Source organism: Eptesicus fuscus, chromosome 9, assembly GCF_027574615.1.
Source record: "Eptesicus fuscus isolate TK198812 chromosome 9, DD_ASM_mEF_20220401, whole genome shotgun sequence".
Classification (NCBI taxonomy): Eukaryota; Metazoa; Chordata; class Mammalia; order Chiroptera; family Vespertilionidae; genus Eptesicus; species Eptesicus fuscus.
In genome coordinates, this window is record NC_072481.1 from 56,159,085 (window position 1) to 56,294,086 (window position 135,002).

Sequence of the window (135,002 nt, forward strand, 5' to 3'; positions counted from 1 at the left end):
GGGGTCCCCTCAGACTGGCCTGCGCCCTCTCGCAATCCGGGACCCTTCAGGGGATGTTGGAGAGCCAGTTTCAGCTCGATCCCACAGGCCAGGCCGAGGGACCCCACTGGTGCACGAATTCATGCAATAGGCCTCTAGCATCCTACATAATAAAAAGGTAATATGCAAATTGCATCACTCTGCTACGCCCACGATTGGGCCGGCTGGAGGCGCGGGGGGCGAGACTCAGGGTGGCCGATTGGCTGGCGGTAGGAGCGGGGGGCGGGGACTCGCGAGTTCCCGCCCCCCGCTGGCTGGCGCTGCGGGAGGACCCATGGGGCCGGCGGAAGGAAGATGCCGAAGGCTGAGGGCGGGACTCAGGAGGCACTCTGATCGGCGGGTGGCCAGAGGAAAACTGGTGCCGGCAGCCAGGTAAAGGAAAGTCTATTGCACGAAACTTCGTGCAACGGGCTTCTAGTATATATATATTTTTGGTACATAACGTGCCCTTTTGTTGTTGTTGTTGTTGTTGTTGTTGTTGTTGTTAATCCTCACCTGAGGATATTTTTTCCATTGATTTTTAGAAAGAATGGAAGGGAGGGAGAGAGGAAAAAATCATCAATGTGAGACACACTGATGTGTGTCCTCCTGCAAGTGCCTGGGCTGGATCAAGCCTGCAACTGAGGTATGAGCTCCTGAACAGAATGGAAGCCATGATGGGGTGACACTCTAACTACTAATTAACTGGCTAGGGTTGCACTTTAATAATGTCACACCACAATGGTAAGGAAGATCATTTAATTTGCTTTCTCTGGCCGAAACCGGTTTGGCTCAGTGGATAGAGCGTCGGCCTGCGGACTGAAGGGTCCTGGGTTCGATTCCTGGTCAAGGGCATGTGCCTTGGTTGCGGGCACATCCCCAGTAGGGGGTGTGCAGGAGGCAGCTGATCGATGTTTCTCTTTCATCGATGTTTCTCTCTATTCCTCTCCCTTCCGCTCTGTAAAAATCAATAAAATATATATATTTTTAAATAATAATAATTTGCTTTCTCTGACTTATGATAAGTAGGTGAGTAGTATGTAAATTAATGCTCTAATATTAGTTCAAAGAAAAATCTAAGGGAGTAAAACCTTCAACATAAGATTGTATTGTTCCATTTAAGAAGTAAAAAATCTCAGGCTAATTCCCAAAACATGAAAGGTCCACATGCATAATTTATGAATCAGAGCTTCAACTGTGAAAGCAAATTAATTCAACCAAGGCAAATGAGACTAGAAGAGATTTTGGACAGAAATTCTAAAGGTACCATGTACCATGGTAGGAAAAAAGAGACAGTTCTAGAAACTGACAAAAATCATCAGAGATGGCACAAAAACCTGAAGAGAGTAACATAATCAAACTATGTTTAGGCTATTGGGTCCCAAAAACTGGTCTTTGGTGAGGTGAGTGAAATACAAAAAAGTATTTCATTTTCCATAAAGCTATATTTACTCAATAAGTGCAACATGAGGTTTCTGCAAATTGTCTACTCGTTTTTTTAACAAAATTAAAAGTTGGCAACTCCAAGCTAATCCCCAAAGTTTTTTTGGAAATTATATTGAACTGGTATATAAATTTTTATAATTTTTTGCTAATTGAATACAGTAATTTGGAACCACTGAAGTTGTAATAAAACTGGTATTATGATGTATACAAAATTACGTATTAAAAAATAAAAATTATGAGACTGTCATTTCTAAATATTATTCAATAATTCCAATTCATATTAGCTGATCAAAGGAGTACTGAACAAAGTAAAAAGATAAAACAAGTAAATATAGAGATAAGAGTTTTAAAAACCCATTTTTAAGCCATTTTTCTATTACAGAATTATTAACCAAGAGACCATGTCCTATGAACTTCCTAATTATACAGAGGCCTGGTGCATGAAATTCATGCACGGTGGGGGGTGTTCCTCAGCCCGGCCTGCACCCTTTCCAATCTGGGATCCCTCTCACAATCCGTGACTACTGGCTCCTAACCACTCACCTGCCTGCCTGCCTGATTGCCCCTAACCTCTTCTGCCTGCCAGCCTGATCACCCCCTAACCACTACCCTGCCGGCCTGATTGAGGCCTAACTGCTCCCCTGCCGACCTGATCGCCCCCAACTGCCCTCCCCTGCCGGCCTGATCGCCCCCAACTGCCCTCCCCTGCCGAACCTGATCGCCCCCAAGTGCCCTCCCCTGCCAGCCTGATCGCCCCCAGATACCCTCCCCTGTAGGCCTGGTTGCCCCTAACTGCCCTCCCCTGCCAGCCATCTTGTGATGATGTCACGGCAGCCATCTTGTGACGGCGTCACACAAGGGCTTCATGCGTGACGCCACCTAGGCTTTTATTATATAGGATGCTGATTTACATGCAATAATTCCATTAACTCCTCAAATTTTATTATTCATTCCTATACTGGCAATTTCAAGTAGTAAAATAATGAACTTTTATTTATGTAGTGTTTACTTTCAGAAGTATTAAAAAAAGTGGGGGGGGGGCGGTTTAACTAGTGCATTGGACCAATTTCATCAAAATTTTTTAAACTGATGCCAGGCAGGAAAAAGTTTAGTCAAAGAACAGTCTAAAGTAAAAAAAATTATACAGATTATACTCAGATATAATAAAAATATATGTGTGAGAAGGAGTAAAATTTGGGTAACAGTGTTATAATGACCTGTAAACACACAACAAATTATCTTTCATAAACACCTATATGTAACTCCACATAGAAGACAAATTCAAAGTTGTTGATAAAATTCACAAATACTATTTTTTAAAATATATTTTTATTAACTTCAGAGAGGAAGGGAGAGGGAGAGAAAGAAACATCAATGATAAGACAGAATCATTGATCTGCTACCTCCTATACGCCCCCTACTGGGAATCGAGCCTGAAACCTAGGCATGTACCCTTTATCGGAATCGAACCCAGGACCCTTCAGTCCGCAGGCCGATGCTCTATCCACTGAACCAAACCAGCTAGAGCCATAAATATTATTTTATTTTTCCAAAGACTTACAAATTCAACATCACAGATGAATTGTCAACAGAAAATCTTCTAGTGCCAAATATATCAACCTTTCCACAATAATTATCTTTTTAAAATAAATTTTAAATAAATATATAGTGTCAAGTGAAGGAGTTTGCTTAACTATTGTTCATTTTATAGCAATGGAGGGAAATGACAAAAACCATCATATGTAGGAGATACTTTGACTAAAAATACTTTAAAGGTACCCATTAGTTTTCCAAATTCAAAAAATGGACTGCATCATAAGGGGCGGGGGGGAAAGCCTCATTATAGTTATCCAAATTTCCTTTTAATACAATAGCTATTTCTATTTCCCCAGATTCAGCATTAAAAAACTTTACCCAGATCTGCCACTGTTACTCAGTGGTTGAGCATCGACCCATGAAACAGGAGACCATGGTTTCATTCCTGGTCAGGGCACATGCCCAGGTTGCAGGTTCGATCTTCAGTAGGGGGCATGTAGGAGGCAGCCGATCAATGATTCTCTCTAATCACTGATGTTTCTATCCCTCTCTCCTTCTCCTTTCCTCTCTCTGGAATCAATAAAAAACATACTGTTCATGTCTGGGTCTTTTGACCGTTTCCCCTGAGTATAAAGTCATTACAGTTTTGTATTTTAACTTCAAATAAGCTCCTTAGAAATAGAGAATAAAATCAAAGAGTACTTTTCTCTTTCCAGAGGTGAAATCTAAAGTTACTCTTTAATATAGCTAACTCAGCCAGACTCGAGAAATCTAGTGGTTTGTAAACAAACTATTAACTGCTCTTAATTATATATTAACAAAGCATGTTTATTTCTGTAGTAAAAGCTCTGACCTTTTGAACAAATTAAAGAAAGCTAGGAATGTGAGGATAGAAAATATTTGAAAACCATGGAAATACACAAAGTTCAGTCTTTGAATAATTCTGTAAACATACCCATCAAAGGTGATTTGTCTACATGGTATAAACACAGCTACAGCATAAATTTGAAAGTCATCTGAGTATAATGGGGGGGAAAGTTTTAGGTTCCAATCCAAACTAAACCACTTACTAGTTGTGTGACTTCTGACACTAAATCCTCATCTGTGAAATGGGGAAAAAACCTTCGTACCACATAGAATTATCCTGTGAATTAAATGAAAGATTTTAAGTACCCCCAGTACATAATATATAATCAATAGATGCATGTAATGTTGATTGTTAACACTTACCGTATTTTCCAGCGTATAAGACGACTTTTTTTTAAAATATATTTTATTGATTTTTTACAGAGAGGAAGAGAGAGGGATAGAGAGTTAGAAACATCGATGAGAGAGAAACATCGATCAGCTGCCTCTTGCACACCCCCTACTGGGGATGTGCCCGCAACCAAGGTACATGCCCTTGACCGGAATCGAACCTGGGACCCTTGAGTCCGCAGGCCGACGCTCTATCCACTGAGCCAAACCGGTTTCGGCTAAGACGACTTTTTAACCCAAGAAAATCTTCTATACGCCCAGTCGTCTTATACGCTGGAAAATACGGTATTATGTTAAATGATAGGCACCATACTTTGTACGCATTATCTCATTTAATCCTACCAGACCTGAGGCCCTGAACCTAACTGTCCCCTATACCTGGGCTCCTGAGGTCCCCTATACCTGGGCTCTTTAATAAGAGAAAAAATCAACATGATATAGAAAAATGTTAGTTACATGCAAACAAGTGGTTAGAATAAGATGGAACTTGGAGACATTGTAGAAAATAGGTCTACCTTTCATCTAGCGCCAATATTCCACCTCAGAGTCTGAATCAACCAAAGTATCGATCACCTGTTGGACTGTGATAAGCCTAGACCTACTTCGCTTTCGTGTTGAAGTGCTTGGTTCATCAGCCGCTCGTTTCATTGTTAATTTTCAGAATTTTTTCACGTCAAATCACACAAAGTCAATTCCAACACATGGAGGCAAACATTTGCAATGGCTAACCATGAGGTTTGACCACGATTGGTTGGTTATTTTTAGTTTGTGACGCATTTTTTCACGTACTAGGCAAAGTACCGAAAATTAGGTACAGCGGTATAGCGGCAGATTCGGAAATTACCGAAAAATCGGTACAGTGGTCTGGTAGGGTTAAAACTCTCAAAAAAACTATGGAAGTAGATATTATTCCCATTTTACACACGAGGCTTAAAAGTTAAATACTTTATCCAATACACAGCGAATTAAATGGCAAAAGAGTCTTAACAACTCTTCTGATATTATGTGCTTTAATACAACTTTCTCATACCTTCACAATAATCTCAAAAATGAGCTAGGCATCGTCTTCATTTCTAGTATGTGGCAACAACTTAAGAAATGCCTATGGCCAAAACCGGTTTGGCTCAGTGGATGGAGTGTCGGCCTGCGGACTCAAGGGTCCCAGGTTCGATTCCGGTCAAAGGCATGTACCTTGGTTGCAGGCACATCCCCAGTAGGGGGTGTGCAAGAGACAGCTGATCGATGTTTCTCTCTCATCGATGTTTCTAACTCTCTATCCCTCTCTCTTCCTTTCTGTAAAAAAAATCAATAAAATATATTAAAAAAAGAAAAAAAAGAAAGAAATGCCTATGATCATACAACTAATACAACCAGAATTTAAACCTAGGTCCCTACCTAAACCAGAGTTTAATCCATAAGACTCTGATTTTCTACTACATTATACTAATCCTACCTAATAAAAGAGTAATATGCAAATTAATCCCAATTCCGGTACACCCACAAGCCACGCCCCCCAGCCAATCAGGAGCAAATATGCAAATAAACCCAACCAAGATGGCTACAGCCACAGAGAGCAGGAGGGAGGCTTGGGTTTCCCCGGCAACAGAGGAAGCCAAGCTTTCCGCCTGCCGTTGCCAGCCTAAGCATCCACTCAAGGCTACAAAGTTTCAATTATAGAAGGTAAATAAATCCAAACAGAAATGGCGGCAGCTACAGAGCTGGAAAGAGCAGGAGCAAGGGTTGCCCCCGGCAATGGAGGAAGCAAAGCTTGTGCAACCCTGGCTAGCCTAGGCCTCCGCTCCAGGCTACAATTATAGAAGATACACAAACCTCAACAGAAATGGCTGCCGGCCATGAAGTGAGCAGGAGGCTTGGCTCCGCTCCAGGCTACAAAGTTTCAATTGTAGAAGATACATAAATCCCAGATACCAGGGCCTCTGCTTGGGTCGCCAGGGGGCGTGGCCGGCCTGCAAACCACCACAGGCCCTTCACCCGGGCCGCCCCACACCCCAAGGGAACCCCCCACCCTTATCTGGGATACCCTTCAGGGCAAACAAGCTGGCCCCCACCCATGCACCAGGCTTCTATCCTATCTAATAAAAGAGTAATATGCAGATTGACCATCACTCCAACACACAAGATGGCTGCCCCCATGTAGTCAAAGATCCTGCCCCCATGTGGACACAAGATGGTCAGCAGGGGAGGGCAGTTGGGAGGGACCAGGCCTGCAAGGGAGGGCAATTGGGGGCAATCAAGCCCGCAGGGGAGGGCAGTTAGGGGTGACCAAGCTGGCAGAGGAGGGAAGTTGGGGGTGACCAGGCCTGCAAGGGACAGCAGTTGGGGGGGACCAGGCCTGCAGGGTAGAGCAGTTAGGGGTGACCAGGCCTGAAGGGGAGGGCAGTTAGGGGCAAACACGCTGGCAGGGGAGCAGTTAGGCATCAATCAGACGGGCAGGGAAGTGGTTGGGGGGTGATCAGGCTGGCAGGCAGAAGCGGTTAGGGGCAATCAGGAAGGCAGACAGGCGAGCAGTTGGGAACCAGTATTCCTGGATTGTGAGAGGGATGTCCAACTGCCCGTTTAGGCCCGATCATGGTGGGATCGGGCCTAAACAGGCAGTCGGACATCCCTCCAGGGGTCCCAGATTGGAGAGGGTGCAGGCTTGCCTCAGGGACAACCCCCAACCCCGCCGTGCACAAATTTTGTGCACTGGGCCTCTAGTCCTCTCTAATAAAATGGTAATATGCAAATTGACCATCACTCCAACACACAAGATGGCCACCCCCATGTAGTCAAAGATGGCTGCCCCCATGTGGAGACAAGATGACCACCACAAGATGGCCGGCAGGGGAGGGCAGTTGTGGGCAATCAGGCCAGCAGGGGAAGGCAGTTGGGAGAGACCAGGCCTGCAAAGGAGGGCAGTTGAGAGGGACCTTGCCTGCAGGAAAGGACAGTTAGGGGCGACCAGGCCGGGAGGGGAGGGCAGTTAGGGGTGACCGGACCAGCAGGGGAGGGCAGTTAGGGGCAACCATGCCTACAGGGAGGGTAGTTGGGAATGACCAGGCCTTCAGGAGAGGGCAGTTGGGGGGACACCAGGCCTGCAGGGGAGGGCGGTTCGGAGGGACAAGGCCTGCAGGTGAGGGCAGTTGGGGGGGACCAGGCCTGTAGGAGAGGGCAGTTGGGGGGGAACCAGGCCAGCAGGGGAGGGCAGTTAGGGGTGACCAGGCTGGCAAGGAAGGGCAATTAGGGGTGACCAGGCCAGCAGGGGAGGGCAATTGGGGGCGACCAGGCCTGTAGGGGAGGACAGTTAGGGGCAACCAGGCTGGCAGGGGAGGGCAGTTGGTGGTGACCAGGCAGGCCTGCAGAGGAGGACAGTTAGGGACGACCAGGCCGGCAGGGGAGAGCAGGCCGGCAGGGGAGAGCAGTTAGGGGCAATCAGGCTGGCAGGGGAGCAGTTAGGCGTCAATCAGGCTGGAAGGGGAGTGGTTAGGGGGTAATCAGGCTGGCAGGCAGAAGTGGTTAGGGGCAATCAGGCAGGCGAGCAGTTGGGAGCCAGCAGGCCTGGATTGTGAGAGGGATGTCCGACTGCCCGTTGAGTTGGGATCGGGCCTAAACAGGCAGCTGGACATCCCTCAGGGGACCCAAATTGGAGGGTGCAGGCTGAGCTGAGTGTCACCCTTCCCCCCCCACCCCCCCCATGCACGATTTTCGTGCACCGGGCCTCTAGTAATTCTATAAACACTGTGAATGAAGAAATTTTTAGCCCTAGCCAGTTTGGCTTAGTGGATAGAGGGTCAGCCTGCGGACCAAAGGGCACCAGGTTCAATTCCAGTCAAGAGCACATGCCCGGATTGTGGGCTCAATCCCAAGTAGGGGGTGTGCAGAAGACAGCCAATCGTTGTTTCTCTCTCATCACTGATGTTTCTATCTCTCTCCCACTCTCCCTTCCTCTCTGAAATAAATAAAAAATATATTAAAAAACATTTTTAAAAAAATAAAAAAAGAACTCCTCCCAGGAGAAAATAAGATAGACTATGTATGAAAAAATAGATTGATACATGATCTATGTTAATTAATGCTTCTTCCCAATGGCTATCAACATTCAAGTTGGCCAGAACTTGAAATACATATTTACTTGAGAATGTCAACTTTATACTTACATGAAATCTGTAAGAACAAAAAATAGCCCAGTGCTTATTAAAGGATAAGATATTTTGACAGTACTATTATTGTTTTCTGTAGTATGTTTCTTGCATCATTGAGCCAAACTAGAGAAGAGAGTATTATATTTCTTTGTAAGTCAGTTTCTCCTGCAAAGTCATTCCCTCTCTTTGTTCATAAAGAGGGAAAGGATATCCATCTATGGAAGAGACATGAATCTATCTATGGAGAAATGTGAGACCCAAACACAAGGCAATGCATAAGGCCTGATACCAAAAGTGCACATCATTTTATTGATTTATTTTTATTTATTTTCTTTTTACCTCTTTAAAGAGAAAACTTAGAGAAACAAGCCAATTAAATAGTTAATACTGATACATGATTAAACATAGGATTTTTATTCTTGAAATTACAATTTTTTCATCTAGAATTATTTTTACTTTGGGTTTTAGTCTTGACAATATTTTTAAATGTTTAAAAGAAACAACTAGCCCTGACCAGTGTGGCTCAGTGGATAGAGCGTCGGCCTGCGGACTGAAGGGTCCCGGGTTCGATTCTGGTCAAGGGCATGTACCTTGGTTGCAGGCACATCCCCAGTAGGAGGTGTGCAGGAGGCAGCTGATCGATGTTTCTCTCTCATCGATGTTTCTAACTCTCTATCCCTCTCCCTTCCTCTCTGTAAAAAATCAATAAAACATAAAAAAAAAAGAAACAAACAAACAAACAACTAGCCCAGGTGGTGTGACACAGTAGTTGAGTACTACCCATGAACCAGGAGGTCACAGTTCAATTCCCACTCAGGGCACAGGCCTGGACTGCAGGATCAATCCCCGGTAGAGGGTTGCAGGAGGCAGCAGATCAATGATTCTCTCTCATCATTGATGTTTCTATTTCTCTCCCTTCCTCTCTGAAATCAATAAAAAATATATATTTAAAAATAAAAAGTAAAAATAAATCAATAAAAAAAAGGAATAACTACTTTTTTGTCCTGGCTGGTATGACTCAGTTGGTTGGGCATTGTTCCGTGCACTGAAGGATTGCTGGTTTGATTCTCATCATGGCATATGGTCATGGCACATACTCGGGTGGCAGGCTTGATCCCTGTTTGGGGGCATGCAGGAGGCAACTGAATCAATGCTCTCATATCAATGTTCCTCTCTCTCTCCCTCTTCCTTCCTCTCTAAAAAAAAATCAATAAAAATATTTTTAAAAATAATAATAAAAGAAACAACTACTTTTTTAAACCAAAAGTTCACCTGATTTTTGTCAAAGGTAAAACTACAGAAGAATGAAAAAGGAAGTTTCAATTTATTATGCTGGATTAACTAGATATCCACATGGAATAAAATGTGTTTTTGACTATTACCAAATGTCATACACAAAAATCAATTCAGACAGACAATGGATCTATATGTGAAGAGTAAAAAAATAATGCTTTTTAGCCCTAGTCCATTTGGCTCAGTGGATAGAGCGTCAGCCTGGGGACTGAAGGGTCCCGGGTTCGACTCCAATCAAGGGCACATGCCTAGGGTTGCCAACTCGACCCCCAGTAGGGGCGTGCAGGAGGCAGCCGATTGATGGTTCTCTCATTGATGTTTGTTTCTCTCTCTCTCTCTCTCTCTCTCTCTGTCTGTCTGTCTCTCTCTCTCTCTCTCCTTCTTCCTTTCTCTCTAAAATCAGTAAAAATATTTTTTTTAAAAATAATGCTTTTTTGAAAAGAAAAGAAAAAAAAAACAAAAAACAGGAGAGCATCTCCATGATCTTGGAGTAGGCAAAGATTTCCTTATAAAACAATTCGCAAAAAAAAAAAAAGTTTTGTAAAAAATAGATCAATTGGATTATATTATAGTTTGAAACTTCTGTCCAGCAGAAAACATCAACACTTAAGAAAATAAATATGTAACCCACAGAGTGGGAGAAAATATTTGCAACTCATGCCTAAAATACATTTCAAAAATTCGAATAAACCATAACAACAAGCCAGAGAAGCCAATATTTTTTTATCGCTTCCGTGGATATTTTTCTATTGATTTTTAGAGAGAGAGGGCAAGACAGAGAGAAACATCGATGTGAGAGAAACATGCTGACTGGTTGCCTCCTGCACTTGCCCCAACTAGGGCCCAAGCCAGGGAGGAGCCTGCAACTGATGTACACGCCCTTGACCTCAATCAAACCTGGCATCCTTCAGTCAGCAGGCCGACACTATCCACTAAGCCAAACTAGCTAAGGTCCAGTATTTTTATTTTTTATATATTTTATTGATTTTTTACAGAGGAAGAGAGAGGGATAGAGAGTTAGAAACATCGATGAGAGAGAAACATCGATCAGCTGCCTCTTGCACACCCCCTACTGGGGATGTGCCCGCAACCAAGGTACATGCCCTTGACCAGAATCGAACCTGGGACCCTTGAGTCCGCAGGCCGACGCTCTATCCACTGAGCCAAACCGGTTTCGGCAGGTCCAGTATTTTTTAAATGGGCAAAGACTTGACCAGGCATTTCATACACAATAGAGATACAATTAGCTAATAACATGAAATGATGCTCTACTTTTATCAATCATCAAAGAAACAAAAACCAACAATAAGATTTTTTTTTTTTTAAGACAAAACCAAATATTGACAAGAATGTAGAGCACCAGAACTCTGATATGCTACTGGCAGGAGTGTAAATTGATACAACCACTTTGAAATACTATTTCGCATATCTACAGTTCAATAAATACACTCTATCTGACCCAACCATTTCAATCCTAGGTATATGCCCAATTTCTATTTCATGCATACATATGGAAAAAAAATGCATGTATATGTACATCTAAAGATATGTACAGCAATGCTCATAGGAGCACTATTTGTGACTAACTAAATGTCCATCAACAAGAAATATAACTTGCTGATTAGTCACACAATGAAATAGTATACAGCAATAAAAATAAGTTAAAAGTTCATGCAACAATATAAAACTCACAAGCATACTGTTTAGCCAAATAAGACACAAAGGAGAGCGTACTGTATGTCTCTGTTGATGTAAAATTCAAGAACAGGTAAAACTAATGTGTGGTGATACAGTTAATTTACTAGTAAGATGGCTGACCCCATCTACATGTACCCCATCTACACGCACATATGCACACACACATACATGGCACACAATGCAAGTAACACCATAGTCCTTCCATGAAATGTTATACGGCTAATGAGGCAGTCTAACACACAATTCTCTCTAGAGAGCAAAAAAATAAGGCTGAAACTGTCTCAGTGACCAAGCAACAGAAGGAAACAGCCCTAAAAGAACATCATTTAAACACTTAAGACTTAGTTTTATCTGAAGCCAGATAAACAATCTGAACTTTTCAATTTCATAAGTAAAAAAAATTTCCTTATAGAAAATGAGATGAGGAAGATCTGTGTATCATTCATAGGTCCAAACTAGCTTAGAATAGACTAGCTGAAAAATGATTCTTGGACTAGCAAGACTAATTCATTTCAAGATACATTAATTAAGCATATTTTGTACTATGCAGTTACCATCATTAAGAAATGATCTCAGCTCTGCATAACCATTTATCTTCAATGGACAGTTGCAAGTTAAATATTAATAATTCAGCAAGGCCTACGTGAAATGTCTGATATAAAGATCCCTTTATTATCTTCAATTTTTATAAATGTTTTCCTTTTATCAATTTGCAGTTTTCCTCACCAAAGCTATTTTTCATTTTTGCCTAACTGCAATACAGCATTTTAAAAATATTTACAGAAAATTACAATTCTCTATTTTTTTTTTTTTCAAAGAGGAAGGGAGAGGGAAAGAGATAGATAGAAACATCATGAGATGATGAGAGAGAATGATGAGAGAGAATCACTGATCAGCTGCCTTCTGCACAACCCCACATTGGGGATCGAGCCCGCAACACAGGCATGTGCCCTGACCAGGGAATCGAACCATGAACACCTGGTTCATAAGCTGACGCTCAACCACTGAGCCATGCCAGCTGGGCAATATAATTACGATTCGTAAGTGCTTACTTTCAAAAAATACAAAACAAGCCTTACATTTATAAAGACTGTACATTCAAATTTCACAATACTGTACTTAGAATGGTTATGAATTTGTCAATTAGTAAAATTTAGAGAAAAGGCTAAATTTTCATTAATTTTATTCAGTGATTTTTATCTTTAACGATGTTATTCAACGTAAGTTTCTTTAAAATTCAGTCACAGGTTATGAAGGACTAGAGGCCTGGTACACGAAATTCGTGCACAGGGGGAGGGGTGGGTCCCCTCAGCCCAGCCTGCACCCTCTCCAATCCGGGACCCCTCGGGGGATGTCCGACTGCCAGTTTAGGCCCGATCCCTAAACTGGCAGTCGGACATCCCTCTCACAATCCCTCTCACAATCCAGGACTGCTAGCTCCTAACTGCTCACCTGCCTGCCTGCCTGATCACCCCTAACTGGCCCCCCTGCCAGCCTGATCACCCCTAATTGCCTCTGCCTGCCAACCTGATTGCCCCCCAACTGCCCCCCCCCATCAACCTGGTCACCCCTAACTGCCCCCCACCAGCATGGTCACCCCTAACGGCACCCGCCCCCCGCTGGCCTGGTTGCCCCCAACTGCCCCCTCTGTTGGCCTGGTCGCCCCTAACTGCCCCCTCTGTTGGCCTGGTCGCCCCTAACTGCCGCCCCCTTCACCCCCGCCGGCCTGGTCGCCCCTCACTGCCCCCCTGCTGGCCCGGACACCCCACGCAGTCTGGTGCTCAATCGTTTGGTCATCCCTCACTAACCCCCCTGCCGGCCTGGTCGCGCCACACAGCCTGCTGCTCAGTCATTTGGTTGTCCCTCACTAACCCCCCCTGCCAGCCTGGTCGCCCCACACAGCCTGCTGCTCAGTCATTTGGTCATCCCTCACTAACACCCCTGCCAGCCTGGTCACCCCACACAGCCTGGTGTTCAGTCATTTGGTTGTCCCTCACTAACCCCCCTGCCAGCCTGGTCGCCCCATGAAGCCTGTTCGGTTGTCCATTCGGTTGTTTCGGATGTGACGGCCCCTGGCTCTTCATATATATAGATTATTTCACCCTTCCTAAAAACCATGCTCCATCTGTCCTAAAAATTCTCAATGGTTTTGATCAATGCAACAATCAAGAAAAAGTCTTAAGAACAAATAATACAATCAAGATAGGACAAACCAAGGTAAGGCATTCCTCTCTCAGGACAGAGTGCTCCCATCAGAAATATTTTCTGGAGAGGAGGAATCAAGATGGCGGCATAGTTAAACAACTAATCTGCTGCCTCACACAACAATTTCAAAAATACAACTAAAAGACAAAACGTCTACCACCCAGAACCACGGGAAAGCTGGCTAAGTGGTAGATTTACACCTAAGGAGAGAAAGGAGCACAAACGCTGAAAAGCTGAGGTAGGGAGACGCGCGAATCGGGCTGGCAGCGGGCGACTGGGTGCGCGGCTTTTCTTCAACCCAAAGGGAGACAAGCTCCCGATCGCTCTGAAATTCAGTTTCTGGGGACACGCGGGGGACCCAGATGCCTACGGGGAGAAGCTGGACTCTCGGCCATCGGGTGGGAAAGTGAGAGTGACTTTTTTGCAGAGGTGTGCCCAGCAATCATTGTTTTACTGCGCTGGAGCAAGGGGCACAGGGACTTGGAAACGTGGAAAGGCAGAGACGGCTGACGCCAGCCATCGCCGTTGGCCACGCCCCAGCCTAGTGACGCCCTGAGACCCTGAGCTCAGCCTCTCCTCCAATGAGCTGGGCAATGCCGGCACATACCTGGTGCTCCAGGGCCTGTAGCCCACCTGCAAGATCCAAAAGCTCAGCCTCCAAAACTGCAACCTGACGGAGGCCGGCTGCGGTACCCTGTCCAGCGTGCTGCGTTCCCTGCCCTCCCTTCGCGAGCTACAACCAGCTGCGGGACGCGGGCCTGCAACTGCCCTGCGAGGGGCTCCTGGACCCCCAGTGCCACATTGAAAGGCTGCAGCTAGAGTACAGCAACCTGACGGCCGCCAGCTGCGAGGCCCTGGCCTCGGTGCTCAGGGCCAAGCGGGAGTTGAAGGAGCTGGGGGTGAGCAACAATGACATCGGCGAGGCTGGTGCCCGGACGCTGTGCCAGGGCCTGGCCACCGACTCCACCTGCCCGCTGGAGTCACTCAGGCTGGAGAGCTGTGGCCTCACCGCGGCCAACTGTCAGGACCTGTGCGGCATCGTGGCCGCCAAGGCCTCGCTGAGCGAGCTGCAGCTGGGCAACAAGCTGGGGGATGCAGGCATCATGGAGCTGTGCCCTGGGCTGCTGAGCCCCGGCTCCAGGCTTAAGACCCTGTGGCTCTGGGAGTGTGATATCACGGCCAGTGGCTGCAAGGACCTGTGCCGGGTGCTCAGAGCCAAGGAGAGCCTGAAGGAGCTCAGCGTAGCTGGCAACGAGGTGGGGGATGAGGGGGTGTGGCTGCTGTGCAAGAGCCTGCAGGAGCTCAGCTGCCAGCTGGAGTCCCTGTGGATGAAGTCCTGCAGCCTCACGACCGCCTGCTGCCCACACGTCAGTGCGATGCTGGCCCGGAACCGGAGCCTCCAGGAGCTGTAGATGAGCAACAAGCTGGGCAACGCAGGCATGGAGGTGCTGTGCCAGGGCCTGGGCCAGCCGGGCACGACCCTGCGGATGCCCTCCCTGGGGGACTGCGAGGTGACCGACCAGGGCTGCACTACCCTGGCCGCCCTCCTGCTGGCCAACCACAGCCTGCTCGAGCTGGACCTGAGCAACAACTACAAGAGCGAGGTGGGCGTCATGAAGCTGGTGGAGAGCGCCCAGCAGCCCAGCTGACCCCTGGAGAAACTGGTCCTGTACGACATCTGCTGGAGGGAGGAGATGGAGGACCTCCTGCGGGCCGTGGAGGAGAAGAAGCCGGGCCTGAAGATCATCTGCTGATCTTGGCCCCTCCCCCGGCACCCAAGTCCCGAGGGGCTGGCCAGCTCTCGGGGCTCTCCCTACGGTGCCTTAACTTTAACTGAAGAGAAATGCTCAAAACAGCTTCTGCAAACATTCTGGACATTTATAACTATTAAAGCGTTTTTTTGGGGGGGGGGGAATCCAGCTAGCTCCTCCCACAAATGCAAAGGTTTCTCTTCTCAGTCCCCACACCATAAATCCCTCTGAAGCTTATAACCAACCAAGTCATCACTTCCTTCCTTCCTTTGAAACTCTCATCTTTAACCTCTACTTCTTTCTAGTTTTCCTCCTACTTGTAAGGTAAAAATTTTTCAAGTCTCTGACCCTCCATTTTTTTTTTTTAATATATTTTATCGATTTTTTACAGAGAGGAAGAAAGAGGGATAGAGAGTTAGAAACATCGATGATAGAGAAACATCGATCAGCTGCCTCTTGCACACCCCCTACTGGGGATGTGCCCGCAACCAAGGTACATGCCCTTGACCGGAATCGAACCTGGGACCTTTTAGTCCGCAGGCCGACGCTCTATCCACTGAGCCAAACCGGTTTCGGCTGACCCTCCATTTTTTCATGCATTATGACTCTTCCTTTCTGCTACTCCAAAAATGTACATGTCCCTTTCTAATCCTCTCTCCATAGGTGAAATTATTATAACTTTGAAATAATTTTGAGATATAAACAGTTTATATATCTATCCCCAACTTCCACCCCAAAATTCAGACTAGCATATTCTAAGCTCTCAATCTAGATGTCCCAAAAGTACCTTGTATTCAACAAGTACAAATCCCTATTCATTTTCTTCCTAACTCCCCAAAATTACCTATGTCAACAATTTTAATGACAAATATCTAACCACCAAACCTAAAAACCTTTGAGACATCTTAACTCTTTCCTTTTTCCACCATATATCAACAAACCCTACTTACTTATTCCTCTAAAATGTCTTGAAAAAAACTGCCCACTCTTTCTATCCCAGTATTATTACTCCAGTTCAGGCCATCATCACCCCATTAAATAAGTGTAATAGCCTAATTAGTCTCCCATTGCAATCTATTCTTTATCTGTTCACAATATATGTCTTCATAAAGACAGCCTTGATTCTAATTTTTCAGTCCCCTAATTTAAAAAAAAAAAAGTACAACTTCCCCCCCCACTTCAATTTCTGGAAAATTATTCATCAAACTCCAATTCAATGGTCCATCAGAATTAACTGCTCTCTCCCTTACTTCCATCATAATTAATTCTTCTATCACAGAATTTACAATGTATAGTTTGATATGACTCTATTTCCTACTTGATTATAGGCTCCTTGAAGGAACAGTGCAATTCACTTTTATTCTTAGTAACTTATATTGGTGAATTGAACAGAATTCACCAATACAACTTTTTTTATATTGACCTTTTTAATTGAAAAACTATGAAATGAATTGGAACTTTTTAAATTAAATTTCATACTTTTTAAATTCCTTACTTTTAAGCAACTCACACTATAGTTTAAGGCAAAATTTTGAAAGTTGCTTTAATTAACCTTGACTGCTGAGTTGTTCAGAAATTTTATAAGCACAAATGTATATCTAAAGCATTAATAAAGGTATTAAAATGGACAAGAACAAAAATAACCTATTTAGATACATCTTTAAGTTTCACAATGATACCTTTGTAACATTTTATTAAAGGTTACTTTATACCTATTAATGTAATATTCCTAATGCTTATGAGATATCCTACATTTCTCTACCTAACCTCCAAGGATGAAAAATGATATCCAAAACTACTATTTTCTTTAAAACTTTTTGCCCGTTTATAGTCTTCTGGCATACTCTGAGTCACTACAAATTAAGCAAAGTTATTAACACATCTCAGTTTCTTTGTGTCATTTAAATGTAATTTAAAACCTGTGGCATTAGCCTGATAGGTAGCAAATGGTTTCTAGGAATCCAATCAACTGATAAAGCAACCTAGGTGGGATTTACAGAACTTGATCAGACAATGGAATTAAAAGGGAGTTACAAAATATTTACAAAAGTCTTAAACTTGAATTTAGAAGAAACCAAAGGGCATTGTCTTGCAGTCCCACTGAATTATAGGGACAATTTTTGTTAAAGGTTCAGTGTGCCCATCTGTGGCATGAGAAAAAAAACCACCTAGACAAAGGCAGCTTCCGACACCAATGTCAGGCTAATGATCACAGAAATTTCCCACTGCTTGAGACAACAAAACAGGGCCATTAGGTGACTAACCAACCTCCAAAATGAATTAGAATTAAATATAGAAATTAAATATATCTAACCCATGATATTAATATTTCCATGTTAAGTTTAAAACTATATATTTTCTTCAAGTTCTTGTAATATTTAAGAAAATTTTAATATTAAAGAATCTGACAACCTCATGATTTTAAATTTAAGGTCGTAACTAATCAGACTTGTGACTAAGTTTAAAGCTATAAGAGTATTTGGTTTGCCCTAGCTGGTTTAGCTCAATGGATAGAGCATCAGCCTGTGGACCAAAGGGTCCCAGGTTGGATTCCGGGTTTGATTCCAGTCAAGGGCACATACCACAGTTGCATGCTCCTCCCAGGCGTAGGCCCTGGTCAGAGGTTCGTCCAAAACGCAACCAATCGAAGTGCTTCTCTTACATCAATATTTCTGTCTTTCCCTCTCTCATCCACTCTCTAAAAAACAATGGAAAGCCCAGCCGGTGTGGTTCAGTGGTTGAGCATTAAACTATAAATTAGGAAGTCACGGTTCAATTCCCAGTCAAGGCACATGCCTGGGTTGCAGGCACAATCCCCAGTAGGGGGCATGTAGGAGGCCAGTCAATGATTCTCTCTCATCATTGATGTTTCCATCTCTCCCTCTCCCTTTCTCTCTGAAATCAATAAAAATATATTTTTCTTAAAAAACAATGGAAATGATATCATCGAGGGTGAGGTTTAAAAAAAAACAGAAATGGCTTATGTTAAAGTCATAATAATTCCTTTAGATGACTCATACATTTTTCTGCCCTCAATGGAAATTTTTTGTAATTTTAATGACAGGTTTCATTTTTAAGAGCCTTCTATCACTACTGATTGTTTATACCATCTGTGGTCATTACCAATCTTTTCTCCTAAGTTTCTGAAACTGGCTTCTCTATGAGTTCTATCTATGAACTCCAAGGTGACACATTCACTATCTTTTGATTCCCATGACTTCCAGTTCTATCTGGGAAGCAAAGAATAGTGTTTTAGAAAAGCATGAGCTTTGGAATCAGGTATTTGTCACTCAGAGTGTTAACAAACTTCTCTGAGCCTCCATTTCTACATCAATAAAACAACAAATAACATTTCCTGAGCACCTATTTTATATCAAGGACCTTATATATCCTATATGTGAGTAGAGTACTATCTATAATAATAAAAGCATAATATGCTAACTAGACCAGACAGCCAAACAACCTTCGGGACGAAGCTGGGGCTGCGAGGGCCAAAGCAAGCCGCCATGGCTGCAAGGGCTGAGCCCCTTGCACAAATTTTGTGCATCGGGCCTCTAGTATCCTATCTAATAAAAGAGTAATATGCAAATTGACTATACCTCCACTACACCCACAAGCCACGCCCACCAGCCAATCAGGTGTGAATATGCAAATAAACTCAACCAAGATGGTTATGGCCACAGAGAGCAGGAGGGAGGCGTGGGTTTCCCCGGCGATGGAGGAAGCCAAGCTTTCTGCACACCCTGGCCAGCCCAGGCCTCCGCTTAAGGCTACAAAGTTTCAATTATAGAAGATACATAAATCCCAGATACCAGGGCCTCCACTTGGGTCGCCAGGGGGCGTGGCCAGCCTGCAAACCACCAGAGGCCCCTCGCCCAGGCCGCCCCACACCCCAAGGGAACCCCCAAGCTGATCTGGGACACCCTTCAGGGCAAAACAGCTGGACCCCACCCGTGCACCAGGCCTCTATACTGTCTAATAAAAGAGTAATATGCAGATTGACCATCACTCCAACACACAAGATGGATGCCCCCATGTGGACAGAAGATGGCCACAAGATGGCCAGCAGGGGAGGGCAGTTGGGGGCAATCAAGCCTGCAGGGGAGGGCAGTTAGGGGTGACCCAGCCAGCAGAGAAGGGAAGTTGGGGGCAACCGGGCTGCAGGGAAGGGCAGTTGGGAGGGACCCAGGCCTGCAGGGGAGAGCAGTTGGGGGGACCAGGCCTGCAGGGGAGGGCAGTTAGGGGTGACCAGGCCTACAGGGGAGGGCAGTTAGGGGCAAACAGGCTGGCAGGGGAGTGGTTAGGGGGTGATCAGGCTGGCAGGCAGAAGCAGTTCGGGGCAATCAGGAAGGCAGGCAGGCGAGCAGTTGGGAGCCAGCAGTCCTGGACTGTGAGAGGGATGTCCGACTGCCCATTTAGGCCCGATCCTACCTAAACGGGCAGTCAGACATCCCTCGAGGGGTCCCAGATTGGAGAGGATGCAGGCTGGGCTGAGGGACAGACAGACACACACACACACATACACACACACGTGCACGAATTTCGTGCACCGGGCCTCTAGTCATTTATAATTAGAAAAACAAGGCTTAGAGATAAATAATTTGCTTAATTACAGAGCTCAGAAATGCTAGAGCCAGGATTTATTAAATTCAGGTCTTGATTCCAAGCCCACATTCTTTTTTACCATACCACAAAGCAGTAACTATAAAATGAGTCTGTTTGCCCAAAAGAGAAGTTCAGTAATTGTTATTTCCATATGCCCCTCACTGCTCTTCCATGTTGGTCAGAATCAATTTCACACCAGCAATTCTCTTCAACTTTTAAACTGCCAGCAAAGCATTTATCAAAAGATCTGATAGCCCTAGCCGGTTTGGCTCAGTGGATAGAGCACTAGCCTTCGGACCAATGGGTCCCAGGTTTGAGGTCAAGAGCAAGTACCTCGGTTGCAGGCTCCTCCCCAGCCCAAGCCCTGGTTGGGGCTCGTGCAGGATGCAACCAATCGATGTGTTTCTCTCACACAGACGTTTCTCTCTGTCTTTCCCCCTCTCTTCCACTCTCTAAAAATCAATGGAAAAATATCCTCAAGTAAGGATTAAAAAAAAGAAAAAGCGCTGATAATCTTTATTAGTAAATTATTTAATCAATCCACTAATTAAAAACATTATCAGATTATGCCAAACATACTCAGGATTTTGTTGTTGTTGTTGTTGTTGTTAAAAGAGCCTTACATACAATAAAAACCCATGGTTAGAAAAACATAAAAATTCAGGAAACCCAACTATCTTATTCAGCATACTGTGTTATTTATCCTCAAAATTCTTTAAACATACCATGTGAAGAAAAGGCTTTGTTTAAAAAAAAGTCATTTGGGCTGGGAGGAGGGAGACATAGGGAAAGGGGATGGAGGACATCTGTAATACTATCAACAATTTTTTTAAAAAAGTCATTCTGTGACTTATTCGGATCAAGACAACAGGAATACTTACAAAGCAACGACCAAGCAGACAAGAACCCTACAGTTGTATCATCTGGAACTATAAATAGCACGTTTCTCTTCATTATATTCTCATTTTCTCTTCATATATTAGATTGTGAGTAGCCAATAAAGTGAAAGAATGTCTCCTAGGCCTAAACACTACCACTGATATCACTTTAGAGCCTACAAATCAGGTGTATTGATCTGAATTGACAGAAATAAAGAGCTAGAATAAAAATATGTATTTCCAGTTTCTTAAAAGCAAAAAAAAAAAAAAGATATATGGATTGGTTTCTAAGTAGGTTTCTACTGCTAATCTGTAGCATGTTACTATTCTGAAGAGTTTCTAAACGCACCAGCTGATTTTTGTTTTTAACCTACAACAGGCTGAGGTGAGAATGGCTTAAAATAGGAAAAAGAAATCCTTTTAGATTGATGGAAATGTTTTAAAACTGGACTGTGGGAATAGTTGCACAACACTGTAAATTTACTAAAAATTACTGATTTATACACTCAAAAAGAATGACTCAGAAATCCTCCCTAAAAAATTTCTAATTAATATGGTGACCAGAATGCTCAGCTCCTTCCTTATACTGCCTTGACATTAACACCAGCATTTAGATCTATTGTTATGCAAATCTGCATGTATTACTTGAACTCCAAATCAAGTAATTTTAGCATATTGGGGCCTCCTGGTACTGAATTAGATTGTAGTCCTCTTTACTAAACAAAGTAGTTTGTTTATTTGACACCACAGTACACAAAACACTTTTAGAAATGCCCTGCGCTGGCCGGTGTGGCTTAATTAGTTGGAGTGTGGTCCAGTACTCCAAAAGGTGTCAGGTTCAAGGCACATGCAATGCACAGGAAAGGGTTCCATCCCCTGTCAGGGCACATGCAGAAAGCAACCATCAGTGTTCCTCTCACACAGATGTTTCTCTCTCTCTCTCTCTCTCTCTCTCTCTCTCCTTTCTCTCTCTAAAATTAGTAAATAAAATAAAATAAAAGCCTTACTAAAATTACATGCAAAAACAAGATGTATAAAGAGCATAAAAGTTTGGATAAATAACACAATGAGCATCCTATTTTTAAACATCAAAATATTCAAATCTAGCTACTCCAGTTCTGATTATTTTTATGTTTAAAACAGTCCCTGAACAATAGATCTGGAAGAAAATTCAAGTATCACTGTAAAATGTGATACAAAAAATTCATTAAAACTGAATATATATACTACGGTGAAAGACAAATGTACACAAATGGCCATGATAACACCTCAAACTCCAAAAACAGACTCTGAATGCTTAGGTTCATATTCCAAACCCAGAAATGGGAATCTGTATAACACTGAGCAAGATACTTAACCTCTCTGCTTTAACTTGCTCATTTGCAGAAAAAGGGTAACAGTAACCATCCTTACAAGGTTGTTGTGAGAACTAATAATAAATACAGTATTTCTATTTATGTAGCACACAGAAGATTTATTAGTATTACTTTTAAAGATTATCTAGAAATGAGGGCATGCGACAGGGGGTAGTGGAGGCTGGGGGAAGGTCAATGGGAAAAAAAAAGGAGATATATGTACTAATATATGTAATACTTTAAACAATAAAAAATAAATAAATAAAAAAAATAAAAAATTATCTAGAGCAGCCCTAGCTGGTTTGGCTCAGTGGATAGAGCATTGGACTGTGGACTGGAAGGTCCCGGGTTCGATTCCAGTCAAGGGCACATGCTCAGGTTGCAGGCTCGATCCCCAGTAGGGGGTGTGCAGGAGACAGCCGATAAACGATACTCATTCATCATTGATGTTCCTCTCTCTCTCTCTCTCTCTCTCCCTCTCCCTTCCTCTCTGAAATCAATAAAAATATATTTTTAAAAAAATTATCTAGAGCAGTCCTTCACAAACTTCAATATACATTCAAACTGCCTGGGAAATAAATTAAAATGAGATTCTGTTATTTGGCAAGATCTGGGTAGGTCCTGAAATTTGCATTTCTTTTTGTTGTTAATCCTCACCTGAGGGTATTTTTCATTGGTTATTAGAGAGTGGGAGGGGGAAAGACACAGAGAGAGACACCAATATGAGACACATTGTGGGTGGCCTCCCAATCTGGAGCCCTGACCAGAGCCAGGGATCAGGGATCAAGCCTGCAATGGAGGTACGGAAGTATGTGCCCTTGACCAGAATTGAATCCAGGACCCTTCAGTCCGCCAGCTGATGCTCTGTCCACTGAGCCAAACCAGCTAGGGCTGAGATTTGTATTTCTAGTAAGTGCCCAGAAAGATACCAGGAAGGGCACTTTTGAGTTATGAGACGGTTCTCAAACTTCAGCACACATCAGAATCATTTAGAGAGCTAAATGATTTAAAATATAGATTTCTGGGTTCCACCTGAGTTGGAATTTGTATCTGTAACAAGTTCCCAAGTAATGCTATGCTGCTATTCCCAGGTTCATTTTATAAATATGTATTATTTTTAAGTTTTTTTATTCATTTTAGAGAGGGAGAAAGAAATACCAATGATGAGAGAGAATCTTTGATCGAGCTCCCTCCTGCACGCCCCACACTGGAGATTGAGCCCAAACCCCGGGCCTGTGCCCTGACTGGGAATCGACTGGTTCATAGGTTGACACTCAACCACTGAGCTAAGCCAGCTGGGCCCAGCCTCATATTTTTTTTTTTTTAAGATTTTTAAAATTGATCTTTAGAGAGAGAGAGAAAGAGGAAGAGAAACATCTATTCAAGAGTGGAACATCAATCAGGTGCCTCCTGCATGCCCCCCACTAGGGATGGAGACTGAAACCCTGGCATGTGCCCTGACCAGGAATGGAACTGGAAACCTTTCAGGCCAGGGCCCATATTTTGAGAACTACTGCTCGTAAGTTCTCAGTTAGGATGTACATCAGAATCAGTTCTGAGGTGTTTGTGTTTCTTTGATTAAATATAGGTGCCCTGACTACACCCTAGTATTAGTTCTCAAAGTGTGGTCTCATAACCTACTAGATCTGAAACTCTAGGGGTGGCGCCCAGCCATCCATGATTTTTAAGAAACAAAAACAAATAAAACCTTCAAGGTGATTATAATGCATGTTAAAGTTTGAGGACCAATTCTGATTCAGAATTTCCTTGGTGAAATTTTGCTAACTACAGAAAGAAAAGTATCTACCTACATGTATGTGGCTTAGGTCCAACTGGAAAATGTCCTGACTCATTAGCCAAGTAAAGAGCATTTATTCAAATCTAGTGGAAACTCCATAACTATTACCTACGTCAATTATTCTCTACCTCATTCTTCATGATAATGTTCTCTTATAACACGATATCCCCCCTCCAAAGTCAGACATTTAAAATCCCCAAGCCGCCGAAACCGGTTTGGCTCAGTGGATAGAGCGTCGGCCTAAAGGGTCCCAGGTTCAATTCCGGTCAAGGGCATGTGCCTTGGTTGCGGGCACATCCCCAGTGGGGGGTGTGCAGGAGGCAGCTGATCGATGTTTCTCTCTCGTCGATGTTTCTGACTCTCTATCTCTCTCTAAAAAATCAATAAAATATATTTAAAATAAAAAAATAAAAAAAATAAAATCCCCAAGCCAAAAAATCCCACAACTTCTTAAAGAAATGTTAGTCAAAACCTTTGCCTAACATTTCCACAAAAGCTCAGCAAATACAAGATCACTAGAGTCTGAAATGTAGGTATGTTAATCTTAAATTATTCTGAAACAAAATAGCTAATTCCAACAACAATAAGCTATTTATAATATTCTGACCCTAAAGTAACAACTGACAGTAAGCAAAATTTATTTATAAAGGAAATTAAGTGTATTTTCCAGGCTAACCATGAGACTTATCTGAAAGAAAAATTATGTGCATGAACACAGTAATAAATCTTTTACTATGCCTTTCTTTAAAATTAAGAAAGTAAAATGGGAGGCCTAGAAAAGAAAATACAAAGGGAGGAGGATTTCTGATAAGAAAATTGCACTTACACGTGAAGCCAACCTGAAAGGAAATACTAAGTTAAGTCTCTCAGCTGATTCTCAACTTTTTAGTAGCCTACAATTTGATTTTATAATCTGCATGCCACAATTTTGTACTGTTCATAAATATAAAATAAATATCTTAAAAGTAAAATGGCTTAAACTTAAACTGGGATTTTTTTCTTGGGGAGTGGGACACTCACAACACTCTCAGAAATAATACAGGATACCAGAGGGTTTGTCATAAAAATTAGAATGGGAATGAGTAACTGCTTGAAAGGAATTCAAAGAATGAAAAGAAAGCTGCCAAGTCATAGGATAAAAGTCCAAAAAGCCATTAGCTCATCAGGAATGCTGTACTAAAGTATTCAAAACAAAAAATTTAAGTGGAAAATAAAATAAAAGCTGAGGGGCTGTTGTGGGCCATCAATGACAGCAATTAAAAGTGTCCTGTTTGCCCAAATAACATTAAAACACAAACAGGTCTACCACACAATCTGAAAGCAAAGGCTTTTCTTTGGTGACCAACCCCTTCGAGGGAGTTCTTGAAAACTGAATGCCAGGAGGAAAAAAGTCTAACTCAAAGTGCTGAAATCTCCAGGTATAAATATTGAGTTCTAGGATTTCTCAGGTTACTCATATCACAACAGGATAAAGATGCAGTAATGTTTATAAAGGAAATTAAAGCTCAAAAGCACACAAAATTATTCTATGGTACCAGACATCAAAATAGTGGTTTCTCATGGGGAGAGGGGTTTTCATGACCAGAATAGGGCTCAAGACAGTTTCTGGGCTTTGTATAATGTTCAACTTCTTACAGGTGTGTTCACATAGTGACAATTCACTGAACTGTAGCCTTATGGGAACTTTCTGTGTGTATTATGCTTTAATCACATTTACTTTTTTCTTTTAAAGCAGGGAGGGGGGGGAAGGAAATTTCTCCCTCAGGAAATAAAACAATACTGCAAAATCATTTTAAAATTCTATTCAGTGGAGAGAGTTAAGATTAAGAATTACAGGTTTGGGAGGGCAGTAGAGAGTTAATATAGAGAAGTATTCAAGTTCCTCAAAGGCTATCAGTAGATAAATCTCACAAACCACACACCTTTTTCAGGAGGAAGATATCTTGGTATCTCCCTCTATAATACAGCCAAGCCAAATAGAGCATTATCTCACTTTTCTTATGAAATACATTAATCTGCATACTAATGGGAAATGTATTTAAAAAATGCAGATGTTTTCCTTAAATTTCTGATTTAAAAAAAAAAAAAAAAGGAAAGAAGATAAGAGCCAGAAGTTAGCACCTGCTATTTCCTAGACCATTTCTGTGCCATTTCACAAACCAACTTATCCCTTTATGGGGTAGCTGAGTCCCAGTAGAAATAAAATGTATAGATGATGTTCCAATCCCTTTAAATCTCATCCCAAACCAAGGTAGAAAATGTCATCACATCAAGCTCTTCACCTGCAATTCTCTTTATGTGACCCCAAACACAAGAAACACATCTTTCCCAATATTTACTATGGTTTCTCACTCAAAGTTAATCTGATTTTTCTTCCTAGCATTAATGCAATCACACTAATCTGTAAATAGCAGAAAATGTTAAAATAGCAGCCTTGGAGCCATCACAGTTTTAAAATGCAAATAAATGCAAATATCTTTTCAGAATGATTATTTTAAGATCTTGAATAATTTTTTCATAAAAGAAAAAAAAGACCACTCCTTTCTAAACAGTAGGAACTTTCAATATTAAAAATGCCCTCCTTGACATGGATGTCCTCACTGATAGTCATCTGAAATTTTGTTATTCTTCATTAAATTACAGTAAATGCACCACACTGGTCTTAACAGCTGAAGCAAGATATTGTGATTCTATAACTTGAGTCCTAGAACTACCAATCAGCACTTTTTCATTAAATATATTAGAAGCATATGATGTCAACTTGTCTATTATTATATTTAGTAAAGGAAATACCTTAAGCACAGATCCTAAATTACTGATCTTAGAATTTTATTTCTCTAATTCTACAAAAATCTACCAAAGTAGTTTTTCTCTTATAGCCTCTAGTACTGAACTCTTAAAGTAGTTTCATATTTTGTCTGTTCAAGAAAGGAGAAAACTGCTTCATTGAATTCTACTTAATTCTGGAGTATGAAAAAAGAATTATTTCAAAAATTTTGGCTAATAACAAAAGAACTTATAAAACATTGTTTTGTACAGAATGAGCTTTATTATCCTATAAAGTGCTCTTAAAAATCAATCAGAAAACAAACAATAAAAAGAGACCAGGGCAAATTATATTAAACATGTCAAATAATCATCTAAAAAACACTATTAATATTTTTATAAAGTTTTAAATAAAAATCAACAGTATTAAATATAAACATTTAAAATGTAAAAATGAAACATAAAGCAATGAGAACATAAAGGATTATTTAATAGAGTTAAGACAATTATCAATTTGGAGGAAAAACATTTAGATTCTCACTTCACACCAATGCCAGATGAGGTTAAAAACTTAAATTTATTTAAATCTAACTTAGAAAAACTAAAGAAACAGCATTAAATATTTTAATTTTTTATTACATTTCTGGAGGAGGAATTTCATAAGTTAGTAGTACAAAATTAGGTCAAAAGGTATGTTTACATTAATTTAAAAATTATTTATCTTAAAAATTCACAAAATGATTACATCTATTAACCATCAAGTAATGTTTCTCCTCAGTAGTAACCTAAGAAAAAAAGAGGTCTGACTTACACCCTATTAAGTTTCTATAAATAATATTTATTGTTGGGTACAGAGCAACAGCCACTTCAATATAAACATAAATTGATACTTTTTATAAATATTACAATTGGTTGTAAGAGTCTATAAAATGTGAGCTAAAAATCATTTCTGGCAATATATTGGACAGTAATACTTATATAGGAAACATGTATAAACATTCTTCAGTGTTATTTATGCAAAATGTTAGAATAGGAGAAATGATTCATCTACACATGGAATATCATACAGCCATTTATTATAATAATTATGAAGACTCATTGTGAAAATGGGAAAATGTTACCCAACATTAGGTTAAAAAACTGGGCATGAAATTAAATATGTTTTAGCTATAATAATGTAAAACATATATATTTGAAATACTGGAAGAAGCCTATCAAAATGTTAATATAGTTATATTATTTCCCATTATTTAAAATTCTCAAAAAAATAAAATTAAAATAATAAAATAAAATTCTCAAACCAGCCATTAAAATGATTAAAACACACAGCCTTTATAGCTAAATCAAACACTACCTACCATCATTCTACCAATGAGGCATGAGGTTTAACTTAACATATTAAAAGAAACTAAGAAGGCAAGCAAAGAAACAATATGAAACATTTCTCATCTTGGGACAGTCAGTGTGCTGAGGATAAAGACTCAATATCAGAGCTCAAAACTATATCCTATCTAATAAAAGAGTAATATGCAGATTGACCATCACTCCAACACACAAGATGGCTGCCCCCATGTGGACATAAGATGGCCACCACAAGATGGCCAGCAGGGGAGGGCAGTTGAGAGGGACCAGGCCTGCAAGGGAGGGCAGTTGGGGGAGGGCAGTTGGGGGCGATCAAGCCTGCAGGGGAGGGCAGTTAGGGGTGACCAGGCCGGCAGAGGAGGGAAGTTGGGGGAGGGCAGTTGGGGGCGATCAAGCCTGCAGGGGAGGGCAGTTAGGGGTGACCAGGCCGGCAGAGGAGGGAAGTTGGGGGCAAACAGGCTGGCAGGGGAGCAGTTAGGCATCAATCAGGCTGGCAGCGGAGTGGGTAGGGGGTGATCAGGCTGGCAGGCAGAAGTGGCTAGGGGCAATCAGGAAGGCAGGAAGGCAAGCAGTTGGGAGCCAGCAGTCCTGGATTGTGAGAGGGATGTCCGACTGCCCGTTTAGACCCGATCCCGGTGGGACATCCTTCGAGGGGTCCCAGATTGGAGAGGGTGCAGGCTGGGCTGAGGGACAACCTCTCCCCCCCCCGCCCCCCGCGCCGTGCACAAATTTCATGCACCGGGCCTCTAGTAACTGAATAATGCAGAAAGAACATTTACTAATTCTAATCATCTGTTTTGAAAATTCCTTCAACAAATGTTCTTTATACAACTGGTAAATTACTATTAGTATCAAATATTAAATAGAACAAACCTTATTTGAAAGATAATCCCTTGAAATATTAACTAAGGAAATAAATAGACAAAGGCAATAAAATTAAACAAAGGAAATTCCATACATAACAGCACCATTTTTATTTGGTATCATCAGATGAGTTCTGTAAATGAATTTTCTAAGAAACTGAAGTGCATTAACAAAGCTCTGAAAAGAGTTACTCTTATAACAATCTTTTTAAAAGACACCAATTTATTTCCTTAAACACAGTACATGGAATAAAAGTTTATTTACGATTGATGTCATCACTAAGACACATCACATACTATATACATCTCTACAATATAGGACTCATTCAGAAATTAATGATTTTAAGACTGTATGTCTCCAGGTAATAGCCTTAAAATACTATTAACTTCTATAGTTCCATCTTCTTTTTAATAGCTCTTCTTCCTTCTCCCTTGAAATTAGATGAAAGACAGTTCAGCTTGTCAGTGTGCCTAACTCCAATGGCCAATTCTGTGGATAACCTGTGAGCTAAAAAAATCAGATAACCAACCCTGTTAGGGCTGCAAACTTTAAAGTCATTTACTGCAATTAGTAGTTTATGAATAAAGTCCATAGGTTTATTTTACTTGGTTAGTTATTTTGAAGGCTCAAGATCCCTGTTTATATTGGCTGGCATCACTAGCACTCAAAATGTCCTTAAATTACTAATAAGTAAACATACTGGAATTCCAAAAAAGTGATAAATAATAAAATACATAGTTTAAGTCTCCTCAGGGAAAGTTACTCAACTCACTTGTCTCTGACAAAGCAAAATTACCTACATAAATTAGAACAGCTAAGAAGAAAAACAGAAAGAGGTGAGAAGAACAAGTTTGAATAAAATAGCAAAGTCCATATTCCATGGTTTTAGAAGTAGAGGCTTAGGAATTTGAGAAATATTTACTGATACTGTTTTTTAAAGTATAAACAGTGCTTATCAAGGTATTAACTACAGAAATTTGCACCACAATGTGTACCACATCTATATTAAATGCTACTATAAAAGTCAAAAAGTCTTCTAGCAAATATTCTTTGTAGTTTAACCCAGACTGAATTCTCAAAATGAAATTAGATTTTTTAAAGCACCTACCTGCAAGGTACTTTTAAAAAAAATGTTTTTATTTTGATCTTGACTCAAATAAACTCATAAAAATTCAAAAAAAAAAGTTTTTATTTTTATTGATTTTATAGAGAGCAAAGGAGAGGGAGAGAGAAAAGAGAAATATCAAAGAGAGAAAGAGAGAGAGAGATTGATTGCCTCCCTTAACCCACAACCTGGGCATGTGCCCTGACAGGAATCCAACCGGCAACCTCTTTGGTGCACAGGACAACACTCAACCAACTGAGCACACCGGCCAGGGCTGCAATGTACTTTTATTTTTTTTTTTTTTTTACAGAGAGGAAGGGAGAGGAATAGAGAGTTAGAAACATCGATGAGAGAGAAATACCGATCAGCTGCCTCCTGCACATCTCCCACTTGGGGATGTGGCCGCAACCAAGGTACATCCCTTGACCGGAATCGAACCTGGGACCTTTCAGTCCGCAGGCTCTATCCACTGAGCCAAACCAGTCAGGGCTGCAATGTACTTTTATTGAAGTTTCTGGTCAATATGTAATCTCTCTTGAACACTGAAATCTCTCTTGGACACTGAATCAAAAGCTAAGAAATAAAACTTACAGTCTTGGTATAATTAATAGGTAACATAGGTATTACAATGTATAGTTTACAATGTTACAGGTCTACAGAAATTAACACTGAATTAGACCTTGGGGAAAAAGCCCAAGTGAGGACAAATCAGTATTATATTATCAGTTATTCATTTTCTCTGATTATTGAAGCTCATTAGCTGTCATAGATCACTTCTATAGCAGTAATTGACAAAAAGGAAAATAAAATGTCTTAAGTTTTACTCAAGCACATTCAAATCATTATCTTACATTTCTCCTCTTCCTTGGATTTTCTCAGCATATTTCTTCCCAGTACCTTAGATAATTTAGTCTGTACCAGTTTGCAAAACTGGTAATTCCCAAGACCCACTACAAAAAGCAGTATATAAAACAAAGTTGGTGTCACAAGGAACATATATCATTGTGAGGCTCTGATGCACAGGAGAACTACCAAAGACCCAATTACTAAGCAAAACTTTGTAGATACCTTTGCAAAGGCCATTATAGTTGTGACCTTTGAATCCATTGTAATTTTCACAATTTCCTACTTTTATTTTTGTATTGATTTTTAGAGAGAAAGAGGAAGGGGAAAGAGGATAGAGGGAAAGTGTGGGGAAGGGAAAGGAGAGATGAATGGAAGGAAGGGAAGAAGGGAGGGAAGGTGAGGAGAGAGGGAGGGAGGGAAACAAATTTATCGCTTCGCTTATTTATGCATTCATTGGTTGATTCTTGCATGTGGCCTGACCAGAGATCGAACCCAAAACACTGGGAGTATGGTAGGCCGCTCTAACTGAGCAACCTAGCCAAGGGCAACAATTACCTTTAAAAAATAATAAAATTTATTCAACAAGTGTTATTTAACAAGAGGGTTATACACCTAAATATAACTTCAATTAAATATCAACATCAGTTGCTGACTTTTTATGACAGGTGACAGCTATCAAGCAATTTGGGGGGAGGATTGAAAACTGTCTTAAAAATTATTTAAGAGAAAAAAATTACCTCAAATACTGATTCCAAATTCTGGTCAATCCAGCTTGCCCTGCAACAACCAACATGAGCCTGCCTATTCTTGAACCATTGCTCTGCCAACCCTCTACCATCCTCTTCAGTCTGCAACTTCTCCAATTCTATTTCAGTATCAACCTATATGTTCCCATGTCTCCTTTTCCTTTTCCCACATCACACCTCTCTCAAATATAACTTTTATTAACTATAACCAATATTCCTAAATTATTACAATTGAAAAACCACACTACCCAAGAACAAGACTTTTCTTTTTATGTGACAGGTCTAATAAATAATATTGCTGGTAAATTTGGGAGGAAAAATACAAAAAGCAACAATGGCAAAATGCTGCTTACAACTTTTAAGTAACCATTCTTCTGTTAAGCTCACTATATTTCATGGTCAGAACTATTACTTTAATTGAGCTGATAACTTCTACTAGTAAAACTTCTAGAAAACTATACACATACTTATCTTATAGTTTAGAATATATAAGCATTATAAAATATAAACATATGCATGTAAGGGTAAGTATATAATTCAAATATTAAGTATAATAATATAGATCCTAAGTCATAAAATATTTTTCTTTAAGTCCTATTTTACATGAACTTTATTTTTACAAAGCTCCTAGCATACTAAATCTCTAGCACAAAAAATAATGCTATCACTTAAGATACTTCCACAAAACTACACCACCCTAAAATCTGTACAAACAAAACAATGTATTTTTTAAAGCAAGAATGCATGAGTCAAGACAATAGGCATATATCACTAAATAAAAGTTGAGTAGGAAAAATTGTACTGATTGCTAATGTTGTGATAGTGTATCTTAAAACACCCCACCCCTACGTTTCCTTAAGAAAACAAACTAATACATGGAAAATAGCTGAAATAATGGCCCAACTACCGCTAAGAGTGGTCACAGAGATTTAGAACTGGGGAAGGCAATTAGGTAGTGTAACAGGGAGCCTTCTCTGTATTAAGTGTAGACGCAAAAAACACTTTTGTGGCTTAAAAAATATATACGAATGAATTACCTAGTTATCTGGTTAGTTTTGTAATTAACTCCCCACTAAGAATACTAAATAAATCCAAAGGATGCGCAAGAATATGAAAAAAGTCTACTGTAATTCATTTCTGATAAGCCATTCGAGTTGGAGAAAAATTTATTTGATGACTAACTCACTGAAGAAAAATCGAACTCAAATTCTGATACCAAGTCTATGAAAAGGAGTTAATTAAAAACTTGACTTAAAACATTCCACTATTACTTTAAATATGTAACCTAAAACAACCATCCCTGAACATCAAAGATGGCAACCTCGTAACACAGTAAGCAAAATCTTATCGGTAATTATGAGTAAATAGGCACGTACGTATAAAAGATTAAAAGAACAATTTTATTCTGATATCAGGCACTGTCAGAGACATAAAGGGTCTCTCCATATACTGCCAAAAGTTATTGTAAACACAAAGATAAAGTGATGAGGAATTATCAATGCCCAAATAAATAGGAGTAAGTGATGCCCAGAAAGAAGAAATCAGAGGCGCTCTGTTTTTGGCGTCTGAGAGCGGCGCGTGCAGAAAGGTACCGCAGCAGGAACAAGCGGCAGAATGGTTAACAGGTCTGGAATTCTTTAGAAAATGGCAACAAGGAGCAAAACTAACCAGAACGTTTGGAAGTAAGAGTAACAGTATCCAATGGAATCATCACGTCTGCACGAGCACGGCTCCCGACTTCCAGCGAGTTGGGACGGGGGGTGGAACTATCACTGCGCGGGGCAGAAGGTGCCCGGGTGCGGGACGCACAGTGCAGGTGGCGGAGCGCCCGCAGGGGGGTGAGGAGAAGACCGTACCGCCTCAATGGGGTCAATGCATCCCCTTCCAGACTAGAGGAAGCTGACACGGCACGTCTCCCAGCACCAAGAGGCACTCGCTCCCGGCCCCTCCCTAACAACTTGCCTTGTAGAAAGAGTTGCAGGTCCCAGGCCCCGGGAACCCAAGGCTCCGCCATCCAGGACAACTGCTCTGCCAACAAGGTCCCGCGAGAATCGCGAGTTCTCGCGATACAAACCCACTAGCATCTCGCGAGTTTCCTCTAGAAGAACATGGCGGTCTAGGCAAATCTGTAGTTCGACAGTTAAAAAGTGTTTCCTTAACGGACTGAAGAATGTGTACAACAGATAAAGGACAGGAAGTCTTATCCGCCTAACACTTATCACCCTATTTCCTCTAGTATAAAAGATAAGTGGCAAACAACCCTAAAATCCCTTGATGACCAGTTATGCTACAGACACAGCATCCCTCCACCTCAGCCAGCCTGTCACGTGGAAACAGATTCTCAGCGTGCCCGTCACGTGGGCCGCTACGGAGCGCGCGCGCGCCCGCCGCCCTCCCCGGCCCCCTTTCGCCCGCGCACACGTGCGCGCGCACCCCCGCCCCACGTGGGGGGCTTCGCCGCCGCCGCCGCCGCCGCCGCCGCCTCCAGGCCACCCCCTCCCGGCACTCTACTCCAAATCCGGGTCCCTGAGCCGAATGGATCCCGGGTTCCCTCTTCCACTCCCACTTCCCCTCCCCCGCGTCTGGCCCTCACCACGTGCCCCGAGCGCCTCTCACCTTTCTCGCGGAGCCGGTCTCCGCGGGCCACTCGGGGAGGTGCCGCCGCCGTGGCCGCTCTCCACCCCCGCCACAGCACTTGCTCGGGTGGCCGCCGCCGCCGCAGGAAGCTCGACAGCGGGGCCGCGGCGCTTCCAGGTGGGTCCCCGCCTCCCGCTCTTGCCACTTCCCGCAGTACCAGCGGCTCCTTCCGGTCCCCTCCTTTCTCCTCGTCGCTGGGACGGGCTGGCGGCGGTGGCTGCAGGCGCGCTCACTACACCGCCTGCTGGTAACTGCAGCCGATGCAGCGCCCGCGGGCCGGGGGCCGCCGAGGCCCACCCCCGCGATCCGCCCCCGCCCCGGGGCGAGGGTTGGTCCGAGGGCAGGACCCAGTCCATGCCTTGCGGTAGTCGCACGTGGCCCTACCCTGGCAGGAAAGGCGTCTCCGTAGCTCCGCAGTTGGAAATCCGCTTCATCCGGCCCTGTGTGGCCTTGAGAGATTGGCACACCTCGGCTCCCTTAGCAGTGTGGTCTCGGGCTAGGCAGATACCTCTGTGTATTACATGTGCGCCTGCTTTCCCACCGCTGCTCATCCATCCCCACCCACGTCGGTCCCCTCACTCTCCCCTCCAGCTCTCCGCCTGTTCCTACAACACGCAGGCTCAGTCCACTTGAGGACTTTGCACTTGCTGTTCCCTCGGGCAAGAACACGTCCTCCAGATTTCTTTTAACTCCTGGATGTTCAATGCATATTTCAAGTCCCTTCTCAAGGGTCAACATCTGAGACTTCCCCGACCCCAAGAGTACACTTGCGCCATTTCTTCGTGAGTTATAACTTGGAGACCTTACGTGTCGATGACCTACTACCAAGAAAGTGAGAGATCCTTACAGCCAGGGACTTTGAACTTTTGCTCATTGCTTTATCCCAGACCTCTGCCTGTCACAAAACAGTGTTCAGTAATCAGCCTATTAAAACAAAGCTATATTGAGCATGCAGGAAAATAAAGCCCAACACACACTGTTGGAGGTATTTTGGGTTGATCGTTCCATTGACAACCTTAACCATTTATGAGCTGTGAAAAAGCTGAACTAAACCTCCTTCCCTGTTTGTGGTTTGAAGATTATATTCCAAAAATATAGAATCCAGTGGTAGAAGCCATTTTAACTGAAGCTCTTCTGCAATTGTCAAGTAATGCTGCATTGCTTTTGTTTTTGGCTTGGGAACTTTTTTCCAGGCAAGTAGATATATGTACCTCTTTTTATTTTGCTAAAAAAGTTATTAAATGGTGGAAATGGGTTTTTGTATTTGTTTGGTTGAGAGTTCAACCCAAAACATCTCCTTTAAGACAAAGTGTGACAGTTATATTTTTATATTAACACATTAATGAGGCTTTATTGAACCTAATTGGTTCCAGGCCTAGTGGACACAAAAATAAACAAAACAAGGCTTTTCCACCTTGCTCTAGAATGATGCTAGAGCCAAGTCCTATTTATAATAATCATAACACCTTGAGTCCCATGTCTGGCAATATGCTATGTACTTTTTATACCGTATCCTATTTTAGACTTGCAACAGTCCTGAGATAGATACCGTTAGTGGTGGGCACTGAAATGTACTTTTTAGATCCCCTTCGGGAATGAAGGGCTTGTTACCCCAGCAGCCAAGAGTGTTGCCCACAGCCATCGGCTGTCACAGCCCCCTTCTGGTATTGCATAGTCACCCTCTCCCAGTGGGGCCACATCCAATGACTAATCATCTCAGGGCTGCAAATAGTATCTATCTCAGGATTGTTGGAAGGCCCAGCCTTTTCATCCCAACTTGAGACAGTTCTTATGGATCATCCCATCTCCAGAACAACCTGTAACAGATGAAGGATACCATTAAGACTGCATCCCAGCTCTTCTCCCTCTGCCCGATTCTTCCCTTCCTCACCCATGATGAACCCAAGAGCCTTTCCTAATAAATCTGCACACTAATCAAGTCTGCTTCCTGGGGAACCTAATCTGTGACATTATTCACATTTTTCTGATGAGAAAATAGCCTTAAAGAGGTTAAGATGTTTGCCTAAGTTTGGACTGCAAAAAGTTCTATATAGAAAAGTATAAATAAGTATGGTGGGAACAGGAAGGCTTGGGAAAGGCTTTTTATAAGGGTTGACATTTGAGTTGCAGAACTTTGAAAAGCAGAGAAAAAAGACCATTCTCAGCTGAGGGAGAGTGTGTGGGAATGTGAGAGAGGAACTACAAGTAGCCCAAGTGACTGCACGTAGGGTCTTTGCAGCAAGCCCTAAAGGGGTGAGGGGGAAAGACCAGTTCACTGATGGTAAAGAAGGCAGTCAAGGAGATAAAACTATAGGCCTGGGCATAGGTCCCTGATGAATATAGAAGGGGATAAGAGACCCCAAGATCTTCAGTTATCTAAGAGAGGCAAAGAGGAGCTTCCTTGTTCTTGGCAAAATGAACCACTGCCAATCTAGCGAAGGCCAGTCTCAAAGTATAATATATCTATGTGGCCTTCCTTATTTTCATCTAGGTTCACAGAATTTTGAAGATGGAAGAGGTTTAAGATCATCAAATTCTGGGGTTTGTATGATATTTTCTGAAGCACTGGTATTCTGTTTACAGATGCAATCTTATACCAGAATCCAGTACGTAACCCAAATAAAAAATGACGTGGGAATGGACAACTGCTGACATTTCCATCAGTTCCTTGCCATGGCACATAAGGCACTGCCTCAAAACATGGTTAGAAAGCCACTGATGTGGTCCACTCATTTATTTTTTCAATAAATAATGCCAGAAACTATAGTAGGTGCTGGAGATATAGTAGTGAACAAAGCAAGCATAGGCCCTCCTCTTACAGAGCCTGTAGTGTAGGGAGGGAAGCTGACTGACATTCAAGAAATAACACAGATACATAGATTCAAACTGATAAGTACCATGAATGAAAAGTACAAGTTACTATGAAAATGTGTCCATTATGTTCAAAAGTACATGTCTAAGGTTTCTAGATAGAAGGAAAAGGGAGGGCTTCCTGAGGAGATAATATTAGGCTAAATGAGCCCTGAAGTATGAATAGGCAAAGGATAGGAAAAACATTCCACAGACAGTCCTGGCCGAGCAGCTCAATTGCATTGTGATACGCCAAGTTTGTGGGTTTGATTCTGGTCAGGGCACATACAAGAAGCAACTAAGAATGCATAAACAAGTGGAACAATAAATTGATATCTCTCTCAATCTCCCTCTCCCTCCCTCCCTCTCTCTCTCCCCCTCCCTCCCTATCTCTAAAATCAATCAATAAATAAAACTTAAAGAAAAAACATTCCACAGGCAGAGGAGTTGATGCAAAGCCCCCTATGAGGATGGAACTTATTACTAATAAGTTACTAATACTAACAATACAACTACCAGAAAGAAGCCCCCACTTTTTCTGTCGATAAATAAAATCTGATGAAATAATGTATATTATTTCTCTCATAAGATATTTTCCATGTCATTAGTTTTTAAAAACTCCAAGAGATACTTAGGTATCTTTACTTATCCATTTTTCTATTTGGACTATTCCACTTTCATGCTATTATGGATGATTGGTTTGCTGAATGTCCTTGTGTCTAAATATTTCAAGTCCCTTCTCAAGGGTCCAAATATTTTGGGGATTTGAATCTCTAAAGCAACCAGGGTAGCTGATTAAATTGTGGATAAATTAAAAGAGTCTAGGATTCCTGGAGTCTAGGAGTCCCAGGAGATGGAGGGATCATTGGTGACCACAGGAAGTACTAAAGTCGGAGCAGATTTAGAGGGGACATGAGTTTGGTTAGGCTGTGCTGTCAGAAGTTAACACATACATCCAAATGAAGGGACTCATTTGAATATATATGTCTGGGATGCAGACTCTAGGGCTAAGCTGGAGGTACAGGTTTGTGAGTTTTCAACATACAAGTAATAATTGGAACCTGGGTTTAGATTAGGTTATCCAGGGATGCACAGAGTGAAAAGAGCTGAAAATGAACAAAACCCTGAAATTTGGAGGCAAGGAAAAAACTGACAACTACAGAGAAACAAGAAGCCACAATAGTAAAAGGAAAACTAGGATAGAATTGTACTCACAAAAACCAGGGATGAGAAAATTTGCAAGAGGGAGTCATCAACATTAATTTATTGGACAAATTTACCAGATACCTATTTTGTGCCACACACCGTGTTAAGCATTGGGGGTGAACAAGACAAATCCTTTTGGAGCTTACTGTCTGGTGGGGAAGACATTGTTGTACATTACTGAAAAGGTCAATATATTTGGCATGTTTAAAAAATATACCTTGTTTATTTCTAAAACACTTATGTGGCTTAGGAAAAAAATAGTATAATAGGGCAAATAAAATTTAAAATAACTAAAATGGGAGAATTCAAGCAAAAGGAAAATAGAAGCAAGAAAAATAATGCACAATAACACATGTTCTAAGGTCCTGAACACTTGCTTAAAGCTTTCTGGCAAATGATATAACAAGGAAAAACAAGATCAGTTATGACAGGCTGAGTATACTCGGGATTGCTCAGAGGAGGCATTACTATTGCTAGTACAGGCAGTCCTAGGGTTACGTCGGACTCGACGTACATCGTTTCGTGGTTATGTCACCATCTCCCATCCTATATAATAAAGAGGTAATATGCAAATTTATCCTCATACCCTCACAAGATGGCTGCCCCCACATTGTCACAAGATGGCTGGCAGGGGAGGGTAGTTGGGAGTGATCAGGCCGGCAGGGGAGCAATTAGGTGTCAATCACACCGGCAGGGGCGTGGTTAGGTGGTGATCAGGCCAGCAGGCAGAAGCGGTTAGGGGCAGGCAGGCAGGCAAGCGGTTAGGAGCCAGCAGTACTGGATTGTGAGAGGGATGTCCGACTGCTGGTTTAGGCCCGATCCCATAGGGATCCCAGATTGGAGAGGGTGCAGGCTGAGCTGAGGGACACCCCCCCCCCCAGTGCACGAATTTCGTGCACTGGGCCTCTAGTTTATAAAAAAAAAAAGTTGCATCATTTCGACGTATGTACATATGTGCTTTATGTTTTTTTTATTATTACCACAAGTAAAAGTCAGGAATTATTATCTTTCTTTTAAATTTTTTTTTTTTACTGTTTCACTTCATTACTGCTGTATATGTGCTCCATGTGAGTGACATAGATGCTTATGTAGGTGAGTTCCGACTTAACAGCGAAAATCACATTACGTCGTGCCGTAGGAATGGATCTCCGACATAACCCGAGGACCTACTGTACTAAGACCACAGATACATTTTCCCTATGGTTTCTCAAAATGAGATCATGAATATAATGAACAGTGTCCTCAACAGTATCCTTATAGTAGGTCTGACAATTTTATGGGACTATCTTTATTACAACATCTCTCATTCTAGACTCAAGGAAGTTCTCTAGGCTTGGGAGAGGTGAAAAGCATAGCCCAGGTAAGAAACTCTTTTATAAGTCTAATATAGTACAAGAAAAGATTTACAAACATTTTAAATGATGAATAAATTATACATTCTTCAGATGATCCTCCCTTCTTTCATGATACTCCATTCATTTAGTTGATACATTCTTCAGATGATCCTCTATTCTTTCATGATACTCCATTCATTTAGTTGATACAGTCCATAGATATTAAGTCTCTCACTGATCTCAACCGACCTCAGGGGCATCAAGTTAAGTACTGGTTTCAACATTTACCACATCACAAGTCCAGTACCACTTTCCTCTTTTTCCACAATTCATTCACAGCAGGGGTGGGGAACCTTTTTTCTGCCAAGGGCCATTTGGATATTTAGAGCATCGTTTATAGGCCATACAAAATTATCAACTTAAAAATTAGCCTGCTGTATTTGGTCGAACATTTAATTAACTCACCTCTAATGCCTTGGAGAAGCCAGACCAAATGATTTCACAGCCATATACAGCCCAGGGCTAGACATTCCCCACCCCTGCTTTACAGGGTAAAGAACATTTTGAAAAAGTCCCTCAAAATGAATGCTAGAAGTAGAAAATCACCATTTTGCAACCTGTAATGAAATAATTGATTTAGGCAATAATCATCAGTAGATAAAACTATTAGTTGAAAAAATCAGTAACTTTATAATGGAAGAATTAGGCCCTCACCATCTGAACCCATTAATCAAGCTTTGTGTCATTAAAAGTAGGGCAACCAGATACTGTGTGACTCTCCTGCTTCCTTCCTCGTGCTTTCTCAGGCTAAATGTGGTAGTCGGTTATATAGGTGTCTCCCAGTGAACTACTCCATGTATTCCAACCCTCGTGTAGTTCCCTCCCAATAAAAGAAGGCAGAAATGACGCTGTGCCAGTTTCAGTCCTAACCCTTTAAAAGCCTGCAGCATTTTCTTTCAACCTTTTGGAACCGAGCTGCATACAGTAAGGAAGGTCAGGCTATCCTAGAGAGAGAAGGAACTTGGAGAGGCCCTGAAGGGTGAGACCTTGGAGAGAGAGACATGGATGGTGATAAATGTAGTGCCTCAGCCAATAGTCAGCACCAAGCCAGTTATGTTAAAAACCTTCCTGGACTTTCCAGCACAGCCTAAGGGCCAGTTCAGTGCAACCTCATGAGTGACTCTAGACAACACAACATGAAGCAGAAGAACCATCCAGACAACCCACAAAATTGTGAAAATAAATTGTTTTAAACCAGTAAGTTTTTTAAAAATGTTACTTATTTTAGAGAGAGAGGAAGGGAGAGGGAGATAAACATTGATAGGCACAGAGACACATTGATCAGGGCTACCAGTAAGTTGGGAGGTGCTTTGTTATGCTACAAATATAGTCTTCAATAGCATCATGACTTTACAGTTAGATTACTACACTTGCTCCCATACTCATGAACAATCTCACTTCAGTGTCCATGGTCCTGTAGCAGAGGTTCACCTTGGTGAGACAGAGAACTGAAGGAACTTAAACCCAAAAGGGCTCAATGGATAAACCTATACCTGTATAGTTGCTCTCCTAAGTAACTATGCCTCCATAATTTTGCCAAACATAATTTTTCAGACATGAATTATTGAAGTCATGATCTACTTAGCACTTTGAGCCATATGGGGGATGAACTGATATCCTGGTATCCATTGGTGACATGAAAAGCACTATAGGACTATGCATCTGGCCAGGCACGTTATCTGCACCAAAAATTGGGGAATAGTGATACTGTACATTTACTATGTACTTTGTATCTTTAAAGTATTTGGTTTCAGAACAATTCAAGGAGGTGCTCATTATGCAAATGAAGAAACTGAGGTCAGAGAACTTGCCAAGGTCACACAGATAGTGAGTGGCAGAGCCAGTATTAAATGTAAGCAATTTGACTGTAGTAGATTGATTGCATTAATGGCCTTAATTGTTCACATCTTTATAGCCACAATTTCTGCCATGTGACTTGCAGTTTTCTCATTAAAAGTAGCATCTAGCCCAGCCTAGTGTGGCTCAGGTGGTTGAGGGTTCTCCCACGCACCAAGAGGTCGCCTGGATTCCCCATCGGGGCCCGTGCCTGGATTGCTTGCTCGATTCCCAGTAGGGGGCATGCAGGAGGCAGCCAATGGATAATTCTTTCTCACTGATGTTTCTATCCCTCTCATCCTCTTCCTTCCTCTTTCTATAAAATCAATAAAAACCTTCCTTTTAAAAAGTAGAATCTAAACGACCCTTCCCCCATTTCTGAGTTCCACCTTATGTAACTTGCTTTGGCCAGTGAAAATTAGCAGACACAACACATGCACACGTGAAAACAACTTGCTCCTCTTCCATGACCAAGAGAACATGCCTGGATTAGCCTGCTGAAGAACACAAGAAACAGTTGATTTGCTCCAGTCATCTCAGAAGAAGTTATCTTAGATCAGCTCAACCCAAGATAAAGGGTGAGTCCAGCCAAAGTCAGAAGACCTGCCTAGCCAACCCACAACTGATTGCATATAAGTCCAGGAGATCAGCCATGGCCTGAATAGCAAAACTCCACAGACTTGTAAAATAAATAAATGCCCTTGTAATACCCGTGAGGCGGGGGTTTTCGGTTGTTACATGGTATTATTATAGCAAAAGTAACTGATATACTGGTTCTGGAGTCCATACTCCTAATGACCATATTGCTTTTCAAAGGGTTGTGACTAGATATATCCAGCAGAGTTAGAAATTTGAGACTAGAGTTTGGAAGAGTAGTGAAATATACTTGAGAATCATTTTAAAAGAAGTGACAGTTGAAAGAAAGGCAGTGAAGGAGCTCCCTAATTGAGAATATATACAGGGGAGGGCAAAAGCAGGTTGACAGTTGTGAATATTGTATTACAGTGGAACCTTGTTTCTCCAACTTGATTCATTCCGGAAAGCTGTTTGAGAAGTGATTTGTTAAAAAACCGAATCATTTTTCCCCCATTAGAAATAATGTAAATTGAATTAATCCATTCCAGACCCCCAAATAATTCCGTTTTAACCTTTCTTATATATATGTCTAATGTACTGTTTAATTTATAAATACTTTTCTTAAATTTATCTAACCACCCCCTACTAGCCTTAAACGAATTTTTCAAATATCACTGCCTCGGAAATGCTATAACTGCTTTTTATTTATCCGATCAAGTTTTTCTACGTATTGCCTGTGATTGTTTTGTAAGCACTTTCACACCCTTAGCAATATTAGCACTCCATGGCCTCTTTAGTTTTAAAATTGTACTAATCCTCGATTTCACCAACAACAAAAGAATTCTCTCCTTTGTTGCCTGAGAGACCCTTTTTTGTCTTGCTGAGGTATCAGCATGAAAGGGTTGTCAGGGCGAAAACTGAAGTTTTGGTCAAAAACCAAGACTGTTTTTCTGTGAACAACTTGGTCAAGAACAGAATTGTTCGAGATGAGACACATTTGAGAACCGAGGTTTGGCCGTATTTATTTGTATCACAACTGTAATCTACTTTGCCCACCCGTGTATTTACAAACGTAGAGTGATAGGCCCGGCCGGCGTGACTCAGTGGTTGAGCATCGATCTGTGAACCAGGAGGTCGTAGTTAGGTTCTAGGTCAGGGCACATGCCCAGGTTGTGGGCTCGATCCCCAGTGTGGATTGTGTGGGAGGCAGCCAATCAGTGATTCTCTCTAATCATTGATGTTTCTGTTTCTCTCTCCCTCTCCTTTCCTATCTGAAGTCAATAAAAATGTTAAGGAAAAAGAAGTAGAGTGATAGGGATTTATCATTCAACATCCAGAATAAGAGGTAAAAAGAGAAGACACAGTAGGCAGATATGCAGGGGAGGTCAGGGGTGGGGGAGTTGATAAAATGCAGCACCATGCCAGTTGAGAAGGGAAGATTCAGGATATAGTTATCACTGAGAAACATGGGCTTTGGAATTAGACACATCTAGGTCTGACTTTTGACACTTAATGTACTTACACATTAATCTATAAACATGTTTGGGCTAGTGCCTGGCAGTTGCTAAGAACCTAACATTAGCCCTGGTCAGTATGGCTTGGTTGGTGTCATGCCATGCACCAAAAGGTTGCTGATTTGGGTTTGATTCCTAGTCAGGGCACATGCCCAGGTTGCAGGTTTGATCCCCAGTTGGGGGTGTGCAGTAGGCAGCTGATGGATGTTATGCTATCTCATCGATATCTCTCTTTCTCCCTCTCCCCCTCTTCCTTTCTCTCTTAAATTCAATTTTAAAAAATCTTAAAAACACCTAAAAAGAAAAACTCAACATAAGTAGTGAATTGCAGTGGTTGTGTTATTACAACAGTTTTGAACAATAACCTATTTTCCCCCTAGAGAAATAGTTTCTAATCCCCTTACCCACAGTCCTTCAAAATGGTCACAAGTATATTCAAACTAATCACTTTCCTTTAAGAGTTAAGGGAGTAGTTTTAAAACCCAAGGAAATTGCCTCTTTCTGATATAATGTCAGGAGCCAAGAGTCGGTCAAAGGATTAACTCTGACCTTCAGTAAGTTACTGAAACTAGGCCCACTTCCTCTTGCCTGAGGACAAAGCATTCCTTCTGTAGCCACCCTTCAACCGCCACACCCTTTATCTATAGTTATGACTTTAGCCGATTATCTAGGTCAGCCCCCACCCCTCCTAGGCATCCACCCTTCTAGAAATCACATATAAGGAACGCTGTAAAAATAAAGTTTTGAGGCTTGATCAGAAACCCCTTTGTCTTGCCTCCATTCTTTGCGTCCCTTGTCTGTCTCTCATTCTCTTAGGTGCGCCGCCTCGGTACCCCCGTTAGAAGACCCCGCAGGACGGGGAAATAATGGCGCCCAACGTGGGGCACGAGAGTCGGCTCTCCGGGGAACATCTGCACATCGGTCCGGCCGGACACCCTCTTGAGTCGCCACGGAACTCCCGTGAGTGAAGACTCGTCCCTTGAGTCGCCTCGGAACGCCGTGAGTGAAGACTCGTCCCTTGATCGCCGCGGAGCTGCCCGTCCGTGAGTATGATCGCAGTTGAGTTTTGCAGATGATCTTTTCAGACAAGATTTAAGAGTGAATTCCTTGTGAGAATGAGTTTTTGTGCCCTTTGACGGATTTCCTACACTTTGAGCTTCTCGATTCAACCTCCAGTCCGCTAATAAGCACTCGTCTCGCCGATCCGGGAAGAGTTAAGGGTACCGCGATCTGGCTGAGCGAGAACTCTGAATCACCCTGAGGAGTAATTTGTCTCTGGTTGGTTCCTCGTCACGTCTCTCGCAAACCCTGAGCTCGCTCTGTCTTAGTGGTCGCTAACCTGGCATGGGGCTTATACATCCCGACCTATGATACGCGAGCAGGGGCCTTTGGGCAAACAGAGATTGTTGACGAGACAACTGTCCTAGGCAACGGAAACTCAGGGCTGACCTGGCACGGGGTTTATACGTCCCAGAGGCTTACGCGGAGGAGGCAAAAAATTGAGAAGCTCCCACATCAACATGGGCACCTCTCTCAGTTCTCACAAGGTATTCCTCGGTGGGCTCAAGGAGTCCCCTCAGGACGCAAGGAGTAAGGGTAAAAAGAAAGGATCTTAGACATTTCTTCTCTTTTATTCATGAAACATGTCCCTGGTTTCCACTAGAGGGCACCATCGATTCAAAGCGATGGAAAAGAGTGGGCGACGCCCTTCAGGATTATTATGAGACTTTTGGCCCAGAGAAAATCCCTAAAGGTTTAAAAAGACCCCCTTAGATGATAAACTCTCCCCGGAAGATCAGCAACTGCCAATCTTTTTCTTTCCTTAATAATAAATAAAGAAATAAAAATTGAAAAATAAATAAAATAAAAAAGATGCCAGACCATTACTGAATCTTCCCCCTAAGAAGGAGGTGGGGGAAGGGAGACACGTGGCGATCCAATATGGACGCCACTCCCCAAGAAAGCCACTTTGAAAGGCCTCATCTTCGCCATCTTTATTTTCCAGCTAATGACTTAAAGCTTTTACGAATTCATAAATGCATCCGGGATTTCTGTGCACATGTAAGGGGAAAAGGCCAGTTTAAAAACGAGTGCGCATAGTTTTGAGCTGAACTTGACCTTTTGCTGTGTACAGAATAAAAACCCGAGACTGTTTTGGCCTTAAAAATGGCGGAGATGAACCGGGGAAAGAGATATAGGCAGGCTTCCCAAGGCTCTCTTGAAATTTCCCGCCCAGAGGCAGGTAACCACCAGGAAGTAGAAAGCAAGTTTACATGTGAATAGCTATGGGTTTGTTTCTTGACTTCCTCAGCAGGAAAAATTCTTTAAAAAATTTAGTGGCTGTGCCAAGCCTATTGGCTGGAAATTTAAAACTTTTAAGTTCAAATGATCTAAATGTATTGAAATTTAAAATAATGAAATGTTGATCTGAGTATGCCTAGTATGAAGTCTAGATGATATAAGTTAATTAATTGAATATGCCTTATATTTTATTTGAAATGTATCCTTAAAAATGTAAAAGTATTACTGATTTGAGAAATGCTAAGTATTTGATTTGCTACCTGAAAAATTGAAGCTCTGAAAGTTTAAGTCTTTTTTTTAACCATGAAAAGGCTACAAAAATGAAAAACCCAGAACCTTTTTTCCTAAGAAAAATGGCGGATTTGACCAAAAGGCCATAAAGTAATTTTTAAAATGCTAATAGAAAGTATTAAAAATTTAACCTTAAGGTCTTCAGGACAAAATTTATTCAAAGTAAATGCCTTAAAACAATTGTAATTGGATTTGAAACTCAAAATTGTTGAAAAATATAAAAATAAAGTAGCCCAGATAAAGACTGGCTATGCCCTTGTTAATGCAGGAAGGTGTAGTCGCCCTTCCCCCAGCATTCAGGTAGGCAAGTTCCCGCCAATAGCCATTTTTAAGAATGTCATTTACATTTGAATAGACCAAACCTGTTTTCGCCATCTTTAAATAGGTTTGGCTTTGGCGCTTAAAATCTTAAAAGTTTGCTTAATTATATAAATAATAAAAGTTTATTAAATATCTAGATATTTTGAAATGGAAAAGTGCTAAGATATTAATCTAAATTTGCTTCATGAAAGATTTAGGAGACAGAATTGAATCTATTTATGTCTTGTGTTTTAGAAATTTATTAAAAATATAAAGGAGTTGTTAATCAAAGAACTGCTAATATTTGACTTGCAAGCTCTGAAAATTTAGAGTGCAAATTAAATTGAGAGAAATTATATAAATGTGGTAATAAAATATAAAAACGTATTTTTGAGAAAATAAAATGTTTTCTCTTAAATAATTAGAAATTCAAAATATGTTACTTCTTGGTCTGATTTTAAAAAGGGAATTCTGTGATATAGTTTAAATTTAATTGATATTCTTAAGATAATTTAAGTATATAATCTTTAAATCATATATATACATATATATATATTATATGTTTGATCTTTCCAAGGTATTTCAAGGTTTTGAGAGTAGCTTTTAAGACATTTCACAGGCCTTGAAATGTATTTCAAAAGTCTATTCTCTCTTAAAAGAAATATTTTTTTAATTAAACCGATTGATACTTGAAATTGCATGGAAAGCTTTATCAAATAAAAATTAATTGATATATTTTACTTACATACATATATATTAAGTGTTATGAAAGTTTTCACCTGTAAGAAAGGCGGAAACAATATATTTCTTAAATATAGCCAAAATTTTCAACAACAGTAGAATTTCATAGAAAGACAAAAGCCTCAAGTAGCCTGCATTTTTGAATCGGCTGGAGGTGGAACAGTGTTTATACTTTTGGGTCAGACCAATAAAGTATCAAATAAGTTTAATGAATGTTTCTTTCCTTTTTTAAATTAAAGATACCTACTTAGGTTACCTTATAAATTGGATTTTTAAAATATAATCAATGTCTCATATAAATTAAGTTACATGAGAAGCCAATGTTTTATAAGTAGTTGAATCCTGACTCATAGCCGCCTGCATTCTTAATTAAGCTAGAGGAGGAGCAACATTTGCAGCTTGTGAGGCAGCCGCCATCTTGCCTGCCCCTCTGGCCACGTGGTTACTGCCCGCCATCTTGAAATAACAAAGGCCAACCCCTTTCTTTAAATAAGCCAATGTCTTTGTAAGCAATTTAAATAAATCTTCTAAGAAAGTTACTGAAGCCTTCCCATGATCCCTCTGTATATGCAAATAAGCCTAAGAGGATACTTTAAAAATATAATTATGAATTTGATAAAAAGGAGAAATTTAAAATTTTAAATTCTATTAAACTAACATTTACAGTATAAACTGAAGATTATTGTTAAAATGTTAAATCTGAAAGTAAATTAGTAGTCAGCCTTACTGTAAGAGTACTTGTAATATAGCTAGCTAGTCGCTTGAGGTTTCAAGATGTATCCATACTGCTTGCTTGTTATAAAAAGAAAGACAAAGAATCTTAAATGAAACTCTGTAACCTGAAAATTATTTTGGAAGGAAATAGAGAGGCTTCCTTCAAATATCTTACAGATTGTAATTGATAACCAATGCATTAGGCCTCAGAAGGTGTAGATAAGAAAAGATTAAATGATTATTAGGAGACTTTAACTGGTTAAAACCTTTTCTATACAAAAAGAAATTGATAGCCAGTTTGAGATTGAATTGCCATGGCCTAGAACAAAGAATATTCTTACATGGTATTTTACAATTTCATTATAATTTTTGATATTTTACAACAGCATATTGTACAGTTATCCCAAACTTACAAATTAATTCTTTGAATGTTTGGCAGCAATTTATAAGGACATGAAAGGATTTAATCCCTTCCACTGTGTGGAAGGCCCCCAAGGAAAGCATTTGAGCATTCTATATTGGCCCTTCTTGCTCTTTTTGCCAAGAGGACCCTCTTCTCACAATCCAATTGCCCACAGCTGTTGCCTGAGTTTGATGGCGGTGGGCCAACAGACAGGGTAAGGGAAGCCATGGTTCAGAAACAGATTGAAGAAATTATTAAACTCATGTATCCTCCCCTCCAATACCATCCATTGGCTCTCCCAAAGTCTCGGGATGTAGATCTTGACACCCAGACAAGTAACATCCTAGAAGCCACTCTCATAGCTTTAAATGCCTCCAACCCTCACCTTGCTGGAGACTGCTGGCTATGCATGACTATTGGATACCAATTGTAGTCTTAATGTCCCCTTCAGGGTTCAACCCGTAGGTTTCAAACCTTTCTATCTGCTATCAAAGAACATTCCAAAATGACAGTTATGATCTAGATGTGGGATTTATAACCTTTTCTAACTGCTCAAAAATCACTAACTACTCTGAGCCCCTATGTCCTGCCCCCGGGCAAGTTTTTCCTTTGTGGCAACAAAATAGAAGAGGGTTAGATTTGCTCACGGCAGAACAGGGAGGGTTATGTTTGGCTCTACAGGAACGATGCTGCTTCTATGCCAACAAGTCTGGCATCGTCCGAGACAAGATCAAGAAGCTACAAGAACCTGCTCTGGAGTGGACTTAATGGACTCCTCCCCTACCTCCTTCCCATTCTTGGTCCCCTTGTTGGTTTTCTCCTTATTCTTACATTTGGCCCTTGGGCATTTAGAAAAATAACCGACCTCGTAAAACAGCAAATAGATTCAGCTTTAGCAAAACCCATTCAGATTCATTATCAACGCCTGGAAATGGCCGATAGGTGGGGCTCGGTTTACCAAGAGCACGAGCACCTCCGGACCCAGACTCGCTCCTTCCCTACGGGGACAGCATCTTAACCAGAGGGATGCTTATCTACGCTCTAGCCAGAGCCAGAGGTATGGGTATCGAACCGGGTGCAGAGCAAAGCATTGCAAGGGAAGGTTGGGATATTTTTCCAACCTCCTCTGGATTTCCCTGAGAGTATACCTGGTTTGCATAGAGGTTGACATCGATAAAAATAATGGCTCTGCCTCTCCTCCCCAAAAGATGTCAAGAGCCACACACGGTGGGTATGCAAAGCCCACAGGAGGAACCAGGTCAATGTCTCCTCGGTCGATTAATGCCCACTCCCGTTTCTTAAACAGAGAGGGAGGAAATGTCAGGAGCCAAGAGTCGGTCAAAGGATTAACTCTGACCTTCAGTAAGTTACTGAAACTAGGCCCACTTCCTCTTGCCGCCCTTCAACCGCCACACCCTTTATCTATAGTTATGACTTTAGCCGATTATCTAGGTCAGCCCCCACCCCTCCTAGGCATCCACCCTTCTAGAAATCACATATAAGGAATGCTGTAAAAATAAAATTTTGAGGCTTGATCAGAAACCCCTTTGTCTTGCCTCCATTCTTTGCGTCCCTTGTCTGTCTCTCATTCTCTTAGGTGCACCGCCTCGGTACCCCCGTTAGAAGACCCCGCAGGACGGGGAAAATATAATCTATATATATATATATATATATATATATATATATATATATGCCTAATATGCAGCCCTAACCGGTTTGGCTCAGTGGATAGAGCGTCGGCCTGGGGACTGAAAGGTCCCAGGTTCGATTCAAGGGCATGTACCTGGGTTGCGGGCACATTCTCAGTAGGAGGTGTGCAGGAAGCAGCTGATCGATGATTCTCTCTCATCGATGTTTCTAACACTCTATCCCTCCTTCTTCCTCTCTGTAAAAAAATCAATAAAATATGTATTTTTTAAAAACATAAAAAGCCTAATATGCAAAGTGTCCCCTCAGGAGTTCGACAGACCAGGAGTTCGATCGCTCACTATGACATGCGCTGACCACCAGGGGGAGGTGCAGAACAAAGGAAGGCCCCGGCCAGCAGGTGGCAGCTGGGAAAGGAAGGCCCCAGCTGGCAGCTGCTGGGGACCCTCCCCGTGCATGAATTTCATGCACTGGACCTCTAATTAACTACACATAATATTCCAAAGTTAGTTATGAAAATAGTAATGTTTGCTAATAAGCCATATAAAAATTTTTAGCAGGGTGGCAATAGAAGCCAGATGGTGGATTTCAAAAGCAAAGAAGGTGAATACTGAAGTGGAAGCAAGTAGTTGTAGACCAATCAAATAAGAAGTTTGTCAATAAAAGAAGGCAATAAACAGGTGTGGCAGATTAGTCTAGGTAATGTTCCTTTCCCTTAGCTCCTCCTTTCCAGGAAGGGAGGGTTTAGATTTAGCACATTTGAAGGCAGGGGAAGGTGCTAGTAAAGAAGAAAAGTTTGAGATGTATGGTGTGGGCACTGATTTCAAAATGTACAGAGGGGCACACTCTTTCTCTCTCTGGAGCACACAGCACACCTGCACCTTTCCCCACCCACTTTCCCCCGGGGGAGCTCTTTCTCTCTAGACCACACCTATGCCTTCCTTTTTCCTAAGCTCTAAGGACCCTTCTTTTGCCTCTGTAACTTGTCTCCTGAGCCCACAAAGTCCATCTGGCTCACTTCCTCTGCCTCTGTAATTTCTAAATAAACTTTTGCTTGTAAAAAAAAAAATGTACAGAGGGAAGTGAGAGGGCATGAAAAGTACACTGAATGAATAAATTAATTAATGGGGGAAGAGAGGAAATTAGAGGCAAAGAGAATGGCTTCTTTCTCTAATCTAGAAAGAAAAAAGTTACCAAATATTAAGAGGTGGCAACAAAAGGAAGACAAAGGAGCTTATACCTCCTCAATCTTAGCAAGAGAAGGGTAAGGTTATCTACTGCAGTCAAGTTAAAAGCAAGGTTTGGAAGAGCTAACATGGCAGTATGCTATCCCAAGTGTTAGGGTCGCCGAAGGAGGAATGCACGAGGCCAAAAGAGGTAAAGAATTATGAATTTACTAGTGGCCCGGTGCACGGATTTGTGCACATTGAAAGGCAATTAATTAGAAGAAATATTTTAATATTGCTATCTGCCCTTTCTCTATAATAGAAGTATCAATCAAATTCATGAGTGACAATGACAGTTCGAAACACACGCACACGATAGGCACCAGCGAGAGCTTATATGTATCACGCATTCATGAATCGTTTATTTTTAAATTGTCAGTGCGCATCATATGTACTGGTACTGGCCGGTCAGACAGGCCATTGAATGGAAATACAGTGGGTCACTTAGCCTTTTATATATATAGATATATATATATATATACACATATATATATAGATAGATAGATAGATATAGATAGATATAGACTATATATATGTATATATACATATATATATATATATATATATACACACACACACACACACATATATATATATATATATATATATATATATATATATATATATATATAGACTAGAGGCCCAGTGCACAATATACATGCACAGGTAGGGTTCCTAGGCCTGGCCAGCGATCAGGGCCGATCTGTGGGGCAGCCAGTGGTGCGATTAGAGTGCCCCCACTGGCACCCACGTTGGCTGGCTTGGTGCTGCCTGCTTGCCAGCCCCGCCCCTCCCGCCGCCAGTCACCTCCCTCTGTGGGGCAATCGGGGGGGGGGGGGGGCCTGCTGGCACCCACATTGGCTGGCTGAGGGCCTGCAAGTTGGGGGCAGCTCCTGCATTAAGCGTCTACCCCCTGGTGGTCAGTGTGCGTCATAGCGACCAGACATTCTGCCGGTGGTTCCACTGTTCGGTCGATTTGCATATTAGGTTTTATTATATAGGATTGCCAGTGCATGTCATATGTACTGGCCAGTCAGATGGTCGTACGGATGGTTGGTCACTTAGCTTTTTATATATATAGATTAGGTCATCTGGATACCAGTTGGGCTGACCCCCAAAATGGCACCTGCACCTAGGGACAGGGAGTCAGAGATTTTAAATAATTCTAGGCAGACTTTTTCTGGGTGGCTCCCAAGGGGAAAGATAATGGTCTTAGCAAGTGGAATGTGATCTAAGCAAAAGGGAATGTTGATTGTGAAGTGGTCTAAAGGTCAGTCCCCAGGGGAAGGGTGTTGCTTCAATTATTTTATCAGACCTAACACCAAGGAATTGACATATTTTGTATATGGTAATATATACTGTATTCTTACAATAAAATAAACTAGAGAAAAGAAAACGTTACTTAAAAATCATAAGGAAAATACATTCACAGTATCTACTGAAAAAAATCCATGTATAAGTGGACCCACATAGTCCAAAATGATGTTGCTCAAGGATCAACTATATAAGCAAACTGACTTCAGTATCCAAAAACTAATCACTTTCATTTTATAAATTGATGTACTCAAAACATGTAAGCTCTTACTATCCCTTGAGAGCAATGTTCCTATTTCTCAGCTTAAGTATTTCCAAGAAAATCATCCTCAGATAAATCTTTTCTTTTATCCCACACCTGTCAACATATACACCAACCTTTAGCTGAGAGTCTGGGACTGCTACCACTTTGCTTACTATATAGTTAATGTATTTTGAGGATTAAAATGTAAAATCCTATATAATAAAAGCCTAATATGCAAACTGTCCCCTTGACTGGGAGTTCTGCCAGGAGTTCGACCACTTGCTATGATGTGTACTGACCACCAGGGGATGGCATGGAACATGGTGGGCATTGGCAACGCGGCGCTGGCAGCAGGCGGCAGTGGAGGCGCTGCAGGCCTCGATGAAAGCAGGACCAGGACGGGATGGTGGAGCAAGTGAGTGGGTGGCACCAGGCCAAGGCAGGTGCAAGCCACTGGTCAGGGGCTGATAGCTCCGCCGATTCGATCGCCCCACTGTCGCCGGGCTCCCAAGTGCTTAGGGAGCCAGGTGGGGGCCCGATGCCCTGCTGATCTGATCGCAGGGCGACCAGCAGCAGCGCTGGAGGGCAGAGCCGCCGCCCTGCTCCCTCAGCACCTGGGTGCTGGGTGGTGGGTTGGGGAGTGGTGGTGCAATCAGCCGGGTGATTGGGCCCCCGCAGGCGGTGACCAGCAGCAGCGCCAGGGGCGGGGTGGGGAGGGGTGGGGCCACTGCTAGGCTCCCTTAGCACCTGGGAACCGGGTGGCGGCGGGGCGATTGAGCCCCGCAGGTGGCAACCAGCAGCAGCAGCAGCATGGGGCAGGCAGCCAGGGGAAGGGAGGGAGTGCCCAGCAGGCAGCTGCTAGGGACCCTACCAGTGCCCAAATTTCTTGCACTGGACCTCTAGTAAAATTAAATAAGCTCTTAGAGACCAGTATTCTTAATCATATTATATATCCCAATGACAAATGCTATTAATGAATATGACTAATACTATAACCTGTTTTCAAAAGAATTCATTGGAAGATATTATATCATAGTACATAAGAGCACTGATGACTTACACTGACTTGAGCTGGAGTCTCACATCTGCCTTTCATTGCTGTATGACTTAGGGCAAGCCATTTTACCTAAATCATAGGGTGTAATGAGGACTAAATGTAATTTAGCACTTTAGTAGAATGGCTGAAACATCATAAATACTCAGTAAAGGGCAAGCACTATTAAAAATATTTTTTTGATTATCTCCTAAGTGACAAAAGTTTCACTAAACTGATGATTCAGAGACAGATCAATAACATCATGCAGTCCTTGAAGAGGATCATAGTATAATTATAAAGAAGAAAACTAAAGACAATATACATTTTTAAAAATTCAAATAGACTTGATGGCTGATAAATAAGCTCATCATTTCATTAAACATCAGAACTTTACAATGAATGACTTATTTTGCATACTTCTGATTAAGAAATAATAGACATTAATACTTTAGAGCCTTTACTATTAATGCCTATCAAATAATCTCAACATGTAAGTTATCCATTTTAAAATCATTTTTATTGAACTAATATAAACAGCACAGTTTTAGTTGGTGGCAGATGCCCCCAACCAAAACAAAGCCATCATGAATGCTATTCAACATATTCAAAGTAATCCAGTTTGTTTCTGCAGTTGGGATATAGTTAAACTTTTAACATCACATAATCAAGCAAATAGCAGTGCACACTGTATTAATCAATGACTTTATGCATTTCATTTAAAAAATCATTTTGCAAGTGGCTTCAGCTTTATAAACAATCTCATTGACACATTCCATACTCATGCTCTCAAAATAAAGTGCCCTAAAAACTAAGCTTTTTACTGATAATAATGAATTCTATCCAGGGTTATAGAAAGGAATTGAAGTTTAATATTTTACAGTATAAGAGGCAATAAGTTACTGATATCTCCTGACACAAATTCCACTCAAACTAAATACATCCTTGATACATTCAAAAAGACATTTTTAATATTAATATGCTAGTTTATGTGCTGCAGTGCAAAAGAAGTGACACCCTAACGTTTCCTGAGCTTTAGGAAATTAACCTTTTTCTGACTACGACTCTCAATTTAAAATAGGCTCTATATTATACGAAGCCATGTCAAAATTACACAATTAAATTAAGTTTTTGGAAAACTGAAAAGATTGGTCAGAGTTATAATGGTTTAGGGTAATGAAAAAGTTTTCAAAGCAAAGTTATTTACAAAACTATAAAGGATACTGTGGATTTGCACATAGTATAAAGATCAGAGATAATCTACTGATTACCAAATGATCATAATTATTCCTCTCTTTTCAAAAATATTACACTGAAAGACTATGGTAAGTTAAAGCACTTAACATACCAACCTGTAGTATATTAAACATTTTAACAACTTTTTCCATAATGCCCAGTAAAAATGAATAAGAGATAAAAATATTAAAAATCAAGAAAATAAACATGCTTTTAGGAATGTTTCTGCATGTATATATGACAGAGGAAGTGAAAATGATTTCTCATTAGAACACTCTATATCCTCAAAATTACAAAGACCGAGTTTCTACTTCAATTTTTTCTTCTGCTTGTATTATATCCGGATCAACATGAACAACTGGAGGTCGTAGGATAACTTCAGGGCCTCCACCATATATAGACTGTAGAAAATTCCACGTTTCTTCAGAAATTTGACCAGAATCTGCTCCTAAAATTAAGTGTACAGTGAAAGAATAATACTTACAAATCTACAAATTCATATTGCAAAAGCTTTCAAAATGTAACACACACACACACACACACACACCTGCCCCAAAAGCATGAATAATCGAGAACTTTTGGAACATGACTCTTCAGACTACCAGCCCATATTGTTATAAGCTGCAACTTTATGGTCTGTCTTAAAAAGTTGGAGATCCTTTTTTTTTTAGCTCCTATCAACAGCCGTAAAACCTTTCCTCAGAAAAATTAAAGACTGGGAGCTTTTCCACTATTTGTCCTACTTCATGAATGAATTATATCATTACGCTGGATTAAAAAGTGGCATAGAAAGCTAGTGACTCTATGTTCTTAACAGTGACAAATTACCAACAAGTAAAGGTTTAAATGTTCGTCGAACTTACCTTGCCTGAGCATCACACTGCCACATTTAGTGACTGCGATTTTAGTGTTATCAATAGGACCTGGAGGATCTAAGTTAAAGAGAAAAACAAATGATCAAGATGCATACTTTTCATATAAAGGCACCAAAGAATTACATATTTCTGTGTCTGAAATAACTGAAGGACATAACTGTATAATCAGATTGATTTTTTTTTTTAGTCAAATTATTATAGACAATTCTTAACTGTCTTCTTCCTTCTTCCTTCTTGTGTCTTAGCTCCCCCAAAACAGAATCAGGAAAGAGAGAGAGGCTCGCTCACTACCATCCAAAATCTAATAGAAATTATTTCTTAGCTATCAATTGCAGATTTTTGTTGTTGTTTTTAAAATGTAACACTTATTGCTTAGATGGATCCACTGCACTTTTAATGCTATAAAAGAACAATTCCTTTGTAATTAAAAAAGAAATGATACATTCTTAATTTGTTTCAGATTATCATAACTTAAACTATAACCAATAAGAGGATTATAAATTAAAATGTTGGAATGCATCTTTTTTAATTGAATTTATTGGGGTGACATTGGCTAAAAAACCCCAACAGGTTTCAAGTATACAACTCAATAAATCATCTGCACACTGCATTGAGTACCCATCACCAAAAGTAAAGTCTCCTTCTGTTTCCATTTATCCCTTTTGCCCTCTTCCACCTCCTCCAACCCCGCTTCCCTCAGGCTATCACTATACTGTTGTCTGCATCTGTGTGTTTTGTGAATATATATTTTTCTTCTTTTGCTTAATCCCTTTACCTTTTTTTTTTCACCCAGCCACAATGTATCCTTTTTTAATTTAAGAAAACACCTTATTTGTTTTCCCCTTGAATACAAAAGTACATGCATGGTCATTATCAAAAGCTGGGAAAAAAGGTACAAGGAAGACAATATACTGTAATCCTGCTATAAGAAGATAGGCAAACTGTTTTAGTATCTGTGTGGTCTTTTGCCTTTGCATATGTCTGCCTATTTTTTAATATAAAAGGTTCAAACTATGCATATCATATTGCAATTTTTTTATGTATAAGTAACAACTTATTTTTAAATTACTAAATACTGTCACAAAAATTATTTGTAAAGTCCATATAGTATCCCATTATAATGCACAAACCATAATTTAACCAATCTTATTTATTGTTTGGTGGATTTTTTTTTTAACTTCAATATTAAGATCACAGACTAATTTTATTTAGTTCCTTTATTCTTGCTATGAATATGTTATAATTGATGAAACAAATTTTTTAAAAAATTAAAAATCCCCAGAACCAGAATATAACAAGAATGTAAGATCCCCGAGGGCTGGAATCTTGTTCACTGATGTAATCCCAAGTGTATATAGATAACAAAAAAATATCCTATCTAATAAAAGAGTAATATGCAAATTGACTGTACCTCCACTACACACAAGCCACACCAGCCAAGCAGAAGCAAGTATGCAAATTAACCCAACCAAGATGGATGCGGCCACAGAGCGAGCAGGAGGCTTGGGTTTCCCTGGCAATGGAGGAAGCCAAGCTTCCCACACACCCTGGCTGGCCATGGACTCCACTCAAAGCTACAAAGTTTCAATTATAGAAGATAAATAAATCCCAACAAAAAAGGCGGCAGCCACAGAGCGAGCAGAAGGCTTGGGTTTCCCTGGTGATGGAGGAAGCCAAACTTCCTGGCCTGCCTGGCCTCCACTCAAGGCTACAAAGTTTCAATTATAGAAGATAAATAAATCCCAACAAAAATGGCTGTGGCCACTGAGCGAGCAGGAGGCTTGGGTTTCCCCGGTAATGGAGGAAGCCAAGCTTTCTGCCCGCCCTGGCCTACCCTAGCCACCACTCAAGGCTACAAAGTTTCAATTATAGAAGATAAATAAATCCCAGATACCAGGGCCTCCGCTTGGGTCGCCGGGGGGTGTGGCCGGCCTGCAAACCACCACAGGCCCCTCACCTAGGCCACCCCACACCCCAAGGGAACCCCCACCCTGATCCAGGACACCCTTCAGGGCAAACCAGCTGGCCCCCACCTGTGCACCAGGCCTCTATAGTATCTAATAAAAGAGTAATATGCAAATTGACCATCATTCCAACAGACAAGATGGCTGCTTCTATGTGGTCAAAGATCCTGCCCCCATGTGGACACAAGATGGTCGCCACAAGATGGCCAGCAGGGGAGGGACCAGGTCTGTAAGGAAGGGAAGTTGTGGGTGATCAGGCCAGCAGGGGAGGGCAGTTGGGAGGGACCAAGCCTGCAAGGGAGGGCAGTTGGGGGTGATCAAGCCTGCAGGGGAGGGCAGTTAGGGGTGACCAGGCCAGCAGAGGAGGAAAGTTGGGGGCGACAGGGCCTGCAGGGAAGGGCAGTTGGGGGGGACCCAGGCCTGCAGGGGAGAGCAGTTGGGGGGATCAGGCCTGCAGGGGAGGGAAGTTAGGGGTGACCAGGCCTATAGGGGAGGGCAGTTAGGGGCAAACAGGCTGGCAGGGGAGCAGTTAGGCATCAATCAGGCTGGCAGGGGAGTGGTTAGGGAGTGATCAGGCTGGCAGGCAGAAGCGCTTAGGGGCAATCAGGAAGGCAGGCAGGCAAGCAGTTGGGAGCCAGCAGTCCTGGATTGTGAGAGGGAAGTCCAACTGCCTGTTTAGGCCCGATCCTACCAGGCCTAAACGGGCAGTCGGACATTCCTCAAAGGGTCCCAGATTGGAGAGCGTGCAGGCTGGGCTGAAGGACACACCCCACCCCCCACCCCCATGCACGAATTTCGTGCACCGGGCCTCTACTTTGTTAAATAAACAAAAAATCTGCAAAGAATTTCATTTTTCAGTTAACCACTTACCTCCATCTTTACCCTTCACAAAACTTTCCCATTCTCTAAACCACTGCATACTGATGCAATAAAAAGTAGCTGGAGAGTCCTCCTCTTGGAATGCTCTGTTGAGCTATATGTAGGGAGGAAAAAAGTCAGTCACCTAATATTTAGAACTTGCTTTATAGCAGAACAATACGATCACCCTACTTCAGCCTCATATACAAAGAATGTGTACACTGATGCTAAGTTATTTTAGTACTAGCATACATGATAACATATATTAAAAGACAATTCTAGCCCGGCAGGTGTGGCTCAGAGGTTGAGTGTCAACCTATGAACCAGGAGGTCCCTGGTTCGATTCCCATTCAGGGCACATGCCCAGGTTGTGGGCTCAAACCCCAGTAGGGGGCATGCAGGAGGCAGCCATCATTGATGTTTCTCTCTCTCCCTCTCCTTTCCTCTCGGAAATTAATTAAAAAATACATATATACCATATTTTCCGGCGTATAAGATGACTGGGCGTATAGAAGATTTTCCTGGGTTAAAAAGTCATCTTAGCCGAAACCGTTTTGGCTCAGTGGATAAAGCGTCGGTATGCGGACTGAAAGGTCCCAGGTTCGATTCCAGTCAAGGGCATGTACATTGGTTGCAGGCACATCCCTGGTAGGGGGTGTGCAGGAGGCAGCTGGTTGTTTCTAGATCTCTATCCCTCTCCCTTCTTCTCTGTAAAAAATCAATAAAATATGGTGTTTTTTAAAAAAAAGTCATCTTATACGCCAGAAAATACAGTATATATTTTTTAAAAACATAATTCTAGGTTATGTCTTAAATTTTAGCAAGTACAAACTGAAGGGACATAAAAGATTGGATAGGTGAAGACAGTGAAGGCAAAGTCTTCAAAACAATAACCATGCTACATATTTATTTAAAATATGATGGCCCTAGCTGGTTTGGCTCAGTGGATTGAGTGTCAGCCCATAGACTAAAGAGTCTCGGGTTCTATTTCTGTCAAGGGCACAATCCCCAGATGACCCCGGTAGGGGTGCAATGTGGGAGGCAACCAATTGATGTCTCTCTCACATTGATGTTTCTCTGTCTCTCCCCCTCTCTTCCACTTTCAAAAAATCAATGGAAAAATATCCTCAGGTTAGGATTAACAAAAAAGAAAAAAAATCTGATAATAAATTTTATTTAAACATACAATAGCCACTGTCTATGTATTACTTGTGTTCCCTTAAGATACTGGTGGACATGTTGCTATTACAAACACAATGCTGCAATGAATGATCTTATCTATGTCATTTCACAGGCAAGCCTACCGAATAAAACAGTAATATGCAAATTGACCGCACCTTCGCTACACCCATAAGCCACGCCCACCAGCCACACCCACCAGCCAATCAGGAGCAAATATACATGTTAAACCAGCAAAGATGGCAGGGGGAGAGGGCAGCACCCATGCCAGTGAGATCCAAGCCATGATGGTGGACTAGGGCAGGCGGTTAGCGCCTGCAGCCTCCTGACCAGGTCCCAGATAAGGGCTTCGAGTCAGCCGTTGCTGGCAGCGGCTGACTCGAAGCCCCTATCAGGGATCATGGACCAGAGCAGGCAGCGTGGGTTAAAGCCCACAGCCGGCTGCCCAGGTCCCCGATCACTGATCTCAGAGCTGGGCAGGCAGCGTGGGTTAATGCCCGCAGCCGGCTGCCAAGGTCCACCATCACCGATCATGGACCAGGGCAGGCGGTGTGGGTTAAGGCCTGCAGCCGCCTGCCCAGGTCCACGATCAGGGATCACGGACCAGGGAAGGCGGCATGGGTTAGTGCCCGTAGCTGCCTGCCCAGGTCCGCCATCACCTATCTCGGACGAGGGCAGGTGGCGTGGGTTAGCGCCCGTAGCTGCCTGCCCAGGTCCGCCATCACCGATCTCGGACGAGGGCAGGCGGCGTGGGTTAGCGCCCGCAGCTGCCTGACCAGGTCCCGGATAAGGGCTTCGAGTCAGCCGCGGCCAGTGGCAGCTGACTCAAAGCCCCTATCAGGGATCATGGACCAGGGCAGGCAGCGTGGGTTAAAGCCCGCAGCCGGCTGCCCAGGTCCGTGATCACCGATCTCAGAGCTGGGCAGGCAGCGTGGGTTAATGCCCGCAGCCGGCTGCCCAGGTCCGCCATCACCGATCATGGACCAGAGCAGGCGGTGTGGGTTAAGGCCCGCAGCCCCCTGCCCAGGTCCACGATCAGGGATCACGGACCAGGGAAGGCGGCATGGGTTAGCGCCTGTAGCTGCCTGCCCAGGTCCGCCATCACCTATCTCGGACGAGGGCAGGCGGCGTGGGTTAGCGCCGGCAGCCACCTGACCAGGTCCGGGATAAGGGCTTCGAGTTAGCCCCCGCCAGCAGCAGCTGACTCAAAACCCCTATCAGGGATCATGGACCAGGGCAGGCAGCGTGGGTTAATGCCTGCAGCAGGCTGCCCAGGTCCACGATCACGGATCACGGACCAGGGCAGGCGGCATGGGTTAGCAACCGCAGCCGCCTACCCAGGTCCCCGATCACGGATCCAGGTGGCGTGGGTTAGCACCCACAGCCGCCTGACCAGGTCCCCAATAGGGACTTGGAGTCTAGCATAACGAAAAGAATAGTCAGCAAAAGCAGGAGACAAGGTTTCATAAGTTCTCCCCCAGGTCACCACTGTTCTCTTATACATTTTAATTATCCCAGACTTTGCATGATGGGATTTGATTTGAATTATGCCTGATAGAGATTACATGGCATGAATTGTAGACTCATTCTTTCTTTTTGTGGTTGCCTGACTGAGAAAGGCCTTGGAATGAGAGAAGGCACTTTTATTTTCCTTTTTCTTTCTTTAGAGGCTGAGGAATTACAGTTATATGAAGAACTTAGTGAGAGAATGAAAGTCTCATGCTGTATTTTTCTGTAAGTTTTATCATGTGGACTATCAAAAACTTGGTAGGATCCTTTTCAAGAGGTGTCACAAAAATTATGTTGGAATTAACATTCAAGAGTAAAAGGAGAGGAGTGGTGGGTAAAGGAAAGAACTTTGTCCTAGAAACCAAATAGAAGCCACATAAACCTTCAGATTCTTACTCATTGTGCTTTGGAGGTATTAAAGGATAATTTTTTAAAAAGTTAAAATCATGACTTATAATCTGTATAGATAAAAGGCTAAGTGACCGACATTTGTCCATCCGTCCGACCAACCAGTACATATGACGCACTGGAAATATAAAAATAAACTTTGACTCGCACACGTGCCATACATATAAAGCTCTCGTTGGCGCTAATTTGAATGTTGCATTTGGTGGGAAAGTTCTTTTCAGAGGGGATTTTTGTGCCATGCTATATGATTGGCCGTAGTACAAATAAGTTTTAAAGTACTGTAGTGTTTGGGGATATTTCAGACAGTTGTCTCTTAAAACAAATACGAGATCAGAGGATTCTGCTTATAGTGAATGGTTAGTAAAACTTAGAGATGGCAAACTTGATAGCAGTTTTCATTTAGAAATGGATATTATTGAAATTCCCCATGAAATGATTTTTAATGGATCTATTATTAAAGCCACCTTTGGAAATAGTATACCTATTGATAATATTAAAAATATATCTAGCCGAAACCGGTTTGGCTCAGTGGATAGAGCGTTGGCCTGCGGACTGAAAGGTCCCGGGTTCGATTCCGGTCAAGGGCATGTACCTTGGTTGCGGGCACATCCCCAGTAGGGGTTGTGCAAGAGGCAGCTGATCGATGTTTCTCTATCATCGATGTTTCTAACTTTCTATCCCTCTCTCTTCCTCTCTGTAAAAAATCAATAAAATATAAAAAAAAAAAAAATATATATATATATATCTAAATATATATATATATAAACATGCAATTCTTTGTTCAAAAAATGAGCAAGTTCAAAAATTAAATGAAGAAATTTTGGATATACTTGATGGAGATTTTCACGCCTATTTGAGTGATGATTCCATTGACTCAACAGATGATGCTGAAAAGGAAAATTTTCCTATTGAATTTCTTAATAGTATTACTCCTTCTGGAATGCTGTGTCATAAATTAAAATTGAAAGTGGGTGCAATCATCATGCTATTGAGAAATCTTAATAGTAAATGAGGTCTTTGTAATGGTACCAGATTTATTATCAAAAGATTGCGACCTAACATTATCAAAGCTGAAGTATTAACAGGATCTGCAGAGGGAGAGATTGTTCTGATTCCAAGAATTGATTTGTCCCCATCTGACACTGGCCACCCATTTAAATTAATTCGAAGATATTTTCCTGTTATGCCAGCATTTGTGATGACTATTAATAAATCACAAGGACAAACTCTAGACAGAGTAGGAATATTCCTACCTGAACCCATTTTTGGACATGGTCAGTTATATGTTGCTTTCTCTCTTTTTTTTTAAAGTATTTAAAAAATATATTTTATTGATTTTTTTTTTACAGAGAAGAAGGGAGAAGGATAGATAGTTAGAAACATTGATGAGAGAGAAATATCGATCAGCTGCCTCCTGCACACCTCCTACGGGGGATGTGCCCGCAACCAAGGTACATGCCCTTGACTGGAATCGAATCTGGAATCTTTCAGTCCACAGGGCGACGCTCTATCCACTGAGCCAAGCCAGTTACGGCTGTTGCTTTCTCTTGAGTTCAAAGAGCATGTTACGTTAAAGTTAAAGTTGTAAATACTTTATCTCAAGGGAAATTAGTCAAGCACTCTGAAAGTGTTTTTACTCTTAATGTGGTATACAGGGAGATATTAGAATAAGTTTAATCACTATATCAATCATTATTTGCACCAATGTTGTTTTTATATTACGAGTTATTGTTATATCAGTTTGTTATTGTTATATCATTTTGTTATTGTTTACTTATTAATAAATTTATGTATTATTTTCATATACATTGTACTCATTTCCTTTTATCTCTCACACTTTTATTATAGAGAAAGGGCAAATAGCAATATTAAAATATTTCATCTAATTAATTCCCTTTCAATGTGCACAAATTTCGTGCACCGGGCTACTAGTATACATATATGTATAGGACAAATTCTCAAAAGTGGTGGTACAGACCCCGAAGATGTTCCACTCCTTCCTCTAGTCCTAAGGCCTAAGGAATGGGTATGTGACTCAACCAAGGCAAAACTCTATTAGAAATGAGAAGTGACCATCTTCAGAGAAGTGACCTAATGGTTAGAAGGGAGTCGTTCCAGTGCCAATTTTGTTAGCTGTATACTAGGAATACCTTGGTTCCTGGATTTCTGGAGGTGTAGCTACTCAATTTTTCTTTTCAATAATTTTTTTTTTTTTTTTTTTTTGCTTAAGTCAGCCATTTTGATTTCTGCTTTCAACTAAAGAAACTCAGTTGACAGAAAAATTGGTACAGTAAGAGCAGTGGAGGCAACAGTGCCTGAGGAAAATGAAGGATATTTGGAATTTATCTATTGTAACAGTGTGAAAAGACAGTGAGATGCCTAAAAATATTTCATGATGTTTAGCTAAATGCCCACAGTACATACTATTGGTGGATGAAGACATCAAGTTCAGATCATGTCTCTCCTATAATCAAATCTAGTCAAAACCCTACACTGTCCCCAAAGAGCCTTATAATCACCCAAAAGTATCTCCATGATTTGACTTCAGCTTCTAATACTCTCTTCCTCATTTATTCACTGTGGTCACATGGACCTTTGTTATTCCCAGAACCAAGCAGACAACATTCCTGCCACTCAAAGCTTTTACATGACTATCCCTTCCTTTTGCAAATATCTAAATATCTCCCTCACCTCCTTCAAGTCTTTGCTTAAATGTCACCTTTTCAATGAGGCCTATCTTTATCATTCTATTTATAATTGCACCTCACTCTACCCCTCATCCCTGTACTCCAGATCTCTCTTATCCTTTTAGATATTTTCTATTTCCATAGAACTCATCACCTTTTCATATATAATGTACTACTTATTTATTAAATGTAAGTTCTTTAAGGTCAAGGATCTTTCTAGAACATGAAGTGGCTGCTTCAAGAGAACAATGAAAGGCAATGAAAAACGTGGCTGTCCCTGATGGTTAACAAAGAAATCAAAGCATGTTTGTCTCAAGGTATAGCATTAAAGTTAGGATTTTCTGTGATGTACAACTTATTCCTACAGAACTGAGATTTCTGAAATGTAATGTTAGACTAATTCTGCCAGATGAATCTATTTAATTCATAGCATTACCAGGTTTGGACACTTTCAGGACTTTCTTTGTCTCTGGCATTAGGATGTTTCTTCCTTAGGTGTCTAGGTGGGGACTTTTTGAATTTTAGTTAAGTATAATCACTCCATTAATCAATTAACTAGTTAACTGATTTTAAATGATTTTTTTTTTCAAAGACTGGCTTTATTTATTTATTTATTTTTAATTCTCACTGGAGGATACTGGCTTTATTTATTTTTAATTCTCACTGGAGGATATTTTTCCATGGATTTTTAGAGAGAGTGGGAGAGAGAGAGAGAGAGAAAACATCCATGTGAGAGAGACACATGGATCGGTTGCCTGCTGCAACCGAAGTATATGCCCTTGACCAGAATTGAACCCGGGACCCTTCAGTCCACAGGCCGACACTCTATCCACTGAGCCAAACTGGTTAGGGCCACTCCATTAATTTAAAAGCATCTGTTTACCTCCATTCCTGAGAAATTTCTCTAAAATGTTGCTCTAAAAGTAGTTTCTGCCCTAACCGGTTTGGCTCAGTGGATAGAGCATCGGCCTGTGGACTGAAGGGTCCCAGGTTCGATTCCGGTCAAGGGCATGTACCTTGGTTGCGGGCACATCCCCAGTAGGGGGTTTGCAGGAGGCAGCTGATCAATGTTTCTCTCTCATTGATGTTTCTAACTCTCTATCCCTTTTCCTTCCTCTTTGTAAAAAATCAATAAAATATATTTAAAAAAATAAAAGTAGTTCCTGCTCAATATTCTCTTATAAAATTCCTATTAAAAAAACATTGGGTTCTATATCAATCCAACATGTTGAAACTTTTGTTTTCCATCTGTTTATCCTTGTACTCCATCTTAGGAGAAACCCTTTGCTAGATCTTTCAGGACACTAATTTGCTCTCTAGCAGTATTTATTCTACCATTCAATCAATCCATCTATAAAGTTTTATTTTCAGGATACAGTATCCTTATGTATCTCCCTGAGGATCAATATTTATTTTAGCCCTAGCCAGTGGATAGAATGTTGACCTGTGGACTGAATGGTTCCAGATTCAATTCCAGTCAAGGGCATGTACCTCAGTTGAAGGCTTGATCCCCAGCCCTGGCTGGAGTGTGCGGGAGGCAACCAATCAATGTGTCTCTCTTACATTAATGTTTCTCTCTCTCTGCCTCTCCTCCTCCTTTCCACTCTCTCTCTCTCTCTCTTAAAAAAAAAAAAAAATCAATGGAAAAATATCCTCAAATGAGAATTAACAAAGAAAAATTTATTTTATGCATAATTCAGAAAATCATAATTCTTTCTAGGTATTACAAGCTATCGAAGAGAATGCCCTCTCTAACTGACCCAAGTTTCCACATTCACTGCTCTATCCAAGCAGACACCTTTATGTTTGCTGCTTTATACGGTGCAGGGAGAGAATGCTGAAGTCCTTATTTGTATCTGCCACTTCCAAGCCTAAAGCCTGTATGGTCATTTCATGTGGCCTTTGGTTTACTTCTTCAATTTGATCCTATGTGCTTTTATAATTTTTCAGAAACTCCACTTAATCTCCAGTCCACCAAAGGCACTTATTTTTGTACTCCAATGTTATTTTTTATGCCAACACATTGTTAAAAAAAAGGTGGGGGGTGGAATAAGATTAATTTGGAACATAAGTAAAAAGCTGGAGCTGTGTTATTGACAGCAGCATTTTGAGGAGACTTACTTCTTACAACCTAGATAAATGGAACTGTACTAGTCCTTGTCCATGAAACCTGGTTGTTCAGCTCTCCCTGCTGATTCTGTGACCAGACTTTCTGTTGCTTGCAATCAGGGAACACATCATACTAAACTCACTTTGTGGAAACCAGATATATTTTATAAGTATAAAGAGTCCTGCAAAATAATATTATATTTCACAAAAGGATGGAAGTAGAGAATGCAGTCTGGGAAAATAGTTACAGAAAAACACTAACTTAAAGAAACCTATAATTTACAATCTCAACAAGGAGATTTCTTACCAGTACCAATCTATAAAACAAAATTCATTACCAATCCATGAAAACAAAAACCCACAAAAAGAGAACTTAACTCACTACATTGTTGTGACTTGCACTGTTAAATACTCAGAGCACTTAAAATCTATTGCAACTTTCATCCAATCATTTCATTAACATAATACAGTTCTGTTAATTATCAGTTCTTTATCTTTAACCTAGAGCATATTTTTAATTTGAAAAGTACCACTTTATTTACCCGAATAAAAATTTCCAATTCAGTTTTTCTTCTTTTTTCAATTTTCTCAGCCTCAATTTGGCAAGTGTGACAAATGTACAGATGGTTGACAGCTGGTCCTCCTCCATACCTAAAGCATAAAAATTTTGTAATTATGACAATCTTGAAAAAAGCTGATGCTCTAGCAAATTTGTCTCCAACTTTTAGTCAATGGCTAAGTACCTAGTAAATAAATCCTCACAGAAAATTTCTCAGTCATATTTAAACTAATGTAAAAATCAAATAATCATAATGGTTTGACGTTATGTTTATCAGGGTCAATGACTATCAGTTTATTAACTAATAGCCTGCTTTACCTGTATTTCAACTTTCCCTTATAATTACTTCTGCTACAAAAATATGTTTGAAGCCACAACAAAACCAAGTAAAAGAGGTGGCTTTCAAAAATTAGCATACAACATATAAATCTTACTTATATAGCCATAGTCTTCATCAACTTTTAATCAGAAAGAAGCTTCCCCTGACCTCTCAACTAAGAATTTATGGAATAAATTATTTTCAATATTTCACTAAGGAAAACATAATAAGGAAATTACGTGTGAAATGCTTTAAAATAAAATTTAAAACTTTAAAATTTAAGAGCTATATATCACAGAATACTTTTATAGATTCAAATAATCAGAACATAAGAATTAGAATTAATTATCTAGGCTACAAAATCTAGTGACTCACACTCTGAATAAATGAAGGAAAAAGGGAATATTCTACTTAAGCAACATAAAACACAAAAAGCATATATAAAATAATCCAAATTTAACGAGTTCCACAAACTGATTTTCACGAAACCATATTGTTTGATTTTAAAAAACAAACCTGCTATATAGGTTATCCCAAATGTTCTGAGGCAGCATCAAAACCAGGTCTTCAATATAACTAGCTTTTCGTGGAGGAATACCTAAAAAAAACGTTTAGATGGGTCTATTTCATTCTTAAATTGCTTTATATTACTCTCAAAGGTTAAACTCATTTTTTTCAATCATTATTCTTGAAACCCCTCCCCAAAAAGTTAAAAATTAAGTAAGTATAAACATTTTTTGGTGATTATGCTCCTAAAGCTAAGTGTATTTCTTGAAATAGAGAAAAATCAGTAAACCAAGATCTTCAAGTATTTAAGTTATGTATACTTTACTAAGCCTTGATTATGTATTGGGGCGGAAATCAAAGATAAATAAGAAACAATCTTTCCTTCATGGAGCTTATGTGGTAGCAGAAAAAATGAGGCACTTACAGAAATAAATGTAATAAAAGCCAGGCACAGATAAATGGCATAAAAGATTCACAGGCAGATTTAGAACAGGAGCCTTACGTTAGTAGTTCAAGTTTGAAAATGAGACAAAAATTCACATAAAGATATATTTTCAAGGTTTAGGTTTCTAAATCCAATACAGGATATCCCTACTATCTCTTCATTTCACTGAAAAAATAACTAATGAGAATATCAATTCTTCAATCATGAAATATAATCAAGGTGTCACACTAAAGTGTTACTTTTAGTGGGAACAAACATTAACATAGCCAATCACATAGGCATCTATCTATATATATATATATATCTATATATATATATATATATATAAAAAGGCTAATATGCAAAGTGTACCCTTGGGAGTTTGACCGGGAGATCAGGAGTTCGATTGCTCACTATGACATGTGCTGACCACCAGGGGGCAGCACAGAATAAAGAGAGGCCCTGGCCGGCAGCCAGAAGGCCCCGATCAGCCCTGATCACCTGCCAGGCCTAGGAACCCTACCCGTGCACGAATTTTGTGCACTGGGCCTCTAGAAAGTTATATTTAGCAAATAACTACATGAGTTTTTTGTTAAATTCTAAGTACATTTTTATACTCAGGAGAAGAGAGCCTTTCATTTAGACAAAAGGGATAGGAGCCACAGATACAGTTGATAGGTGGGTGCCTCTTGGCGGAGAAAAATTATCTATATATATAAAAGCCTAAGTGACCGTTACGACTGAACTACCAGAATGACCAGTCGCTATGATGCGCACTCACCACCAGTGGGCAGATGCTCAACACAGGAGCTGCCCCCTGGTGGTCAGTGCGCTCCCACAGCCAACCTCCCACAGCCAGCCAACCTTCCACGGTCCCTCCCCGCAGCTGGCAGGCCCTAACTACCTGATCGGGGTTGGGACCTGGACTGGGACGGGGAACCGGGAGTGGGTGGCGGCGGACTCGGCCCCTTTCCCAGGGTGGCCAAGGGCCGGCTCCCTCCTGGGGCCAGTGGCTAACCTCCTGTGGTTCCCCCGCCCCCGTCCTTACTCCCCTGCCGGCAGGCCCCGATCGGCCTGGCCCCGAACGGCCCTGATCACTGGCCAGGCCTAGGGACCCCACCCATGCACGAATTTCATGAACTGGGCCTCCAGTCTGTAATAATAAGCAATCACTGTGTATCTTAACTGGTTGTTGATGTATCTGTCTCTACTATGAAATCAGAGCTTTGAGAACAGAAGTAGTGTCTTTGCTATTCTCAGGCTCTAGCACAGGGTTTGGAACAGGTCCTCAATACTTATCTGTTCTATGAAAAGGCTACAGATTGCCTATAATTAGAAGAAAAAGCCCAACTTCTAAAACCATAGTGAATGAAACACATTTAAGTTGGACTGCAGATGGGGAAATCAGAAATAAATGGAAGAGGAAAATTCTTGGGTCTTTCCTAATATGTCAATTATTTAACAGCAAATTCTTATCACTATTTTCCATTACAGAATTTCTTACCTCCATGAATACAGAGAAAATCATTATTTGAAATAGGGCCAGGTTCAGTAAAGGTCTTAAATTTATTTAGCCACTGTCGAGAAATATAAAACTGAAGGAGACTTGGTTCCATTATGTTCAACAAATTTGATATCCTTCGTCTCTCCTTTTGTGCCTCTTCACTGCTCTTCCTATTAAGAACAATGATTCTTTAAATTCAATGTGCATTTTATTCCATTAGACTAGTAAGTGAATCTTTCCTCTTCATTACTAAACTTTACACATTAATATTGTGAATCTTATTAGATTTTGGAAATTATTCAAGAAAAATATACTGTGTATCAACCCCCAATACTACATTATACAACTCTAGGGGCAATATTGTATCTTAACTACTAGTATCCACATAAACATTTATTAACAAATGTTTGTTAATAAAATCAATCTAAATAGTTAATCTGTTTGCTGTTTCAGTAGCTAGCATTTACTCTTTTATAAAATTGATATTTTTTAGTATAAGATTTATTGTTATAGTAATATCTTATTAGCTATTTCAGAAGAAAATTTTGTACTTAATTCCTACCATCAAGTGCCTAATTATTTTTATTAAAACCAATATTCCTAAAAGAAAATACAGTTGACCACTGAACAACACAGGGAATAAGGCACCCAACACCGCCCCCTCCCACTCCTGTGCATTCAGAAATCCGTGTATAACTTTTGACTTCACAAAAATTTACTTGTCCCTTGGTAACCACAGAGTATTGGTTCCAGCCTCCCCCCTCACCGCCCCCCCGACAGATAACAAAATCTGCGAATGCTCAAGTTCCCTACATAAAGTAGCACAGCTCAATGCATACAGTCAGCCCTCCACATACATAGCTCCTAACCTCAGATTAAAAACAATATAGTATTGAAAACAATCCACGTATAAGTAGACCCACAAAGTTCAAACCCATGTTGTTCAAGAGTCAACTGTACCTTTCTTTGCCATTCAACTAAATGATTTAACATTTTCTTAAAGGATCATTCTGCATGCAACCTTGCACTTTATTTTACTCATATAATCAAATGAGAGTAAAACAATTTCTAATTTTTACTCAGCAATCCATTTTGAAAGTCTTAGAAGTCACTGATAACCCCAAAGTGAGATATTTCTTATTTATTAAAATAGCCTATCTGTGAGTTACTTCCTTACCTATAAAAAAGAACATAAGCTTCTGCATTTTGTACAGTAGATTCTGAAACTTCAGTGACACTCTGATCGTCAAATTCATACCAGAGATTATTTAAATTGTTTCGGCAGTAGGCAATATAGTGTCCACCTGAATTTAGAAGGAAAAAAAATTAAATCATTTCAGTAATACCAATTAATACTTTTTATATTCCAAGTTCTTAGCGGAGACTGAGATATAGCAAGAACTAGACTTTACTAGAACTTTTTTCCAGTATGTATATATCCTCACCACCACCACTTGAGGAAGCATAATAAGGATAGAAAATGTAATCTTGCCAAAACCGGTTTGGCTCAGTGGATAGAGCGTCGGCCTGCGGACTGAAAGGTCCCAGGTTCGATTCCGGTCAAGGGCATGTACATTGGTTGTGGGCATATCCCCAGTAGGGGGTGTGCAGGAGGCAGCTGGTCGATGTTTCTCTCTCATCGATGTTTCTAGCTCTCTATCCCTCTTCCTTCCTCTCTGTAAAAAATCAATAAAATATATTAAGAAAATGTAATCTTAAAAAACCCATGATAAAAATGATCATGTTAAAGTACTTATTATTTAATTGTATACAAAATATAATTTTCCAGTATTTCCAACTTCAGAGTAAAATTATTCAATTTCCTAAATTTTTTTACTTTTATTTTATTTTATTTTAATCCTCACCGAAGGATATTTTTTCCATTGATTTCTAGAGAGAGTTGAAGGGAGGGGTGGGAGGGAGAAGAGAGAAAGAGAGAAACATCACATCGACTGGTTGCCTCCCACATGGCACCTGTACCAGGGCTGGTGAGCCTGCAATGGAGGTATGTTCCCTTGACCAGGAATCGAACTGGCAACCCTTCAGTCTATAGGCCAACACTCTAACTACTGAGCAACTGACCAGGGCTTAACATGTTTTTAATAACCAAAATAAAATAAAAATAAATAATAAAAATCTACTTGTACAATGTTTTCTTTGGTTCAATCAGGTCTTACTTAAAAAATCAACTCAGATGTTTACTATTTTTAATATAATCTAAGAACATATGTCAAACCTGTATACTTACTACTTGCAGTTCCATGATGACAAATGACTGACAGAAGATCATAGGTAACAATTTGAGCTGGACTATCTTTAGCAAGAAATGGCTGAAGATCCAGGCCTTCCAATGGAAATGAAACATGGGTACTGATTTTGGTGGAAAACATCAATTCATGTCTGAATCTTTTGAGATGGATGCATAAAATCTAAAAGAGAAAGGCAACATTAAGATTCTATTGCTTTATATGCTAGATAAAGGAGTCTATTAAATATACGTATTGAATTAAGTCAAGGTTAAACATTATTCTGCAATATGATAACCTCATTCCAGAGGTGTTAAAATGTGGAAATAGTGAAACATGGTACTTACTAAGTTTACAGCTACTGGGTTTTCTGATTTACGCTTTATACCTGCAAGAGCCTACAATGTCTGATTAAGCTGTGCTGAACATCGTTTCACTGGTAAGGGCACTTACTTGCTATGTAACTCGGTATTTTAAAAATGGATAATCCTAATCCTAATAGGACATAAATAGCAACTGGTCAATAGAAACAGTCCATTATTTACCCATGCTAAAAAATTTACTACTAATTCTTTGTGTTCCTACCAGATAAAATAAATTGAATTATAATAAAGCCCATACCTCAGGAAACTTTTGTACTTTACAAAACTTTACTCCATTCCTCAACCTAAGGTGAGAAAAGAGAAAAACAATTAAAATAAACCCATTTCCCATAGGAATGGAAAAAAGCTTTAGTATTTTCAAATATTCAATAAACTCTTTTAGAAAATGCAGAGACAAAAGACCTCAGACTAAAAATGCTCACTAATGAATTATATGCTATACATGAAAAAATATACACTAATAAAACACTGGAGTCCCTTATTGTATAAAATTATTTAAACTAAGCTATCAGTAATAAAAATGTAGAGTTGTGTGATTCTTTGATGAAATTTAATTTTTTGTAAACGAGCAATCAAAACATAAACAAACTCATAGATACAGGGAACAAAATGATGCTTGCCAGATGGGAGGGGAGTTAAGGGGTTGGGTAAAAAAGGTGAAGGGGCCAGTTCTGCTCAGTGGTTGAATGTTGGCCCTAGTACTGAAGGGTTGCAGGTTTGATAACAGTCAAGGGCATGTACTTCAGTTTCAGGCTCCATCCCAGTAGGGACACATGCAGGAGGCAACAATCGATGTATTTCTCTCACATCAATGTTTCTCTCTCTCACACACTTCCTTCCCCTCTCTCTAAAAATCAATGGAAAAATATCCTTGGATGAGGATTTTTTTTTAAAAGTACAACTAGAAGTTACAAAATAGTCACGGGGATGTGAAGTGTAGCATAGGGAATATGGTCAATAATATTGTAATAACAATGTATGGAATCACACAGGTACCAACTTATCAGGGTGATCACTATCTAACCATCAGGCTGTACCCCTGAAACTAATATAATATTGAATGTCAACTGTAATTTTTTAAAAGAAAAATTAAATTTAAAAAAATAAAAGTCCTACTATCTATGGCCTGCTTACACTTTCATTACCATCCAGCTTATTCGCCCTAGCTGGTTTGGCTCAGTGGATAGAGCATTGGCCTGTGGACTGAAGGGTCCCGGGTTCAATTCCAGTCAAGGGCACATGCCCGGATTGTGGGCTCAATCCCCACTGGGAGCGTGTAGGAGGCAGCCAGTCAATGATCCTCTCTCATCATTGATGTTTCTCTCTCTCTCTCCCTCTCCTTTCCTCTCTGAAATCAATAAAAATATATTTTAAAAAAAGAAAGAAAATCCATACTTTGTTTAACTGTATTTCTATTCTGCCATCATACAGCAGATAACATCAAGGTTGGTATAACCCTTCTGAATTTTACATAGATTTGAAACTGCATAATTTACAGCCACTTTCACTTCTTGAATTCAGTCTGTTAACATGGCAATCCAGAAGAGAATATCCCTTATTTATGATGACAAAACTTAATGTAATGAAAATGTATGTTATATATCCCAGTATCTTTTATAATGTATGTGGAAAGTTTTATGCAAAATTATACACTTATTTTAAATCTCGAAATACACTCTTACATCTTAGATAAGTGCATTAAATTTGTTACATTTTTGCTTCCAATTTGTTTTATAAAACAACCAGCCTCTTTATTTTTAATAGGACAAAGTTCACTAGCCTTTATTTTTCTAAATAAAGTGGAATTTTAACTCAATTCAAGTAACCACCACCACAACAAAATACCATTTAAAATACAGAACATGTGCCCTGACCAGTTTGGCTCAGTGTATAGAGCGTCGGCCTGCGGACTGAAGGGTCCCAGGTTCGATTCCGGTCAAGGGCATGTACCTTGGTTGCAGGCACATCCCCAGTAGGGGGTGTGTGCAAGAGGCAGCTGATCAATGTTTCTCTCTCATTGATGTTTCTAACTCTCTATCCCTCTCCCTTCCTCTCTGTAAAAAATCAATAAAATATATTTTAAAAAATAAAATAATAATAAAATACAGAACATGTTATTAAAAACATTGGCAATAACACTTACTTTTTGCATTTTTCACAACTGTACATATTGTCACCTGAAAATAGAACAAATCTGGTCATTCCTCTCAAATGAAAAGCAAGGTATTTTCTTTTGGTTCTGCAATTCTGCTGAGTCTGCCACATGCGACCTTGCAGCACAGTAACACAAGGCTCACGTTTTTAGTCTCTGCGCAGGAGTCAGCTCACAATGTATGCCTTGCCTAAAGCACCCTTGACCTTCCTCTCTTTTCAACCTTGGAAGCCTATCTTAAAGAACATCCTTTCCATTCATTCATCAACCAAATTTACTGACTGCCCATTACATGACCGCCCACACAAAGTGCTGCACATATAAAAATACTGAGGGATCTTAAATATTATGGAGGGATTCACAGACTAGTTCAGATATATAAGACTTTTATATTGGTTGAATTTTCCCTTCTTTGAATCCCTGAGAAGTTTTAAGACATCTCACATGTCATTTTATCTAGTACTATAGGAAGTAGTATAAATTATTTCAAAATATGATTTGTGGTATTTATATTTATATCACCATGGTAGATAATGGCACTGTGGCAATATGGGCAAGTACTACTTAAGCTCCTTAAAACTTAGCTTTCATAAACATTTTATGTTCAGTCCTACTAGTATTTTAGATTACCTACAACAATTTAGCCATAGATAAAAACTGTTTCATATTTCTTACCTTTTAATTCATCTCTAGCGAAGAAGGCAGCAAGACAATCTTGCAAGGTTACTATTGGACCCCAAAACCAGCTAGGGACACATGAGACAACAAACCTGAAACATTATCAATAGAAAAAAAAAGGAAGTGTTCTGCCAGTACAGCAGAAACAGCAGTTTTAACAATCAATCAATTTTTTAAAAAATGCATACAAACCTCTTCACATATTCCATGAAAAAAGCTATCCACCCTTGTGGAGCGTACGCTTCACCACACGATCCTGCTTTGACTATGGAAGTTGGATGACTCGATGAATGCAGCTTAGCAAGGTCTTCCTTGCCAGGAATTGGCAAGGATAGATCTTGAAAGGTCTCCAGGGTTACAGACACCTACAATTGTTTTGTGTTTTAAGAATGGGATGAAAATAATCCAGTTCAAACATTTATGAGAACAGATTTTAGACTGCAAAGATCAAATCAAGTTATGATAAAAACATCAAACTGCTTTATTGTAATAACAACAGCAAAACACTTGCTCTGTACCAAGTGCTGTTCTAAATGTAATCTTCACATAAATCTTCTGAGATAACTACTAACATCACATTACTCGAGAACACTGCAGCATAGAGGAGTACCTCACATCCAGTCACTGTAGTGGGAGGTACAAACTCAAACGCACTACTGTATTTACATTTGGAAATGACCTCTTCATAAAAGTTTTTAAATGTTGTTTTTTAAAAAGTTGTAAAACCTAGCATGTGATTTTTTTTAAACAGCTGAAAACGTTTCAGGACAAGTCCATTTAAATATTTGGTACCAAATTAGCATACATTAAAACTACTCTATTAGTAGCCCTTAGGTTTTACTTAAGATTTTAACACAATAATTGAAAACTTACTTCTGCATTATTGTTGTTCTATGGGGGGGTGGGGGGAGGGAAGTGTCATTTTAATTTTAGTAGTTATATTCATTCCTGCACTGAAGTAAAACTGCTCTTAAGAAAAGCTCAAAGAAACTCAGGGATTTAGAGGTATTATTAAAGAACTCATGATAATTTTAATATATGTTCTTATATATGAATCTGATACTACCTTTATTGTCTGAGCCCCAATCTTAACAAAGGAAAATACTTACAGGCCATATAACCAAATGCAAAAGATACAATCACAGTTCAGTGCCTGTGAGCAGCAACAGTTTCCCAGAATATTAACTTCATCAGCCTTATGAGAATATGGGTGCTACCAGTTTTTGCTGCTGAGCAACAAATTACCTTTATATGTGACCAGAGATGAAGAACGGAGTTAATTCTTCCTGTGAATGCATGCCTGTCCAATGATGGGTCAAGACTCATTCTTTAAGAACTATGTTGCTATTATTCCCAAAAAACAATTCTACATCTAGAATCAATTATACTGATGTAAACACAAGAAACACATGTGTAATCAGCAGCAGCTCCTTGCTACTGATGAGGAGTTACAGTAAACTTCCCATCCATTTTGCCAGTTTTTTTTAAAACTAGCATTTGACAAAAAAATTCCAGTGTATTATAATTCCTTCATACTCACCCTGTCACAAGTGAGACACTGCACTGAACTAATGATTGTTCCATCAAAAACGTCTGAAATAACACTTCGGTATTTCTTGTGCTGTTTTTTCCTCTTTGGGGATGATGCAGATTGAGCTAGGACTGAGAAATAGGGTTGAAATATTTTTTTAAAATCAAAGTAGCTCCTTTCTTTAAGCATTTTTCTCTGGAATCTTTAACAGTAAAATTTACTATGCTGAAGAAATTTGTCAAAATACTATTGAAGAGCATTGCTTTAACAAAAGGAGAGAGAAACCAAGTGAAATAAGAGGGATTCAGTCTCCCCATCTTGACTTCAATCAGAACAGTTTTGCTTTTACTTGTTTGTTTTTGACTCCAAGTAACTCTATATTTGAAGAAATGATTCTATAATTAAGCTCTGAGAGTTCTGTATATATTCTAAATACAAGTGCTTTGTCAGTTATGTGATTTACAAATATTGTTTCTCCACCTTATCTTTTTTTCATTCTCTTAATAGTGTCTTCTGTTAAGAAAGTTTTTTGTTGTTGTTTTTTTCCTTTATGGATCATGCTTTTGATGTCTTTGTCTAACACAACATCATTACAGTTTTTTCCTATGTTTTTTTCTAAGAGTTTACTAGTTTTACATTTTATAATAGTGGAACTCTCATTCATAGCTGGTAGGAATGCAAATGATACAGCCTCTCTTGAAAACAATTTCATACGACCTTAAACATAAAACTAACATAAAACCTTATAACCCCACTTCTAGGTGTTTACTTTGGACAAATGAAAACTTATGTTCATAGAGAAACCTATACACAAATGTTTATAGCCTTAGTCATAATTGCCAAAAACAGGAAGCAATTCAAATGTCCTTCAATGAGTGAATGAATAAAGAGTAGTATAGTCATACAATGAGTGAGTAATAAAAAGGAACTCTTCATACATGCAACATAACTATTATCTCAAATGCATTACACTGAGTAAAAGAAATCTATTTCAAAAGACTGTATGATTCCATTTATATGATACTCTGGAAAAGGCAAAACAATAAGAATAGAGGACAGAGCAACAGAACTAGTGATTAGAAAGGGGTAAGGGGTGGGAGAGTCTGATTACAAGTAGTAGTATAACGGAATTCTTTGGGATGTTGGAACAGTTCTATATTCTGTTTGTGGTGGTGGTAACAAGAATCTATTCATGTATTAAAACTCAGGACTCTATACCAAGAGTGAATTCTATTGTATGTAAATTTGTGCCACACATACAAAAAAAATTTAAATCATGGTTGTGTAAAATTCTGCTGTCAATTTTAAAGGACTGAATAATATTTCATAATTAATACTTTAAATGGTCAAAACAAAGTAGCCTGAGTAACTGAAACATCTACCTCTTTTTTGTGTGGATGCCAATCCTGGCCACAAATTGCCTGATTTTGGAGGGCTTGCTGATAAACGTGGATTAACACCTTCATTTGATGGAAGGATCTGTGGTGTAGACAGGTCATTCAAATGGACATCGGTAATATATTCTGTAATATTAAAAATTTGTGTTATTACCTTAAATAGTAATATTATTCTACCTGTCAAATAATGTTAATTATGTTAAAGGTTTCTTCATTTGAGATTTTGAACACAATTCACATTAATAAATGTAGAGTGAAATACTTGATAGACAAAGTGCTAAGGGAAGTAACAGTGATTTCCCCCCTAGGAATACAATTAATGTTTTTAACACATTACTACTGTAGACATTCAGGAAGTGAGCAGTGGAAATATAAAGCCAAAGAGAATCATATTTGTCCTAATTTATTATTTTTTAAAAAAATATTTAGGACAGTTTTTTAAAAAAAAATAGCTTTTAAAACAGTGTGGGGGAAAAGATTATCTCCCCAAACTAACATAGTAATCAAAATCTAAGAAGAAATTTAGGCATAAAATCGTTATTATTTTATTCTTACTATGATAAAATAAAATTGACCCCTTTGTCAGGAAAGAACCTTTTTTTTTTAATATTCTATTGATTTTTTACAGAGAAGAAGGGAGAGTGATAGAGATTTAGAAACATCCATGAGAGAGAAACATCGATCAGCCGCCTCCTGCACACCCGCCACTGGGGATGTGCCCACCACCAAGGTACATGCCCTTGACCAGAATCGAACCTGGGACCCTTTAGTCCGAAGGCAGACGCTCTATCCACTGAGCCAAACCGGTTAGGGCAGGAAAGAACCTTTTAAAATTATAAATTAAATTATAAATCAAGAAAAAATAAGCTCCATGAGCGCTATGTCGATAGTTGCTGTTGGAGTCTCAATACATAACATGCATTCCAGAGTAAGGGACTGTGCTCAATAAGTATTTAAGAAAAGAGAATTGTTCCTAAGAGACCCTGAAACAGAACAACTTCAGGGATTTTTCTGAATAATGCAAAATAAATTACTTTCACATAAGCATTTCTCATTATCTCCAGCATGACTAAAAGCAGACTGTATAAATATGGAGGGAAAGAAGAGAAGAGACTCACTCCTTTCTGAAGGGAATAAAGTTACTATGATCTAGGTCAAGAATTGGCAAATGTTTCCTGTAAAGGGTCAGAGAGTAAATATTTTAGGTTTTGTGTGCCACATATGGTCTTTGTCACATTTTTTAATCAGGTCTTTAAAAAAACGTAAAAGCACCCTGGCTGGTTTGGCTCAGTGGATAGAGTGTCAGCCTGCGAACTCAAGGGTCCCAGGTTCGATTCCAGTCAAGGGCGTGTACCTTGGTTGTGGGCATATACCCAGTAGGGAGTGTGCAGGAGGCAGCTGATCGATGTTTCTCTCTCATCGATGTTTCTAACTCTCTATCCCTCTCCCTTCCTCTCTGTAAAAAAATCAATAAAATATTTTTTAAAAAAAAAACACATTTAGCCGAAACCGGTTTGGCTCAGTGGATAGAGCGTCGGCCTGCGGACTGAAAGGTCCCAGGTTCGATTCCGGTCAAGGACATGTACCTTGGTTGCGGGCACATCCCCAGTAGGGGGTGTGCAAGAGGCAGCTGATTGATGTTTCGCTCTCATCGATGTTTCTAACTCTCTATCCCTCTCTCTTCCTCTCTGTAAAAAATCAATAAAATATATTTTAAAAAAAACATTTATAAAAAAAAAAAAAGTAAAAGCTCAGATCCCTATTCTAGGTCATCAATTAGTTACTATGTATAAGAACAGCAATAAAGAATGAGTATGTTCCTTAACCAGACTTTTTACAAGGGCTGGACAGCATCTAAGCTAAGTTTTTCAATGTATTAACTATTAAACTTCTAAACACAGTACACTTCTAAACATAAAGGCAGTATAATTAAGGAGTCTAATAAGTTTTCCTGACTAGAAGGCATGTATGCACTACACAGAGGTGAACCACTTAAGAAGGAATTTTGGGTTTTTTCTAATACCTAAATAAATTGTTTAGTGGTTCTCACTCTTCAGTAATTACAGAATAAATTATTTTTGTTACTTGTCTGCCACTTATTTTAAGATCAGAAAATCTGAACCTCTGATGGTTTAATTTTATGTGCTTTGGAGAACTAAATACCACATTAAGCCAAGATAAGTTAACTACGAAGAAATAAATGTAAAATACAAAGAGACCTAGCTCAACATTTTTCATTTGACCCTTGGCTCTTTCTCAAAGGAACACTGACTAATATTAGAATATATCATACAAGGCTCATTATAGTTAAAGTCCTACACTAATACAAACACATATATAAAATATTTCAGAACTGATGCGATTCCAATAACAGCAACCTAAATCTAATAGTGTACATATTTACAAAACTACAACTGGATTACTTTGCTTTTTCCCAGGATCTTAACAGAATCTGCTTAAAATGACATAAACTTAACACTCACATGCATATATACATGCATATACTGCTAAATTCTACTACTTAGAAAGTCCAAACCTAACTATTTAATTCCCCTTTCCTACAAATTAGTATGGTTGAATGATGTCATATACTACACACAAAATATTAAGCTAAAATTATTAATCATTCTATTTCATTCTTACTATGCTAAATATAAACTATGAACATTAACATGTAAATTAGAAGTGTTTTGATTTTAGTCACATGCCATGCTAATTTTCCCTCAGTGTACCAATGAAACACTACTATTTTCAAATTATTAAAATTGTCACCTGAAGCTCTGCCGTGTATTTGCACTTTAACCGTTTCCTGGTTGTTCAAATCATCTGTTTCAGACACAGAGTCTTTATCTTTATCTAATTCTCCTTCAGAATTTACTTTATTAATCTTATTACACATCTTCTCTTTTTGCCAATCTTTTGACATTTCTGAATTGTTCTCATCATCCTGAATTAACATTGTTGTCTCATTATTATCTTCAGAAAAGCCTCTAGAGCCATTATCATTTTCAGCTTTATCACTGCCGCTACAAGAGTCACAGGACTGAAAATCTACATCTGACTGGCTCTTGTCTTCTTCCATGGTCTCCTCAGTCGTTATCGTTTGAGGATCTTCTTCTACTTCCATGACCTGTTCTTTCAGTTCTTCATGAAGCAGATCCATTAAACATCGAAGGAATTCTTGAGCATCCTAATATAAAAGCAAAATAGATATTATCGCTTCATGAAAAATATGTGTATGCATGTAGAAACTTAAGGAAAAATATACAGAAAGTGGTTATCAACTAAATGTGTAGCATTATACTGAGGAAATACAACTTTATAGAACATAAGGCACTGGAGGGATGGGAAGCACTAAGTCCTAAAAAGTTACGTAAATGAAACAAAAGTAATTATAAAGTTGAAGATGATCTGGAGGGAGGTCAGCTTTCAGTAGTGCTGCTATTTTTAAAAAGTGGAGGAGTAAGTATAAAGAAAACCTGATTTTGCTTCATGTGACTATTCAGAGAGATGTCCTAAATTCAAATACTTTAACTTAAAATTAAAGCTTTATCCAATTTTGTACTATATCTTACAGAGAAATCCTTAATCAACCTGAAATACTTATTAAAAATACAAATTTGTAAGCCCCAACACATATCTACGAAATCACAGCCTCTGGTGATCCAGCAATTTGCACAAGAAAAAATTAACAAGGAATAGGTATTGTTTTGAAAAAGAAAAATGTTAGATCCAGGTATGAATACTAAAAGATATTATTTAAAACTACAACAATTGAAACTCGCATTAGTACTAATACAAAAAAATATAGGTAAATGAAACAGATTAGGAAGTCCAGAAACAGATCCTATTTTATATATTAACTAGAGGCTCGGTGCATGAAATTCGTGCAAGGGAGGGGGTGTCCCTCAGCCCGGCCTGCACCCCCTCCAATCTGGGACCCCTCAGGGGATGTCATCCTAAACCAGCAGTCAGACATCCCCCAGCCTGATCCCCCTAATTGCTCTCCCCTGCCAGCCTGATCACCCCTAACTCTCTCTGCCTTGGCCCCACCACCATGGTTTTGTCTGGAAGGACGTCCAGTCTAATTAGCACATTACCCTTTTATTAGTATAGATAGAGTCCTGGTGCACGGGTAGGGGCCGGCTGGTCTGCTCTGAAGGGGCTCCCGGATCAGGGTGGGGGATTCCCTTGGGGGGCGGCCCGGCCTGGGCAAGGGGCCTGGAGTGGTTTGCAGGTAGGCCACGCCCCCATCGGGGTCGGGGTGTCTCTGCTGGGTGCAGAGCCAGCCTGAACAAGAGGCTGAGGGCCGTTTGCAGGCTGGCCATGCCCCCATTGGGGTGAGGGTCCCCGCTGGGGAGTGGGTGGGCTGGGTGACGGTCCTGGTGCGGTTTGCAGGCCGACCAGCCCCCTGATGGGGTGGTGGTGCCTGCTGGGGGCAGGGTGGCCTGGACTGGGGGGGGGAGCAGCCTAGGCGAGGGCCTGGGGGTGGTTTGCAGGCTGGCCAAGCCGCCGGCTTTGTCCGGAAGGACGTCCGGAAGGTCTCCCGGTCTAATTAGCATATTACTCTTTTATTAATATAGAGATGTAAGCACAAAAAACAATAGAAACACATTTTTTAAATCATATTTTATAAGTCTTAAATTTACAGTTTGGTATCTTGTTAGCTACTTGTGAAAAACAAAATTTGGATCATCCTATCTAATAATAGACAAATATGCAAATTGACCATACCTCTGACACACCCACAAGCCACGCCCACCATCCAATCAGAGCGAGTATGCAAATTAACCCAAACCAAGATGGCTACAGCCACAGAGAGCAAGGTTTCCTAGGTAACAGAGGAAGCCAAGCTTTCCGCCTGCCCTTGCCAGGCCTAAGCCTCCACTCAAGCTACAAAGTTTCAATTATAGAAGGTAAACAAATTCAAACAAATGGCGGCAGAATGGAGCTTGAGAGAGCAGGCCAGGGTTGCCGCTGGCAACAGGGGAAGCAAAGCTTTATGCACACCCTGGCCAGGCCCATCCTCTTAAGGCAACAAAGTTTCAATTATAACCCCAACACAAATGGCTACCAGCCTCGGAGGGAGCCCCAGGCTTGGCTCCGCTCCAGGCTACAAAGTTTCAATTGTAGAAGGAAAATAAATTCCAGATACCAGGGCCTCTGCTTGCATTGCCAGGGCCTCCACTTGCATTGCAAACCACCACAGGCCCCTCGCTCAGGCCGCCCCACACCCCAAGGGAACCCCCACCTGATCTGGGACGCCCTTCAGAGCAAACCACCTGGCCCCCACCCGTGCACCAGGCCTCTATCCTATCTAATAAAAGAGTAATATTCAGATTGACCATCACTCCAACACACAATATGGCTGCCCCCATGTGGTCAAAGATCCTGCCCCCATGTGGACACAAGATGGCCAGCACAAGATGGCCAGCAGGAGAGGGCAGTTGGGAGGCACCCGGCCTGGAAGGGAGGGCAGTTGAGAAGGACCAGGCCTGCAAGGGAGGGCAGTTGGAAGTGATCAACCCTGCAGGAGAGGGCAGTTAGGGGTAACCAGGCCGGCAGAGGAGGGAAGTTGGGGGCAAACAGGCTGGCAGCAGAGTGGTTAGGGGGTGATCAGGCTGGCAGGCAGAAGCGGTTAAGGGCAATCAGGAAGGCAGTCAGGCAAGCAGTTGGGAGCCAGCAGTCCTGGATTGTGAGAGGGATGTCCGACTGCCCGTTTAGGCCCGATCCCGGATCGGGCCTAAACGGGCAGTCGGACATCCCTCAAGGGGTCCCAGATTGGAGAGGGTACAGGCTGGGCTGAGGGACAACCCCCCTCCGTGCACGAATTTCGTGCACCGGGCCTCTAGTATTGTAATATGAAATAAATAATATGTATTGAAAAATTACATTTTTGACAAATGAAAGCATACAATATAGAAAGCATAGATGAAAATTTATCTCTGATGTAGAACTTTTCAAAGTTAAAAGCCCTAGAATTATTGACATACTAGTGGCCCGGTGCACGGATTCATGCACATTGAAAGGAAAGTAATTAGAAGAAATATTTTAATATCGCTATTCACTTCCTCTATAATAGAAGTGTCAGAGATGAAAAAAAATTATTAAAATGTATATGAAAATAATATATAAATTGATTAATAAACAATAACAACATGATATAACAACAAAGACATGATATAAAAACAAAAACATGATATAAAAACAACATTGATAAAAACAATGACTGATAAAGTGATTAAACTTATTCCAATATCTCACTGTATACCACATTAAGAGTAAAAACACGCCCTGACCGGTTTGGCTCAGTGGATAGAGCATCGGCCTGCGGACTGAGGGGTCCCGGGTTCGATTCCAGTCAAGGGCATGTGCCTTGGTTGCGGGCACATCCCCAGTGGGGGGTGTGCAGGAGACAGCTGATTGATGTTTCTAACTCTCTATCCCTCTCCCTTCCTCTCTGTAAAGAATCAATAAAATATATTAAAAAAAAAAAAAAGAGTAAAAACACTTTCTGAGTGCTTGACTAATTCCCCTTGTGATGAAGTATTTACAATTTTAACTTCAATTTTAACTTTAATGTCACACGCTCTTTGAACTCGAGAGAAAGCAACACATAACTGACCATGTTCGAAAACGAGTTTAGGTGGGAATATTCCTACTCTGTCTAGATTGGTGCCAGCGAGAGCTTTATATGTATCGCGCTTGTGTGAGTCAACATTTATTTTTAAATTGCCAGTGCGCATCATATGTACCAGCCGGTCAGTCGGTCAGACTGATGGATGGTCAGTCACTTAGCCTTTTATATATATAGGTTTACCCACCCCAAAACTCAAAATTTCTAGGAATATAGAAAATTAAGATAAGAGTAGAAAAATATAAGCAGAAAATAAAAGATTATGCTTGTTAAATAAAGGCATGAGAGAAAAGTAATAAAAAAAATGAACAAATAAATTATATAGAAAGAAATACAAATGACCACATAATAGCATAATACATAATGACATGTTGCAAATTTATTAAAGATGAATACTATGAAAAAGCAATGAAGACTTACCTGCTGAGAATACCCCCGAAAAGTTGGGTTTACAGTTTTAATTCCTTGAAACAGATTAGTAGGCACAACAGAACCTGGCCTAAGGAACAAAACATTTTTAATGAGAAATTTGTGATGTTTTGTTTATTTAAAATTTAGCAATCAAGAATTAAAGGTATTAAATTGAAAAGTTGGGTTTACAGTTTTAATTCCTTGAAACAGATTAGTAGGCACAACAGAACCTGGCCTAAGGAACAAAACATTTTTAATGAGAAATTTGTGATGTTTTGTTTATTTAAAATTTAGCAATCAAGAATTAAAGGTATTAAATTGAAAAGTGTTTGTGTTTCAAAAAATCATTCAAAATTGCCCAATATTATGTTCCATAGGCTTGTCAGATAGCTTATTACTGATATTTAGGCTATATTTTTATTGTTCTCTTCCCAAATGAAATTATCATACTCTACTATATAATGTTTTAAAAATAGTGAATTATTTAAAATAAAAATTTATTTACTTAAAATTTCTGGGGTAATTAAGGTAAGTGTACCTAGTATACTATCGTAACTAAAAATTTAAAAACAGACATTAAATACCCATGAAAACAAATGAAAAGTAAACCAATATATGAGATTTAAATCCTTAGAAGTCTGTGCTATGACATTTAAGGCTTACATATAAGTCTTTTATCCATTTTTGAGTTTATTCTTGTGTATGGTCTAAGTTGGTGGTCTAGTTTCATTTTTTTGCATGTATCTGGCCAATTTTTCCAATGCCATTTATTGAAGACACTCTCTTTATTCCATCGTATGATCTTGCCTCCTTTGTCAAATATTAATTGACCATATTGGTATGGGTTAATTTCTGGGGTCTCTGTTCTATTCCATTGGTCTATATGCCTGTTCTTGTGCCAGTAACAGACTATTTTGATTACAATAGCTTTGTAGTATAGTTTGATATCTCATACTGTGATCCTTCCAACTTTGTTCTTCTTTCTCAAGATTGCTGACATTATTCATGGTATTTTTTGCTTCCATATAAATTTTGGGGATATTGTTTTAGATCTGTGAAATATGCCATTGGTCTTTTAATAGCATTGCATTGAATTTGTAGATTGCTCTGAGTAGTAGGGACATTTTAATGATGTTAATTCTTCCAATCCATGTACATGGTATATGTTTCCACTTGTTTTTATCTTCCTCAATTCCATTTTTCAATGTCCTATAGTTTTTTGAGTACAGGTCTTTTCCCTCCTTAGTCAAGTTTATTCCTAAGTATCTTATTTTTTTGTTGTTGCAATGGTAAATGGGATTGTTTTTTCAGTTTCTCTTACTGAAAGTTCATTATTGGTGTATAAAAATGCCATCACTGGTTGATTCTTGCATGTGCCCTGACCGGAAATCGAATCTGCAACCTTGGCATATTGGGATCATGCTCTAACCAACTGAGCAGGATATTCATTTAAAAACAATAAAGAGCCCTATCTGGTATGGCTCAGTGGATAGAGCGTCGACCTGCGAACTGAAGGGTCCTGGTCAAGGGCACATGCCCCAGTTGCAGGTTCGATCCCCAGTACGGGGCATGCAGGAGGCAGCCGATCAATGAGTCTCTCTCATCATTGATGTTTCTATCTCTCTTTCCCTCACCCTTCCTCTCTGAAATCAATAAAAATATATTTAAAAAATAATAATTAAAAAAAATAAAAACATAATAAAGAAAAGAAATATATTAAGTACATACCTGCTTTTATGCCACAGTTCCGTCATCAGTTTGAGATAACTTTTACAAATGGCTGGTTTCTTATCTGTTCGAACTAGTCCTCCACAATCAAGAAAAAACTGTGTCAAAGGTGGGCTGATTTAAAGAAAATGAAATATGTTAGAGGGTAATCAAGCTTAATGCTGATTACTTTCTTGTCAGTCAATTAACTGACAGTACAGAGCCCTCTATTATTTCTTTGTTCTTATTTATAACTTCACATTCATTTCTTCATATTCTTGCTCAAACCAGATTTGATTCCACCATATAGAGTCTTCAAAGCTGTCAGATCCAGTTAATACCTTTCACTTTCCTTTCAGTAGCATGTCACAGTTGACTTACCCCTCATTCTTGAGCAACCCCTTCTCTTGACCAATGTAATGTATCTTTCTTCTTTACCTCTCTGACAATTCTTTTTCCTCTTTATTGTTCTTTCTGCTCTTACTAGATATCTAAATATCAGGGTTCCTCAGGACTTGATCCTATAACTTTTCCTCTCTTCCCTACAAACACTTTCCCTGGGTAATCTTAAATTTTCACACATATGCAATGACAGTCAAATTTACAAAAATGAAACAGCTCATCTAAACTCCAGAGTTACAACAAATACCCAAACATATGGTTGTCTTGGGCATCCCAAATTTAACTTCCTCAAAATTTAACTTTTAGGTTAATCAGCTTCCTCTAAGCTTTTACAGCCCAGTAAGTGGTACTGCATCCAATGGCTCAGGTTACCAATTTATAAGGCAATGAACTTGATTAACTTGAGGGAACCTCCGAAAATTTATTCACTTACAGGAAACTGTCTGGGCAAAGGACCAAATCCTGGCCTGCAATAAATGAGCTACCATAAAAAGATATTCCGTGTAAGTGAAACCAAAAGAAAACATGGGTAACTATACTTATACTAGACAAAATAGACTTTATCTCAAAAACTGTAACAAGAGATAAAGAAGGTCATTCTGTAATGATAAAGGTGTCAATTCATCAAGAGGGTATCATTTGTAAATATGTATGTACCCAATATAGGAGCACCTAAATATATAGAGCAAATAGTAACAGATCTGAAGGGAGAGATAGACCGCAGTAGAATAATAGTAGAGGACTTCAATACTCCCATTTTCAACAACGGACAGGTCATCCAGTCAGAAAAATCAACAAGGAAACATTGGACTTAAGCTACACATAACACCAGATGGCCCTAACAGACACATACAGAACATTCCATCCAACCCAGTGTCTTGCTTACTCTATCTTGACAGTTACCAACAAGAAAAAGAAAATAACTTTTCAGGACTATTAACATATTTCGTTTTAATTAATTCATGTAACTTTCTAAATAGGGCATTTCAGAAAATGGGAGAAAAAGAAACGATGTGTTGAGGGGAGCAAGGAAAGAAGTACAGGTAGGGATTTATAGAGTTCTGTTGGCTAGGGGAATTCAATAGAATTGTTAACTCTTTCCCATATTACTATTAATGTGTATCTATTTTTAACGTCCTTTTTTTCATATTACAGAAGCATAGTTTTCTGCTCAGAGTAACTTCAAAAAGCTATACAAACCAAACAAAATTAATTTCTCTACTTACCAATTAGAAAGAGCCTGCAAAGCTGCATTCATATAACAAGTATTGCCAATATTTTTCAAACCTGTAAGACCTAGTAAGACAAAGTATAAGCTATGTATCATTCAATGATGCAATGACTCAATAATTTTATGTGTTTACTGAATATGTAACTATGTATGATAGTTATTATGGATCCCAAACTACGTTAAGAAAATACAAAATACATTATGGAAATACAAAATAACAGCCTGAACAACTCAGAGAAGTCAGACTTATACCAAAGTGTTAATTTTCAGATAGTTATTTAAACATACACTTACATAAAGGATTAAAATTCCCTTATATCAACTACAAAATTTTTTGCTCAATCATATATAGTTTAGACTAAAAACTGTAGGCTTTGGTAAAGTGATGCCAGAGAAATCAAGCATCACTCGAAGTTGTCAGTTTGCTTTTTTTGCAAATACAATTTTACTAGGCCAAATTTCAAAATTCTTTTATTTTTATTTTTTAATTTTATCTTTATTATTGAAAGTATTACAGATGTCCCCTTTTTTTCTCCCACTGACCCCCTCCATACTGCTCCTTCCCTTTCCCAGGCCTTCACCACCCTACTGTCTGTGTCCATGGGGAGTTATGCATACTATATGCATATAAATTCTTTGATTAATCTCTTCCCGCCCCACCCTCTTCTCTTCCCTCTGAAATACATCAGACCATTGAATGCTTCAATATCTCTGGTTCTATTTTGTTCATAAGTTTATTTTGTTCATTAAATTCCACATATAAGTAAGATCATGCAATACTTCTCTTTCTCTGTCTGGCTTATTTCACTTAGCATAATACTCTCCAGGTCCCTACATGCTGTCTCAAAATGTAATAATATTTTTACTCCGGCATAGTATTCCATTGTGTATATGTACCATAGTTTTTTTAACCATTCATCTACTGATGAGCACTTGGGCTGTATACAGACCTTTGCTATTGTAAATTACGCTGCTCTGAACATAGAGATGCATACATTCTTTCTGATTGGTGTTTCTGGTTTCTTAGGATATATTCCCAGAAGTAGGATCACTGGGTGAAATGGCAGTTCCATTTTTAGTTTTTTGAGGAAACTCCAGTTTTCCATAGTGGCTGTACCAGTCTGCATTCCCACCAGTAGTGTGCTAGGGTTCCTTTTTCTCCACACCCTCGCCAGCATCTGTTGTTGATGATAGCTATTCTGGCAGGTATGAGGTGGTACCTCACTGTCATTTTATTTTGCATCTCTCTGATGATTAGTCACATTGAGAATTTTTTCATATGTCTTTTGGCTTTTTATATGTCCTCTTTGAAGAAGTGTCTATTTAGATCTTCTGCCCATTTTTTAAAAATTTTTACTTGTATTGATTTCAGAGAGGGAGAGATAGGAACATCAATGATGAGAGAGAATCACTGATTGGCTGCCTCCTGCACACCCCCTTCTGGTATTGAGCCCACAACCCAGGCATGTGCCCTGACATGGAATCTAGTCTTGATCTCCTGGTTCATAGGTCAACAGTTAACCACAGAGACACACCAGCTGGGCTTCTTTTTAAATGAATTGCTTGTCTTTTTTTTTTTTTTGGTTGAGTTGTATGAGTACTTTATATATTTTGGAAATTAATCCCTTATCAGATATATCATTGACAAATATGTTTTCCTATGTAATAGGCTCTCGTTATTTTGTTGATGGTTTCTTTTATTGTGCAGAAGCTTTTTAGTTTGATGTAGTCTCATGTTTGTTTGTTTTTCCTTTGTTTCTCTTGCCCTAAGTGAAGTATCTGTGAAAATTCTGCTACATGAGATGTCTGATATTTTGCTACCAATGTTTTCGTCTAGGATTTTTATGGTTTCACGACTTACATCTAAGTCTTTTATTCATTTTGAGTTTATTCTTGTGTATGGCGTAAATAGGTGATCTTTTTTTTATGTACCTGTCCAATTTCCCCAATACCATTTATTGAAGAGACTGTCTTGACTGCATTGTAAGCTTTTGCCTCCACTGTCAAATATTAATTGAGCATAATGGTTTGGGTCGATTTCTGGGTTCTCTGTTCTGTTCCATTGGTCTATATGTCTGTTCTTGTGCCAGTACCAGGAAGTTTTGATTACAGTAGCTTTGTAGTATAACTTGATATCCGATATTGTGATCCCTCCAACTTTGTTCTTCTTTCTTAAAATTGCTGTGGCTACTGGTGGTCTTTTTTGATTTCATAAAAAATTTTGGAGTGTTTGTTCTAGATTTGTGAAATATGCCATTAGTATTTCCATGGGGATTGCACTGACCTATAGATTGCTTTGGGTAGTATGGATATTTTAATGATGTTGATTCTACCAATCCATGAACATGGTATATTCTTCCACTTGTTTATATATTTTTCTATATCTTTTTGAACATCCTGGAAGTTTGCTGAGTACAGTCTCTTACCTTCTTGGTTAAGTTTATTCTTAAGTATATTAATTTTTTTGTTGCAATGGTAAATAGGATTGTTTTTTTAGTTTCTCTTTCTAAGAGATCATTATTGATATATAAAAATGCCATCGATTTCTGGGTGTTAATTTTGTATCCTGCTACATTGCCAAATTCATTTGTTAAATATAGTTTAAATCTAGTAGTTCTTTGGTGGAGTTCTTACGGGATTCTATATATAATATCATGTCATCAAAAATAATGACAATTTCCTAGGAATAAACTTAACTAAGAAGGTAAAAGACATGTACTTGGAAAACTACAGGACATTGAAAAAGGAGATAGAGGAAGACATAAACAAATGGAAGAATATACCATGTTCATGGATTGATAGAATCAACATCATTAAAATATCCATACTACCCAAAGCAATCTATAGATTCAATGCAATGCCCATGAAAACACCAATGGCATATTTCACAGACCTAGAACAAACTCTCCAAAAATTCATATGGAATAAAAAAAGACCCCGCATAGCTGCAACAATCCTGAGAAAGAAGAGCAAAGTAGGTGGGATCTCAATACCAGATATCAAGCTGTATTACAAAGCCACTGTTCTCAAAACAGCCTGGTACTGGTACAAGAACATATAGACCAATGGAACAGAACAGAGAAACCAGAAATCGACCCAAGCCACTATGTTCAATTAATATTTGACAAAGGAGGCATGAACATACAATGGAGTTGAGACAGTCTCTTCAAAAAATGGTGTTAGGAAAATTGGACAGATACATGCAAAAAAATGAAACTAGATCACCTTCTTACACCATACACAAAAATAAACTCAAAATGGATGAAGGACTTAAACATAAGATGGGAAACCATAAAAATACTAGGGGAATCCACAGGCAGCAAAATCTCAGACATATGCCGAAGCAATTTCTTCACTGATACTGCTCCTAGGGTAATGGAAACTAAAGAGAAAAATAAACAAATAGGACTACATCAAAATAAAATGTTTTTACACAGCAAAAGAAACCATCAACAAAAAAACAAGAAAGCCCACTGCATGGGAAAACATATTTGCCAATATTATCACCGATCAGGGCTTAATCTCCAACATTTACAGGGAACTCATACAACTTAACAAAAGGAAGATAAACAAACCAATCAAAAAATGGGCAATGGACCTAAATAGATACTTTTCGAAACAAGAGAGAAGGAAGGCCAAGAGGCACATGAAAACATGCTCAAAGTCACTAATAATCCGAGAGATGCAAATCAAAACGACAATGAGGTACCATCTCACACCTGTCAGAATGGCTATCATCAACAAATCAACAAACGACAAGTGTTGGCGAGGATGCGAAGAAAAAGGAACCCTCGTGCACTGCTGGTGGGAATGCAGACTGGTGCAGCCACTGTGGAGAACAGTATGGAGTTTTCTCAAAAAACTAAAAATGAAACTCCCATTTGACCCAGTGATCCCACTTCTAGGAATATGTCCCAAGAAACTAGAAACACCAGTTAGAAAGGATATATGCATCTCTATGTTCATAGCAGCCCAATTTACAATAGCTAAGATTTGGAAACAGCCCAAGTGCCCATCAGGAAATGAGTGGATTAAAAAACTGTGGTACATCTACACAATGGAATACTATGCTGCTATAAAAAAGGATTTCTTACCATTTGCAACAGCATGGATGGAACTGGAGAGCATTATGCTAAATGAAATAAGACAGTCAGAGAAAGATAAATATCACATGATCTCACTCATTTATGGAATATAAAGAACAACATAAATTGATGAACAAAAGCAGATCCAGAGACAGAGAAACATTGATCAGACCATCAAACCTCAGAGGGAAGGTAGGGGAGGGTGGGGGTTAGGGGGAGAGATCAACCAAAGGACACAGAAAACAGGGGGGTGAGGGCATGAGTGGGGGGGAAGGGAGGAGTAATGGGGGAATAAGGACACATATGTAACACCTTAATCAATAAAGAAATAAAAATAAAAAAAGAAATGGGACTACATCAAAATAAAAAGCTTCTGCACAGCAAAAGAAACGATCAACAAAACAAGAGAGCTCACTGCATGGGAGGATGTATTTGCCAATGTCATATGCGATACGGGTTTAATCTCCAAAATTTATAGGGAACTCATACAACTTAACAAAAGGAAGGTAAACAATCCAATCAAAAATGGGCAAGGATCTAAATAGACACTTTTCAAAAGAGGACATACAGAAGGCCAAGAGACATATGAAAACACTAGTGACCCGGTGCACAGATTGGTGCACATTGAAAGAAAATTAATTAGAAGGTGGCCAGCAGGGTGGGACTGGGCAAGATGGGATGGACACGCCCTGGAACCAACCTCCCTCGGTCCCTCCCCAGCGTCTGTGGAGTGAGTAGAATCCCTCGGCCTGGCCTGCGGGAATTGGGCCAAAACCAGCTCTCCAACATCCCCCGAGAGGTTCCAGAGTGCAAGAGGGCACTCTGCAAAGTTGCTGTCGTACAGGGTGTGGAACGCAAATACAAGTGTGCAGTAAACCAGATTCGGGGCCGACAGTGCCCCAGCAACAACATAACCCACAGTCAAAGGTGGAATTGTGCAGCCCCACTAGGAATCGGGCTCCCTCCTCTTTGGTTTCGAGGTGCGTCACCCAAGAACTGCTGCCAAGTCACTGCAGTTCAGCAGCTCCTGTGTTGAGCGTCTGCCCCCTGGTGGTCAGTGCATGTCATAGCAACCAGTCAGATGGCAGAAAGGATACTTAGCATATTAGACTTTTATATATATAGAATGCTCAAAGTCACTAATCATCCGAGAGATGCAAATCAAAACGACAATGAGGTACCATCTCACACCTGTCAGAATGGCTATCATCAACAAATCAACAAATGACAAGTGCTGGCAAGGATGTGGAGAAAAGGGAACCCTTGTGCACTGCTGGTAGGAATGCAGACTGGTGCAGCCACTGTGGCGTTTCTTCAAAAAATTAAAAATGGAATTTCCATTTGATCCAGTAATCCCACTTCTGGGAATATATCCCAATAAATCAGAAACACCAATCAGAAAGGATATATGCGCCCCTATGTTCATAACAGCTCAATTTACAATAGCTAAGATTTGGAAACAGCCTAAGTCCCATCAGCAGATGAAATGGATTAAAAAACTGTGGTACATCTACACAATGGAATACTATGCTGCCGTAAAAAAGAAAGAACTCTAACCATTCGCCACAGCATGGATGGACCTGGAGAGCATTGTGCTAAGTGAAATAAGCCAGTTGGAGAAAGATAAGCATCACATGATCTCACTCATTTGTGGAATATAATGAACAATCTAAACTGATGAACAAAAGTAGATTCAGAGACAGAGAAGCATCAAACAGACCGTCCAACCTCAGAGGGAAGATGGGGGATCAGAGGAGGGGTTGAGGGGATCAACCAAAGCGCTTGTATGCATGCATATAAACATAACTCATGGACGCAGACAGTAGGGGGGTGAGGGCATGTGCTGGAGGGTGTGAACGGCCGGGAAGAAGTCAATGGGGGGAAAAGGAGACATATGTAATTCTTTAAGCAATAAAGAATTTAAATAATAAAATACAAAAAAAAAAAAAAAAAGAAAGAAAGAAAATTATGACTATTTTACTTCCTCCTTTTCAATTTGGATTCCTTTTATTTTTTCTTCTTGCCTGATTGCTGTGGCTAAGACTTCCAGTACTATGTTGAATAAGAGTGGACATACCTATCTTGTTCCTGTTCTTAGAGGAAATGCTTTTAGTTTTTGTCCAACTGATGTTGGCTGTAGGTTTATCATAGAGGGCTTTTATTATGTTGAGGAATGATCCCTCTATTCCCACTTTGCTGAGAGTTTTTGTCAAAACTGGATATTGGGCCCAGCTTGTATAACTCAGTGGTTGAGCGTAAACCCATGAACTAGGAGGTCACAGTTCAATTCCCAATCAGGGCACATGCCCGGGTTGCAGGCTTGATCTCCAGTAGGGGGCTTGCAGGAGGCAGCTGATCGATGTTTCTCTCTCATCAATGTTTCTATCTCTCCCTTCCTCTATTTCTAAAATCAGTAAAAATAATTTTAAAAGAGTGTTGGATTTTCCTGAAAGCTTTTTCTGCATCTATTGATATGATCATGTGGTTTTTGTCTTAATTTATGTGATGTATCGCATTCTTTTATTTTTTATTATCATCTTCAGAGTTCCTTTCACAACTGTGAAATTTGGAAATTTTCACGGATTCATGCACCTGTGGGGTCTCTTGGCCGGGCCTGCCCCCTCTCGGAACCCGGGACCCCACCACTGCATGTTCAGAGCCAGGGAAGGCTCCAGGGCGTGTCCGGCCCATCTCGCCCAGTCCCAATCGGCCAGACCCCAGCAGCAAGCTAACCCACCAGTCAAAGCATCTGCCCCCTGGTGGTCGGTCTGCGTCATAGCTACTGGTCAAATGGTTGACCGTTCAACCCGTCGCTTAGGCTTTTAAATATATAGATGTGCAATACCAAATAAAGGAGGGTTACACAGAAAAATTATTTTACCTCTTGCCTTAAGTTCATCTTCTTCTTCCACTTCTATGTCCAGATCATCAAATACAGCAACCAGAGGAGTTTTTAATGTCGTGTTACTGGGTATTTTAAAATCCTTGATAACAGAATAGACAGTGGACTTAAATCCTTAGGTTAAAATTTTTTTAATTTTATCTCATATACCACTACAGTCTAAATATTAGGAAATGTTATTTTTAAGTAGGAATTCACATTATTATCCATTAGAATAAAATTTATATTTTTAAAGTAATAAGGATCTCTACCTAGTAAAATAGCATGTCACTCTACCTTTATTAACATATGTACTTGAATAACAAAATCACTTGTGACTTTTCTGAATTTGAACAAAATTCACTCCAATTCAGTAAGGCCACATTACAGCTTAAAAGACCTAAATGCAGCCCTAACCGGTTTGGCTCAGTGGATAGAGCGTCGGCCTGCGGACTAAAGGGTTCCAGGTTCAATTCCAGTCAAGGGCATGTACTTTGGTTGTGGGCACATCCCCAGATGAGGGTGTGCAGGAGGCAGCTGATCAATGTTTCTCTCACATTGATGTTTTGTTTTGTTTTTAATATATTTTATTGATTTTTTACAGAGAGGAAGGGAGAGGGATAGAGAGTTAGAAACATCAATGAGAGAGAAACATCGATCAGCTGCCTCCTGCACAACTCCCACCGGGGATGTGCCCGCAACCAAGGTACATGCCCCTGACCGGAATTGAACCTAGGACCCTTCAGTCCACAGGCCGACGTTCTATCCACTGAGCCAAACCAGTCAGGGCTCTCATTGATGTTTCTGACTCTCTATCCCTCTCCCTTTCTCTCTGTAAAAAAAAAATCAATAAAATATATATATTTTAAAAAGACCTAAGTGTACATATCCTACATTGTCTTTTCAGATTTTTCATGTTTTTTACAAGAAGCTTTCCCATCATAACATGCTAACTTATCTCTAGACTTCTACAAACTTTCCTGATACTTATTATTATACTTATTTATCCCTTTCTGCATATGGAATAATTCATTTGTTTTAAATAGAAACAAAATACTCCAATACTAATTCCCAAGAATTGGCTTAACTCAGAGGTTGCAATTGGTGACCTGTTATGTCAAATGCTAGCCCATACTATTTAACAACAACAAAAAAGCAAAATTTGAGCTAATATTTTAAAAATTGGGAGAGCTCACATAAAAATCAGATTTGGCAAGTTCTCTTACAATAGCAGAAGATCAAAGTATATTCATTTGCAGAAGGAAACTGAATAGTAGCATGCACTCAGCATGTGCTCTGGTTCTCCAATGTATAGCTTTATTCCATCTCTATGATCCATGCATATTTCCTTACACTGACCCACTTTATCTTTCTGGCATCTGTAGGTACTGAACATTTGAGTAGGCCCCATATTCTCATTTTGTTGTATTTAAATACAGAGAAATGCAGAGTTTTTAAATAAACCATTCAACATTTTACCTCCTAGAAAAAATTTCTATTTGAAAAATCTTAATGATATTTGAATGGTTTCCAATACTGTTATTTTATAACTAATGCTCTAGTCAAACAACCTTTAAATTTTATACCTCTAAAAAATTTGTACAAATACCTTTTCTTCCCTCTAGTAATTTTTTCAATTATGAATCATCAGGAAGTTGCATGAAATTAATGTCTTTTATGTATTCTACATATAACTCATCAGAGAATTATTTCTAAGTCATCAGAAAAGTATCAGTACATTTATTCAACCAGATTCAACATTCACTAAAAGTATGTAACCTCTTCTGGCAGAAATGACAACTGATGGCTATTTTAACTTACTTTTCTTTAATCAGTGATGATCATTTTCTCAATGTGTTTATTTGTACTTCTTTGTGAACTATCTGCACTTATTATTTCAGGCACCTTTTGAGTATTGCCCTTGTAAAAATTGTTAGCAATTCCTTATGTGATTACACTTAGTTATCAAATTTTTGTTAAAAACGTAAGATTGTTCAAGAAAACTTATTCTCAAACTACCAGGACACTCCAGAAAAGGCAAAACCACATTTCTGAATAATAAGTAGTATCAATGAGAGAAACAGTAATAGTGGTGTCTTATTAATGAGAGCCATTGAAAACTATGAATCTAGAAATGCAACAAGTATAACTTATCCAAAACCTAGTCATCTTAATTTATATAATGTGTGAAGGCAAGCAAATTTATTATCATACATGTATACTATCAGAATGTGAGTCAAAGATACAAACAGAAAAATCTAAGAGAGTTGGTATCAAGGACAAATATAGAAATACTAGAGCCGATACCGGTTTGGCTCAGTGGATAGAGTGTTGGCCTGCGGACTGAAAGGTCCCAGATTCGATTCTGGTCAGGGGCATGTACCTTGGTTGCGGGCACATCCCCAGTGGGGGGTGTGCAGGAGGCAGCTGATCGATGTTTCTCTCTCATTGATGTTTCTAACTCTCTATCTCACTCTCTTCCTCTCTGGAAAAAAATCAATAAAATATATTTAAATATATATATAGAGAGAGAAATACTAGAGGCCTGGTGCACAAAATTCGTGCACGGGGGTGGGGGGGAGTGTTCCTCAGCCCAGCCTGCACCCTCTCCAATCTGGGACCCCTCAGGGGATGTCGGACTGCCGGTTTAGGCCCGATCCCTGTAGGCAGGCGGTCAGCCCTCTCACAATCCGGGACTGCTGGCTCCCAACCGCTCGCCTGCCTGCCTGCCTGATTGCCCCTAACTGCTTCTGCCTGCCAGCCCAATCACCCCCTAACCACTCCCCTGCCAGCCTGATTGATGCCTAACTGCTCTCCTGCTGGCCCAATCGCCCCCAACTGCCCTTTCCTGCCGGCCCAATCGCCCCCAACTGCCCTCCCCTGCCGGCCCAGGCGCCCCCAACTGCCCTCCCCTGCCGGCCCGGTCGCCCCTAACTGCCCTCCTCTGCAGGCCCGGTCACCCCCAACTAACCTCCCCTGCTGGTCCGGTCACCCCTAACTGCCCTCACCTGCAGGCCCAGTCACCCCTAACTGCCCTCCCCTGAAGGCCCGGTCACCCCTAACTGCCCTCCCTTGCAGGCCCGGTCACCCCTAACTGCCCACCCCTGCCGGCCTGGATCCCCCCAACTACCTTCCCCTGCAGGCCTGGTTGCCCCCAACTGCCCTCCCCTGCAGGCCTGGTCCCCTCCAACTGCCCTCCCTGCCAACCTGGTCGCCCTTAACTGCACTCCCCTGCAGGTCTGGTCGCCCCTAACTACCCTCCCCTGCTGGCCATCTTTGACCACATGGGGGCAGCCATCTTGTGTGAGGGTCAATTTGCATATTACTGCTTTATTATATAGGATAATAACACATATGTGGAAAAAACTCACTAATGTGTTCATTAAACCATATAGAGCAAAGGATGTCTAGAGTAGTTAGAAGCCAACTATTTTAATTTTCCATTTCCCTTTTCCTATATTTTTATGCCTGGAAAATTCTCAAAATTAACTGGTCAGTCTTTGCAAGCCTATACATATTTTGTAACCAAGATTGATACTAAGCTTTAATATATTCTATCTGGTTTTCAATTAATTGTAAATGTTCAGAGTAATACAAATGGGGATGAAAAGGGGAAGTAAATGAGAAAAAGGGAACCGAATTAGTATTTGTTATTCCCTATCAAAGAAGGCCTACCACCTCTCCTAGAATCAAACTTGCTAGAAAAAGATAACACTATTTAAATCAAATTTTTGGTTATTTTAAGTTTTTAAAACACATCAAGTGCTTTCCCATCTTCAGAGAGATGGGCTTCAGTCTCACCCTAACCAGTCATTCTACAAAAGAACAAAGGCCAGCCTCAGTATTTGAACTGAGAAAAAGAGGCACATTGCAGATATTTTTCACAGTACAGGTTTGGTGGGATTCTTTTAAATTTCAACTACATGACAAATTCTGAAATTATTATCTGAAAATATTAGATATTATAATTAAATGGATTTAGATTATTACCTGGACATTGTTTTCTTGTGTTTGGTGAATCGGTCTTATGTGAGACAATGAAGGCTGAGTTCCTAATTTCCTATCCAAAAATACTTCTTTGCTGCAAGCATAACACCATACTCGAAGAGTAGTAAGGTTCACAGTTAAATAATGCTTTGTTTCCTGTATAATTTTGCAGAGACAAAGAAGAGGAACCAGTATTAGGTATAATTGAAAACATTTCAGAAAAGCATAGAAGATAAACTGCTGGCCTTTGATCAGTAACAACATACTCCAAAGAGAAGAGTTAAAGGCGAACACCAGAAAACATTCTTTCGATAAACTGCTGAAGTATTGTGAATAATAATAATATCTAAGTCTACTCTAGAAGTTATTCTATTGTCATTTTTCAGCACCATTCATTATAAAAATAAAACACAACAGTATAAGACTGCTTTGCCATTAGCATGTAAGCATAATACAAAAAAAAAAAAATAACGGACAATAACACAGTATCTATTCTAGGAGATCAGAATGGCAAAAGAATAAACATGACATGAGTTAAAGCACAAAACAGCTCAAGTAATAGTAAATATATGATCTTAGATATATAAAACTCAGCCTTTCTCAACTGGGTTTCTGTAAGAGAATTATGCCCTAAGGAAAATGATTTGAGCAACTATTTTCTCATTTCTACCAAGAATGGTACACAACACTAACACTGTAGATACACAGAAGAAAGGTAAATTAATTAAGTACAATGATGCCTGAGGGTCTTGGGGTATTCAGGCTTAATTGATTGATTTGAGCAACCCTAGATAAGAACAGCTGATGCAGTAGAGATATCAATGTGAAAAAAGACGGTTCATTCTTGAGAAACTTACAGTTTAAAATGGAAGCAAATTTTCAAAGTATAACTTCAATTAATAATGTTGTATTTGCTTTCCCTCTCCTTCAGGCTTTCTTTAAAAATGCCTTGAATTAAAATTTTCTATATACATACCTGAGAATGTATGGTGCTGTGATCTACTTGTGATTCACCACAGCCAACATATGAACATCTATTCTATAAGTAATAATACAAAAAGGAAAATAAAGTATTTTAGAACAAGTGTCACATTACAATAACAGCATTGCAATTACATTTAAAATTAACTTTTGATCATTTTTATCATGTTTTTTAACTTAATGATCAACTGACTTTCCATAGTTATTTTAACTAAAAAATAGGCACAAAAGAATAAAACCAGAATATTTCTAAGCTAAAAGTTGTCACCTCTAATAAAAACAAGCATAAAATATTTTAGTGATTTACTAAAACTCTATGAAAAAAACTGTAAATTAAAACCAAAAATTTGAAATTTAATTTTTGTCATCAATAATTTCATTTGCCCTGGCCAGAGGCTCAGTTGGTTGGAGCATTGTCCTATGCACTGAAGAATTGCAGGTTCCATTCCGTCATATGGGAGGCAACCAATCAATGTATGTATGTATAATTCATTCATTTCTCTTCATCTCCCTCTAAAATCAATAAAAACATAACCTCAAATGAGGGGGGAGGGAGACTAGATTAAAAAAATATGTTCATTTATGAAATGTTTTAAGTGTCAAAAATACCTTCTAGTTATCCTTATCCAGATATAAAATTTTATAATATCAAACATTTGAGAAGAAACATATATATGTACCTCCAGGCATGCCCAAAGATTTGGTCCTCTGACTTTACAATCCTGACAAGTACTCTATGAAACAAAAAGCACATGGACAACATTATCATTATCTTAATATAGACAAACACATACAATTCACTAATAATATCTTATGTAAAAAATCTGGACTCCTAAACATAAGAGTATTATAGTAATTTACAAAAAACACATTCAGGAGAAAGTGAATATGATTTATTAAGGAAGGAAAAAAAATAATTTTCTTACATGAGATTTTTGTATTAACTCTTCTTTCGTTATTTCACCAACTGAGTCCAAATGTAAACAATGATTTCGAAAACCTGGCATTTTGTTATAAATTTTCTCCTGTTTCCCGGGGCTTTCCAAATGAGGTAATACCTATGGAAAAAATGACCAAAAGTTAATTTTAAAATGCTAAGATATTAAAATAAAAGATAAAATAAGAAACACACAAAAGAGTATATTTTCAAATATACTTAAATTACTTTCATAAAGTTAATTTAAACATTGAAAATGTCTCTACTAAATATTTTATTAAAATTGACATTCATGAATCCATGTTAAGTTTGTTTCTCCATTACTTTTACTGCTTTTTCCCCTTTCTCCCTCTCATTTTACTTTTTACAAATAAATGAAAGGGAAATTTTCAAGTTATTCAATTTAATATTTTTATCCTCTAAAAAAAATGAACACTTACACTGAAATAGAAACTGAAAAGAAAGAAAATTCAAATGGATACCTTCATTTTCAAACTAGCAGCAGCCCCTTCTGATAATATACTAATAAATGAAATTGTCTGATATCCTGGCAATATACCAGGATAGTTACTTTATATCAAAGTTTCTCAATCTTAGCACCATTGACACTTTGGGCCAGATAATTATTTGTTGTGGGGTGCTGTCCTGATGTTTAGCAAGATTTCTGCCAGAACACTCTCACCACCACTCTAAACTTTGATAACCAAAATCACTACACACTGTAAAATTATGTCCTGTAGGTGGCAAAATCGTCCCAAGTTGAGAACCATATTATCATATGACCCTTTCAACAACTTTGAGTGAGGTAGGTACCATTATCTTCATTTGCATCTAAGGCTACAGAGGCAAACCTGAGTTCACACTGTCAACACTTGGTGAAACTAGGACCTGAATTCACATGTATATCTTATGGATAAGAGCAAGGACTCTGAAGTCAAACCTGAGGATAACAGTAAGAGCAGAATGGCATCCCTAACTTATGGGGTTACTGTAAGGATTTAATGAGGTAGTATATGTCATGTGTGAGTGTATGTGTGTATGTGTTTGTATACACAGTACTGCACATACATATATTCATAAAATTTTATTGGGCTCTCTGCATCACATCTCTATACAGTGTTTCTTTAATATGACCAATAAGGTCTGATACCTCTCTCCCCATGAGACCACCAGTTTAAGACTGAGGTAGTTTCCCCAATTAATTATAATTTTCCCAATATTCTTCAAAAGTTTCCTCAATTTCATTAAAATAAACAGAAGGCAAAGTGTTCTGCAATACCAATCCACTTAATTTCTCCAATACATCATAATAACTTATGAGAAAAGCATGATCAGAATACTGGAAGGTCACTAAATTTTATCTACCTCCACTACAAATTTTATAAATTAGAGAGTTGACTGGATATACAGTGATTTCCAAATAAAAGTCTCAAATCTAACTCAGTATTTCTCCATCTTCTTTGGGCTATAAATTCTTAATAATAGGGCTTTTCATGTCATTGGTTCATCTTTGGGGTTTGAGAATACCAGGGGAAAATTAAGAAACTTACCAGGAAAGAATAAAGAGTTATAAACATTAACACATTAGTAAAAACATTAAACAAAGAGGTTCGATAAAATAAAATAATGAGTCCAATATTATACTGTTACCTACAAAGTACAATAGGAATCATCACTCTGGGGTTAATACAAAATAAATCATTATTTCTAAACATTACACCTATATATATAAAAGGCTAAATGATTGACTGTACGTCCGTCTGACCATCTGACCGATCGGTACATATGATGCGCACTTCAATTTAAAAATAAACGTTGACTCGTGCATATAAAGCTCTTGCTGGCACCAATCGTATGCGTGTTTTAATTTTATAATACTATATTATATATACTATTTTGACATGTATTTTTGCAGTAACGTAAATACCGCATGAGTCTTTCTTCTAATTAATTTCCTTTCAATGTGCATGAATCCGTGCACCAGGCCACTAGTTATCATATAATATCGTTAAATAAGCCATGACCCAAACATTCAGAGCATGAAGTTAAACTTAAAATAACTGCTAATATTTTTCATTTCTTAATGTTTGGGGGAGGGTTTGGCAACCTTTCCCACCCACCTCTCACTTCCTTTTGTGGTTAGGTATCTCTTCCCTCTTAGATAATTAATTCCACTGCCAACCATGATGGAATAACAAGGAGCAGATTTACTTTCTCACATTAAATAACTAAAAAGCCAGACAAGATGTATAAAACAATGGTTTTCAGGCACTGCACTATAATAGGCAGTGTAGGACACTGATCCCTTAGAAGATAAAAACAAGGTGACTGTCCCAGCTTACTGGCTGGAGAAAATTTCTAGGCCACAGTACAGGTAGAGAGTTGAAAATTCAGGGAGGCCAAGGTAGCTAAAAATCACAGTCAAGTAACAGGAAAGAATTAAACAGAGAGTGAGTGAACTCACAAGATTTATAGAGAGATACCATTGTCTTCATCTGAGTACTGATGAGCATATGTATGTGATTAAACTACCCTAAGCAGGAGAAAGAACTACTGGAAAGGAAGAGGTAGAACAATTCTCAAAGCCAACACAAGTTCGTGTTCCCATTAGCCAGAGGTGAAAGACTTCATAATATACAGTGAATAAAATAGAGCACTCAGAAAGCTCTGCCTTAATGGGATTGTTTGCATTTTTATCGTTGAGTTGTAGAAGTCCTTTATATACTCTGTATATTTAATTCCTTATTGCACATGATTTGCAAATATTTTCTACAGTTCCACTCTGTTGATTGTGTTCTTTCATAAAGAATTGTTTTTAATTTGATATAGTCCAATTTATCTATTTAGTTTTGTTGCCTGTGTTTTTGGTGTTATATCCAAGAAATCACTATCAAATATCAATGTCACAAACTTTTCACCATATATTTTCTTCTAAGAGTTTTAGTTCTTACATTTAGGCCTTTGACTCACTGAGTCAATTTTTGTATTTGGTGTAAGGGTCCAACTTTATATTTTTGCACGTGGATATACAGTTTGCCCAAAGCCTTTGTTGAAAAGACTGCCCCTTTCCATTAAATAGTCTTGGCACTCCTATCAAAAAAACATTTGACCATATATAAGGTGGGGCAAAAGTAGGTTTATAGTTGTTTGTATGGAAAATAATATAATCAGACCCAGAAACAAGGAGGCATCGATCGGACTGTCGGGCCTCAGAGGGAGGGTAGGGGAGGGTGGGGGTAGGGGGGAGAGATCAACCAAAGGACTTGTGTGCATGCATACGAGCCTAACCAATGGTTAAGGACAATAGGGGGGTGGGGGCGTGGAATGGGAATGGGGGGATGAGGACAAATATGTGACACCTTAATCAATAAAGAAATTTTTAAAAAAAGAAAATAATATAATCCTATATAATGAAGAGGGAATATGCTAATTGACCATCACTCCATCACAAAGATGGCTGCACCCACAGCTGAGGCCAAGTTCCCATTAAGGACCCTTAACAAGCAATCAGCAGGGACCTGAGGCTACGAGCTCCCCCGGCCCTGTGGGGCTTGACAGGGGACCTCAAGGTGCGCTTCCCATCCTGGTGCTGGGTGAGGGGACCTCAGGCTGCTCCCTCCGCCCCCGCGCCAGGCCGGGGGACCTCAGGCCACACCCCCCACCAGGTGGGGCTTGACAGGGACCTCAGGCCTCTCCTCCTGCCTTGCACCAGGTTGGGGGACCTCAGGCCATGACCCCCACCCCAGCACCACGCCGGGGGACCTCAGGCCACGACCCCCGCCTGGCAGGGCTTGATGGGGGACCTCAAGGTGCGCTTCCCATCCTGGTGCTGGGCTAGGGGACCTCAGGCCACGCCCCCCACCAGGTGGGGCTTGACAGGGGACTTCAGACCGCGCCCCCCACCCTGGCACCAGGCTGGGGAACCTGAGGCTGCACCCCCCTGCCTGGCGGGGCTTGACGGGGGACCTCAAGCCATGCTCCCCACCCAGCGGGGCTTGACAGGGGACCTCAAGGTGCACCCCCAGTGCTCGGTCGGGGGAACTCAGGCCGTGCCACCCACCCAGCGGGGTTTGACGGGGGACCTGAGGCTGTGCCCCCCCAACCGGTGGGGCTTGACGGGGGACCTCAGGCCATGCTCCCCACCCAGCAGGGCTTGACAGGGGATCTCAGGCCATGCTCCCCACCTGGAGGGAACTCAAGGCACGCCCCCCGCCCCAGTCTGGGCTGGGGGACCTGAGGCTACGTCACCTGCCCAGCGGGGCTTGACAAGGGTGGGACTGGCCGGGTCTGGATCTAGCCCAATGGGGGGGGGGGAGCCTGGGGCGGGTCTGGGTCTCACGTGATTTTGAGGCGCATGTTGGTGGGTGGGGACTTGACTCTGGGTCCCGTGGTGCACCCCAGACTCTGACAGGAGGAAGGTTTTGATATACATTTTACTAATTTTCTTTCATCTCTGACACTTCTATTATAGAGAAAGGGCAAATAGCAATATTAAATTATTTCCTCTAATTAATCCCCTTTTAATGTGCACAAATTTCATGCACCGGGTCACTAGTAATAAATAATAATACAAAAATAAACTCTGTGCTTCATGTACTCACAACTGTAAAACTACTTTAGCCCCACCTTATGCAGGGGTTATTTCTGGGCTCTCTATGCTATTCCATTAGTCTATATGTCTGTTTTAGTGCCAATACTGCTATTAACTTTCTTACAGTGTCCTTTATCATTAAATGTTTTCATTTTTATAAAATCAAACACAACTCTTATTTTATATTGGCTCTGAATTTCTAATCTTTTATTTAGCTAAAGCTGTAGAATAAACTTAAATACTATTTTACAAAGCTTTAATCCATCTGGAGTTTGTCTTAAGACAGAAACCCAATTTTCTTCCAGATGGGCAGACAATTGTACCAGCATCACTTATTACATAATCTACCCATTTCTCACTGAACAGTAACACTATCTTTATACTTCATTAAATCTGAACGTAATATATTTCTGTATGCTCCATTTTGCTCTACTAATCTATGACAATACCATATTGATCTGATTATTAAGTTTATATAAAATATTTTTATAACCGTAAAATCTTCACTATTCCTTTTCACAGTTCCCTTGGCTATTTTCTGAATATATGAAAAACATGATCATTTTACCTCCTATTCTCTAATATTAGTAATAATAATCATACTGCTTTAATGCATTTACTAGGACTTCTAAAGCTATCTTCAATATAAAAGTGGTCAAAAGCATCCATGTTTGGGTCTTTGTTTTAGTAGTTTTGCCATTTAGGACATCTGCTATAATTTTCTTCTATTCCATATATAGATATATGTATATTGTACATATATATATTTGTATTGACTTCAGAGAGGGAGAGAGAAAGATCAATGAGAGAGAATCACTGATCACCCACTGGGGTTGAGCCCGCAACCCGGGCATGTGCACTTACTGGGAATCAAACTGTGACCTCCAGGTTCATAGGTAGATGTTCAATCACTGAGCCACGCCAGCTGAGCATTTCCTTCTATTCTTAATTTACCTAGTTGTTTTAAATTAGAAATTATCTTGATAAACTTTACCAAATGTCTACTCAGCAGCTACTAATGGCTTACTATTATTCCTTGCTTCATTTGTTGATATAATCTATTATATTAACAGATTTGATACTAATGATCCTTGCATTGGTATAATATTAGGTCAAATGTACTATTCGTCTAATGCTTCATATCTAGATTCTATTGCCTAATACTATTTTTAGAAATTTTGTATTTCTCTACATAAGTGGGATTATCCTTTTTGGAAAACACTTTTATCAGGGATAAAAATATGTGTGCTTGACAGAATGTACTGAGTAGTTCTGCATATTCTATACCACAAAATAGGTTTTTTTTTTCTATATTACATTATCCCATATAATAAAAGCCTAATATGCTAAGTGTCTGACCGTTCAACCAATCGCTATGATGCACACTGACCACCAAGGGGCAGACGCTCCGACTGGTAGGTTAGCTTGCTGCTGGGGTCTGGCCAATCGGGACTGGATGAGACGGGTCGGACACGCCCTGGAGCCCTCCTGTGGTCCCTCCCCAGCCCCGATTGTGCACCGGTGGGGACCCTCAGCCTGGCCTGTGCCCTCTTGCAATCCAGGACCCCTCAGGGGATGTCACAGAGCCAGTTTTGGCCCAATCCCTGCAGGCCAGGCCAAGGGACCTCACTAGTGCACGAATCCATGCACCAGGCCTCTAGTGTTCCTTGATAAATTAAATGAAACAGCTGTGACACCATCTGCTCAGCTGCCTCTTTCAAGAACAGATCAGAATGGATGGACCTGGAGAGCATTATGCTAAGCAAAATAAGTCAGTTGGAGAAAGATAAATATCAAATGATCTCACTCATTTGTGGAATATAATGAACAACATAAACTGATGAACAAAAACAGATCCAGAGACAGAGAAGCATTGATCAGACCATCAAACCTCAGAGGGAAGGCAGGGGAGAGTGGGGGGAAGGGAAGAGATCAATCAAAGGACTTGTATGCATGCATATAAGCATAACCAATGGACACAGAAAACAGGGGGGTGAGGACATGAGCGGGGGGGGGGGGGAGGGGGGATAAGGACACATATGTAATATCTTAATCAATAAAGAAAAGAAAAAAAGAACAAATCTTCAATCATCTCTTTGATCCTTTAGTAGGAATAAGTCAGTTCAAGTTTTTCACTTATTGGGTCAATTCCACTAATTTATATTTTGCTATAAAATCATCTCTTTCCTCTTGATTTTCAATTTTGGCATCATAGCATTGCATATAATATTCTCAAAAAAATTTACATAAAAATTCCATTAATCACTCATATCTAGGTGTTTACTTTGTCATTCCTAAACTTGTATATTTTTACTCCAATTTTTTTTCCTTCTCTTAGAGGTTTATCTATTTCATTGGTCTTTGCCAAGAACCAGCTTTGGGATTTATCCTTTCCACTATTTTTGTTTTGTTTCCAATTTCATTAATTACAGTTTTATCTTTAATCTACATGTCCTACTTGGTTTTTATTTTATTTTCTTAATCCCTAAACATGAGTTCTGAATTTTCTTACTTTTTATTTGCTTAAAATAAAAGTATTTAAACTATACATTTTCCTTTAAATACCAATGTTAGCCAATGAAATGGAAATATTCTCCTCTTTGCTTTCTAGATAATCTATAATCTCACTTTTGATTTTAAAATGTTTTAAATCTATCATTTGATGAATATATAAGTGGTATATCCATAACTGAATATTACACAACAGTTTTACTGCATGAACTTGATGGATAATTTTATCAACATGGACAGATCTAAAGGATATAATATTGCCTTAGCCGGTTTGGCTCAGTGGATTGAACGTCAGCCTGTGGACTGAAGGATCCTGGGTTCGATTCCGGTCAAGGGCACATGCCCAGGTTGCAGCTCAATCCCGAGTAGGGGGTGTGCAGAAGGCAGCTGATCAATGATTCTCTCATCATTGATGTTTCTATCTCTCTCTCCCTTTCCCTTACTCTCTGTAATCAATAAAAATATATTTTTTTTAAAAAAGGATATAATATTGAATGGGAAAAAAGGACGCTGCAGAATGATACATACTGTATAATACCAGTGAAGTAAAAAGTTTAAAAGATGCATAATAGCACATTGTACCTAGATGTATATACACAATTGCCCATCTATAGATTCAAATTGCTTCTCAAGTTATTACTTTTGGGGCGGGGTATATCTTTGCAGTACAACCTCCAAGTTTCAAACCCAAAACTCTGACCCTACCATTCTAATAACAGAAGAGCAGATTTTCAAATTTTACTGGAGAAACATAGGCACCTGGGTTATTCATATTTATTACACATCAGCATATATAGTTGATAACCTAATGAGCCTTTTAATATTGAAAAAGGCCCATATTCCAATGTTCAGTCTATTCAACCGGCAGTGGGACATCCCTCTCACAATCCAGGACTGCTGACTCCTAACCACTCCCCTGCCTGCCTGATTGCCCCTAACCCACTTCAGTCTGCCAGCTTGATAGCTCCCTAACCACTCCCCTGCCGGCCTGATTGACACCTACCTGCTCCCCTGCCGGCCCGATCTCCCCCAACTGCCCTCCTCTGTCAGCCTGGTCACCCCCAACTGCCCTCCTCTGCAGGCCTGGTCACCCCCAACTGCCCTCCCCTGCTGGCCATCTTGTGACAACGTGGGGGTGGCCATCTTGTGATGACATGGGGGTGGCCACCTTGTGAGGGTGGGGGGTCAATTTGCATATTACCTCTTTATTATATAGTATAAAGAATAAGACTGCCCTGCTGCCTGGGCCTGCAGACCCATGACTGACCAAACCATTATTGACACTGATAAATCTGACCAGCTCTAGAGAACATCATGTCTGGTTCCTCCAGCATCACCGCTATGAAGTCGTACAACTACATGAAGACTTCCTAGGCAGCTGCAGATTTTAAACAATTCTGTCTGCACAATGCTCAACCTGACCCTCTCCTGACCGGAGTATCTTCAAGTATGAATCCCTTCAGACCCCAGAAAAGTCTGTTCCTTTTTGTGGTGAAATGAATCTTTGAAGGTATTCTAAACCACTTTTCATGAACCAGTGAATATTCAAAGAGAGCTAAATCTGAATGAAGCCTGTACAATAAGCTTATCCCTATAACTCATGCCATACTATACAAACTTCTGCTTTTGTCAGTCCTTAACTTCTATCACTCTGAGTTTTAATGAATTTCTATTTCACAAGGCTAGTTATTTTATATACACTGACAACAGTATACAAATAAAATACTTAGTATAAAAAAGGAGATTCAAACAATTGTGAGAAAAAAAATTTGTCAGGAGAAATGATAGCTAATAGTTACATAGAAAATTAGTATGAATTAAGGATGATGTCTGTACGTACAAGTGGCAGAAATGTTCAATATTTTTAAAATATATTTTTGTTGATTTCAGAGAGAGGAGGAAGAGAGAGAGAAACATCAATGATGAGAGAGAATCATTGATTGGCTGCCTCTAACACACCCCCTACTGGGGATCGAGCCACAAACAAGGCATGTGCCTTGACTAGAATCAAATTGTGACCTCCTGGTTCATGGGTCAATGCTCAACACTGAGCCACATCAGCCAAACATGTTCAAGATTTTTAACAAAAATCTAGATAAAGAAACAGAAGGCAGGTTAGTGAAATCTAATTATAAAATTATTTAAAAAATAGTCTTTAAAAAATAAACTAGCAAACTGAGCTAAAATTAACAAGGATGAATGTAATATTTTATATTGGGGTTCAAAGCAGCTACTGTCTGAAGGTGAGGCCAAAAACAAGGGTTTCAGGTAGACTCAAAACACTATAAAACTCATATAACAGTGCAATTCTTAGTCAATTTTTCAATAGAACAATATGTTACAGAATTTAAAAGAAGCCAGTCTTATTGTACTCATAAACTAAGTAGATTATCTGAAATATTTTATTTATGAAGGATACTAAAAGATAAGAATGCCTTCCATATAAAGTCTTAAAATAAATAAGTTGAAAGCTATATAAAACAGCACTGTGGCTAAGAGTAAAGTTTCTAAAGCAAGGCTACTGGGATTCAAAGCCAAGCGCCACTATAGGTTTGTGATGAGGTTTAAGTTACTTCTCAGAGTATCAATTTCCTCGTCTATAAAACTGAGAAAATTACAAACATCTACCTCATGGAGATTTTTTGGGGGGTGGAGGATATGTGTGTGTATATATATATATATATATATATATATATATTATTTACTAGAGGCCCGGTGCACGAAATTTGTGCACCGGGGGGAGGGGGGTGTCCCTCAGCCCAGCCTGCACCCTCTCCAATCTGGGACCCCTCGAGGAATGTCCGACGGGCAGTTGGACAACCCTCTCACAATCCAGGACTGCTGGCTCCCAACCACTCACCTGCCTGCCTGCCTGGTCACCCGTAACTGCCCCTAACTGCCCTCTTCTACTGGCCTGGTCACCCCTAAGTGCCCTCCCTTGCTGGCCTGGTCGCCCCTAACTGTCCTCCACTGCAGGCCTGGTCACCCCCAACTGCCCTCCCCCGCAGGCCTGGTTGCCCCCAACTTCCCTCCCCTGCAGGCACGGTTGCCCCCAACTGCCCTCCCCTGCTGGCCTGCTCACCCCTAACTGTCCTCCCTTGCCAGCCTGGTCGCCCCCAACTACCCTCCCCTGCCGGCCTGGTCCCCCCCAACTGCCCTCCCCTGCAGGCCTGGTCACCCCCAACTGCCCTCCCTTGCAGGCCTGGACCCCCCTAACTACCCTCCCCTGCAGGCCTGGTCCTCCCCCCATTTGCCCTCCCCTGCAGGCCTGGTCACCCCCAACTGCTCTCCTCTGCCGGCCCGGTCACCCCTAACTGCCCTCCCTTGCAGGCCTGGTCCCTTCCAACTGCCCTCCCCTGCTGGCCATCTTGTGTCCACATGGAGGCAACCATCTTTGTCCATATGGGGGTGGCCATCTTGTGTGTTGGAGTGATGGTCAATTTGCATATTACCCCTTTATTATATAGGATGAGGAATAATTGAAAGTATGGATGCTTAGACAGTAAAAGGCAATAATTGGGAGAATTTGATACCAATTATTTGGACATAATGACCAAAGTAAGAGGGATCCCTTCTTTTTTACTTAACTTGAAAAAGTTAGAAATAACAAATCCAATCAATGGTGAAGATTTTCAATAGTTAAGAGCTATACAAAAATGAAGGTTGAGCCTTGGGAAGTGGGATGTGCCCCATCACTTTAACATAGAGATTAGATAACCAACTGTCAGAGACAGTATTTCAAAGGACAGCCTTTTGCACTAAAAAGTCAATTCTACAATTCTGATTACAGAAAAATTTGTTTATCAGTAGTTTCAACCACTACTGTTCCATCACTATAACTAATGTGGCTCATCCAAGAGTACCGTTTTAAATATTAGGCTGTAGAATTATTTTAATTGCAAAAAGTCAATACTACTAGTATAAAAAGCTTATGGCTAATTTTTTTCATTTTTACCATAGAAGATTTTGCTACCCAAGATAGCAAGCCCAAAAGAATGACCAATGGAAGTATCAGTAAAAAGAGCACAATAACAAGCAGAAAAGTTTATTTCATTTTATATTTTTAAATATATTTGTATTGATTTCAGAGAGGAAGGAAGACAGAGAGAAATGGAAACATCAATGATGAGAGAAATCATTGATCAGCTGCCTCCTGCACAGCCCTAGTAGACCTGGGCATGTCAACACTCAACTACTGAGCCACGCTGGCCGGCCGGGCAAAGTTTATTTCATTCTAAATCAATCCATAATATTGTTCATGAGGACTTTTAATCTATGAAATCTACTGATGATCACTTAAAAAACTTACTTGTTTTTTATTTGTTAATCCACACCCGAGGATATTTTTTCCCCATGGATTTTTTTAGAGAGAGTGGAATGGAGGGAAGGAGAAAGGGGATGAGGGAAGGTGGAAGTGGGGGGAGAAACATTGATGTGAGAGATATATATCGATTGATTGCCTCCTGCACAGGCCCCAACCAGGACCAGGGATCAAACCTGCCACCCAGGTACATGCCCTTGATCAGGCATTGATCCCATGACCCTTCTGTGGGCCCTATGCTCTATCCACTGACCCACATTGGCCAGGGCTGTTTCTTGTTCATTTAAACAAATATTCTGGCAAACAAACTCCTTCAAATCCCCACACAGATCTCAGAGTTCTATAAATCTTCCCCTAATCATTCTTAATTTTCATTCAAACCATAACATAGAAATAGGAATTTAGTACTAATCTTCTAATTCCCTTCTTCTTAGAAACATATCTCTTTTTTAAAAAATATTTTAAAATATATATTTATTGATTTCAGAGAGGGGGGGATAGAAACATAAATGATGAGAGAGAATCATTGATCACTTGCCTCCTGCATACCCCCTACTAGGGGTGGAGCCTGCAACCCAAGTAGGGAGCATATGCCCAGATAGGGAATCCAACTGTGACCTCCTGGTTCACAGGTCGACATTCAACCACTGAACCACACCAGCTGGGTGGAACATGTCTCTTTGACCCTTAACAGTCTAATAAGTAAATCTATTAAGAGAACAATATAATCTCCTGATTTTTCTACTGGCAATCTATTGTTAACACTGCCACAACAAATCATCCAAAATAATAACTCTAATCTGGCAATCCTCACTCTAAATAAAATCCTTTGAGATTTGTGAACATTAATTAGCATATACAATAAAGGACAAAAAAAAAAAAGGCCAATAATTGCAAAGTAGTCAACTGTAACCTTATCTAGTTGAAATAATTGTAACAAATACTAGGTAGGAGAAGAAAAGGGGAAAGAGGACAGGGAAAGAAAGGAATAAAAAGGGAAAACAAGAATAAATGAATGTAATAGTTCTAAATGAGGCTCAAACCATCTGATGGTAATTCTAAGTCACTTCTGAGAAAGATGAAGGGGTGATTAAATAACAGTACATTAGCATTTATGGGACAGTCATTAAAATACTTATGCAGACCATGTAGAACAGTGGTTCTCAACCTTTTTAATGCCGCGACCCTTTAATACAGTTCCTCATGTTGTGGTGACCCCCAACCATAAAATAATTTTCGTTGCTACTTCATAACTGTAATTTTGCTACTGTTATGAATCGTAATGTAAATATCTGTGTTTTCCGATGGTCTTAGGCGACCCTGCTAGAGGTTCTCAACCTGTGGGTTGAGAACTGCTGCTGTAGAGCCTAAGACCATCGGAATTGTATTAAAGGGTCACAGCATTAAAAAGGCTGAGAACCACTGATGTAGAAACATGAAAAAACAAATGCAATCATTGTATTCAAATGAGAGCCACTCTAAGAATTTTTATCAATTTTTTATGAGACTATTGGTGATTAATTTCTAAAAAAAGAAGAAAAATGTATTCATTTAAATAATGCTTTGCCGAAACCGGTTTGGCTCAGTGGATGGAGCGTCGGCCTGCGGACTGAGGGGTCCCGGGTTCGATTCCGGTCAAGGGCACATGCCTTGGTTGCGGGCACATCCCCAGTAGGGGGTGTGCAGGAGGCAGCTGATTGATTGAAACTCTCTCATCGATGTTTCTAATTCTCTGTCTCTCTCCCTTCCTCTCTGTAAGAAATCAATAAAAATATATTTAAAAAAAAATATCTGTGCTAACTGCACTGTTGTTAAGTTAGAGTCCAATATGTTTAATAAATAAATAAATAAATAAATAATGCTTGTACTAAAAATATTAGAAATTCCTACTTTGGAATTTTATAAATCATTAAAAACGGTCTTATTTTATGTCACATTCGGTCCCATATTTTCATCATATTACCATATTTCAGGTACTAGACCCTAGAAATACAGAGACTAATTTAACAAAGGCTTACAATAAAGGATGGGCCAGACTTTATACATTTAGTGGGGGGTGGCAGCACTGTTCAAATCTCTATTTTACTTTTCCCTTTTAAATGACTGTTGATCTACACTCTACTTTATCAACATTCTTCAACACTCTGCAGCTCATTTTGCATTCATGTGGATGGATCATATACCTTTTCTGATCAAACACTTATAATGAAGTCTTTCATAATTAGTCTTTTTCATCTATTACTAACTTACACAAACCATATCATTATTAGTCAAAATGTTCTACTGAGCCCTAGCTGGTTTGGCTCAGTGGATAGAGTTGGCCTGCAGACTGAAGGTTCCTGGGTTTGATTCCAGTCAAGGGCACATGCCCGGGTTGCAGGCTTGAGCCCCAGTAGGGGGCATGCAGGAGGCAGCTGATCAATGATTCTCTCTCATCACTGATATTTCAATCTCTCCTTCCCTCTTCCCTCTCTCTGAAATCAATAAAAATATACATTAAAAAAATGTTCTGATACTTTTCAGATATAACTTGTAATTTTCCAGGAACCCAATAATCTATTCATTTTAGAAATGTCCTACAACATTCTCCTGTGGAACCTTTCAAAGCTCACTAATCTCAAATAGCATCTCTACCAAGACCCAGTCACAAGTAATGTCTCCCTCACCTAAATTCCTGACTATAATCAAGACAGTTACCATAGTTGTATTAAAACAAACAAAATAATCTATTCAACTGTAAGATCTTTAAGGCCAGAAACATGTTTCATTCTTTTTATTTTCCAGAGGGCTTTATCTGGTAGCCTTACAGATATTTGCCTACTTAGCCTTCCAAAGTAACTTTTGAAAAGGACATTTATTTTTATACTAGAGGCCCAGTGCACAAAATCCATGCACGGGGGGGGGGGGGGCTCAGCCTGGCCTGCACCCTCTCTAATCTGGGACCCCTTGGGGGATGTCCAACTGCTGGTTTGGGGATCGGGCCTAAACCAGCAGTTGGACATCCCTCTCACAAACCAGGACTGCTGGCTCCTAACTGTTCGCCTGCCTGCCTGATTGCCCCTAACCGCTTCTGCCTGCCAGCCTGATTTGATGGCCCCCTAACCACTCCCCTGCTGGCCTGATTGAACCCTAACTGCTCCCCTGCCAGCCTGATCACCCCCAACTGCCCGCCCCTGCCGGCCCAATCACCCCCAACTACCCTCCCCTGCCAGCCTGATCGCACCCAACTGCCCTACCCTGCTAGCCCGATCACCCCCCCAACTGTCTCCCCTGCCAGCCTGGTCGCCCCCAGCTGTCCTCCCCTGCAGGCCTGGTTGCCCCTAACTGCCCTCCCCTGCTGGCCTGATGGCCCCCAACTGCCCTCGCCTGCCGACCTGATCTCCCCCGCAACTGCCCTCCCCTGCAGGCTTGGTCGCCCCTAAATGCCCTCCCCTGTAGGCCTGGTTGCACCCAACTGCCTTCCCTTGCCGGCCTGATCTCACTCCCAACTGCCCTCACCTGTAGGCCTGATCTCGCCCCCAATTGCCCTCCCCTGCCAGCTTGGTCGCCCCCAGCTGCCCTCCCCTGCAGGCCTAGTCACCCCTAACTGCCCTCCCCTGCCGGCCTGATGGCCCCCAACTGTCCTCCCCTGCCAGCCTAGTCACCCCTAACTGCCCTCCCCTGCCGGCCTGATGGCCCCCAACTGTCCTCCCCTGCCGGCCTGGTCACCCCCAACTGCCCTCCCTTGCTGGCCACCTTTGGCGGCCATCTTGTGACGATGTGAGGGTGGTCATCTTGTGACGACATCACACGACGCCATCTACCCTTTTATTATATAGGATATGCATTGCTTTTTAAATTTTTTAAATTGATTTTTAGAGAGAGGAGGGGGGGAGAGAAAGAAAGAGAGAGAGAGAGAGACATCGAATCGGTTGCCTCCTGTACACACCCAATCAGGATCAAACCCACAATTTGGGTATGTGCCCTGACCAGAAATCTGATACCTTTTGTGATCCACACCAGCTAGGGCTATATATGCATTGATTCTTAAATATTGGTTCTCTTAATATATATGCTATTTTGTTCAAAATTCATGTTCCTTTTTTAAAAATATATTTTTATTGATTTCAGAGAGGAAGAGAGAAGGAGAGATAGAAACATCAATGATGAGAGAGAATCATTGATCAGTTGCCTCCTGCACACCCCCTACTGGGGATCAAGCCCACAACACGGGCATATGCACTTGATCAGAATCGAACCTGGGACCCTTCAGTCCGCAGGGCGATGCTCTATCCACTGAGCCAAATCAGCTATGGCTCATACTCCTTTTAATAGACAAACCATTGCACTCATCTTGGACTCTTTGGAACTATCATATTTATCAAAATGCTCCTGCAATCACATGTAGACTTTTTTTTTTTTTTTTAAGTTTAAAAACTACACTAGCCCTAGCCGGTTTTGCTCAGTGGATAGAGCGTCAGTCTGCGGACTGAAGGGTTCTGGGTTTGATTCCAGCCAAGGGCACATGCCCAAGTTGTAGGCTCGATCCCCAGTCGTGGGCGAGCAGGAGGCAGCTGATCAATGATTCTCTCTCATCATTGATGTTTCTCTCTCTCTCTCTCCCTCTCCCTTCCTCTCTGAAATCAATAACAATATTTTTTTAAAAAATAAAAATAAAAACTACACTAAAAAAGGCTGTTAGTCCTTTCTTTTTCAGAAATGACTACATTTCTAATTTCTCACCAAAAATCTTTCACCAATTATGTACTTCATTTTCTTGCAAAAAGTCCACTGTCTGTCATCTGCTATAATTCCCAGTGCTCTGATATCTGTCTGAATTCCAATTAATATCAAATGTTAATTCAGCAAGATTATTTCAGGTTTTAAAGAAGTTCTGATCCTTACACAAATTCAAAATGCTTTTGTCATGGGAAAAGACTTTTTATCTTGGCATTCCTAACTCAGAGGATTGTCATAAGGATCAAAAAAGATTGGTATGTGGCCCTGACCGGTTTGGCTCAGTGGATAGAGCATCGGCCTTCGGACTGAAGGATCCTGGGTTCGATTCCAGACAAGGGCATGTACTTTGGTTGCGGACCTATCCCCAGTAGGGCGTGTGCAGGAGGCAGCTGATCGGTGTTTCTCTCTCATTGATGTTTCTAACTATCCCTCTCCCTTCCTCTCTGTAAAAAAATCAATTAAAAAAAAATTTTAGAAAAAAAAAAAAAAAGATTGTGTATGTGAAAGGTCAATAAAAATTCTACAGCAATAAAAGAATCATCTCAAATCAGAATTTCAAATATTTTTAAAAAACTATTTGCTACAATATAATACCATTAAACTAAACTATTATGTTATTTAGTTATTTGTAGTTTATAAAGAGCTCAAAAAGGCAAAAAAAAAAAAAAAAAAGTGGAAACTGGCAATAAACCAGATCAAAACTAAAAAGCATTCTTAAGTAGACTATTCCTCTTGGAGAAAATCAAATATTTTATTCCTGGAATATTCTTTGTACCTTTTTTTTTTTTTTTCCAACCCTGCCAAAGTAAATGAAAGAATATAAAGCTCCTGGCATGGTTTCTACAACTTTTGCTTAAAATTGCCACTGGCTTTCAATAAGAGTCCTACTTTTCCCCCTTATTTATATTACTATTAATAGTATGAATTCACTAACAATATTTGTTTGTATAGGTTGAAAGCCAATAGCCTATTATCTGATTTGGTCAGACCTTTCCAGATGATATAATCGTCTCCATCAGAAATAAAAGTAGGGCCCTAACTGATTTGGCTCAGTGGAGGCCAAGGGTCCCAGGTTTGATTCTGGTCAAGGGCACATGCCCAGGTTGCCGGCTGGATCCCTAGTGGGGGGGAAGCAGGAGGCAGCGGATCAGTGATTTTTCTCATCATTGTTGTTTCTATCTCCTTCTCCCTCTTCATCTCTGCAATCAATAAAAATACATTTTTTAAAAAGAAATGAAAGTAGCGAACTCAGTATTTCTTGAAGAAAAATAATGATTAAACTAAAAAATTCTATACATTGCCCTGACTGGTTTGGCTCAGTGGATAGAGCATCTGCTTGCGGACTGAAGGGTCCCAGGTTCGATTACGGTCATGGGCATGTACCTTGGTTGCAGGCACATCCCCAGTAGGGGGTGTGCAGGAGGCAGCTGATGGATGTTTCTCTCTCATCAATGTTTCTAACTCTCTATCCCTCTCCATTCCTCTCTGTAAAAAATCAATAAAATATATTTTTAAAAAAATAAAAATAAAAAATTTTAAGCAAGTCTAGAGATCCTTGTGGTAAAATTCATCCTCAGTTCAGAGCCTGTGCTCCTGCCTGGATGTTCACTAAAGGCCCAATTTTCCAGCCTAATATCGATTCCATGAAAATGTAAACCTAAACATAAACTTAAGTTGAATGTAAAACACCGAGAAGAATCTCATCCAACAGCTCAACTTGCACTCTTTAAATAGCCCAAGAGCGTTTTGTAGCTGGTAATAAGAGTAAAGGACTGGGAAACAACACTGAAAATTTAACCCAAACAGAATCTGCAGATGGACAGACCGTAAGGAATAACCTCCGGAACAGTAAGGATCAAATACCAGTGGAAGAAAAATTCCAGGGACAATGACACCTAGGTTTTCCGGTTCACAACAATGAATGACGGGGGGGGCGGGCCTTGGGACTGCACGAATGGGCCCGAGCACCCCAACTGCGCCGCAAGGTGAAACCAGCTCCAGGAGCCAGCGTGCCGCAGGCTTTCAGCTGCCTGCGCCCACAGTGAGGGGCTGCACGCCGGCATGGGCACACCTCCAAGAAAGGAGCTGAGCCCCCTCTTTTGGACTCGCCTCACCCCTCTGTCCTCCCGCTTCCCCTGGGGACCCTTCCTCAAATGCACGACTGGCTCGCGTCCTCCGCTGACTCCCCATTGGAGCGGCCCCCAGATCACCCCTGCAACGCACCAAGCACTGAGAACGGCCGAGGCCCCTCCGCGCCCGCGCGCCCTCCACCATCCCGCACTCGAAACAGGCCGCTGCAGCGGCCCGGCCCCCGGCGCACAGGAGCCAGAGCTGAGACCAGGCGCCCGAAGGCCCCGCGCCCCTCCCGGCAGCGACGCCCTCACCTCCAAGGCCTTCACTACGGGCCCCGCCAGCGCGGCCATCGGGGGCCTGCAGCCGCCCCGCCACAAGCCCCTTCCTAACTCCCCCGGCCTCGGAGAGGGGCGGTGTCGGGGCAAGAAGGCCGGAAAACCGCTCAGCACCGCAATCCTCGGGATCCCCGCCTCCGGTACCGGCCACTTCCCGCAGCCGCCCAGGCTCCTTCCGGTGGCTCCGCGGCCGCCGCAGGCGTCTCGGGTGCCGCGGGAGGGCGGGGAGAGGCGGGGAGAGGCGGGGCTTCGATGAATGCCCGCCCCGCCCGGGGGCGTGGCCACGGCGCCTGGGGCCCAGGTGAGGAGACTCGGGCCTGTTCTCACCTCCAAATCTGTTAGCGGTGCCGGGACAGTAACCGTGCAGAGCACTAGGACCATTAATTAGCAGGTCTTGCTTGATGATTACAGAGTCTGCGTTAAGGGTAGCCACGGGAGAGCCTTCAGGTTTCTGGCCTTGGGCAAAGAAATATTAGACAACTCAATTCAACACTGTTTTCCCTCTTCTCCAAACTTCTTAGGACCTAGATTATCTGAAAGTAATTGTATTTCCTTTTCCACCTCTGCATAGTAGAACTTCACCTCCCCCATTTTTCCTTAGGCCAAAATCAAGATAATCAAATAAAATATTTATTGAAACCTTAGTATCTGCTTAGTGCCTAGAGAGCATTGGAAGAGACCTGCCTTCTAATTTATGTAATGGTTGAAATGCATTCAGTTGATTGGTAAAGCAAACAACAGGAGGTTACATTAATCAAAATTATTGTTAAAATTTCCAGTTTCAATCTGTTTGTTACCTCGTTTTTAGTCTCCACAATGAGAGCATTGTAGGCAAGAGTTGTGCAAAATGCTCAGTCTCCATCAGAAACAAGTAACTTCGTTTATGAAAAATATGTATTGTTAGTACTTTTAAAAAATATATTTTTTTATTGATTTCAAAGAGGAAGGGAGAAGGAGAGAGATAGAAACATCAATGATGAGAGAGAATCATTGATCTGCTGCCTACTGCACGCCCCTACTGGGGATTGAGCCTGCAACCCGGGCATGTGCCCTTGACTGGAATCAAACCTGGGACCCTTCAGTCCGCAGGCCAAAGCTCTATCCACTGAGCCAAACCAGCTAGGGCTTGTTAGTACTTTTTAAAAATAATTTTTTATGTTTCAATTACACTTGACATACAATATTATATTAGTTTCAGGTGTACACCCTAGTGATTAGACATTATGTAACTTACTAAATGATCATCTCCATAAATCTCATACCCATCTGATACCATATATGCTATGTAATAAAAGAGTAACATGCAAATTGACCATCACTCCAACATACAAGATGGCTGCCCCTATTTGGTCAAAGATGGTTGCCCCCATGTAGACACAATATGGCCAGCAGGGGAGGGCAGTTGGGAGGGACCAAGCCTGCAAGAGTGGGCAGTTGGGGGCGATCAAGCCTGCAGGGGAGGGCAGTTAGGGGTGACCAGGCCAGCAGAGGAGGGAAGTTGGGGGAGACTAGGCCTGCAGGGAAGGGCAGTTAGGGGTGACCAGGCCAGCAGGGGAGGGCAGTTAGGGGTGACCAGGCCTGCAGGGGAGGGCAATTGGGGGGGACCAGGCCAGCAGGGGAGGGCAGTTAAGGGTGACCAGGCCTGAAGGGGAGGGCAGTTAGGGGCAATCAGGCTGGCAGGGGAGCAGTTAGGCATCAATCAGGCTGGCAGGGGAGTGGTTAGGGGGGGGTGATCAGGCTGGCAGGCAGAAGCATTAGGGGCAATCAGGAAGGCAGGCAGGTGAGCAGTTGGGAGCCAGCAGTACTGGATTGTAAGAGGGATGTCCAACTGCCCATTTAGGCCCGATCCTACTAGTTGGACATCCCTCGAGGGGTCCCAGATTGGAGAGGGTGCAGGCTGGGCTGAGGGACACACCCTCCCCCCGTGCACAAATTTAGTGCACCGGGCCTCTAGTATTTATTAGAATTTATTAGAATACTAGAGGCCCAGTGCACAAATTCATGCATGGGTGAGGTCCCTCGGGGTAGCCAGCGGGGATCGGGCCCCAGCTTGCACTCCCAGCCTCCCAGCCCCTCAGCCCCGCCTCGCACCCCACTTTGGCCTGGTGCTGCTTCTTCACCTGTCCACAATCCCGCCACAGTCCTGTTCTCGTAGGGGCCCATCGGGGCTGGCAGCACCTCCACTGCCGCCTGCCATGTTCCATGCCGCCCCCTGGTGGTCAGCACACATCATAGCAAGCGGTCGAACTCCTGGTCTCCCAGTTGAACGACCGCCCAAGGGGACACTTTGCATATTAGGCTTTTATCATACCAAGATATAGGATTATTGACTCTATTCCCTATGCTGCACTTTATTTATGTCCCCAAGATTATTCTGTAACTACCAATTTGTACTTCTTAATCCCTTCACTTTTTTCACCCACCCCTCCCCAAACTCCTTCCCATCTGGCAATCATCAAAATGTTCTCTGTATGGGGTGGGGGGTAAGAGATCAACCAAAGGTCTTGTATGCATGCATATAAGCATAACCAATGGACACAGACAGTAGGGAGGTGAGGGCATGTGCTGGAGGGTGGGAGCAGCCAGGTCAATGGGGGAAAAAGGAGACATATGTCATACTTTCAACAATAAAGAATTTGAATTTTTTAAAATATGTTCTCTGTACCTATGAGTCTGTTCCTGTTTTGTTTGTTCTTTTATTTTAAAATTCAATTGCTGATAGGTATGTATTTAATGCCATTTTATTATTTATATTTTTATCTTTTTTTCTTTTTCTTCTTAAAGAAGCCCCTTTAACATTTCATGTAATACTGGTTTGGTGGTGATGAACTACTTTAGCTTTTTCTTGTCTGGGAATGATTGATACTTTTAAGCCTCCTGAATGATAAATATTGTGATGACCAATTCCTTTCCCATAAAGGTGATTTGAAAAAAAATTCCTCATCTGAGAGTATGTTCATTGATTTTAGAGAGGAAAGGAGGAGAGAGAGAGAGAGAGAGGAGAGAGAGAGAGAGAGAGAGAGAGAGAGACATTTATGTGAGAGAGAAACATCCATTGGCTGCCTCTCATATGCACCCCAGCCGGGGATCAAACCTGTAACATAGGTATGTGCCCTGACCTGGAATGGAACGACAATCTTTTTGGTTAAAGAGATGATGCTCCAACCAAATGAGCCACCCCATTGAGCTAAAGGTGATTAAGAAAGAAAGAAAGAAGAAAGAAAGAAAGAAAGAAAGAAAGAAAGAAAGAAAGAAAGAAAGGAAGAAAGAAGTAGAAAATATGGGAGCTTCTACTTCTATTTTTATGGTAAAAATGGAATGAAGGGACCTTTGCCAACATTCTGTGTAGGGGTTAACACCAAGTCTCAGGTTGCACCACAGATGGTTACCTATCCTGGCTTCCCTGGGCAAGAATGGAAGTTTCACAATTTGGAGGGTGCGTATGTGCTACCACTCCTTCCTTTATTTTCAACATATTTCAAAATATTGCAGTTTTTATGTTACAGGATGTCAGCAATGTAATTAATTTTTATTTTAAAAAATATAATATCTAAATGTTTTAAATATTTATACTGCTTTGTAAAGAGATAAGAGAATGATCAAGAAAATCACTTCTTAAAAAAAAAAAAGAAAAGAAAATCACTTCTTCCCTGATGTCTTGTGGCAAAAGTCCTGACTTTAAAGTAGAGTTTTTTGAAAGAAGTCAAGTGTTTTAGATTTTCTGATCTTTGCAGTGATAACAAGTGGCTCTCATCAATATACTAACTACAAAAACGTCTTAATGCATACATTTAACCTATGGTCTCAAAGTAAAAGTGATGTTTTGAAAATGAGTGAGATGCTTTTTGAATGTAGTAAAGAGAGATTTTGAAATTTAGGGGGTTTGAAATTTTCTCCATTATTAAGTAACTTTGCTGCCAAAAACTATGTGTCACCTATAAAAACTCATCTCTGCATCAAAAGACACCATTAAGAGATGAAAAGTCAAGCCAGCAAATAAGGAAAGAAATTTAAAATATGTATAAAGTGATAACGAGCTTATATAAATGCATATGCATATACAAATCAATAAGACAGACAATTAAATAGACCAAAAAAAGGCAAAAGTCATTTCTTCCAAAATTCTTGTATTTAAAATGTATCAGGACCTGGTGACCAAGGTCCCTTTTTGGCTTATCTTTCCTTCAGGGGTTCTAGGACACAGAGAGCTAAACGATGTGGCTGCTCAAGGCGGGTGTGTGTGGCTCCTGATACATGAAAGTAGGCAGTGCTTCTCATGTAGACACCAGGTCAAGTCCTTGCCGTGGACCAGTCCTCATGAAGCAGATGCGCTCTGACAGTGCAGTATATCTCCTACTTTTAACTTCCATGGACTCCCACCCTCCCTGCTCACTCCAAGGTATTTGCATTTATCCTTTTATCCCTTAATCCAGAATCCTTAATCCCTTACTTTTCTTCAATAATACCTGGGCAGGCTATAAGGAAGGAAGTCATCGCTGGGAAATCTATCAACTCCCCTGTCAGAAAGGAGAGATTATACATTCCATAGGTGCCCAGGTAGATCACGCTGATTCTGGAGTAGAACTCCGGAGATGCCATCTGTGTCAAACATGATATGAAATGTAGACCCTGCAATTGTTCCTCAGGCCAGGCACTGAAAGCTCTCCTAAAGCCATGTTGGTGGGGGTAGAATGGGGAAGAAGACAATTGAATGGTCGTATTAAAACAGATACCTTCTCAAAAAAAATACCTTCTCATTTTTGCAACTGAGTAATGGCAAGTAAAAATAGCAATACATGCCCTAGCGCCAGTTTGGCTTAGGGAATGGAGCGTCGGCCTGCGGTCTTGAAGGGTCCCCAGTTCAATTCCAGTCAGGGGCACATGCCTAGGTTGTGGGCTCGGTCTCCAGTGGTGAGCATGCAGGAGGCAGCCAATCAATGATTCTCTCTCATCTTTGATGTTTCTATCTCTTTCTCTCCTTCTCACTTCCTCTCTGAAATCAATAAAAATATAAAAAAAAAACCAAATGGCAATACTAATTTTGGGGGTAACAAGCTTAATTGAGATATAACTCACATACTTTATAATTCACACATTTAAAGTATACAATTTAGTATTTTAATATATTCACAGATTTGTACCACACTCTAAAAAGTAGTCCCATACTCTTTATCAGTCACCTCCATTTCCTCCTAACCCTTCCAGCCTGAGGCTATCACTAACCTACTTTCTATCTCAATAGATCTACTTATTCTGGACATTTCATATCAATACAATCACACAATATGTAATCTTTTATGACTGACTTTTTTACTTAGCATGTTTTAAAGTTTCACCCATGTTGTAGCATGTACCAGTACTGCACTCCTTTATATGGCCAAATAAATGTCCATATATGAACATACCACATTTTATTTATCAATTCATTAGTTGATGAACATTTGGTTTGCTTTCACTTTTTAGCCATTATGAATAATGTTGCTATGCACATTCATGTACAAGTTTTTATGTAGCTGTATGTTCTCATTTCTTTTTGGTGTTATCTAGAAGAGGAATTGGATCATATACTTAACATTTTGAGGAACTGCATCTGCAATATCTGGATGTGTGCATAGAATAGATATTTTAAATTAGCATCTAGAACTGTACTCTGAATAATAGATACCTTGATTAGCTCAGTTTTGATGTGTAGAAGAATCCTGTCAAATACTTTTGGGTGGGTGATGAAACAAAGATACAATAGCCAGTATAAGCCCTATGGCATTGTGTGGATTTGAAAGGAGGCTCTAGGTTACTTCTGGGGACTCTGCCAGGTTTTAGCGATTAATGGAAAAAGTAATTGGATATATGAATTACCTAAAAGAATTCATCTACTTAGGTGATGTAATTGTTTTTAACTTCTCAAAGTGCTAGACTTTGGTGAGGCTTAATGTTGTTACTTGATAAGTGCTGTTTCCACCAATAATTCATGAAGTACATTGACCATATATTGTCTCAGCTGGAGCGAGCAGTGATCCTGAACATCCTAAATAAAATATCAAATACACCCGGTCGGCGCAATTAAATCTGACTTTGGTACCTTCTGCTTGTAGGCTCACTCCAAAATGCTGGCTCTTTCCTTTCAGGGCCTCTCTGTGGGTTCCTCGATGACTGCTCGTCTTGCTGGGGACCTCTCTCTGTTTCCTTTCCAACAGTAGGAAAACTATTTGTGGCTATAACCACTTAGATGGTCCACTTAACTTTGGGTTTGGAATACAACTTTTTAAGATAATTCGAGCCTGGCTACCTTCGGTGGCATTTACATGGCCCACAGGAAAACTTTTCTCACAAAACTGCAAGTATACGCCACTTCCGCTGCAACCTTCTCTCTCTGCTCTGCCATCAAAGGCCTCTTTGGACAGTCTATTGCCTTTAGACTTTTCCAGGTGACATAAACTAGGGCACAGAGGTCAAGTTGTCTGAGTTTCTTAAGGCTCCTTCGCTTGGCTTGAGGTAGGGGTAGGATGGGATAAGCACTCTTTTCTCTCCACTCTTGGGGAAGAGTAAGAAAAATGTACAGCACTCCAGAAAACTACCTCCTGGGCATTTTCATTCTCTAGTCTTTTTTTTTTTTTTTATCAATTCTGCCATTTCATTCCCTGGAAGTACATGAGGATGGAGAATTGCTAAATGGGCTTCTCATTCTCCTAGCACTGTGGTCGGCAAACTGCGGCTCGCGAGCCACATGCAGCTCTTTGGCCCCTTGAGTGTGGCTCTTCCACAAAATACCACGGCCTGGGCGAGTCTATTTTGAAGAAGTGGTGTTAGAAGAAGTTTAAGTTTAAAAATTTTGGCTCTCAAAAGAAATTTCAATTGTTGTACTGTTGACATTTGGCTCTGTTGACTAATGAGTTTGCCGACCACTGTCCTAGCATATTCTGGATGCTCTAGCATACTTTTTTAGAAGGCACTTGGCATCTATTTTTCTCGACTGCCAAAAGACATGAAAAAGTCCCACTTAAAATGTCATGTATCTTAAAAGTACTTGCCAAGATTGTTCTAAGTTCTTAACCATTTTATAGGTATAATTGAACCCTTTGACATTCTAGTAAAGCCTATGGACCCCCCTTCTCAAAGTAATGTTTCTATGTGCGTAAGACAAAACATATAGAATTACCAAAGAAACAAATTACATGGAAATAGAGGCCCTGTGCTTGACATTCATGCACTGGGGTGGGGGGTGGGGGAGTCCCTCAGCCCGGCCTGCACCCTCTTGCAGTCTGGGATCCTTAGCACTGCCTCGGAGGCGGGAGAGGCTCCTGCCACTGCTGCTATGCTCGCCAGCCATGAGCCCAGCTTCTGGCTGAGTGGCGCTCCCCCTGTGGGAGTGCACTGACCACCAGGAGGCAGCTCCTGTGTTGAGCATCTGCCCCTTGGTGGTCAGTGCGCATCATAGCGACCGGTCGTTCAGCCCTTTGGTCGATTTGCATATTAGGCTTTTATTATATAGGATAGAGTTTTATCCTCAGAGTCTTTGGAGATACAAGTAATCCAAGTTAAAAACTTACATAAGCATCTTAGTGCTTTATACTTACTATTACACTAGAGGCCCAGTGCATGAAAATTCATGCACTGGAAGGAGGGGGGTCCTTCAGCCCGGCCTGCTCCCTCTCACAGTCTGGGAGCCCTCAAGGGCGGGAGGTGACCTGGTGATCAGAGGAAGGCGATGCCCCCATCACATCTCTGCTGCTTCCATTGCTGGCAGTGCAAGCCTTGGCTGGCCCTGGTTACCTGAGCCTCAGGCGGCCCTGGGTGGCTAGGCAGCCGACATCCGAGGCTTGCCTGCACCTCAGGCCAGCCCTGGGCGGCTGAGGGGCTGAGGGGACTGGGGGACTCCAGAGGCAGGCGTGCGGAGCAGCTGGACCTGCCTGGGGGTGGGTCCAGCCATGTCACATGCCTGCTGCCCTGGCAGGGCTGAGGGGACTGGGAGCCTCCATCTTGTGGCTGTGGGCACTGCCATCTTTGAGGGCATGGCATATTCCCTCCTTGTTGGCTGTGGGTGCCGCCATCTTTGTGAGGGTGTGATGGTCAATTAGCATATTCCCTCTTTATTAGATAGGATTTAACTTCCCATCACACCAATGAGGAAACGGAGGTTAAGTACCTTGCCTAAGACCACGTACTTAGTATGTGACAGAGAAAGTATCCAAACTCTAGCAGTCAGATGAATTGTTTTGACACTATACATATAGGATCCTCCAAATTCATTAATGATGGATGTGGCAAGTACTTCCATATCAGAATGGTAAGTAATATTGCTAATACAACTAATATTAATAATACAACTAATATTACTTCATAAATTCCACTCCCTGGTTTGGTGAGCATTGCATGGTGACTTTGGTTATCTGGGGGAGGGACAAACCTTTAGAATTAATCCAAGCCCCATTTCCCCCCTCTGGGCCAGGGTATCAGAAGACATCAAGTCCAAATAGGAGACTGTGTCCATCTGCAGCTTCATTCATGTGGAATACCATATCCTATGGTTTAAGTGACTATTTGTTTGGTTCTATTTTGCTTGTAGCTAACAGGATGCTGATATACCCAATAATGATTAAGACCGAATATTCTGGCAACCCAGGAGATGGGAGGTTTGGAGCAAATTACATTGATTTAAAAAATAAATAAAATATGGAATTTCTTATTCTCCTATTAAAGAGTAAAATTGATACTCAGTGTATAATATCTCTCTCATAATGTTTGTTGTGGAATTAAAGGGATAATGTTCTTAGAAAAGTTGCTTTAAGTGGTAGTCATCATTGCTGCTCTTCCCATTAGACTGAATGTTTGGAAGTTGTGGGAAGTAGGGAGGAGGTAGAAGAGAAGATGGAGGAATAAACAAAAATAGCCTTACAAATTCCAGGTTCTTCAACAGCCAAGAGAACCATTTACTTTATAAATGTAAAATATTTCCACATAGAACTCAGTCTGTGCATTTTTACTTATTGTCTAGTCACGTCACACATTGGTATTATCATTCTCCTTATTTTCCATTTTGACTAAATGGGAATTTTGAAAACTGACAGGAAAAAAACTGTTCATTTTAGGTCCTTCGATAGAAATAGCAACATTTGCTCTTGTGTTTTAATTATCTTTACAAAATTATTTTGGCTTTTCACCACAATAATTTTTAAACCTGCAGTTCTGACAGAATGTTTTGGCTAAGGACTGCACATAGAAACAGCATCTTGTTTTGTTGTCCTCCCCTCCAGTGGTTTACTATGTATTAAACAGAATCTCAGAGCAGTGAACACCCTGCCTAACCCCTCAGAGTTGGCCATATTCACATATTATTTGGTAGTCGAATTCAGTAGGAAATGTGGAGAAAAGCTAAAGAGGAATTTAAATTAACAACTTTGCCCTAGCCAGTTTGGCTCAGCGGATAGAGCCTTGGTCTGCTGACCAAAGGCTCCCGGGTTCGATTCCAGTCAAGGGCACTTACCTTGGTTGTAGGCTCCTCTCCTATTAAACAACAACAACAAAAAAATCAATAACTTCATCAATGATACAGGGTTGGAATGTCTCCTAATATTCGTTCGTTTAGGGGCTGAGGGTCTATAGTAGTAGAAGTTATTTTTTAATATATTTTTATTGATTTCAGAGAGGAAGGAAAAGGGAGAGAGAGATACAAACATCCACAATGAGAGAGAATCATGGATTGGCTGCTTCCTACAAGCCCCCCACTGGGGATGGAGCCCACAACCCGAGTATATGCCCTTGACCGGAATCGAACCTGGGACCTTTCAGTTCCCAGGCCGATGCTCTATCCACTGAGCCAAACCGGCTAGGGCAGTAGTAGAAGAAGTTCTTAATCTGGGATCTATGGATTGCTTTGGGACATCTGACTATATCTATATACAGTCCCCCAAAAATGTATACACACTTTAACAGCTGATAGCTCAATTTCTTTTCCTGATAGCTCAATTTTGAAAATGAAATGTATTTTAATAAACACTGCCTTTACAATTATTCAAGGTGTACGTATACATTTTTTGAGACACCCTACATATGTATATAATTTTTTTTCTTTTAATACTGTATAAGCGTGTGCTTATGTGCATTTTCCTGAGGGAGAGGCCCCATAGTTTTCACCAGGTTCCCAGAATGGTCCTAGAGCCCACAAAAGGTTATGAACTATGATACCAGCTCTTGACAGCATTGTAACAAGATGCAATTCTTCTAATGTAGTTTCTACATTCCTCCCGTAAAAGGGATGGGGTGGGGGGGCGGGGGGGGGAGAGGGTCTACCCTAAACAAAAATGGCGGGAGCTGCTTCACACGTGGCCCCTCACGCAGACAGGCTGGCCGGCCCCGCCACTTTCCCTTCACCTTCCCGCTCCTGACCCCGGAAGGACTCCGCCCTCGCGGCCAGGCGGCTGCCGCTGCGCTCCGGGCTGCGGCGGGGAAGCAGGCGTGCGCCGGCTGCACCTGGCCTGCAGCGCCCGGTGCCCAGGTGGGGTCACGGCGCCCACGGGACAGAGGCGGCGGGCGGGGAGGGGCGGGGAGGGGTCCCAGCGCCGCCCTAGCCCTCGGATTCCGAGTGCGGGCTGGAGGAACGGAAAGCCGGGGGCTGAATCCGGGGGGCTGGCCCGCGCTCCCCTGAGGGAGGGGCTGGGCGGCAGAGCCCAGAGCGAGCTCCTTCTCTGGTCCTCTTGTCAAGGCAGAGCGAGACTGCAGAGGCGGGTGGGCGCTGGGCAGGCCCTGGAGCTGGGCAGCCGGTGAGGTCCAGGGCTCTGCTGGAATGGCAGTGATCTGAGCAGGGAGGAGTTTTTGGGTGGGGAAGATGACCATGCTTTCTTTGAAGATGCCTTTAGCATCCGGATGGTCCTGTCGGAGCCCTTCATTGAATAACGTGGTTCAACATTTATTTTATGGAGGATGATTCTTAACAGATCTTGCGGTTGCACAGATCTTTATTTTTTTTTTTTAGTGTTATCATTGCGACTAAGCATTTTTGCTGTGTACCTTCTCAAAGTTCGGTTGTACACATTTATGCTTCCCGTCAACATTTGGGGGGGCTTTCATTCTTTTTTGTTGTTGTTAATTCCCATCCGAGGATATTTTTCTATTGATTTTTAGGGAGAGTGGAAGAGAGAGGGAAAGGCAGAGAGAAACATCCATGATCGGTTGGTTGCCTCCTGTGTGCACCCGACCAGGGCACAGTCAGGGTGGCGCCTGCAACCAAGGCACGTGAGCTTCACTGGACTCAAACCCGGGACAGGCTGAGGCTCTATCCACTGAGCCAGACCGGCAAGGGCTCATTTTTTTTTTTTTAAATATTTTTATTGCTTTCAGAGATGAAGGGAGGAGAGAGAGATAGAAACATCCGTGATCAGAGAGAACCATTGGTGGGCTGCCTCTTGCACATCTACCTCCCCTCCCCCCACTGGAGATAGATCCCACAACCTGGGCATGTGTCCTTGACTGGAATCAAACCCGGGACCCTTCAGTCCGAAGCTCTATCCACTAAGCCAAACCAGCTAGGCCAGAGTTTCATTCTTGCTTGGATTATAAAACCAAATTGTAGAATAGAATTTTAGGGTGTTTAAGAAGCAATCTCTATTTGTGACACTTATTTTAACACTTATTTTAAACTCTCCAGTGGTTAGAATGGAGACAAGTGAGTAATATTACATAGTACAATGTTTTTTTGTGATGTTTTAGACTCTCTTTACAAATGTGAATAATCATGAAACTGCCTTCATGTTTATTTTATTAATACTTATGAAAGGCACTGAAATGGCTGGTTTTAAAAAGTTATTCTGTTATTAATGATTAAGTTTGGAATCACTTCCTCAGTGATTTTAAATGAAAAGTAATGAGGTAGTTAGAATGCAAGATAGATTTGTCAGAATTCATTTGAGAAAACCCCTGCAGCAAATTGAAGTGTTTATTTTCTTTTCCCTCTGCTTAAAAATTTGGAACCCCCTATTATGGAAAAATTCCCTTGGGGTGAATTACTCTCAGTATTTTTTTCTTCTTCTTTTAAATCTTTATTGTTGAGAGTATTACAGATGTCTCCCCTTTTCCCCCCTTTGACCCCCTCCATCCAGTTGCCCCCTGCCCCCAGGCCTTTACCTCCCCGTTGTCTGTGTCCATTGGTAATGCCTTTATGCGTTTAAGATCTTTCTTTTATCTCTTCCTGCCCCCCACCCCCCCTTCCCTCTGAGAATCGTCAGTCTGTTCCATTTCCATGCCTCTGATTCTATTTTATTCACCAGTTTAGGCTGTTCATTAGATTTATTATTCGTTTATTTTGATTTTTAGATTCAATTATTGATAGATAAGTATTTATTGCCTTTTTATTGTTCATATTTTTTATCTTTTTCTTCTTCCTGTTCTTAAAGAATATCCTTTAACATTTCATGTAATACTGGTTTGGTGGTGATGAACTCCTTTAGCTTTTTCTTGTCTGTGAAGCTCTTTACCTTCAGTTCTAAATTATAGCTTTTCTGGGTAGAGTAATCTTGGTTGTAGGTCCTTGCTATTCATCACTTTGAATATTTCTTGCCACTCCCTTCTGGCCTGCATAGTTTCTGTTGAGAAATCAGCTGACAGTCATATGGGCGCTCCCCTGTAAGTAACTAACTGTTTTTCTCTTGCTGCTTTTAAGATTCTCTCTTTGTCTTTTGCCCTTGGCATTTTAATTATGATGTGTCTTGGTGTGGTCCTCTATGGGTTCCTCTTGTTTGTGACACTTTGCACTTCCTGTACTTATAAGTCTATTTCTTTCACTAGATAGAGAAAGTTTTCTGTCATTATTTCTTCAGATAGGTTTCCAATATCATACTCTCTTTCTCTTCTCCTCTGGCACCTCCATAATGCAAATGTTGGTATGCTTAAAGTTGTCTCAGAGACTCCTTATATTACCTTCCTTCATATTTTTTAACTTTTTTCTTTTTGCTCTTCTGATTGGATGTTTTTGCTTCCTCATATTCCAAATCATTGTTTTGATTCTCGGAATCCTCTACTCTACTTTGAGTCCGTGCAAATTATTCTTTATTTCAGTTAGTGTGTGCTTAATTTCTGACTGGTCCTTTTTCATGTCTTTGAAAGTCTCACTAAGATCCTTGAAATTCTCACTAAGTCCCTTGAAGCTCTCATTGAGATCCTTGAGTAACCTTATAACTATTGTTTTGAACTCTGAGTTTGCTTGCTTCCATTTCTTTCATTTGTGACCTGTTTCTTTGTCTCCACATTTTGGCTGCTTCCCTGTGTTAGTTTCTATGTACTGGGTAGAGCTTCTGTGTCTCCTGGAATTGGTAGAGTGGCCTTGTGTAGTAAATGTCCTATGGGGCCAAGTGGTTCAGACTCCCCAGTCACCTGAGCTAGGCACGCTAGATGCACCCCTGTGTGGGCTGTGTGCACAGTCTTGTTGTAGTTGAGCTTTGATTGCTGTTGGCATTAGTTTGAGGGATTGACCTCCAGGCCAATTGGCTGTGAGGACCAGCTGTGACTACAGTGGAAAAGCTGCTATACAGGAGACACCCCTATGGAGCAGGACTTGTTTCAGTGGAGCTTTGGTATTCACTGAATCTGCCCCTTGAGTGTGTTGCTCATGGATGTGTAGAGTTCTAATCTGGTATGGTCTTAAGCTCTCCACCTGGTGCACTGGCTCTGGAGCCTCCTGGGAGGTGCAAAGTCAGCCACTGCCTGGGGCCATGGGGTAGGAACTACAGAAAGTTCTGCAGATGGCTGCTACTTGTATTGGGCTTGGAAGTGCCCAGGTGAAGCCCAGCTGTGAAGCAAGGCAGGCTGGTGCTAGTGCTGGGTCTTAGGCCTTTTACTGATAGGTTTGGGGCATGCTGATGCCTGCTGCAGCTTGTTTGAGAGATTTTAGCAAAGTCTTTCATTTGGGAAAGCTACTACAAAAAGCTTAAGTGGGGCTGTAAATTGGATGGGGCAGGGTCTCAGGGAATCATTGATGGAAACTCAGATATGGCTGCCAGCCAGCTTTGCAACAGAGGGAGGTCCCAACACAGAAACAATGTGACCCCTGCCAGCAATCCTTGTTTGTTTCTTCATGGTTTCCATTGTATTTCTCTATAATGTCTACATCAGAGTTTTGTTTGTTTGTTTGTTTTTGTTAGGATAAATGTACTATACTTAAGTTAGAACTAATTATACTGAGTCTGACATTTTAATTCCAATATGCATGAGGGGGAATTAAATTTATATTGTGTCACTAATAGGGGATAGGGTGTTAGTAGTAGCAGTAACCCATCCTAAAAGTATTACTGTGTTTTGTGTGAAATGAAACTACTTAATCAATGGTTTTAATGCTTGTCTGAAAAGGGGTGGGTATTAACAGAAGGGAGTAGTCTGCTGGAATCCAGAAAAAGAGAGCAGAGAAAATATATGCAGAAATATAAAGGACTTAAAGAAAGTATAGCAAATAAGGTTTTATAGAGGGATTGTTGGTAACTTGTTTTTTCTCTTTGGTAATGTTTATATAGCACTATCTAAGGAAAAGAAATGTTAAATTTGGTAGGTGTACCAGAAACAGTCTTCTCAGGCCCATTCTTGGCCTGGATGAATATTCCTCAGGACCCATTAAATTGGTGCTTACCAGGCAGCATTTTAAACTAATTATCAATTCAGCTCCCTATAACATTTTATTTCAGAAAGGGTATGTTTTGGTAGTGTAACTAATCTTTCACTAGACAGTATATTTCCTTATTGTGAATGAATAAATTTATAAACTAATTTATACAGCAATACTATGTGAATT

At 40.6% G+C, this 135,002-nt stretch overlaps 2 protein-coding genes, 1 long non-coding RNA gene and 1 pseudogene across 7 annotated transcripts in view; 1 reads left to right on the plus strand and 3 right to left on the minus strand.

Annotated features, from left to right (window-relative positions):
* Positions 1–34,503, minus strand: part of ZZZ3 (zinc finger ZZ-type containing 3) — a 107,727-nt gene extending 73,224 nt beyond the window's left edge. For all 3 annotated transcript variants that reach the window (XM_028142460.2, XM_054721086.1, XM_054721085.1), the window contains exon 1: positions 34,288–34,503. The gene's annotated coding sequence lies outside the window, so the exon portion shown is untranslated. The remainder of the gene's footprint in view (positions 1–34,287) is intronic.
* LOC103284265 (ribonuclease inhibitor-like) lies at positions 12,599–15,349 on the plus strand (annotated as a pseudogene).
* A 5,770-nt stretch (positions 34,504–40,273) lies between the features above and the next one.
* LOC129150226 (uncharacterized) lies at positions 40,274–53,987 on the minus strand. The gene is made up of 3 exons (XR_008556953.1): positions 53,926–53,987; positions 50,218–50,319; positions 40,274–40,315 (listed from the first exon to the last, which is right to left on the minus strand). It is a non-coding gene; the product is annotated as an uncharacterized LOC129150226 (long non-coding RNA).
* A 409-nt stretch (positions 53,988–54,396) lies between these two features.
* USP33 (ubiquitin specific peptidase 33) lies at positions 54,397–120,508 on the minus strand. Of its 3 annotated transcripts, XM_054721090.1 has the most exons (24): positions 120,209–120,508; positions 101,672–101,803; positions 101,426–101,479; positions 100,741–100,803; positions 99,768–99,920; positions 95,778–95,880; positions 88,807–88,876; positions 87,200–87,313; positions 85,481–85,559; positions 81,196–81,613; positions 78,409–78,549; positions 77,036–77,157; positions 75,688–75,860; positions 75,493–75,563; positions 74,809–74,842; positions 72,904–72,949; positions 72,285–72,465; positions 71,214–71,340; positions 70,037–70,206; positions 68,118–68,199; positions 67,266–67,374; positions 58,844–58,946; positions 55,998–56,066; positions 54,397–55,582 (listed from the first exon to the last, which is right to left on the minus strand). In XM_054721090.1, the coding sequence occupies exons 1-24, from the start codon at positions 120,245–120,247 to the stop codon at positions 55,425–55,427; spliced, it is 2,811 nt and encodes a 936-aa protein (XP_054577065.1). In that variant the 5' UTR covers positions 120,248–120,508; the 3' UTR covers positions 54,397–55,424. The 3 variants fall into 3 exon arrangements, with proteins under 3 accessions (XP_054577065.1, XP_054577063.1, XP_054577062.1); XM_054721088.1 differs by lacking the exons at positions 85,481–85,559; positions 87,200–87,313; positions 88,807–88,876; positions 95,778–95,880; XM_054721087.1 differs by lacking the exons at positions 85,481–85,559; positions 87,200–87,313; positions 88,807–88,876; positions 95,778–95,880 and having other exon boundaries at positions 75,493–75,587.
* Between the last annotated feature and the right edge of the window lie 14,494 nt (positions 120,509–135,002).

What these genes read in the sequence shown, in the direction of transcription:
- USP33 (XM_054721090.1), bottom strand. Translation starts at nt 120,247, where the DNA reads ATGGCCGCGCTGGCGGGGCCCGTAGTGAAGGCCTTGGAG. An exon ending in AGTTAATACAAAAATCTCAT is followed by an intron (nt 101,480 to 101,671) that starts GTAAGAAAATTA and finishes TTTGTTTCATAG; the next exon opens with AGTACTTGTCAGGATTGTAA. An exon ending in CGCTAGAGATGAATTAAAAG is followed by an intron (nt 74,843 to 75,492) that starts GTAAGAAATATG and finishes TTCTATTTTCAG; the next exon opens with GTGACAATATGTACAGTTGT.